At 42.4% G+C, this 122,175-nt stretch overlaps 1 protein-coding gene across 1 annotated transcript; it reads left to right on the top strand.

Annotated features, from left to right (window-relative positions):
- The first annotated feature begins 44,431 nt into the window (after positions 1 to 44,431).
- LOC148019781 (wings apart-like protein 2) lies at positions 44,432 to 106,982 on the top strand. Its single transcript, XM_087699944.1, has 14 exons — positions 44,432 to 45,646; positions 54,579 to 54,678; positions 63,310 to 63,664; positions 64,013 to 64,125; positions 71,956 to 72,093; positions 89,898 to 89,991; positions 90,947 to 91,021; positions 91,142 to 91,198; positions 91,357 to 91,709; positions 91,947 to 92,209; positions 92,288 to 92,432; positions 93,131 to 93,231; positions 93,563 to 93,644; positions 106,395 to 106,982. Exons 1-14 carry the CDS (start codon positions 44,835 to 44,837, stop codon positions 106,479 to 106,481), a joined length of 2,775 nt encoding a protein of 924 aa, XP_087556070.1. The 5' UTR covers positions 44,432 to 44,834; the 3' UTR covers positions 106,482 to 106,982.
- Positions 106,983 to 122,175: the final 15,193 nt, after the last annotated feature.

Below are 122,175 nucleotides of genomic sequence, written 5' to 3'. Positions count from 1 at the left end.
GACACAGCCTATGCCTACCCTAGGGATGACCAAATTTCTAACACACCCTCTCAGATATCCTAGACATGGCATAAGACTTGGGGATTGGGAATGCTAAGAAAGGACGGCCTAAGGAAGTGCTTTGGTAAACAAATGTGCCATATCATCCTTTGCCTTACAATCCTTTACATCTATGGTCCCGTCTAAGAGCTTCTCACGAATGTAGTGTCATTACATCTCTATGCGCTTTCTCCTAGCATGAAAAATGGGATTCCATACTGAAGCCATGCAACTCTCATTGTCGCACAAAAGTGTAGTAGCTCTTAGTTATAAACAACCAAGCTCATCCAACAATCACCGAAGTTAAACAATTTCACAAGTGGTAGTACAAGCCACTTGATACTCAGCCTCTGTAGATTCACTCATAAATCCTGCAAGCAAACCAACTAGGGTCGTTTGTAGCAGGAAGCATTCGCCAATAGTGAACTCTCCGTGGGTTGTAGCCTTCCAATTTAGATCCATGGGAGTAGAAATGGTCCGACACTCTTGCATCTCAAAAATGGTCAAGAGCTCTTGCACATACCACTGCTAGGAGAGAAAGATTCCCCTCTTAGTTTGCCATATCTCATGACCTAGAAAGAAGTCAAGAAGCCCCAAATTTGTCATCTCAAACTTCTCACGGAGGAGTGTTTTCTTAATTTTATTGACCATCTAGGCATAGTCACCTATCAAGTTGAGATTGTCCACATAAAGCACGAACACTAGGTGCCCTCTGGTTGATGTGTGGACATACAAATTTGGATCTGATACAAATCTCTGATACCCTAACCTCTTTTGAAGGAATGAGTCTATCTTCTCATTCCAAGCATGAGGAGCTTATTTAAGGCCATAAAGGGAATTCTTTAACATGTATATCTTATAAGATGAGGAAAAAAAGACAAGGGGTTACTCTACATAGATCTCCTCCTTTAAGTTGCTGTTCAAGTCCACAAACTTGATATCCAACTAATAAACAAGTCATCTCCTATGGCTGATAAGAGCTAAAATTGTCAGAATGGTGGCCATACGAGTGTATCACAGAAGTCAACAATTGGCCGCAATGCAAATGTATCACAGAATTCAACAATTGACCGAAATGCAAAGCCTTTGGCAACCAATTGTGCCTTGTGCTTGTCATGTGTGCCATCACTAAGATTCTTGGTCTTAAAGACCCACTTGTCTACAATCACCTTGCAATGAAAAGGCCAAGTCACAAGATACCAAGTGCCATTCCATTTAGTGGACTCCAACTCTCACTCCATGGCCTTACGCCAATGATCAAATTGCCATGCTTCCTTTACAAATCTCGGCTCCCTATCCTACATGGCAGGAGTCATCAAATGATAGTTAGTACAAACAAGCTTGGTGGAATGTTCCTGGTCCCTTCGAGATTGTCGCATGCCATCTCATGGGCTATCACTCCTTGGGGAAGTCCCTTAATCCTTGCATCACAATGTATCACAAGCTCAAGTGCCCAATTATCACTTGGATCTCCAAGAATAGGCCGATCCTCACCCCCCTTGGAAGTTGGAAACTCCACAAACACTCCCCATGGCTTACCTAAAAGGATTACTAGTGATTGAGATTCCTTGTTTACTTCTTAATTATGAAAGAGATTATTTGAGGCCATTGAAACACAATTGTATTTCAATATAACTAATCGCTCACAAATTGATGGTCTAATAGAAAGAATTAACCATGTGATAGAAGACATCTTATGAGCCTATTGTAGTGGAGAACCTAAGAGATGGATCCAATGTCTCATACCAGCAATGCATTACGATGACTCCATCTCAAACTTTGTATGGGCAAGACCATCTACCTCCACTCATCTTCTCATATCCAATCCTAAAGGTGTCAAACGGACGGTTCTTTTTGGCTCTAGTGATAATGCATGCCCTCACATGGCTCGTAGGCAAAAGGGGCAAGTGTGAGGGTGGAGAGAGGGCATGTTGATGTTCTTTCATTATTAGTGGATTTGGTGTGTACCATCAAGTTCACATCTTTTGGTGATCTAAGCCTTAGACCAATGTGTTTAGCACCAATGCTGGGATGTGTGATATGATGTATTCATATATTCTCACATGAGGGGACCTAGGGCATGCATATGCTTTAGTGGAGGAGTCTTAGTGTCATGGCGAGCTATCCATGGAGCTTGTGTGGCTACAGAAGGTGCAAGGTGGCTAGCTTGACTCCTTTGCTTTCAAAGAGGAATTATGGCATTTTGACTTCTTCATTAGGGTGCTTTCTTTACCTAGGCTCATCCAATGGAGTGTATGCTGATGTATTTATGATACATCTTGGATCTTCTTGTTCTTTGCTTATTCAACATTTATGCTCTAAGAAAGGGTGTTAGAAGTAGTCATATCACTGTATGTTTATAGGCTCCCATGGTCTAATTTATGGGTGCCCTCTTTAATCTTTATTTGGTAATTGGCCAATCTATTTTGTGGTAGCCCTTTATTTTTTTCTATAAAAGGAGGAAGTGTGGCCACATTCCATTACCCATTCATGTACTTAAATATTCTTGGAGTGGAGAGAGGGATCTTATGGAGTATGTGAGATGGTGCTCAATTATCGTACTCTTGTCATACTAGACTCCTATTCTCGATTACATCTTGTGCATTGTCTCGTTCATGGATCTTGTGTCTTTCATTATACCACTATGTGTTTTACTCTTCTATTTTTGCTCGTATAGACATCCCATGAGAAGGGATTATATATCTTATTCCCCGACAAGACTGGGAGCTATAGCCAACAAATATGTGCCTCTTGGAAGCTGACTCAAACTTATCCATCTGTTTCTTTGAAATGCGAACATAGGCATCACATCCGAACACCCTAAAATAAGAAACATCTAGCTTTAGCCCAAAATGTGCCTCAAAATGAGTCATGTAAATAGCGACATATGTAGGTGACCAATTTAGAATACGAACTATGGTGGCCACTACTTTAGTCAAAAGGCAGTGGTGTGCCAACTAGAACGTATCCCTTTGTTTCTTTGGAATGTGAACATACGCATCACATCTAAACACCTTGAAATAGGGAACATCTACCTTTAGCTCAAAATATGTCTCAAAAGGAGTCATACTTGTAGCAATAGATGTAGGTGATTGATTTAGAATATGAATTGCAATGGCCACTAATTTGGCCTAAAGATACTTAGTTCGAGCTACCATCTCAATCCTTTTCTTTTGCTCCAAAGCACCATTGTGTTAGCATACTCTTGATGAATCCCTCGATTTGCACAAAATCAAGAAAATTCATTGGAGGCAAATTCTCCACCTTTGTGGGATCTCACTATCTTAAGCTTCCTACCTGAATGGTTTTCATCTTTGAAGATGAGGCAATCCATAAACTATGAGAAAGCTTTAGATTTTAGTGCCCAAAAATGTGCCCATGTTATTCTATTGTAATCATCCACAATCAACATAAAGTAAAGACCCCCGTTGAGTGATTGTATCCTCATTGGTCCACATAAATCTCCAAGGGCTCCTTTGCCTTCTCGAAGACATGTTGAGAATCTCATCTCTATGTTGTTTACTAGGATGCAAGAGACACATGACCAACTATTCACCCCATCAACATCTGGAAATCCACGCACAAGCTTACCATAAGCTACATTCTGTATAGAAATCGAAGAACTATCACCAATCAAAATATGCACACACATCGAACGCATATGGGCAAGAAGGGCCATTGTCCACAATCCACTCATGAGACTATTGGGCCATCAATGCTACATCAAAGGGATGATGTGAAGAAGGTTCGATAACCTCCAAATGTATAAATCCTACTAATGAAGGAGTAGCCATTGCTCCCAAGTCATTTGTAGTCATTTTCCTCCTCCTTGGTGTCCTTAACCTATCAACGCAATCTTTCTACCAATGACTTGTCTTCCTATAAATATGGCAAGTAGACTCCTTATCTTTCTTGTGCTTGTCTTTCTTTTTCAGCTTTTGTTTCCCTTTTTTTGGGAAGCCTAACCTATAAGAGCTTCATATTTTTGTGAATTCACACCCTTCAATTGTTCCTCTTGGTCCAAGACCATAGGAACCAACTCCTCCCTTGTGCTTGTCTTTCTTCTTTGGCTTTTGGTTTTGCTTGTTTTGGGAAGCATGACTTGTAAGAGCCTCATATTTCTATGAATTTGTACAGTTCCATTGTTCCTTCTGGTCCAAGGCCATAGTAACCAACTCCTCCCATTTAAGGCTCTACATCATGTTTGGAGCAATTAGCATGCAGTAATGGCCATATCCTCATAAGAGGTTCGCTTGCCAACATTACAAACTTGCATCTGTTATTGAGGAAGCTTATTCACATGCCTTCATGTGGAAGTAGACTTTCTTGGATTCAAAGTCTACATTTGCACCTCCAAAGAAGAGACCCTCTTCATGACAATCATCCTCCTATAGAGCTAATCTAGTTTAAGTTGTACCTCTTGAGAATTGGTGAGATGCTCAAGTTGGGCTATTATGGCCAGAGTACATGAAAAAAATAAGAAAGAATGGAACCATGAAAGGTCGACCATATCCTTGGCTATGCCAGAGATTTCTTAACTTAAAAAATAAAAAAAGGCAAGTTGGCCTTACATGGAGTTTTTCAACTTAATGTGGAAATATTTTTGTCAAACATTCAACTTGTCCTATTGTGCTTGTACCTTTGAAAACTCCACTTTCTCTAAAGAAGAACTTTTGGAAAGATCCTAGGCTGATGAACTGTCAATAGCCTCCGCTCACGAGCTACGCCAAATCATAAGACTCCAAGATGGCAAGCATCATCACCCACCAAATGCACTAGTTTTTCCATCTAGCTTTTGATCCTATGGTAGTTTTTCCATCTAGCTTTTGATCCTATGGTAGTTTTTCCATCTAGCTTTTGATCACTTGGAATCCACATTGATTTGAGATGGCATTGCTCCTGAATGACTTGCACAAAACAAGGGTAGTCCCCCTTTGACTTTGAAAGGTAGATTGCTAGGCTTCCTCTACTCCTTTGCATGCATTAACTCTCAAAGGTGACTAAAAAACAAAACCTACTATTAAAGGCTGAAAAGGCAAACTTTTATCCTTCTTTGACAACAAAACCTTTTTTTTTAAAAGCCAACTTCCTTCATTTCCTACATGTCTTTGCTAGCTTTCACCTTGTGTGGATGTGTAGCCCTTCTACATCACCCTCTCGAATGCTGAAAATGCAGCAAAAAATCTCCTCTTTAGGTCTGTAATAAGCCATTTAGCATTGCTCCGATACCATGCCAGAGTGCAACGAATATGAAAGCATATAACCAAACTGAAAGAAAATATGTAAACGCGAAGAGAGGAGAGAGAGAGAGAGAGAATAGAACCTCGAGGGGGGTCGCTCACATATATGTAAGCATATCACATGGGTCTAAAAGAAGGGATTTTTAAAATACCGCTTTTACACATCTTTTACATACAAAAAGGTATCAAATTACAAATTGAATAGGAATAGGGTGTGTTTTATTTTGAAACAATTCACAGATAAGGGTATTTTTAAATAGCCCTTGAATGCATGTGATATAGAGGGTTTACATATAGTACCCCCTCTCCCCAAGAGGAGAATGATAATTGTAGAGTATAAATACTGAAGACTGAAGAAGAATCTATACAATGGGCTGTCAAAGTATCATTAGGAGTTGAAGCTCTCTTAGTCACCTTCAAAAGGCTGAAAATTGAATGTGTGAGTCTCGGTGAAGAGATTGGCTATAAATAGCCTTAAATCATTAAATAAAATATATCAAGTTGACTAAGCTTAAAATTCATTGATTGTAGCAAAGTGATGAAGAAATAGTAAAACAATCAAGAAATGTGATCCCTATTTGGCTACCACATGGCACATGTCCACCTACCCCAGGTTGTTTGCCCAAACTACTACAATGAATACTAGAGATTGCATACAAATTGTCTAACCCGGTCCAAACTAGGAAAATCTACCCTAAACTATCTTGACACAACCTATGCCCATCGTGGGGATGAGCAAATCTCTAACAAGTTAATTCAGATATTTCTTCCGATACATCTTAATGTTATGGAAACATATTAGTTTAATCTTGAACCCTCGCACTATTGGGGGAGGTGATGAGGGTGATCATAAACCAATTAGCCTGTACCATTTGAAAATAAAAATATGTGGCAAGGGGAGATATAGTATAAATGAAAAAAGAGGGGGGAACTTAAGCCTAGGAACACAAAATGCAAGACTTTGAGAGCTCCAAATGATAGAAGCTGTGATGGCTATAAGAGTTGTCATAACAAGTCAAAAGAGTTGAGTCTTGAAACACATGTTGTGACAAAAAGAGATGAGAGTTGTTGTCCCAAATTGTACACTATGGAGAAAACAAATATCAATTAACTTAGTTATGCTATTGGATGCTAATTGGTTGCAATTGATGAGAGAGAGAGAGAGAGAGAGAGAGAGAGAGAGAGAGAGAGAGAGAGAGAGAGAGAGAGAGAGAGAGAGAGAGAGAGAGAGAGAGAGAGAGTGTGTGTGTGTGTGTGTGTGTGTGTGTGTGTGTGTGTGTGTGTGTGTGTTTGTTGTATTAATGTCCTTTTAGATACCTCAAAGACATGTATAGGGCAAAGAGACACACATCATGAACCAAAAGCCACTTAGTGCTTAGGCTATATAGAATACTTTATAATGACCACCACCTCAATAAATTGCACATTTGACATTCTTTTTAGTTACCTTCATCTTTTTTATTTCATTGGTCATGTGCTTTGGGCTATCTTGGTTCCCTTGAAACATTTCCATATGGCATAGTGAGCATGTGTATTGCGTTATTGATATTCTTGTAGACCATATCCTCATATATTTATCCTTATTTGACCATATCTTCCTATTTCAATGCTTATTTGGTGAGAAGAGGTGTGAGAGCATGCCTCAGACCATGTGGTGCCAATGTATCTTAGACACGTGATGAAGCCATCCTTTGTTGCACTTGTAGAAAGCCATCTTTATCGTGTAGAGAAGGTAATGAAGCCATTCTTTGTAGTGTAGAGAAGGTGATCCTTAATAAAGCCATTCTTTGTAGCATAAAGAAGGTGGCCTTAATGAACCTATTCTTTATGGAGTTGAGAAGTTTGTCCTTGTCAAAATCCATCCTATGTCGATTTGAACCATGTCCTCTAACATTTAATTTGGTCAAGTCCAACCTAGTGATGATTCTTAGGTCTCCATGACCTAGTCTCAAAGGGGGAGCACCTAGAGAGTATTGTGAGGCCATAAAGAAACCATGGAACTTGCATCTTGACATGATCCATCATAGTGTGTGTTTTTAGTGAGCTTGACTAGGTGAGCTTTTGAGTCATGAAATAAAAAAGGCAAGCTATTATATCCATTGTGGGCATTTATACTTTTATGCATATGTGACAGTACAAGATTCTCTTTACATGATGGGGGATCTTGTGAGGCACTACACGATACTACTAATTATTACTCTTATGATGGAACCTAAGATAATCTATTGTTTTGTCATGCTATTGTAATGCTCATTTTCTATATTTCTAGGTATGTTACCTCTAAGGAAATCAATCCCATGTCACTTCAAGATGCACAAGTCATGGTGACTGAGTTGTCTTGTTTGGTGGAGGAAACTTTCTTATGAACCATTCCCACAAGCCAAGTACATCTCATAGTCCATTTGGTGGATGAAATGGCTATATTTGATAGTGTATGGTACATTATGTCTTCTTAGGATCATCAATGTGCTACATATTGCTATTGGGAGCATGAGGGAGGATGCCTTATTGCCAATAGCTTTGTGATCCAATGATACATCACATTGTTTTTGTGTTCATGAAAAGAGAAAGGATTGTACATTCATCATCACCATTGTTTGGATGAAGCATGCTTATGCACTCTTTCATTCACTATGTGCATATATTAGGCATTTATAGGTGGCATAATGAGGCATAGCACTTGTTTTCCACCCACCATTGGCCAAGTGGGTTAGGATGTCCCGACTACTAGTTCAATATTGTTGGATTGTAATTGGGTTCTAAGGTGAGGACGAGTGGAGCATATGTTTGTGATGTTCTATGTCCAAAGACATAGCTAATGGGACCAAACCCTAACCATAGAGGATGCATGTTTCAGAGGTCGTGGCATTCAACCAAGGAGGGGAGCCTTCCATGTGTGTGATGGAGTGACATAGTCAATGATATGTATGGGTGATCCACCATGGGTTTTGGGTTAGAGTATTCACTTGTAGCACCATAAAATGTAGTGTCATCATAGGATTAGAGACAAAGGATATGTAAATGTGAGTTTGAGGTTACTTCTTTATCATATTCAATGTGTATAAATTTTAGGATTGCTATGGATCTCCATAAATGCATGCTGCCAAAGAAGACCACAGCCCCTCCGCAAGATCATGAGTTGTGATCCAAGACTGTCAAATGCTCGATGAGTGAGGATGCTACTTCCAAAACATTGGGGGATCTAATTCCCACTGAGTCTTGCTTATTATTAGAGGATCTTGTTGTGCATGAAAGCCTATTGCACAATAGCAGTCATGTTTTCTACTAGTGTGAGTAGTGTTGATATGAATGCTTGCCAACAAGCTGCACACCCATCACATGTAGACGATACAAAGGTTGTAACCCAAGCAAATGGTTGTGAGGTTGATATAAGTAACATCATTTCTGACGTACAATGTCATGATAGACTATTTGGCAAAGAGTTGGATATTGATATTTTACAAGATGTAATTGATACCTTCATCAATAATAAGAGGGGGTCAGAGTGTCCATTGGTACCTTCAAATACATTAGAGTCCCCATTAAGGTCATAAGGACCGTGGACACACAAGTTGAGAAGTTCAAAGATGTCTTTGATAGACATAGTCCTACTCCTTTTTGTGTGTCTATCATGCGGCCCAATTTTGGCACAGTCATGGAGGTGACAAACCTTGACCTACATGAGTGGGGGCCACTTTGGACAACCCAGAATGAGGATTTTGAATATGAGATTTTGGCACTAATGGGAGGATCTCAAAAACAAGAAATTCATTGTCTAGGATGGAAACAACCGATTTAAGGCATGGTACAATTGCATTCGTGAACATGTGTTTCTTACACTAGGATTTTCTAACATTCATAGTCACACAATGTGCGCCATGACCAATGCCTTGTTTTTCTCATAGCATGGTCCCATATGACAATCCATCATGTTGAGAGTGTGGTGTCATTTCTTGGATGTTACAAAGGAGAGAGATGGTGAGCTATTATTGGCACTATAGGCCCAAAATGAGTAATTCTGAATCCACCCTTTTAGAGTACTCTCCTTCACATGGTTTTATATTTTCTTCATTTATCTCTTGTGGGGTCATTTGTTCATAGTTTAGTCAATTGTTATAGTATAGCATGAACCAATGTTACCTTGAACACTCTCATAAGAGATATTCTATTTTCAAAAGTTTGGGCTAGCGAACATTATTTCAGTTATAAGAAACTTGGGCAATGATGTGTTTAAATGGGTAGAATATGATATGGCTATAAAAAGGTGAATATGTGCTCCATGGTACAATGCCCCAACCACGCTATTGGGACAACTTGCATGGAAGGTGCCTCATTCTTTCTTGTTGATCTTTTGAAGATAGAAAATAGTTACTCAAAAGCACTTGGAACCCTTGTGTTTACTATATCAACATGTCTTGAAATTGTGGTTGATTTGCACATGTTGTGCAGACAACAATTGCAGATGTGGATAGGGCACAGCTTAGATGCAGAGTATCACATCAAATATGATCATTTAAAACATAGAGTTGCAGTTCAGAGACAGAGTGTACAAGATGCTCACTATTGCAAACTTAGCAAATGGAAGGGTTTTTCCAATTATTATTCTCACACAATGGATGAAGAAGAAGGTGGTATTGATTACTAAGGAAAAACTTTATATTCTTGCAATATCCAAGCTCAATCTTGGAAGGTACACTATTTGGTCATGCATGATTAAAATTTCCATGGCAATGTCCTTGGGAATAGGTCTAACTCTCTAATGGATGTAGGAAAAAAGATATTATGTGCATGCTAGTTAGTAGCAAAACTCAAGATACTACAGCTCAAGCTAAGTTTGGTGACAATTGGAGGATGCTTGTGTTCATGAGGAATTGTATTGGAAGTATCTATTGTAGATATGTGAGGGTCTTATTGAGGAGTTGTAGGTTTCTATTGCCATTTTACATTCGGATTTTTACAAAGTACTAGAGGGATGCTCATAGTAGACATGTCGATGAAGCATTCCATAGCTGTGGAAAGATGTGTGCATAAGCAAGGAAGCAAAGAAACAACCACAACTAGAAGAATCCTCAAGAAGATTGGTGTATAGTTAAACTAGAAGAGTCCTCAAGAAGATTGGTGTATAGGTTAAAATAATAATATACACAAAAATGATAATATGATTACCTACATGGTGCAGGTGGGTGAGGAGCTTAAAGAGGGAGGAAGGTTTGGATATGCTAAAGCCCGTGCTGGTTTGGGCAAACATAGGGGTGCGAGAGGGCATGTACCCAAAACTCATGGAAGGAATGAGAAATTAATGATTGAGAGTACTAGTGTCCATGGTGGTTGGACTATCTGCATGGACACATCAATCCCTTGAAGCAAGCCCTTTGAGAAGGTAAACGATGAAAATGGGTATCCAATTATAAGCTATTAAATCATTTTTCCTCTACAAATAACATCATATGTTAATGTGTGGAGTGGATTTTCAAGTAGCTCAACACAAGGGGGGAGGGGAATGAGGATAATGAAGATGATGAAGAAGAGGGAGAGGGTGACATCAGCTCATACAAATGGACACTGATTTGGGTTCCACTAGTAGTAAGAGGAGGGGGGGCTACCTTGTATACCTCACGATGAGAGTCTTTCACAAAGAGACGCTCGTATGAGAGAGAAAACAACCAAGAACAAAGAAGAAAGGAGTTTGATACTTTGGCGAAGGTCCTTGTAGAGGGGTCCTTGTAGAGGGTATAGCAACCATTGTGGAGTGGCCTACCTTGCAATATTTTGAAATTGTTTTGATACTTTTATAATTTTTTTCTATTTCTACTATTGACATCTTCATGTGGGCTACATTATGTAGAGTGGATGGCTTTTTGGAGAATATTGAAAGTGCATTGAGCCATGGGGGGGAGCCACATATGACTATGGCCAAGTTGTTGTGGCCTGACTTTCTAGTCTTGTTATGGAGATGATGGAGTTTGTAGACTAACTACCATGGAAATTTTTCTTTGCTTCTCTCCTGGCCAGCTATCACAACATTTGGCAATTTATATATTGCAAATGAGGGATGATTTGTGATATGTAAATCATCACAGACCATTTGCCTATTATTGCTAGTGGTGTTGATATATGTAGGAGAATGAGAATGAGGTTTGTATCATATCCTTTTATAGAGTGCTTCTATATTGAGTTTCACATGTATTGTGTAAAGTGATATGCCCATAATAATTAAAACTATTTTTTATTGTTAAGATGAGCACTCTCATGGTCACAATTTTCTCAAGGAAGGAACATCCTTGGCCAATTATGAGGCAAAATAGAGGTGAGAAAGTTTTATGAGGCCTCTTCAATGCAATGAGGAACATGTTAGGGGAGCAAAGCAAGAGCTTTCCATATGAGCGCACCAAAGTAGGTGATCAATATCTATGAGGAGGGTCAAAGCAGTCATCACACTTTTATAGGTGATGTTTATATTCAAATGTGTAAATAATAAATGTCTCTAATGATTATGAAGGACATTTCATGATAACTAATGGGATACTTTGTGCAGGTGGCTACTATCTACCTTTATCGAGGAGAGAGATATAGTAATTGATGTATTTGTTGGATATGGGGAGCTTGGTCAACAATGCAAAAAGCTTGATCAACATTACTTGGGCATAGAGAATGATGAGCATGTTGCTTTTCATGCTTTATAGGATATTTAGAATGATGTAGTTTTGTAAACTTTATTCATGGCAAGTATTGAATATGACTCATTACCCTTGTATGTAATTGACTTTACCACATCTTATATTATGTGATGTTATGGTGTCTCTATCATTTAATAATTGAAATTTAAGTATAAAAGGAAAATGATTGTAGGGAGCTCTCTCACTCAACCCCCAAGACCTATGGACCGCTTATTATTTCAAGCATTTCAAGCCAAGCACTAATGGCTACCTCTCACATAGCCGATGCACTATCTATCTCTACAGGTGTAGTGAGCTTACCTCCATGCTTGATCGAGTTGCCTACTCTCTCGAGCACTCCAATAGCTCCATGCTCCAAGCTCCATTGCCGCAAGCAAGACAAGACAAGAGAAGAGAAGAGAAGAAGAAAGAATAAGATGGAGAGCTTCTCCACCACGGTTCCTCACCCTCACACACTCACTCCCTCACACTCTCACACTCCCTCTTTCAATCACAAGCTCAAGCAAGCAAGCAAGCAAGAAGAAGAAGAAGAAGAAGAAGAAGAAGAGAGCTACTTTTTACCTCACACAAGAATGAGCTTCTCATTCACTTTTCAACTTTATATACAAAACCCTAAATCCCTTTTGGCGGTCATCCTCTTATCCCCTTTTTTACATGGCCCTAGCCCTTTTTCCCATTGTCCTCCTATCTTTCTAGCTTCCTTCCTACCGCCCATCTACCTTTACAATTTGCACTGAGTGAGAGCCAGACGCTCTTAAATAAATCACGGTGCGCATTGCGCTCTTTTACAAAAGTATTGACTTGCGCTTTTTCTTGTGTGCCTTTCTCCTTGATTTTTTTACACTTCTTGTGTTTTCATATTTTTCTTGGTGCGCCTTGGTCTTCTGTTCCACTTTTGCCTTGGTCTTGTCTTCCGCTTTAGATTTTCTAGATTTTCCACTTTATTCATCTGATAGTTAACATTACCCCCCTCCTAGACAAGTGCCAGTCCCATGGCACTCTTTGTCATAGGTAGCAGGCTTTGGCATGCACCGAAGATGTGGGTGGAACGAACTGTTGTGGTTTGCCGTGGAGGAGTTTTGTTAGTACTGGTGAAGGTCGTTGGAGGCACTTTGTTGGACTAATTGGTTGGTGATAGGGTTGTTCTTTGTTGGGAATTGCACTCATGGCTGGCACAGGTGTTGGCGTTCTAAGGATTTTGCGTGCGACAATTCTTTGGTGGGCTTGCACGATGATAAAGGATAAGAATTCAGAGTTAAGTATTCATGAAGAGCTGACGATACTTTCATTGGAGTCTTCAATACGTGCAATTGAAAAACTCTCATATGTGGTCTCTCCTTGGGGGGTAGTGCTAGTCTTCTTATCGTGCACAAGACATAGTTTGATTAGTTTGGGAGACAAGTCAAACTCTAAGCAAGCTGAGAGTATTGTCCTGCACTTGAGGACCCAAACTATGTGTAGATTGTGGTGCAATTATTATGTGAGTACACGTGCATACATAGATAGTACGTAGTTACAAGGCTGTTGGTTAGGTTCCTCGTAGCAGTGTGTGGACGAAGCAAGGGTGTAATGGGGCGAAAAATTTATCGATGTTGAGGAGAAGTACACTTAAAGGATTCTTGAGACATCATTTGTGATTTTGACAACATGATGGAGCATACTTGATCTCATTGATGCCTTAGCTTTTTGTAGCTGGTGGCTACTTGTAGTGGTTGAAGAGTACAATGTACTTTCCATGGTCTTCCATGCCTTTCTTACCACTGTTGATTGCAATGGCACTAAGATGGAGTGCAAAAAAGAATTGTGCAAATGGTTCAAGGTGACAGGTCTAATCGAGACGAGCTCCCTAGGTATGTCCTGCCATTGATGTGCCCTGAACAATTGTGGGGGATGTGTAAAGGGGGCTAGGGGACTAGGGACGAAGCTAGCCGACCAAGGTCACTGGAATCCTCCAGATTTTCATGTTTCTCTTGAGGCTTTGTTGCTATTGTGCCATGGTTTTCCTCAGATATGACTAGTATAGTTTTGTCAACTTGTTGTGACAGTGTTGTATCCATGGTCAACGTAAATTCTTTTGTTAGTGGATTGAGTGTCACAAGAAACCGTTGATGGTAATGGTTGCTTTGATTTTTCAGAACACACAAATGTGTCTTAGGTTTCACAGTCGTTAGGAGAGATGGAAATGGGTTCATTGGTGGATGGACTCAATGCTTTATTCCTCAACTCTTCAGTGCTCTTGGTCTCAATCTTCTTGGTGTCTACAACCACATGCAACTCAGGTTGCTTTCTCCTCTTTTTCTTGGGAAATTGAGGCGTGTCCTTTAAAGATTCAAGACCCTGAACTAGGTCAACCATTGATATGCTTGGTTGGGCCTCAGCATTCTCTTTCTCTAATGTGTCCTCATGACACATAACTGTGGTTTGCTGCTAAACAGCCTCGCTAGGTTGTGAGGGAGCAATTGCCTCTCTTTGTGGAGAGTCTAGCTCTTTAGCCAATTCTCTTTCATTTAGTTCCTCATCTGATTGCACTGGTAGTTGCTCTTGGTTGGATGTTTGCTCTAAACTCTTGTCCTTACCCATTGGAACATGCCTCCATTGCTTCTTATTAGAGCAGGTGTTGTGTTTCGGGTGACTTTAGTGTAGAACTAAGAGACGGTTTAGGGTTCCTGTCATGTGGGCTTAGACGAAACCAGTTGAAGAAGTCAGGGTTGTATTGATGGGAAGCATAGAGATCTAGGATTGCAAGTTCTTGAGTGAGGCAAAAGACATATGCACTAACATCAAGTATCATGCTCCTTATTCCTAGCCTACTAGCCACGTGTAGATCTTCATCTAGAAGTAGTTTATCGTACAAGGGATGTTTTTGGATAGTGGTAGAAAGCTCGACCTTGTGTGTCATTGCCAACACTCTTAATGAGGTTGAGCAACATACATGGGATTATGTATTGATGTCCAAAGGGCTTTCCTTTGCTCAACGAGTATCATTAGTTTGTGGCCAATTTTGGCTGCCAAACTCACGTTGGAGTACCATTTCTACACAAACTTGCCTTTTCCTTTTCCTTTTCGTTTGATTGCTTCGAGCTTTTCCTTGTTTGTCTCACATTGAGCAATATAGAGTGAGGGTATCAAGCACAATTCTCTAGTTGTGGCCTTTGGGATATCCTTTATGACTTCCTCAGGAACAGCTACATAGCGAGAGCAAATATGTAGTGGGAACTCATGCTCAACCGCCAAGGCCCACGAACTGCTTAATGCTTCAAGCGTTTCAAGCGAGCTCTAATGGTATCTCTCACCTAGTCGACGCGTCGTCGATCCTATGAGTGTAGTGAGCTTACCTTGATGCCGATACGAGTTGCCTCCTCTCTCGTACACCCTGATAGCTCCATGATCCTAGATGCGAGCTCAAGCATCCTCAAGCCCCCTCCATCTCCAAGCTCCATCCTCCATAGCCGCGCACGTGAGAAAAGACAAGAGAAGAGAAGAAGAGAAGAGGAGATGGTGAAGAGCTTCACCCTCTTGATCCCTCACTCTCACACACTTACTCCCTCACACTCTCACACTCCCTCTCTCAAGAGCACACACAAGCAAGAAGATGAGGAGAAGAGAAGAAGAAGAGAGCTCTTATTATCCACACACCAAAGAATGAGCTTCCATTCATTTTTTGAACTTTATATATAAGCCCTAAAATCCCATGGGCACCCATCCCTTTTTTACATGATCAGCCATTGTGGCAAAGTCCTTTTTCCATTTCCCTCTTCTAGCCTTATGCCTCTAGCCTACACCCATCTAATATTTTACAATTGGCACAGGAGGGAGCCTGGCGCTCTTTTACAAGAGTTTTCTAAGTTTTTTGAGGCGCCTTTCATTTAAAATTGTGCTTTTTGCTCCGGCTTAGCTTTGGAGGTCGCCTGTGTGTCTTTGCTCTTTTTCCATGTTTTTTTCTACTTTTTCCTTCCTTTTTCCACCATCTCGACTTGGGGTTAACATTATCCCCCTCCTAGACGGGTGCCAATCCCATGGCACTTCTGTGTTGTTGTAGGTTGGCAGGCAATTGGCCAAGTGGTGTAAAGGTGAGGGCCACTTGGAGACTCAGGTGCTTATGGAAGCTGTGAAATGATTTTTGTCGGAGAAGCCAAATGGATATTGCGTGATTGACGGGGACCTCCGAAGTTGGTGGTTTGTTGCTTTTTGTAATGCCTGAAAGGAGAAGGTGCAGTGATGTTCCTAAGGGGAGTGCCTACATCATTGTGTTAGTGCATTGTGCTCATGCTAGTGGAATGGGGAGGTGGGTTTAACCACAGGCAACCCTGGGTGATGTCCCACACTTAAGGACCCCATTTGTGCCAAGGGAGGTGCGATGCAAGTGGCTTAGGGTGACAAGTCTAACCATAGGAGAGTGTTACCTCCCTAGGTATGTCCTGCCCTTGATGTGCCCTAAGCATGAAGTGGGGGAGCAAAAGGGCTAGGGGATTAGGAGTGGAGTCAGCCGACCGAAGCCACCGGGCACGCCTAACTTGAGAACCCCTAGGTGCAGTGATCGTGCTTTATGTGGTGGTAAGTACTTCTGCAAGTGGGCTATGTTATCCAGTCGTGGAGAGTGCTTTTCGTGCTTTTCCTTTCATGATGTTCTTTTCTTCGCTTTTACTTTTCTTTTCTTTTCTTTTCTTTTTTAAAGTTACAATAGTGGAATGACAGCCATGACCTAATTCTCTTCATCTGAATTAGGAGGGGAAGGGGGTCGGATGGATTTGCTCAAAAATTGGTAGCTTTGCATGTATCCTTTCAGATTCATGCAAACGTGGAGAGAGGTGGTGGAAAGGAAAGGGTGATTGCATCTAGTAAATTGGCTGTCATTCATGTCTTCTAGGAGGGCTAGGCAAAAAGAGGGGAGAAGACTAGCCCTCATCATCAGACGAGCCATGGCACAGCTGTCAATGGCATTAGGGTCGAAGAAGAGGGGAGGCAGGTCGCGCTCTTGTGGAGTCGAGTCCTGCTTAAGTAATAGCTTAAATAGTCTAAGGTAGTTACATGTAGTTACAAAAGTTGGATCGGGGCATGAAGAGAAATCTGTGAGAAAGCGCGTCATAGAGTCATCTAGGCTTTCTGAGTTAAAGAGAAGGGCATGTTCGAAGGATACTACATTGGAGTTATAGATAATGGGAAAGCCGTAATGCCCGTGGAGGGTGGCATCAAAATCCACACCTACCCTTTGAGGGTATGCCATGTATGTGGGGTTGTTTCTCTCAAAGGGTAGCGTGTTACAAAACGCCATCCAGGCCAGCATACTAATGTCGCATTCTCGCCTCCTCCACAGGGGTTGGCTTTTATAGCCCTGTACTGTATGTGGAACTTCAAAAACTTTGTTTTGCCAGTAGTCGGCCTCTTCAGTTCCCCAAGAGGTGGGGGTCTTCTCTCTCTCTTCTAGCCACTTTTGCCCTAGTCAGCCACCAATCGCGATCACCTCCTCCATCACCTTAAGCAGCAAGACCCTCCGTAGGCTATTGGGCAGGAGAAAGCTAAAGGTGAACGGATCCTTTCTTTTTCTTGCCTCTCCTAAAGCACTAGCTCTGCATGGAATCCAATTGGGATGTCATCAAGGCAAGGTGGGAGGGGTGCAGACAGCTACACGGCTGGCTTGGCCCTTAACTGCTTCCTGGCTTCTTCGACTAACTTCCTGCGTCTCTCTTTAAGTACGGCTTATCTCTCCATAGATGGGTCCTCCTGTTGTTGCTCTTGAGACTGCGGCGAGGGGGGTTGTGGGATCACATCCTCTCTGAATCTGCCCATGTCGAATTTGAGTTTTGTATCCTCCCCCTGCCGGTCTCCTTGTTGTGTTCCCTCTTCAAATCCTATGGCATCTATTTCCTAGGGGGTTAGGCCGGCCAGCAGTAGGTATTTCCTTTGCTCTTCCAGGCTTAGTCTAACCTCGTAGGTTGGGGTGGCATCTGCAATCCTGCATGCAGGGCTCTACGTGCAATGTTAAGCTTCTTTTGTGCTACCTCCAACGATTCTCCCTTCTCTGGGTGGGTGGTGTCCATGTTTGTGTTGAGGAAGGCCTTTTATTGGGCACCGTGCGATGATCTTCTCTTTTTCCACCAGAGCAAGGTGCCGTGCCAGTGTCTTCACCCTTCTTTCATTCTACGTGGCCCACTCCTTTGCTCTCTTGTTCATCTCTTCTAGGCTCTCTCCTTGCCTTAGACCCAGTGTCGTGAGCCTTTGTTCTTGGTCTTCCCATTCTCTAACCAGTTTCTCATGTTCTTCTTTTTTGGAGTTCAGTTGATCGATCAGGGACTCGATCTCGTTCTACTGCTGCTCCATGTTCTATTTTCTTTCCTCATCCCTTGCATTGAGCTTAGCCATAAGCGCTTCGACTTTGGCGGTTTTTGCAATGAGCTCCTCATACTGCATGATCAGGAGCTTGTGTTCTCTCTGCATTTTCACAAGTTCCTATGTTTCATTGTCTAATAGCTACCTCCAGTGCTCTTCCCTATCGTCCTTAGCCTTCACTTCTTACTTGAGATCCGAGATCTCCCTTTGCTGCATGGCTATCATTCTAGTTTTGTCGAGTTGGAAGGCAGACTGACTCCTTTTCAGTTGCCAACTCAACCACAGCTATCTTTCATTCCTCCTTAGCTTTCTCCAATTGGGAGAGTAGCTTGGCGACGTACTTGTCGTAGTTAGCTGATGGCATCATCGTTGTGTGGTTTGGTAATGTCAAGGCTTCCACCTTCTGTCATTTAGTGTCTTGCCTTGATTCTGCATCAGTGGCTGGCCTCTTTTTCCCTGTGGCCGTAGTTTCGGTGCTTTGTCCCTGGGCCATTTCTTTGTTGATGAAGTATTGCATCCATGCCACGAAATTCGAAACATCGGCACTGGTCGGGATGCTAGGGGTGATGATGATTGGTTCGGTGGGAGGCACCATGAGAAGAGGAATCGGGTGAATTGGGGCTTTGCCCTTGCCCTCAATGACAGCGGGCGGCATGATTTCCGGCGCCTGCGTGCTAGAACTAGGCCCTTCTTCTCTTTGCGGGCTCAGATTCCCCAATTCATCTGCCCTACTTTGTTGTTCGATAGACCGGCGTGTAGTCTCAGCCAAGTCTTCTTCCTCCTTTCTTCTTAGTTCCTCTTCTTCCTTAGCGGCTTTTCTTTGTCTTTCCGCTTCTGTTTTTCGGCGTTCTTCCTCCTTTTTGTCTTTTTCTTCCTTTTCCTTCTTTTTTCTCTCCTCAACCTCCTGTTTTGACGCCTTCTTTGCCTTTTGTACTTCCTCCTTTTCCTTTTCTTCTTCCTGTTTCTTCTTCTTCTCCCTCTCCTTGGCCTCCTTAAGGGATTCTTTTTTGGCCCTTTCCAAGTCCTCTTTCTCCTTCTTGCCTTTGTCATCCTTTTTCTTTCTTTGGGCTGTTTTCTTCTTAGGTTTCTTGGTCGTCTTCTTGCTTTTTTGTTATTCCCCTTCTTCCTCGGTCTCAATTCTGTCGATGGACCCTTCTTTGTCCTGGTGAGGGGGCGACCTATCTAGCGTTTCTCCTTCTCCTTCTTCTGCATTCTGTGTCTCCTTTACTGCCTCCTGGATGAGCACAGTCAAAATGTTTCCGTAGCCAATAAATGAGGCCTTGGACGAGGCCTTCTTCCTTTCTGTGGCCTTGGAAGCTGGAGACTCTCCACCTGCTGGCGTACTTCCCAAAGCCAGTGCTTTAGCCGCCTAGTCGATGGTTTTGCGGACATACCCATTCCAGTCGACTTCATCCAAGGTGTGGGCTGCTATATTCTCCAGCACAGGCACGCTGATTCGATGCATTAAGGTGTCGTGGCGTTGGCTGGAGAAGAGCGCGTGCACTAGCTTTGCCTGTAGCCTGGCTTTATCATCAGGGACATCGTGGATGCTGATACCATCATTGGTTAACACCTCCTTTCTTTTCATTTTTAGCATTGTGTAGACATCCCTTTTCTGTTTTTTCTCTATCTTCGGTTCCAATCCCAATGCCTTCTCCACCAAGGCTAGGTTCAAGTGCACCTGTACCTGTTTAGCATTTTCTCCCCTTCCCACCGTCATGGGGCCGCACTCTTGGTCAGGGTCGTATGTCCTGAGAAACTCCACACACTTCGTGTGGTCAGGCTCTTGCGCAAATTTCTCCAGATACTTGGTGAGGTTGCACTGCTCGACAACTCTCTTGGTTGCTTCCTCCTTCGACACTACTTCTTCGATGTTCCGGATGGTCCGAAACTTCAGTTGATTGTAGGCGTGGTTTTCTAGGGATATGCCATACTGCGCTCTTTCCTCCTTCGTGAACGGGAGTCGATGGGCACGGTCTTGTTGCAACATTTTATGTTCCTGTCATAAACCGTAATTTTCATTAGTGCTTTCCACATAGTAATTTGCTGATCGCTGAAAAAGAAAAACTCTATGCTTTTTGAATGAATTCATTAAGAACCAATGTAGATTTCCCTTTTCAGACTTTGACTTTTTGCCCTTTACTTCAAAGTTTCCATGCCCTTTTTCCTACCCCTTCCGTTTTTCATAATACATGTTTACGTATTTCACTAATTTTGATTTGATTGGCCTGATTTGATTCACCTTACCCCCTCCCCTTCCAGCTTGAGAAGAATCCTTCCTAGGATTTAGGGTCAGAAGGGCAAGGGCGTTCGGCATGGTGGTGTAGGAGTTACTTGTAAAGGAGCCAATCATAGAACTGGGGGTTGTATTCTAAGTGAGCTTCGTGGTCCAGATCAAAGGGTCGAATCCCCACTTGCGTGATGTATGTGAGAACATCTATTAGGAAGTCACTAGAGTTGACACGGCTAGCAATGTGTAACTCTTCCTCAGTCAACAAGCAATCGAGGTAGGGGTATCCTTTGATGTGTTCTTCCATGGGTCGGCCCCGAAGAGTGGTTAACACTCTATACGAGGTTGGCGTGACATATGTGGGGTCATATTCTGCCGTTTTGATAGCGCGGCGCTGCTCAGTGTTGGTCATTATGCGGCACCCTTCAACTTCCCATTGCAGCCTAAGAGTGTACCAATGCCTCAAGAACGGGGAGTCAGTATCAGCAAGCTTTGATAACGCTGTGATTTCTTGATCAATGATAGCAGAAGTGGTTCGCTGATCGTATGACATGATGAGGCGTTGTTTGATGGCTTGCTTCTTGGAGATCTCGCTGTTGAGCAATTCAACAGCGGAGCGAGAAGCTTTTGCGAATGCGAATTCAAAGGTCTCCCAGGAGCATGGCATCATTTTAACTTTAGTTGCAAAGGGTTCCTCCAATAGTCCTAAGTCCAAGAGGTCGTAGCTTAGTACTAGCGACATGAAGGTGGTGTCTAGTCGTTTAATGCATTTCACCACGTCATCCTCGGTGTCCTCAGTGAGGTCGGTGGGGCCAGCGCTAAAAAGGATTTGCATTCATAGGAGGACGTAAGGCCGACGAGGGTGGTCGAGGTTTGCTAGAACTAGAGCCTATGACAACAAAGAGTTGTGGTTGGGAGTGTTCTTAAGTCTGCGATTGGGCTGCTTGGATTATGGGTGGATTAGGAGCAGCCACGACGGACGAACTGCTGCATTCAGGTTGGATTTGGGGAGTCGAATTAACTTGGTTGGGTGATGAATCTTGTGACGGAGTCTGTTGTTTGGGTCAATAGGCTTGTGTGACTCTCTTGGGTTTAGGCGTAGATGAGTCAGATGGTTGTGGTTTTGGAGAGCACTGCGGCTTATGGTTTGGAGGGTTTATGGGACTTGGGTTGATCAAGCTTAAGGGCGGAGTATGAGTAGTGCCTTTGGCCATGTAGGCCTTAGGGATCCACAGCCAGGTGTTGCCCACGTAGTAGTCTTGCGCATGCAAGAGGGCTTTAGGGGCCCATCTTTGCTTGATCATGCGGCGCTTTCTGTGACTGTGTCTTGGCCTCCTAGGTTTAGAGTTTTTGGTTTTATGAGGATAGGAGTGTCGACTCCTAGGCAGCGGGCTGCGGCTGCTTAGGCTGCCATTGAAATCTAGGCTGTTGGGCCTTAGGTTTTGCTATTGTGGGCTGTGATTCATAAAATCTAGGAGGTAGCGGCCACACACTACCCCCCTCCTTGGACTTGGTTACGAATATTTCTATCGGTGGCATTGCAGACAGTGATGAGGTTGCACAGCCCTTGCTGAAAGCTATGACAATGCGAATGTTGCCTATTGTGAGGTGGATGTGCTGCGACTCATAATCAACATTGCAATGAGTCTGCTTTTTGAAAGTTCGCCCCAGCAGTGACTCCGTGCCTACATTTTTAGCATTTGGCAACACGTAAAGAATCATTGGGACAGTCTCAGACTCGATAGACATGCCGGCTATGCACTTGCCGAGAAGTGCGTAGGAATGGGCCCCATATGGGCTTAATTTCGCATTAGTGGGTTGAAGTGGTGGTCTATCAAGTTGAGTCCAATGATCGTGAGTTAAGACATTGAAGTCTGCTCCCTCGTCGATCAAAGCGTTGAAAGTGCATGTTTATTTTGTAGTGATCGTGATATGGAGGTATGCGGGCTCTACGGCTTCCTCATCCTCATCATCAATCTCAGTGATTGTGGCCACTCGTATCTTGATAGGCAGTTCTAACATCGGGGACTCATGCAAAGGATGGGTGGGAGGGTAGTACTTCTTAACACGACTGCCATTGAAGAAGCCTATGCCCTCACTGTCTACGGTCTCGAGCTCGACATTGCCTGTGCGGCTGATCGCACGAACTTTGAAAGGTCCAAGACCTCTAAATTTCATTTTCTGCTTATACCCCTTAACTGAGTAGAGGAGCACTAAGTCACCCTGTTCAAAGTCGCACTGCTTGACATGCTTGTCAAACCAACTCTTGCGTCGGGCCTTCTCACATATAAGTGCATGGGTGGCTAGAAGGCGAGTCTCTGAGAGGCATTCGAGTTCGACCAAGTGTTGCGCCCATGCCTCCTTCCCTTCCCATCATTCTTGAAGTGCTATTCTTAGGCTAGGAACAAAGAATTCTAGTGGTAGAACCACTTCAGTTCCATAGGTCAGCCTGAAGGGGGTTTGACCGACAACCGTTTTATAAGCTGTGCGGTAAGCCCACAAAGCTGCCAATTAGCTTGTTGTCCCAGTCGCTGCATGAGGTTGAGACCACCTTGGTCATGACATTGATAAGAATCTTATTCGTGGATTTTGCCTGACCATTTGCCTGAGGGTAGTATGGCGAGGATTTGCAATGGATGATGAGAAAGGTGGACAGGAGATGCGCTATCACTTCATTGATGAAGTGCATGCCTTGGTCACTAACCAGTTCGATGGGGCAGCCGAATCGCAAGATTACTTGCTCCCATAAAAACTTGGCAATCATCCTAGCATCATTGTTTCGTGTCGCTCTTGCCTCTGCCCATTTCGTGAGGTAGTCCGTGGTGGCCACAATGATGTACTTGGCCTGTGAATACTGTGCCGCAGGATTGATGGGTCCTATGAAGTCAATTTTCCATTTTTCGAAGGGTTGTCGTGTAATAACTAGGGTCAACTCCATCTAATCCTTGCGAATTGGGACTTTTGTCCGTAGGCACTCGTCACAACGCGATGAATCGCACTGCATCGCGAAAAAGCGTAGGTCACCACAGTTGAGATTGCAACACCTTTCGTGCTATCGTATCTCTGCTAAAGTGCCCTCCAGCAATGCTGGTATGTGCCTCTGAGAGCACATCCTGCATCTCATGTTCGCATACGCATCTGCGCAGCAATCCGTCTTGCCCCAGCCTATAGAGTTGGCCTGCGATCAGCTAATAGGGCTGGATCTTAAGGATTAATCACCTAAGTCGGGCTTTTTCTATCGATCGATCAGGTAGTCTGTGTTCAAGCACTTGGACTATGTCATCCGCCCAATATGGCGTTAGATCAACCTTGAATAAATCTCTCGCTGGACAGGTTAAATAGATGGGTGTCGGGTAATTCGTCAACAATGCCTTGTCCAGCGGCTTCACCCATGGGAATGCGTGACATATGGTCAGCCATGTAGTGCTATTTTCATTTTCATACAACCACGGAGAAGTCGAATTCCAAGAGCAGAAGGAGCTACCGAGCTATGTGTCCTGTAGCGCAAGGTTTGTTTACTAGATAGAGCAAGGCTTGATGGTCCACAAAAAAGGTAAAAGGTGTGGCCAATAGATAGTGCCAGAATTTCTTCACAGCGAACACCATGGCTAATCCTTCTCTTTCTGTCATCGAGTAGTTTATTTCTGTCTCAGTGAGTTATCTGCTAGCAAAGCTCACTGGATAGTCTAAGTTGTATTCGCCAGGTTGGCACAACACTGCCCCCACGGCAAACTTAGAAGCATCGATATGCACGTGGAAAGTAATGGTCCAATCTTGGGCTCGTAGAATTGGTGCTATGGTTAGAGCCTTTTTCAACTCTTCATATGCTCGTTGGCATGCCTCGATCCATTCGAAGACGATCAGCAGCTTGTATAAAGGTCTGGCGATCAATGCATAGTTCAGTACAAACCGCCGATAGTACCCCATATGGCCTAGGAAGCATTGAACTCCCTTGTAAATGATTGGGGGTGGAAGGTCAACAATAACCCTGACTTTCGAGAAGTCAGTGGCAATGCCATTCTTCGACATCACGTGCCCTACGATGCATCCATGCTTTACCCAAAACTGGCACTTTAAGGGGTTCAAGGAGAGACGATATAAGCGACACTACTCAAAGACTGCCCAGAGTTTGTCTAAGTGTTTGATCCAGGTCGAGTGGACATAGAGGTCGACAAAGACTTCCAACTCCTTGCGAAGCATGTCCCTTAAAGATGATGCACATGAGGCGTTGGAAGGTGGCAGGGGCATTAGTCAACCCGAAGGGCATGACTATGTAAGCAAAGATGCCCCACTCAGTGGCGAAGGCAGTCTTGTGCCTGTCCGCAAGATGCACTTGCACCTGGTTGTACCCTAAGAAGCCGTCCAGAAAACTATAGGCTTCCTTGCCTGCCACTCTCTCAAGCATGTGCTCGGTGTATAGCAATGGATAGTTGTCCCTCTTAGTAGCAGCATTCACCTTCTTGTAATTGACGCACACTCGGAATTTTCCATTCTTCTTCATCACGATGACTATGGGCGATACCCAGTCTGTGTGTTCAATTTCGTAAATGAATCCCGCTCTCATCAGCTTATCAATCTCCTCTTTGACAGCATGAGCGTGTTTTGGATTCATAGGGTATGATCGCTGCTTGATGAGCGTTGCGTCTGGCGTCATGGGTATGTTGTAAGTCACGACACTCGGATCTACCCCCTTAAGCTCTTCTAAGGACCAGGCGAGCATGTCTATGTACTCTCACAAGAGAGCGACAAGACTCGTTTCTTCTTCCTCAGTCAAGTCATCGCCAATGAAGACTAGTTGGGGTGTTTCCCCTTCTTGGGCTAGATTCACCTCCTTGACCTTGGTTGGTCCCTCGATCGGTTCTGCCCTTGACGCTTGGCACCTCATAGAACTACTACCCTATCCCCTTTTTTGAATTTCGTAAATCATTTAGGGAGGTCATGTGGTTTTCATTGTTCTTCCGTTCGTGTATCCCTGGGTTGTTTTGCCTTTTTCTGCCTTAATCGTCTGCGTCTCAAGTGGACGGGTAGGTCCCCCTTGGTACGTCTGGTCGTGGGGGCGGCCTAGGGATTTATGGATCACTATCCAAACTAACCTCCGACTCAGAGTCAAACTCCCCGTCCTCGCTAGAAGAGGTGGTCTCCCCTAGTGGGTGCAAAGTTCGGACGGCGACTCTGTCCTAAGCACTGATATCATTCCTAGCTGGGCTAGGTCTGCTTGCTCAATGTCTATGGCTCCTACGTGTTCCAACCAGGCACGATCACATTCCATGCACATGACTCCTCGCTCTATCCTGAAGATACTCTTTTTCTGCGGCTTGGAGTCTGCTCGTATTTGCTCTATTTCTTGTCCTTCAGTGTCGTATTCCACGGTATCTACCTCACCCTCACTTTCGTCACTTTCGTCACTGAAGGATTGGCAGTCTTCGTATTCGTCGTTAGAATCCTCTTCGTCAGACTGATCATCGTCTCCTAGGGCTTGGTATATCTCTTTTCATTGGTTAGGAACTAGGGCCCAGTTATACATGAGGTTTAAGTCATGCACTCTGGTCCATTGCCACTTGGATTCATCTAAGAGATCTTAGAGTGGTTTGAAGTTTGCAGCTGGATTGCCAGCTAGCTTGTCCGTTAAGTATTCCAGTATCTCCTAGAGTTCCCTTTTGTTAGTTGGGACTTGGAAGTTGACAGGCTTAGGTTTCCCACGAAGGGTTCCTGCCATCATGCAGACTGGTATGGAGGGTGTGTCGTTAGACTTGCCGATTGTTTTGATGGCTTGCTCATACACCTCATGATCTGAGAACGGCAAGTCGATTGTAGCAAGGACGTGCATCCAATCCCACTCGTCCTCTAGGCATGGGATATACTTGGTCAAGGGTCCATAGGACTTCTTGACCTGGGTGTTACCCTTGAGTATAACAGAGATGGCATCTAAGTCGACTGGTGAGGTCTTCCAAGTGTCCATCTCTATTCTCACGGCATCCGTTCTATAGCCAAGGAAGATCAAGCCGTTACCCCAATCTTCGATGACTCTAGCATTGCACATCCAGGGTCGGCCTAATAGGATATCGTAGTCCACTCCCTTCATGACTATAAAGTCCACAGATAATTGGACACCTGTGATCTTCATTGGCCAATTCTTAAGCACCCCGAATGGCTTGTTGACTCTCATACCATTTGCTAATGTGATATTAAACCTAGCAGTTTCGACAGGCGGGTTTCCCCAAGTCTGAAGCACCACGTGGCTAAGCAGACTAACCCCAGCTCCCGTGTCCACGATTCCCTTTCTCGTTGTATTGCCTAGGGCTAGAACCGGTAAGACCGCATGCATCTCAGAACCTTCCCAGAAGACATTGACGTGTAAGGATTTAGGCATAGAGTGCAGTGTCAAACTCGATATTTGCGTCTCTTCATCACGGTCATGAGGGTCTGCTATGACCTGCTCTCATGACCCTTCAACCCACTGCTTAAGATCTTGCCATAGGGTGGGATGCTGCCTAAGCAGATCTCCCAGGCTAAGTGTTACAGGGGTAGTCACCAACGTGGTCAGGAGATCGTTGGGTACTCATCTTTCTCCTAACCTGGATTGTCCTGGCCAATGGCCGTGACTGATCTGCGGCCCTATAGCATCAAGGCTTGGCCTTAGCGGCACCGCTTGTGGTGCAATTGCTTCTCCTGACCTTGGTTGAGGAGGTGAGATTGGCGTGCTTATGCTGGAGAGATCATCGATCTCGTCCTCTATGATGGGCTCAGCGTCTTTTAGATGCTCTTGAGCCTCCTTCACCCATTCCTTCACTTTTTCTATGGCCTCTAACTGTCGCTTCGGATGCGAGTATTCCTCTACCTTAGCACTTCCCTTTTCGGCCATCTTAGGGGCTAAAGTCTCTGCCTCTGCATCAGAGACCTTCTTTCCAATAGGCAGAGCTGTAGCACTCTCCATTTTTAGTGCGATTTTAGCTTTCGACCTCTTCTTCTTCCGCCTGTGAATTTTCTTCCCTATCGCACCTGCTTGGTCCTACTTCGCGCGTTGATGGTTTGTCTACGTCTTTGGTCCTCTCCTACTGGTGGGTTCCTTGAGTAGTTTATCTGAGTGAGTTCCTTCAGTTATTGAATACAATCCTCAATTTATGGTCACTAAGTGTGCATGTTGCTTCTCGTGCACTTGTGCTCAATCAGGCTTTCAATTTCCTTAAGTGCATTCAAGTGCGGAAATTCAAGGTGAGTGCAGCAAACAATCTCGAAGCATCTTACGCACTCTCGCTTTGTTTCGGGCCTGATAAGCTTGTTGGCCAATTTTCTGGCCTGATAGGCTTGTTGGCCAATTTTCTAATATGTTGCCTCGTTTGTTTTTTGCCAATCAGGTTTTAACTGCTCAGTGCTTTGCATCTAGGTCTCTGGGTCTCGTTGCTGCCTACTTCAATCTACTAAGTGGCTGCTCCCTACGATTTTGTATATTTCATGTGCCATAATCAAGTTCTGAGCGTCAAAAGGACTTTCGACAGTTTGCGTTGCTGAGCTCTAGCCGGGTCAGGTCAAATTTCTGAGAATTTGATAAAAATTTACACTCGGCTCAGCTGGTCCGAATTGCAGGGTCCGAGTGGGTCACTCGGATGGGCCGAGGGCCGAATTCGTGACTCGAACAGGGTAGACTCAGATGGGCCGAATGGTCAATTCGAACGAGGTCGCTTGGACGGGCCGAGGGCCGAATATGACACGTGGCCGAGGGCCAAATCCTGTGGCTCGAACGGTTTGGCTCGGACGGCCAAGAGCTGAATTAGTCGATGGTCCGAATGGTCGACTCGGACGGGCCGAGTAAGTCTGGGCCGAGGGCTGATTAGGGTTTCGGGTCGAGTGGGCCAAATGAAAGAGGGCCGAGGCCCGATTCTGGGACTCGGCCCAGAAGTGACCGCTCGGACGGGGGCCGAACACGGCACGACGACGACAATGAGAGGTTGATCTTGCTCAATTCTTGCAATTTAATCAATCATAGCAAGCATAATCCTCCAGATCCTATCTAGGGGGATAGGGGAAGGGATTCATATACCTGAATAGAGCGGTAGGCTCGTCGATGATGTGATCGGATCGAATCATGCGATGGCTCTCTCTCTCTCTCTCTCTCTCTCTCTCTCTCTCTCTCTCTCTCTCTCTCTCTCTCTCTCTCTCTCTCTCTCTCTTTGTGAAATGGTCACAAATGAGCTCTCCCTTGGCCTCTTGGCTCTTATACCCACCCCCAATCACTCACTTGCCGATCTTAGGCATCTCAAGCGAGCTTTTTACCATTTTTTGCACGATTTTTGCCCTATTTTGCAACAGTAAACCCTACCCTTCTCCGGTGCGATTTCCTAATCCTAACCTACGTTAAATGCAACAATAATCAAAAGTAAAAAACTGAAATAATTTCTCCATGTTTCCCAATCATCAAACAAACAAAATATCCCAAAATACTTACTTGTTTTGAAGATCAAAAACACCCAAACTTCCTACCTATCTCAAGCTCCGTTTCGGGGATGAATCCCTTACTTCGATGCTCGACATGAGGCGTGCAAGTGCTCAAGCTTGAATCCGTTGGTCCCGACAACAGAAGCAAAATGTAGTGGGAGCTTACGCTCAACCGCCAAGACCCACGAACCACTTATTACTTCAAGCATTTCAAGCGAGCTTTAATGGCTACCTCTCACCTAGCCGATGCTTCGTCGATCTTATGAGTGTAATGGGCTTACCTTGATGCCGATGCGAGTTGCCTCCTCTCTCGCACACCCCGGTAGCTCCACGATCCTAGATGCGAGCTCAAGCATTCTCAAGCCCCCTCCATCTCCAAGATCCATCCTCCATAGCCACGTGTGCGAGAAAAGAGAAGAGAAGAGAAGAAGAGAAGAGGAGACGGTGAAGAGCTTCACCCTCTTGATCGCTCACTCTCACACACTCACTCCCTCACACTTTTACACTCCCTCTCTCAAGAGCACACACAAGCAAGAAGATGAGGAGAAGAGAAGAAGAAGAGAGCTCTTGTTAGCCACACACCAAAGAATGAGCTTCCATTCATTTTTTGAACTTTATATACAAGCCCTAAAATCCCATGGGCACCCATCCCTTTTTTACATGACCGGCCATTGTGGCAAGGTTCTTTTTCCATTTCCCTCTTCTAGGCTTATGCCTCTAGCCTACACCCGTCTAATATTTTACAATTGGCACAGGAGGGAGCCTGGCGCTCTTTTACAAGAGTTTTCCAAGTTTTTTGAGGCGCCTTTCATTTAAAATTGCGCTTTTTACCCCGGCTTAGCTTTGGAGGTCGCCTGCGTGTCTTTGCTCTTTTTTCATGTTTTTTTCTGCTTTTTCCTTCTTTTTTCCGCCATCTCGACTTGGGGTTAACAAAACATGTTGTTGCTCATCCCAAGTCAGGGGTTCGACTATGAGCTTTGTGTGCTTTGGTGTTGTCCTTCCAATGTCCACATGGGTATATGCACGTGTGATGGTTGTCAGCTTGTGATCAAGCTTCATCATGCACTTCATCTCTGGTTCATTGGTCAGATGCGCCATCTCCTTGGCCAAATCTGCGAGAGATTTCTCCTCAAGCCTAGGCTTTAGGTGCTTCAGAAGTACTGGAGGTGTCAAGGATATTGATTTGTGATACCTCTTCCATAGGTGAATTGCTAAGGACACGTTCCGCAAGGGGCATCATCATAGCCAAAGGCTGTGACTGCTGTGATTCCTGATTGGAAGTAGTAGCAGCTAGTCTAGTGAAATGGCTACTGTTGGAAGACTATGGTGTCATGTCCTTAAGCAAATTGGAAGTGGTCATATCTCTTGTTGCCCTTTGTGCATTCACTTGTGCAAATCAAGCATCAGTTGTGCTAGTCAAGGTGGATTGCACATGTATATCCTTAGGTTGAGAGCTAAGGGTGGTGTCATGTCCCGCATCTTGGGCATTTGGAAGCTCAGATGGAGATAGAGATTGGGATTGAGCAACTACACTTGACGGCTATTGTTGTGCTTCTTGTGTCTGTTTAGGAAAAAAGGGTGTAGGAGATTTAGGACTCCTAGGTGGACTTGGCACTGGCTGGAAGATTTGCTCGTGGCTACTAGACGATTTTGCCATTTGCTTTGTTGAGCAATTAGCCTTACCATGAGCAGCGTTGTGCCTGTGGTGCTCATTATCCTCTTGGAAAGTCAAAGGCTCCTTGGGCACTAGTGGTTTTTGTGCACACTCGATGGTTACATCTGATATCTACTTGTTAAGCACACTAGGCTGAGGATCTACCTTTCGAATGGTCATGTATGGTTTCTTGATTTCAATCGTGAGGGGCTTAGTCACTCCAATGTTGTTGACTCGAGACTTGGATTTTCATTTAGATTTTCTCTTGTGCTTTTTTTCTTTTGATACGATCTGGCCTTCAGCTAACAGAGGTCGTTTAGTAAGGGGTTTTGGTACCCAAATCCATCAGTTATTTGTGTAATACCCTTAAGCACATAGCAACACTTTGGATATCCATCGTGGCATTGTGTTGGCTCTCCATTGATACCTTCATCTATAAGGCTTGGGCTTCTTTTGTGGTCTTCTATGATATTTGTAAGTCCAAGACTATCATTGGCATTGTCTCATGACCTTCTTGTTTCAAGCATGGCCTCACTCACTGGTTCTCTCCACTCAACATGCACTTGTATCAACTCTTTCAACAAGTCCTTGCTCTCGTTACTAGGCTTGCCTTGTATGTCAAAATGTTCATTGTCTTTCCATCGAGATTCGATGAGGTCACCCTTGTTAAAGGTTGTGATTATCCTCACACTCGGTAGTGTCAAGTGTATCCTTAGTGCTACATAATTGGCCTCACACTTTGTCGCCCTTTTGAAGGGTCATCTTAGGAGGGTTTCCTTTCCACAATTAGCACTATTTGGAGAAACATGGAAAGGATAGCTTTTAGTCTCAACACTTACAAGGATTTTGCACTTCCCTATAAGTGCTTATGGGTGTCCCCCATAAGGATTAAGAGTTGCATCAGTTGGTGTAAGCTCTAGTTGGCCTAGTAGGGTCTATGCTTCATAGGTCAAGATATTAAAATAAGCTCCTTCATCAATGAGAGCATTGACACATTGCTGTCTTTTTGCAGTGAGTTTGATCCTAAGATAAGGAGGTGGTACTATGTCTTCATCTTTTGGGTCTTGGCTTATAAATTCAAGCCTTCTAATACATGCCTTTGAGTCCCCAACTGCACAGTTAGATTGGGATTCTCTACTGATGTCTTGGGTCATCTGTGCAGTGCCAGTCAAGGTGCATCTATCATCAATACTATCATGTCTAGTTATCCTTGCAATTGTAGCTTGATGTTGTTGCATTGCACTTTGACTAGATGTAGCTCGATTGCAACATATACATATTTTTGTGGTGTGGCCTTTTTGCCCTTGTTGGCTAGATTGGCCCATTGAGGTTCTAGGGTCTTTGTTTGTCTTTGTTCGGGTATGGGCTTTTGGTTGTTGTTTTGCAAGTGAGAATTTATACTTGTGCAGAGCCATTACTACACTAGGATCTAATTTGAAGGACTTGTCATGATGCGCGTTTTCTCTCCAGCCTACTTGGGGGAGGGGCAGAGGGGCAGAGCCCCCTCTATGGGGATCCGGGGGAGAAGTTTTCCCCAGCCTGTAGGGTCATTACACTAAATACCATGCGGGATTTGAAGGACCATTCATATCCAAATTTTGAACTACTTGCTCTAGATTTCAACTCAGTGATAGATCTATGATGTGCTTTCAGCTCTATATAGTCTCTAGGTCTGTCAAATCTGTATTCTATTCACCTATCCAATTTTGACATTTTTCCATCCGATTCTCAAATATCCAATTCTCAGGAGTCCGATTATCAGAATCGGACATCCGATTCTGGGTTGGTCCGATCAGTCGATCAAACGGTCCGAGTCCGAAGTCCGAATCCGAGTCCGAGTGGTCCGATTTTCATGCGTCAGATTCTGGGAGTCGGATGTTGGATTTGAAGTGTCCGATTCTCGGAGTCGGACATTGGATTTGAAGTGTCCGATTCTGGATGGTCCAATTTTTGTGTCCGATTATGGGATGTCCGATTTTCAAAATCGGACAGGATGGGTTGGTTCGAGTTTGAAAATCGGACCCATTCGATTCTGGGAATTTAACCAATTCTAGGAATCTTGCAGATGAGTTTCTGATTCTAGGAATCTTGCGGACGAGTTTCTAGGGATGACAAAAATCAACTCGATTCTAATGATTTTGGTTATGAGGGGTTACACAAACTTAATACTCATATGTATGTAAATATAAATGAAGCTGAAACCACTATCTACTACAACTAAGTAGTGAGCTAATTCAATATGACTAGACATTGTAGCTCAAACACACTAATGAGCTAAATATCTATTACAAAGCTCTCACTACTCTCAATGAGCTCTCCTCCAAACTCTGTATCTTTTCTTTAGTATATTAGCTATATATAGATCTTATGTAGTTGTGAGAAGAGAGATGTCAAGTTACTCCTAACTTTCATCTACATAATAGCCATGCAACTAGACAATTTGGACACCTTGATTTGCAAGAGCCATAACTTTTGGCAAAAAACTCCAATTTGGGTGTGATCAAGTAGTCTACATTTATCTACAAAAGGTAAAATTTTTGATAAATAATTGCATTAAAGGTAAAATTGAATTATTTATTACAACATTTTAAGACTAGTTCACATGATAGTTGAAGTTGACTTTTGATACTTCAACATTCCAAAGAGCCTCATTGAAGATCTAACTACAATAGTCATTCCAAAACAAGACTTGAATGACCTCTAGCTTGAATCTATTGAAATAAACATCAAATCCCAAGCCATCCTAAAATAGCCATTAAGGAAACAACCTAGCACAAATAACAAAGTTGGAACCATAGTGTACAATTATGTCATCACTAAGTTGATCCTGACTACTCTTGAGGCCCTGATGAGTGCTATTATCAATCCCACTAGAACAAAATGGTTGAATCTCAATCAAAAAATCGTGATAGCATGCAAGATCAAACATACAAATGAGACCAAGAGGAAGATTGGGAAATTTTGGATGAGGCTACCTCGGACGAAGGTGATGAATAGGGAGACAAGAGGAAGAGGGATGAGGAAGGAGATAAAAACCCTAAGAATACTAATGAGAAGGAAAGATGATATAAGAAGAATACATCTCAAATGATCTTTTGAATGCCCACTTGTTTCCAATTGATAGGAGATTGAAACATTTAAAGCTAATCTCTATCTACATTGGGACAATGATATAGTACAAACTTTGGAGCATGGATAGCCCATTGGTTAATAGAGAAGATAAACTTGCACATCATCTAATTGAGACTAAGAGTACCCAAGTCAAGGTATGCTACTTTTAAGGATGGCTCAAGCAAAAAACTTGCATATCGATACTATGGGCCACATAAGATCATCAAGCGTGTTGATTGGTGTATAGATCGGAACTTCCTTCTTCTACCAAGATTCACAATGTTTTTCATGTGAGTTATCTCAAACCTTTCATTAGGTAACAAGTGGATTATTTAGAAGAGCTATCACCTATGGATGAAAAGGGTATCATTCAATATATTCCTAAGGACTTTTGGGGGTAAAGGCACCTCTGCCTAGTTGCTCGTGTATTACTACACTGACAATACCCGCGCATGCACACTACAGGCAGTGAGCTCCCATCACTGTCACTTCATTCTTTATTCTTTGAGTGACATTTGAATAAAGGGAAGGCCGGTCACACATTGTGATTGTTGGAGTTTCCACATTTGGAGTCTCTCTCTCTCTCTCTTGCTCCTACTCCTTCTACCATAGCTCTTACTTCTGTTCATGCTTCCACTTCAGGGCTCACCTCCCTTCAATTGGTATCAAAGCCTTCTTCTTCGTGAGCTCGAGCTTGGTTTGATATACTCTTAGCTTCCATTCAAATACCTACATCAGACATCTCTTTGTTGGCAGCCATAGCCACTCCATTCGAGCTTCCTGTCGGTTGCATTCTTCTTGGGTACTCTTTGAGCCTTCTCGAGCAAGTTGGAGTAACCCTCCATAGTCCTCATCCTATTGGTGCAGCATCACATTGCATGGAACAACCCTTTTTTTTAGTAGTAGCTCATGTTTTTCATCTCCTACAACATATCTTCTTCATTGGGCAGCTATACAAGCACTTATACACTTGGATTTGATGCTTCACACATTGATCCTTCCACTCTTGGCATTCAATTTGAGCATTAAGCTTCAGTTTTGGACTATTATAACAGTCCAAAAAATGTCATAAAATAGGGCAACACCCGGTTTGATGCTTCTATGGTCAACTTTGTGTTGGGGGTAAAGGCACCTCCGCCTAGCCACCCGTGTGTTACTACACTGATAGTACCCGCACCTACACACTGCAGGCGGCGGGCACCCATCACTATCACTTCATTCTTTATTCTTTCAGTGACATTTGAATAAAGGGAAGGTCGATCACACATTGTGGTAGTTGGAGCTCTCACATTTGGAGTCTCTCTCTTTCTTGCACTTGCTCCATCCGCCATAGCTCTCACCTCCATGCTCTCTTGCTCGATCCTTCTCACCTTTCAATTGGTATTAGAGCTTGGCTCTTCGAGGTCTTGAAGGTGGTCGAGCACTCCTTTAGCATACATTCGAATACCTACACTCTTGTCTTCACTCTTGGCAGCCATAGCCACACCTTTCAAGCTTCCAATCAGTCTTATCCTTCTCGGGCAAGCATTTGGCCTTCTTGGGCAACCTCAGGGCATTCATCTACAGGTATTGGAGCTCTCATTCCACTCTTTATTTCAATCCACAGGGTTTGAAGAATAGGGAAGCCATGGCTCACCCCATGAAGGTTTGGAACTGAGCTCTCTCTCTTCTATGCCTATTGAGACCTCTTAGGAAGCTTCTTTGGGAGTCATAGAAGATCCCTAACCATCAACTAGTGCCCAGCTCCCTTAGCAACATCAAAAATGTGATTTCAGCAAGTTGCCCCATTTTCTCAGTCTATCAAAAACATGGTCTTCATCTCCAACACCTCTTCAAGCCATTGGTACTACATAAAGGTCTCATTTGAGTCATAGGAGCATGCTTCAACCATGGCATTGAAGGCTTGAGCTTGTCATTGACATTTGGGTCTGATATACTTTAGTCTAGGACTGTCATAATAGTCCACATGCAGCCCCAAATAGTGCTACATTAGCATTTGATGTTTATGCTTGCTTGGTACTAGATATTGATGCCATTTGGTATCTGAATCATGCTCAGATTATGGGAAGCTATGTATATGATATGCCATTGATTTGGTGCTGATTTTGGCCCTATTCATGCTCAATTTGATAGTGAATTTACTATTGTAATAGAGCAAGGTTGAAGCTATTTAACTCGGGTTATGTTATGTCTATTGGTCTCAGGTGCTTCCTAGATGCTTGTTATGACTATTTGGATCCAAATGGAGGTTGGCAAATGTATTGGATGGTTTCAAAATGTATTTTGAGCCTCGTTTGAGCTCCGTATTGGTTGGCACTTACTTGACATTGGTCTACACTGGCATGCTTTGTGATAGAGGTTTTACCTATGGTTTATGCATGACCCATTGGTACATGCTTTGAAGCATATGTCAGTGATGCATGCTACCTACATTGTTTGAGCTTCTTTGCCACTTGGAGCTTCAGTTGTTGGATACTTCGAAACCTCTTTTGGATGTTTCTTGGCTTGTCAAATTGGCTTGGGTTCATACATGATGTACTTGGATGCTATCAGATGCTTGACTGCTTGCATGCTCTTGGTGCTCTCATGATGTATGGTCTTGGATATGAGATGTCTTATGCATTTACATGCTATCTCTGAGCTTCGTTGCTCATTTGCCAATTGAATTTTGTGCTAGTGGGAGCTTTATGCTTATATTCTTGGATTCACCCAGAGCTTGTGGGTTATGCATTTGAGCTATTACTTGAGATTTGAGATTGGGATCTCTTACACGTCCTTGACTATGATATTTTCTTGGTAGATGCTTCCATGTCTACTCTTGGATGCTTATGTGATGATTTGATCCGTCTTCATTGAGCATACACCGACCTTTATTAGGTCTTGCCAGTGGTGTGTACATCTTGATTATTACTCAGGGGGGATGTATGGGTTGTACTAAATGGACTCTCTTGACACATTTGGGTGTTTAGCTCATGTTCATTGGCTATCATAGTGCCTCTGTTATGCCGGCTTGATGTAAGATTGGACTTGGCAGTCACTGTTGTCATTGGATCTCTATTAGCTCACTGCTTGCTCTCATTTACTCACTGCTTTCATTTATTACAACAAGCAGTTTTATGCGAACTGTGATGTATTTATTGAGCTTAATCATGTCATTTTGATGTACTTTTGGTAATATTTGGTGGATAGCTGGTCATTCTAGTAGTTTTTTTTAAATTTTCAACTTGTTTTGGTAGTGGTTTTGGCCTATTTACTGCTAATTACAACATGCTATTTTTTGCATAGTCTGCATATGTTTAACTCATTATGGCTGGTCATCTCAAAGATACGGCTTTGGTTAACATTACCAAGTTGGATGGCACCAACTATGGCTACTGGAAGTCTCAAACATGACAATTTTTGGCACAGAAATTGTAGATTAACCCGCTAAGAAACAAGGTTATTAAATCCGAGAACATGGATGATGGTGACTGGGTTGATTTTGATGCACTATGCAAGTCCACTATCATTTTATCACTCTTTGAAGAGGTCTGCAATAATGTTGTTGAAGATGAAGATCCGAGTGCATGGAATTAATGGGAAAATATTCAAGAACTTTATGCAAAGTAGAACCCTGCTTCACATATGTATTGGCTTAAATAGTTGATGGATCTCTGCATGAAGGAGGGGACTCCATTGTCTGCTCACTTTAGCCAGTTTCATTCTATCATGAAGAATCTACTTCAATAGGGTATTGAGTTTCAGGATAATCTGCATCCTTTGTTTTTGCTTGGCACTTTACCTGTCTTGGGATGTATTTCGCATTGTGATGTGTACCAACAAACTTGATGGGTTGAAATTGAAAGATGTAGAGAGTGCTCTTTTGATTGAAGAAATTAACATGAAAAACAACGATGCTTCCTGTAATTCACATGCTTTATCCACCATTAGAGGTGGCAAAAGTGGCAAGAAAGATAATGATCGTCATAGGAAGGACTCTCAAAAGTCTCAATCTAAGTCACGTGGATGCAGCAACTCCCCTGGGTGGTGAATGTAAGTCTGATCTTACATGCCATTATTGTGGGAAAGTAGGACACATACAGATGTAGTGCCATAAGATGCACAATGACAAGCACAAAGAAAAGGGAAAAGAGAAAGTGTAGGAAAAATCCAATGATTGCAGTGTTATACTTGCAATGTCTAGCATAAAGATTGTGAGATAAATGTCATGCAACCTAAGGAGCACGATGGTGACTACATATTAGCAACCTCTTCATGTGATGCCTCTTAGCTGACCGAGGCTCAGTCTATGAATGCACACTGTTGGCTCTTGGATTCGGTGCATCTTTTCATGTGACCCCCTACCGTGAGTGGTTTCATATCTATCACAATGTATCCGGTTCTATGCGCTTAGATGATGATGGGTCTTTTGCTATTGTTGGCATTGGTGATGTCACTCTATAGTTTCCCTCTGGTAACACTTTTGTCATGCATAATGTATGTCATGTACCTGCACTAACTAAAAGCCTTATGTCTGTTGGGAAACTTGATGATGTAGGTTATCATATATGCTTTGGTGATTCTACATGGAAGATAACTCGTATGGTAGGCTTGTTCTTGCAAAATGTGCCAAGTCTGGTAGCCTCTACCCTTGGGTTGTATCTAGTACTATTGACCATATTTTTTTAGTGGGTTCTATCCCACATGTATCTCTCTGGCATACTCGTCTTGGGCATATGTTGCTTAAGGGAATGAAAATGCTTAGTGTTTTGCAGTATCTTCAGCCTTTTGACTACTGGTATTTTGAGTTATGTGATCATTGTTTATATGGCAGGTAGACTGGGAATTCACATAAAAAGTCTGGTATTCCACACATGGGTGAGCCTTTGACTCTTGTGCATTCACATGTATGTGGATCCATGCCTTGTCAGTCATTAGGGGTGCAAAGTATTTTATCACATTTATTGATGACCGTTCATGTAAGGTTTAGGCTTATTCCATAAAGTAGAAATCGAATGTCTTGGCCGTCTTTCAATGTTGGCTTGCTCTCACAGAGAATCAATTTGGGCTCGGGCTAAAATGCCTAAGGATAGATAATGGGGGTGGTTACATCTCATGTGCTTTTGAGCAGTTTTGTGACGAGCAGGGTATTAAGTGTTAGCTGACTGCCCCTTACAACCCTCCCTAGAATGGTATGGCTAAGCATATGAATAGGACTAATCCAGGAGAGAGTCCATAGTATGCTTAGCCAAGCAGGCTTACCACAACATTTTTGGGCTAAGGCAGTCTCTACTACCATGATTCTCGTTAACAGGTCACCTTGCAGTGGTATTAACTTCCAGGTTGTAGAGGAGGTATGGACAAGAAAGCCTCCCTCATCTGCTCAGTTTGTGTGTCTTTGGATGTAAGGCCTTTTGCCATGTGCCCAAGGACCAACACAATAAGCTAGATCTAAAAAGTATGAAATGTATTTTCCTTGGCTATGGAGATGCAAGTGAGATGGGTTACCATCTTCAGGATCTGCGGGCACGGAAAGTCATCCACATCCATGATGTAGTCTTCCATGAAGACAAGATGGATAGCCAACCTGAGAAAGTGGTTGAGATATGTAGGTTTATCTTTCAGGAGGAGCCCCCTGCTCCCACACGCCAGCTAGATAGCTTGCATACACCAGCAAGCCGATGCTCATGTCCAGGATGTTAGACAAGATGTTGGACATGCAACATAGCGTGCCTCGAGGCATTCTACTAGAGATAGATGACCTCTTGACCATTATACGCCCTCCATGGATTATATCTCGGTTACAGATACAGGAGAGCCTCTCACCTATGATGAGGTTTATTCGCAAGGGTGACTATCACTCCTAGGAGAGGGCTATGTAGTCTGAGATTGACTCATTGCATAAGAATCATACTATGTGGGACCCGATTTCCTTGCCTAGTGGGAATAAGGATTTGCTGCCTTGCATGTGGGTGTACAAGTTGAAAAGTACCCCTAGCCACGCCAAGCCAGCATACAAGGCCAAATTGGTTACTAAGGGTTTTAAGGAGGGACATGGTGTTGAATTTGATGAAGTCTTTTCTCCTGGATCAAGATGACTACCATATGATTAGTCTTGGCTTTGGTTTTCCAGCTTGACTTGGATCTTTATCAATTGGATGTCAAGACAACTGTCTTACATGGGGACTTGCATGATGAGATATACATGAAGTAGCCTAAGGGTTTTACAGAGTCTCGTGAGGAACACCTAGTGTGTAGACTGAGGAAGAGTCTTTATGGTCTAAAGCAGGCACTTGGGGAATGGTACCATAAGTTCGATGCTTTTATGCAATCACAAGGCTGCAGTCATAGTGCTATGGATCCGTGCTTGTACATGAAGAAAGCCCGTGATGGTTCATTATTGATTTTGGTACTCTATGTGGATGACATGCTTTTGGAAGGGAAAGCTCATATGAGCTAGATGCTCTTAAGGCTCAGCTCAAGAAGAGCTTTCAGATGAAAGATCTGGGACATGCCCCTCATATTCTTGGTATGCTCTTTACACATGATAGGCATCAAGGACTACTCTATTTATCACAGAGAGAGTACGTTCATAAAGTTCTTGAGGACTTCTGTATGTAGGATGTAAAGCCTATTGGCTATCCATTGCCTTCTTATGTGAAGGTATCACAGGCCAATTGTCCACAGATAGATGAGTAGAGGGTCGAGATGGCCAAGATTCCCTATGCATCCGCAGTGTGGACAGTCTTATGTATGCCATGATAGCCACCCGTCCAGATATTGTTTTTGCAATTGGTGTTGTGACACGTTATATGGCTACACCTGGCAAGAGGCATTGGGATGCCGTGAAAGGTATTATGAGGTACCTAAAGGGCACTGTTGATATGTGCATTTGTTATGGAATCAAGGATATAGGAGTCATGGGGTACATTGACTCTGACTATGCAGGATATGCGAAAAGTAGGAAGTCCACTTTTGGCTATGTGTTCACTTTTATTGGAGGTGTTATTTCATGGATGTCTAGGGTGCAAAAATGCACGGACCTCTCCACTACAAAGGCCGAGTATGTTGTAGCCATTGAGGCTTGCAAGGAGGCTGTTTGGTTGTTGGCCTTGGTATGCCATAGATGTTATCCCCACACTGCATTCTGATTCTCTGAGTACTATCCAATTAGCCAAGAATCTGGTCTTTCATGAGAAGACAAAACACAGGTGAGGTATCACTTCATTCATGAGATCGTTTAGGACACGATTGCTGATCTTGTCAAGATCTCAACCAACCAGAATCTTGCAGACTTGCTCACAAAAAGTCTCTTAGTGGAGTGTTTTGCCTTCCTTAGGAAGATGATGGGTGTAGGATGAGATGACGTCTTTCCTCATCCTATTGTACCTATGTACACTTGTACCTTTTTCTTATTTTTTCCTCCTCCTCCTCCTCGCTGAGGTAGATTCACCTTTAAGTGGGAGGTTGTTGGGGGTAAAGGCGCCTCTGCCTAGCCGCCCGTGTATTACTACACTGACAATATCTATAGCTGCACACTGTAGGCCGGTGGGCACCCATCACTGTCACTTCATTCTTTTTTCTTTCAATGATATTTGAATAAAGGGAATGTGGGTCACACATTGTGATTGTTGGAGTTCCCACATTTGGACTCTCTCTCTCTCTCTCTCTCTCTCTCTCTCTCGCTCTTGCTCCTTCCACCATAGCTCTTGCTTCCGCTCATGCTTCTACTTCAGGGCTCACCTCTCTTCAAGGACATCATAGGCCAATGAGAGAAGCTTCAAATATTGGAATATTTGGTCAAATGAAGGGTTCTACATTTGGAAAAAGCTTCACAGAGGTTAGTACCTATTTTTGAGAAATTCCCATACTTTAGAAATGCTCTTTTGGTGGCTAAAGACTACTTAAATTTAGCCTTGTTTCACTGCAAACAACTTGCAAATAGCTCATTGTTTTAGAATAGTTTTTTTTTAAATTTGTTGATAGAGAAGTATAACTTATATGGGCTAAAAGTACATGAAACAAACTTTCTTTTGACATGTGGCATGCTTGATTTGGATTGGCCCATAAAAAGCTATATTTGCTTTAGTACAATAGGGTCTATAGTAGACAAAATAATGTCTACTATTTACAAGATCATGAAGACTTTGTGGCCAAGTTTTGTGCTTTATGTTTTACAATGGATGTACATATAATATACTTGGCCCTCCACTTTGTGCGTATGTGCCCTTTCCCTATCAAATGGTAAAGGAAGATACAAGGCAAAGCCCAAGCTAAGCTAAACCAATTAAGCAACAAGAAAAGCTAAGATTCCTCCAAAATACATCAAACCTCACTCCAATCCATTTCATGAATATTTTTCAAGACACATTCTTTTAATGTTGTAATAGACTAGTACTATGCCATCTCCACTATTGAAGCCATTTATGATAATCCCCTTTCTTTTGTTTTTGAGGGAAAGAACCTTCGAATGGGGATGGATTGCAAAGAAGCGGCAAAGATACTATTATTTAGATAAATAGGTGAAAACTACTCTAGCCACACTAGCATGAGTATATAAATAAGTGACAACTACTCTAGCCACACTAGCATGAGTATATAAGATGCAAGAGGCTTTTTTTTTTGCCATTGAGTAATAAACACTCCTCTTTCATCTTCAACCTTTTTCTCCACAACTCTAATGGCTTTCACCTTTGTCTCTTCCTTCTTTGTCTCTTTCTCTCTCCTATTAATCTCTGATTTCTATAGCTCAAATCAGAAAGAAAGTTTAACTAGATGCTTTATAGTGGGATGGATTGGAGGTCAATCTAGTAAAACTTAGCGTGAAACATTCAAAAAATGCCAATATAATTGTTGATACTTGGTTAGTTTATTTCAAACAAGTTAAATGGAGGGGTTCTCCCATTAAAGGAAATCAATCTCTTTCTTTATCTATATGGCTCAATGTTGTAGCTTATAGTGATAATTGTTGAATGGTTGTGCTAAGTCTAGGAAAAGCTTTGAGATTCAACCATAAGAGAATAATGGTTTGGGTTGACCTTTGAGACAAAGAAGCTTAAGATTGGACTCCCTTGGAAAGATACGGAGGATTGTAATGTTAATAAGGAGGGATGATTGGCCACCACCGCCACTTCTTATTATGCATAAGTTATCCTATCATGTCTCAATGAAGTGCCTTTGCCCAAGTCGAAGCCAAAGCAATCAAGTTATTCTTTTGCTTGGATAGTCAAAGGTAAGGACTATTGGTAAATATATGACATGTATCCAAGGGCATGCAAAAATGGGTCCAAAAGGTATGGATAGTAACTCCATTGCCAAAGGTGAAATTTCTATGACAAAGTACATGCACGAACAAGTTGCTAATTAGAGAGTGAGATTGTCAAAATGGGCTCTTGTACCTAGAATATCTCATTTTTGCCATGTTGAGGTAGAGTCAATTCATGATTTTTCTTTTGGGCATGTAGATTAATCACCTATCTTTGGAAAAATGTGTAAGGTTGGTTTCATAAAGCTCAACTACACATTTGCTATTAGTTGGAGGTAGGCTCTTTGTGGAGCTAAAGGCAATATAAAAATCATTTTACTATAGGCTTAGTGTATAGTAAGAGGACTTCTGTTTATGTGGGAAGCCAAAAATTAGAGCAACACCTAAGGTCATGGTTAACCTTGGTCTAGAATTTAGAAGGATAATTGAATGAGATTTTAAAGTGTGAGCCAAATTTCTTATTAAGGGTAGTAGTAAGGTTGTGTTTTTGAAGTTTAAGACCTTTATGTCATGTTGTTCACACGATTTCTAGGAATGCAACTATTATTTTATGTAATGTATATATTTCACATAAAGCAAAAGAATTAAAGACTTTTTAGTGCAAACATGCTCGAGCCATCGTAAAAATAGCACATTGAGCTTGACTTTGATGTTCTCCATGAGATTTAATCGCTGCAAGTGGAAACTAGGTGGACATTCTTGCTAATAGGTTCCAAAGACCTTCGAGAATAAATATGCTTAGCCATTGCAAAAATAGTTTCCAAAGAACCTTTGAGTGTAAACATGCTTGAGTCATTGCAAAAATAACACGTCAAGCTAGACTTTGATGTTCTCCATGAGATTTGACTATGGTAAGTGGAAACTAGGTGGACATTCTTGTAGAAATATTAGTCCCTTTGTGGGAATGCATTGCCCAATAATTGAATTTAAACACAAGAAATTTCCAACCATACACCATGGACATGTTGGCTTGCAATCAAGTAATGACACGCACACGCACGTGCACGCGTGCGCGTGCACACACACACACACACACACACACACACACACACACACACACACACACACACACACACAATGCATGCGCTCACTCACTTACCCTATTTGAAATACCATTTTCCCCCTAGTGACTTGAGTCCAAGTGGCCACAACTTGACCATCCATCATAAGCAAGATACGAGCAATGAAGATCTTACAAGAAGTTATGATAAACGGTAGAAAGATGAGGCCGACTTTGCAAAGTTAGGAGCCATAACATTCACGGACCTCCCCAAATAAATCTCAAAACAACACAACTCAGTAAAGTTTTCTCCCATGTGATCAAAATGGGCTCCATCTCTTAAGACAAGACTGGTAGAGAGCATTAACATTTTTGCCCCTTGAGAGACTTTCAGTGCACTTTCTTGGATGACCTTCCTCTCTCTCTCTCTCTCTCTCTCTCTCTCTCTCTCTCTCTCTCTCTCTCTCTCTCTCGGGGAGGCCAATGTGACTTCATGAATCATCACCTCGTTTCTTTTTATATGCAGTCTGGCTCAAATGTCCACAACCCATATATATACCTAGATTGGTGCTGACACCGTGCTTGTACAAGACTGATGAGGCCAAATTGTCATGTCAATTTTGATGTATTGCTCAAATTTCTACAACCAATATATACACATACATTGGCGCTGGCAATGCCCGCGTACATAAACCTGAGAGGCACTTATCAAGGCTCTCCACGCACATTTGAAAATTTCGAGCTGCTCGTCTTTCTCTGCAAACGAGAATTTGCACAGAAGCAAAAACTGCAACACATCCTTCCCTCCCTTGCCCTTCTTCCTCTTCCTGTCCTTCTCCTTCTTTTCTCTCAGAGGGTATTTGCTTTGTGATTCCAAGCATGCTCGTGAGGACCTACAAGAGGCGTAACAGAGTAGGAGGAGCGGGCAGCGGGAGCAGCTATGGCGACGACGAATTGGGCGGTACGTCTTCTTCATTGCGGGGGAAATTCTCGCAGGAGGACGAGGAGGACGATGATGCAGGGCCTTCGTCTTCTTCGTCCTTCTGGAATTCGTCCCAGCCGGACAGCAATCCCTTCTTGTCCTCCCAGGGCTCATCGGGCCTCATAGACGACATCGATTTTGGCCTCCACCCCCCCTCACTCTCCCCGATCCAGCCCCCTCTCTCTGGGTGCCTCCCGCAGCAGCAGACGGCTTCAGCTCTGGCCCCACCACCGCAGCGCGATGGCAACCCTCCGTCCCTCAGGCCCAAGCGTGACAAGCAGCTGTCCGCCGGTGACAACAACGGTGACCCTCTGCCCTCCAGACCCATGCGCGAGAAGCCGCTGTCTGCTGGCGAGAAATTGAGACGCATAGGGTCCTCCCTCGCTCTAAAAAAGGCTGGCTCTCAGGAAATCCCACAGAGGATCCAAAGCACTAGCATCACAGTTGTGAACAGGACCGTTGATGCTATGACGTGTGATACGGGAGAGGCCACGGCCTCTATGAGTGTCTGGGGACCCTCTGCCCCCCCTACCTCCACTCTCATGGAGGCACAAGAGTCTGGTGAGATGATGGAGCATGTAGACGAGGCCAATTTTGCTTTGGATGGCCTGCGGCCTGGCCAGCCCCTACGCACCCGACGAGCAAGCCTTGTATCCCTCCTGTCCATTTGTGGAACAACACAACGTCGGAGACTTTTACGCACTCATGGGTACACTGGTTCTCTCTCTCTCTCTCTCTCTCTCTCTCTCTCTCCCCATATTAGGGTTAATGAATCATTGCTACAAAATTCTGAAAGAAAACACAAAACATCTCTCTTATTCTCACCTCAATAACAGAATGAATAAACAAATGGACGATCTTTAAGAGACACAAGGATACAATGAGTCTACAATGATGCCCTATAAATAGACCAAACACGGGATTACATAAAATGGGTCTCTAATGAAGTTCTATAAACGGACCTGTTACGGGGTGCCACTTGAGGTGCAACGTTTGCCAAGCTTCCCCAAAATTGAGTTGAACACAATATCTCAATAACTCTCTTATGCAATGAAATTATGGAAACCTCCTGACTGGGTACTATGTACACTCACTTTCAGTTGTGCCTGGATGTACATTTCTCCTGGCCACTCTACTGCATTCTGATAGAGGTGTAGATAGTACTGAGACTTGAACCATCATAATATATGCATGTCAGCCTTGATCCATCTCCTTTTTGCAGTGCCATTTAGATGCAGGAGCAGTGATGTAGCCTGCTGGCGATGTCATTGCCTGCTGGATTGGTTGTATCTGCATTGGAGTAATGATGTGTGCCTATGTTCATCTTATAAGTGTTTTACAGCTCAACCATGATGTTTTAAGATCATGGTCAAGCTGATTGACAGTTGCCATTGCTTGTGTTTCACTTGCCTATGACCACATAGCTACAGAATCTTATTCCCAGAGATGCTTGATCATGCCTGCAAAAAATGTGTACCACCATAGTGCATGCAACAATGACAAATAGAGCACCATGGATACCTAAGGAGTGGGTGCAACCCACCACCAAGGTGCCTTTGAAAAACACTTATGTTGATATCGATTGTACCAAACTGTGAAAATAGAGTATGCTTGAAATCAGCCTTCCTCCTTGGCAATGGTGGTAGATGACCTGATTTATCACAAATTACAGCAAGCAATAAAATACATAATACTGAAAATACACTCTACTACACTAATCTCGGAGAGTGGACACCCGATTGGCCCCAATTGTTGGAGCCCCTTGTGGTATTTCTTTATCTTGTATTGGTTTAGGTTGAAGTATATGAAGATATGGACTGATCTCCTTCAATCTCCAATGCAAATGGCCGTCATAAATGTCTGGCAGCACTAAGAATCAAATTGCCTCATGATTAGATTACAATTTGGGCATAAATTGGTCTTCAAGCTCTTACATGTGGGCTAAGTCAAATGGGATTGGGTTCATTCCTTAGATTAACTTAAAACTCTCAATTTATAGCTGCCATTTTGAGTATGGGGTTTTCAATTAATGGGTACGGATTCCAAGATGGCTAAGAAACCCTAACGACTGCTGTAAATTAGGGTTTCGATACCAATTTCTTCAATTGCTCTTTTCCAATGGTTGGAATACATCGAGAATCATTGAGGGCATTTTAGAGAATGCTGAGAAAATCAATTAAAATGAGTATCTTTTGAATGTTAGCTCTGATGCCAATTTTGATGGTGCCAATAGCTTTGAAAGAAAGGGGTCTTGCTAATCACATTGGGGGGAAACACCCCAGTGTGATTGGCAAGCCCTCCTCTTCTATCACTACCTCTCACTAAGGCAAAGAGGGAAACCTATTGTCCTTGTCTTGTGACATTGTGTGATTAGTTATTGCTTGTCTCAGGGCTAATCTTGTGGCTCCTTTTTCCTCCCTTAGCCTCTAAATAGTTGTCACCACACTCGCCTAGCCCCAAATAGTCTTCTCTCAGCTTGCATGGGTAAGTTGGTCAAGTGGCAACCTTCCAAAAGCAAAATTTCAGCATTAATTTATGAATTTTCAAAATTGAAATTTTAAAAATCAATTAATTATCCATTTGACCTTGCACAAGAATTGACTATTGTCCAATCTCATTTAATGCACCAATCCCCATGGAACATTTAATTGTTTCAATATTGCTCAATTAATGCCTATTCTCAATGTCACCACTTGACATTTTAATGGCCTAGACCCAAACTGACAACATGTACTAGTAAGTACTTGTCCAACATAACCTTACACAACTTTCGTCAATGTCACCCACCATTGCTTGCTTGGGTTACTTAGGTCGTCACTGTGACTTAATTGACTTGCACTTCACATGCACACCTCACATGCATACGACTTAATAAGGCCAAAGTTAAGCATTAAAAATACACGTCCTCGTGACCGAGCTCCGTCTTAAAATCTTTGCAATTGTCCTTGATTGCATTGTAATGAGTCATAAGCAAAAGTTTTGATTTGGAAAAAGCATATGTATCATAAACAAAGAACATTGTTTGTTGTTATTCAACTTTTCTATTACTAAATACATTCTGAAATTTCCAGCCAACATAACTGAGTCATAACTAACAAAAAATGAATCATAACTATATTATCAAAACCACATGGGACGCATCTGTTAACTCTAAACCAAAAGTGTTCTAACCAAGCAACCATTTTAAAGCATAAATTGAGCATAAACCATTGTAGAACATCTAGTGATATTGGGTAACACTATTGTTCAAACCATTGTGGAATGGGTAGTGGCATTATATGACATTGTTGTCCAATTAAACTCAGCTGAAACCAATTGATAATTGATGCATATGTATAGTCTCAAAGTTGCAATGAAAACCATATCCATCTACATATAAACTATAGTGACTAGTACATTGAATAGTGACCTCATGGCAAACATATTGTGAGTAAACAATACCTTGGATAACGTTTGGGATCCACTATATACATGAGCTATCCATCACTAGAGGAGTGGAAGCGCTACCTCCTCCTTGAGTAGTAGGTAGTACTTTAGATCTCTTGCTTTGTTTAGCCTAAAAAAGTGTGTTCTAAAGTTGGCTCTAGCTGAAATGTCACTAGATAAAGTTGCAAAAACTAAAAGTGGTCTACTAAGTCACCCTCTTTCATCCATTTGGCATTTGAAACTAGTCTTGCTCCTTAGAAAGGCTGGTAAATGGCTTGATTATATACTAATTATAGTAAGCAATAATTTTACATAAACTAAAATACAAATGTTGTTGATTAATCTTGGATTGTAGACTTGGGATTGGCCCCAAAACTAATGTCCCTTGCGATATTTCTTTAACTTTATTGTTATTGGAAAAAGTACAGTGAGATCACTCTAATCTTTTTCGAAATCCAATGCTTCTTGATGTCGTAAATGACTAGCAAGTCTTCAAATCAATTTGCCTCTTGATTTGATAGGGGATTGCTCTTCAATTGACCCTTGGCATGTCAAATCTAACCCCAAATTCAATTGTGATAGGTTGACCTTTTGAAATTTTAGAAAATGCCCAACTTTTAGTAGACGATTTCAAGTGCTATGCCTTTAATTCTTTGAGATGGGACTTGAGGTGGCCATTAAAGCATAAATTTTATTGTTAATTAGGGTTTACAGCAGCAAATTCCATTGTTGTCCATGTTCAATGGTTGAGAATGGCAAGAAATTTGTTGAAGGATGGTAGAAAATGCTTAGGATAGAGAAAATTCAGAATTTTGTTTTGAAAATTTGCCCCAAATAAGAGTCACTTGCTATCTTTGAGAATGTTGGTGCTTGTTTTTTCTAGCCCTAGAGTTGGTCATTTGCTGTCTCGAGGTTTGTTGTAGCTGTCGCTTGAACTTTTGGGCTGTGCTGAGGCTCTCACTTGGTATTGACAGCCTCCTTGATGGTTGCATATCACTCCAATTGAAACTAACATTTCTTCTCATTAAGGGTGGTAAATATCCTAATTAAGCTCTAATTATAGCAAGGATAACATTCACATAAATTGAAATACAAATACACCATTGAATGTCATTGTACACCCAATTGGCCCCAAAACTAGTGTCCCTTGTAGTATTACTTTAGGTTGTATTACCAAAGGTTGAAGTATACTAAAGAGATCTAAACTTCAAAGTTTGATCACCAAAATTAGTTGATATTTAATGTTTTCAGCAACCACATTGTGAATGGCTGATTGATTGCCACAAAAATCCACATCTGCCTGGCATCGTGTTGCTACTTGTTGCCTTCTCTGATTCTATTCCTTCAAATTCTTTTAGGGCTTTTAGTCCTTGATTGACAAAGATGGCACCCCCTTGTGCAGGTGCCTGTCCTACCCTCTCTACTCGCATCCAAGAAGATGGATGGGATGAGCTACCCTCTATTGTCATGTAGAGTCAAGTGCATCCTTGACACCGATGACCTTTGGGATTTTGTTGCAGTCTCTGTATCGTGACCTATTGTGGATCCATGTGATGGTGTGACCTCGGACTCGGTAGCTTAATGGGATCAGTTGAATGCTAGAGCCCACTCTTTTCTTTTTGAGCTATTTAGATTCTATGCTCATGCATGTAAGACATATTTGCATTGCTGCAGAGGTTTGGAGGAGATTGGCGACTCTCTATTTGATCCAAAAGTTTGGTCATCGTCTATCTCTTGTGGATGCAAGCTCATCTAGAATCTTCTCCATTCGGTGGATGTGATCCCTCATCATAGGGAATCTACGACAGAGTTGTCATTAGGACTTTTTTGTGCCACTTCTCTCATATCTTTTGTCATCAACATATTATGTGTTCTACATCGGTTTTCTTACCTCTTGTATATAGGAGAGTCTCACTTGGGAGGAGCTAGTCCCATGCTTGAGCAAGATGTGCATCATAGGGAGATAGATTCTGGTGGAGCTTGTTCACATAGTTGTGCTGTTGCGGCTTTATCTACAGGTACATGCCAAGCCAAGCAAAAGAAAGGAAAGAGGAATAAGTCGAAGTCATCTTTAAACTTTGATATAGATTTTGTAGAGAAGTGCAAAGAATGTTCCATGTGTCCTCATTGTGGCAAGAACTTGCACCTCAAGAAAAGAGATACTCTCATTTTTGTCCCAGAGCGAAGTTTGGATCTATATTGGAGCCTTTATCCACCTCTACTTTGTCATTAGCTATTCCGACTAAGTTAGTGTTTCTTCACATTCCTTAGGTGGAGGAGATTTCTTCGGTTGTCTTATCATTTGAGCAACCTTGGCTCATTGACGACAGTGCATTGAGTCATATGAATCCTCAAGGAGATTTGTTGCAGGACCTTCGTTCATTAGAGGGTATAGTCACTGTTAGTGACATTTATGATTCGTTCAATGTCTTTTCATGGTGGTGGCACTTTGCCATTATTGCTTGACTGCCCATCGACCTCCATTTAAGAAGTCCTACATGTTCTGGACTTGGGCTTTCCACTCCTCTCTACTTATGGCCTTGCTAGTCTTGGGATCTTAGTTGTCTTCATCTAGCAAGCCGTCTTTGTTGAGGATTCTTCTCTAGGAGCCACTCTTGTGACATGTTGGTAGGGGAGGGGGCTATTATTATACATGCTCCATTCCCCTTCCATTGTACATTGCCCTCCAACGTAGATTTTCATTGTTGTACCCTTCTTGATTGTGCACCATCTCTCCCATAGGTTCCATCCCATCCCTTGGGCCCTACCATCTCCTTTGGTGGTTCCCTCGTACCTCTCGTTTCTTTCAGAGGGGGATGATATCGGTGATATGGTTGTGGATTTCTTGGTCCTTTGTGTTTCAAAGGGGGATTTCCAAGATCGTATGGAGCTTCTTCAAGGATTACAATCTATTTTGGGGCTTTCCTTTATGTGGCGATATCTTTCCTTCGTCATTGAGCCAACATCCTCTATTGCTTGGCCCTTGGAATGTGTTGTTTCTATGTAGGTTATGGCATTTTTGATAGCTGATCTGTTCAAGGACTCTCCGTTTACCTTGGTTTGTGTTGGCCTTTCATTGGATTAGAATTTTGTTTGGAGATGGGGTCTTGCTCCTTCATTGGCATTCTTCATTGATGGACTTCATTGACATTGGCACTCTTCATGCCACCCTTGGATTTGCATCTTCTTTGGCCTTCCCATATCCAAGATTTGAGAGGGGGTTTTAGCAGACGTGTCTTGTACAGTCATCTCCTACCTATGAGTCTCGGTTTGAGTTGAGCGAGGACATTAGGAGCTCTAACATTGTCTTTGTCTTTCATTTTGTGTGCTTCAGGCACTTTCTATGGAAGGCACATTAGTGCATTTCTTTTTGAGCACTGTAGGTTGTTTTGGGCACCTACATTATGGGCATGGCCACTTTATTACAAGTTGTGGCCCCAATTTGCCTATTTATAGGCGGTTTGCCCTCTCTCTATCTCTCTCTCTCTCTCATTATCCATCATTGATCGTTCGTGATAAGCCAACCCTAGGTTACAGGTAGTTAGGTATGATGCATTTGATCCATTTGGATCGTGGACTTACTATGGTACTGAATATACACAAAATAATGTTGGATAAAATGTGGTGTTTTATATTGTCATTAAAAAATGCATAGTAAATTAAGGGTTAGGCTAGTAAATATTACTTGTTTTGATATGAGAGTGGCTACCCATGAAATAGAGTATAATAAGCCACTATCCTTTTAACACTATTATAGTTTACAAACCACAAATGTCTTTACTTCAATTTTCAACAAGGTGTCGTGAACATGACGAGAGGTTGAGACAAAATGTGAATCCAAGACTTTAGTCACAAGGAATTTCTAAGATCGAATTTTCTTTTTAAGATTGAAGACATGTACAATGTATCGAAAAAAGGAGCTAGCTGCAATGATGGATCATGGTGTCGCAAGTCACAAGTGCCAAGTGCCAAGTACAAAAGTAGTAGACACAAAAAGAACTTGAAGGCTAAGACTCAGGTGCGCCGTGTGTAATAGTTTATTGTGGACATGTTCAATTGTTGAAATAGGTTTGGGAGCATATCCATTTAGCACAACAACAACAACAACAAAAGGAGGTTGATAAGCATGTGTGAATTGATATTTTGTGAGGGTTAGTGGTGCTTTCACAAGCTTCAAAAGTACTGATTGAAGCAACTTGTGGAGTTTTCACTAAAGTTAGCTCCAAGAAATAAGGGGCCTTTCCACATCAATTTGAAGCTGAGCTACGTGACTTCTTGGTTGGAGTTACCCTCTAGTAAAATATGCATCATGTGTATATGTTAGCAATTGTGGATACCATGGTCCAATTCCCTTGGCAACCATGGACTAGGAGGAGCTAGTGTCACTAGATCTAATGGGCTTTTCGAGGAGTTGGTGCAGAGGTGTTACTTCATGGGTACAAGGGGTACACAATGGAAGGAACTCAAGTATTTGCTCAAGTTTTCGGGTCACCCATATGCACGAGTTGGATGAGTCCCAATTTGGTGATGAATCTTTGCCATTGCGTCAGGTTTACTAGGAGGCTGTGTGCCTACAGAAGGCTGCAGTGTTAAGTGGGGAGAATGTAATGCACTTGGGCAATCCCAGGTTCAAGTGGGCATTCGCCCAATCGGTGATGTGGTGACGGGGGCTGCATTGATGATGTGGGGGCTGCATGAAAGGAGAGTCAGGCAGGTACTGTGCCACATGGCAATCAGACCATTGATGTTTGGGCAGGGACAAAGATGGCTGCGGGCTGGGAAAGTAATCAGACATGCGTGATGATGTGGGGACCAATGGTGTAGGACCCAAGTCAATTGACAGGTTGTGGACTATATTTTCCATATGGCCTACTAAAGGTGGATGACCTTTGGTTTCACATCATTGTGGTTGTTAACCAATCGTGGACAATCATTATTCCACGATCATCAAGAGAATTGGCCTTTGTGGACAGCAGAGATTGTGATTAAGGACTGATCATGGTCTTCTCCAGTTGAGCACACAGCAGGATTGCTAGCACTGGATGATGGCTTTGTGAGTGCATGGTTTAAGGGATGCCAGCAGGAGTGTGTTGCAGGAGATTCTTTGGACTGCTCACTGTTTGATTGTCTACCTGGATTGGACAGCATTGAGTAACGTGTTCTTCGATGATTTGCAGCACATGAATGTGGAGGATTGCACATGGGCTGGAACAGAGGGTGGATTTGCTGTCAACAGCCTTTACTCTTCTAAACATCCGTATTACTGCTGTAACATGTTGATTTGATGATCATTTCCACTTTTGGCTTCTATTATTGTCTGAGTCATGCATTTATGATATGAGTATGGTCTTTCTCATATTTCATCCTTCTCCATTCTTTTGCCCATCTGAAAGAAAAAAATCCAAATAAGATTCAAACTACTATGTCCCAACCAAAACAAAAAATTTCAATATTAAACAAGCTGACCTTTCTACCACCAATACAAAAGTTGAAGCTCTTCATATGAACGCTTCCCATCAAGACTAGATGCTCCCGCTGCAGATTTAGGAGAATCCAACAATCACTCATTGTGATTGACTAGATCATTTCACCTAGCATACTTGGCCATTACAGTGCTGTGTTTAGATTGTCAAATTTTAATCTGCTGTAATGGTTTTTAGACATGTAATTTGTCATCCCTCCCCGAGAGCTGTCATAAGCTTTTCAACTGTTGTCAGTGTGCTGTCAAAATTGTTGTTTTCAGATGATAGATCACCATTGAAACCTACCTTTCATTGTTCTTGAAACTGGGTGCTAGCTCGAGTGATTTGTGTGATATAGCCTTATTTAATGTCCATCTTCTGTCTGTTGCAGTTTTCTATCAGAACAAATGATTTTTCTTGTTCAAAATTTCTAGGGTTTTGTTGGCTAACCAAGGAAATCCAATACATCATGACCTTTTTCTCTTAGAAAGTTTATTCGATAGAGGAGAAGAACTTCCCTTGGAAAACCTGGTGTGTGAACTCTTATTTTAATGATGTTGTTTATTGATGTTAAAACACGCCTTTGCTTGTGAGGCTTATTAAATATTACTTTCAGAAAGTACCAAGTGATATCAAAGATTTAATCACAACTCTTATTTACTGGATGCTGCATATTGGGGCTTCTCTATGTTAGCCTCGACTCCCATTTTCTAGTTGCAGGCTTATAAGAAAACATTCTGTGATATTTGACAGGATGGTGAAACCTGTGCTTGATGCTGTCTTAACAGTTCCAACCGATGATCCTCCTACAGCACTTGCTGCTGCAACATTGCTATACTTGATGGCTTATGATGTAAGTGTCAATGTCCCTCCCATGTTCTAGTCCTTAAGTGTGCATTTGGGCTCAGAACAGCAATTTTGGTTTGTGGACTTGTAAATAATGCTGTCTGAATATTAATTCATTCTGCAACTTGGATTGAGTGGTCACACATCCACATGGATATTTCTATCAGTATTTATAACCCTTATCAAGATCCATATGTATGTAGCTTGTTTGCATTATGGCTGATTTATGATGTAGAGTGGGTCTCTCCCTCTCCTCTTAAAGAACTATGTATCATTATAAGTGGTCAGAACAAACCGTTGTATCTGCGAACATGAAAGACTGGGTTCCTTGCAATGACAAGAGCACTCTGGTTGTGCATTGAAGAAGAGTAGGTCCATGTTAAGGAAACCTAATGGTTGCTAATATCCCCAAAGCCAATTGCCTCCTGAGCAGAAGAGTACGCTGCATGATATTGTGCCTTGGTTGAAGAAAGGGCAATGGAAGGCTTCTAGTCGGTGCTCCACGAGGTCGCACAGCGTGCTTTGGATCCAAGGGAAAATGCATAGTGTACAGTAGATCTGTGGATGTGTGTTGTGTGTCCTTGAAATGGCTGAATGAGTGTGTAGGCACACCAAGCAGAGGATGGGTGTCCTTGTGTTTGAGTGGCCATAGGTAGATGTCCAAAGGGGCATGAGGAGGATACCCAACACACTAGGATAAGCAAACCCGAGGGTGGATCAGTTGTTTGTGCCAACAATGCATTGTATGCTTTTAAAGGCATTGGGGAGGTTCCCATATTTGTAGTTATGTATGTATAGTTATGTTAAAAGATGTCTTGTATATGCCAAATTTGACAAAAATCTCTTATTAGTCTCAACAGTTGCATGTGCTGGTCTCTTGGTCCATCTTCACATGATGTGCATGATTGCAGTGATGATGAGGTAATTGTCATCATTGGCACATTGTAAATTGGGATGTATATGCTGGATGCTTATGAGAGGAGAGCATTTAAGGATGTTTTCGCAATTGATACTTGAGTCAGTGATGACATGAGTTGTGGTATGCTTAGTGTAGTCATTTGAAATATGGGAGGTTGCTCACTTGCATGCAGACGGAAGGTGTGAAGGAAATTGCTAGGGTTTGCATTGAGGACACACAGAGTGTATGACCATGACAGAAACACAAAGAGAGACACACAGACACAGAGGGCAAAACTCAAACGCTAAACGCAAAACTCAAAAACTCAAACCCTAAACACAAAACTCAAAACTCAAACACAAAAACTCAAACACAAACAGAAGAAGGGAGAAAGAGAAGACAACTCTAAAGTGAATGAATGCTGTAAATGAATGTAAGAGTGTACAGTGTGCTCAAGGGCAGAGCAATGTCGGAGTGTGACGTTCACCGAAGATGGATCCCAAGTCTGTGATCACTAGTCGGAGTGTAGGAGTGCTGAATAGTGAATGGCAATAGGTTGGTCACCAAAACGCAGCAGTCTGGAGGCTGAAAATTGGTAAATGCAATAGTGCATCACCGATCAGAGGCTGAAAACTGTGCACAATTTGCTGTAAACAGCAAGCTGAAACAATGTCTGAGAGTGTCAGGGCGTGCAATGCTGAAAACGCAGGCTGGCTGACCTTGGAGATGATGGATAGCAAGCTGAATAGCAGTCTAGGAGAGTTTGGAGCAGCTGCCAGCAACTGAGAGCTATCGCCTACTACAACAATAGACAGGCTGAAGATAATGTGGCTGCAGTCGATGATGGCTGGACAGCAGATGGAGGTAGGCTGTAGGGTGGAAACTGGGCGCCAACAGCAGCAGAGGGTGTGTGGGTTGGTGTAACCTGCAAACAAGGATAATGGTTGAATAGGGGCAGCCTGTCTATTTATAGATGTGGAAGGGTGCTCCAAAAGTTAGGGTTTCCACTAAACTCGCTTGAATTGCTTCCCGTTTTAGGGTTTTCACTAAACTCTCTCAAACCGCTTCTCGTTTTAGGGTTTTGCTCTAAAAGAGTGTTTTTTGTGTGTTTTGGGGATGTTTAAGAGGCTAATCAACAAGTAATGCATATTTTAGCTCAATACCCCCTCTCAGGCCTAAAATTGAGCTAAAAGGTTAGGCCAGCCATTGTGATGTTTATGTATCCCAAGGCGTTCCATCCCAAAGGAACCAAGGCATCGGACAAAGGGTGCACATCGGTTGCCCAGTGGCCTACCAAGACTACATAGGCGATGGTTATCTTACCAAGGAAATCCAAGTAGTCATCCCAGAGAGGACAGGGCATCAGACAAAGGATGCACGTCGGCTACCGAGTGGCCTACCAAGCCCTACAAAGGCGGATGGAACTACATGGATTTTTTTTTTTGTTTTTGAATAAGTGAAGTAAATTTGATGGGATGTTTCTGATTGAGTAAAAGTGACCCAGAAGACGAGAGTGGGGAGGGTACATCCAACACATTACAAAACAGTACAAGCTAACCTATCCACTCAGGGTGTCAATGACGAGGAAAAATAGGTGATGAGGTATCCATGTGATGAAGAAGGATGGCGGTGTGGTAACAACAGTTGTCAGTGGAAACAACTTAGGATCCGTGCAAGTGGTGCTCTGCACAATGAGATGCAAAGTATACTACATGTAGCAGGTGCCACTTGGACAATGTTCTTCGCGGGGAAATTGTTCACTTGCTCAAGCGCCCTAGTATAAGGATGATGTAATCATGCAATGCAAAGGGTAAGGTACAACAGGGGAAAGAAGCCGATGTTGAAGACAAAGTGTTGAAGCTTGTAAAATACCAAGAAGGGTAGGAACGTCCTCTCAACTTGGATGTAGATGCCAAAGAAGGAAGAGGAGCCTGATGTCGGTCTTCATATGGTGCCGAGAACCATAAGGAATGAAAGAAGATGAAGTGGATGAAGTACCCCGCTAGAAGAGCAAGGCAGAAGTCATCGCCATGATAGCATCGAGAGAGATGCTGTACGATCCATCTTGGGAGGGGAAATCGCCATGCTGGATGAAGAGCAAGCACTCCTAGGATGATGAAACCATGAAAGGAACAGTGCGCATCCCCATGTCTCTAGCCCAAGGAGGACCAAAGCAATCTGCAAGTTAGCCCTATACTGAAAGACAAAACCCTGCAAAAGGGATGTGAATTTGCAAACACAGAGGTCAGTGGTGAGATGCTCCAAAGCAAAACAGAACAGAAAGAAAATCTAACTCAAAATGAATGCAATGAATGTGTATGTGTGTGAGGAAATGCAGTGGAAGACAAAAAAATAGAAAAACTAAGGATAATGAATCCTATGGGTCCGACTCTAAGAGTGCGAAAAATGAATGCTAGATTGACCTAGGGTATTCGAAAAGACCGAGAGCCATGCAAGTCGAAGAAGGTGGCTACCATCGCGTATGTTCAGTAGCAAGGCTCTGCCAAGGGAACGCTTGACGAGATAGAGAGGAAGGTGAGATGGAGGCATGAAGTGCAACGGGATCGGAACTTGCAGGCCAATCAGCCAATCCCTTAGGGGTAGTGAAAGAGATGGGCCGTTGAGGCTGTACTCGAGCCACATGTCAACAACAGCAACAATGGGTGTTGAAGGAGCAGATTAAGTAGGAGCGGAGGGCATAGCTCCACTGGACTGTGCAGTCGCAATGGTCTGCTGAGGCTTTTTAGGTGGAAAACCTTGGGCCTTGGAGCGACACTCCTCGTCCACATGGCATGCTCTCTGGCAATGTGTGCAAAACTGGTTTTTCTTAGGGAGTTGTTGCCAGATAGGTCTAGATTCTTTGGTTCCATCTGAGAAAGAGGAGTCACCCTTTGATTGGCTTGCCTTCGCATTTAGCGAGTTCTTGCCACTAGTGGTTGTCCCTCCCGAAGAAGAGGCAACCAATCCCCTTTGATCTGAATAAGGTTGTGATGATGATTTTTTGTGGACTTGATCATACAGCCTCGCGTAACACAAGAACTGACACTTAAACTTGTAGAAGGTTGGCAATCTAGATTGGAAGATGATGTGTTGAATGAAATTGAAGTACTTGTCGGGTAACTTATTCAAGAAGAATGTAACCTGATCGTCATCCGACTTTGGAGAGCCAGTAGTGGTGAACTCGGCAAGTAACCGTCTATATTCAACCAGCTTGACCTTTAGATTATCCCCTTGCTTAATAGAGAACTCTTGAAGCTCAAAGTCGAGATTGATGTGCCGAGTACGATCACGAGCTGCATAGCGGTCGAGAAGGTGACTCCAACGCTCTGATGCGAGTGGGAAGTGTTGCAACTGAGAGTGAAACTTAGGAAGCAATCCCTGCATCAGCTCAACATTGGCTGTGGCATTGCGAGCTCTCCATTGACGGATGTAATTAGGGTGAGCTAGTTGAGGGTCCGGCATAGGCTCTAGATCAATGACGAGGTCCCAAAGACGCTGAGTCTCAAGCACTTGTTGCATGAAATTAGACCAAGTGGTGAAATTTGACTCGTTAAAACGTGCCTTATCCGTGAAGGCATTCTTGGCCGTTGCAATAGGAGTGGTAGTGCTCGGAGATGGATAGTGTGAAAAAGTGTAGTGTGGATAGGATGGGGGAGTGTACACTTGGGAATGGGCCCGAGAGTGCCCACCAAGCATGCGTGTAGTGTGCAAGGTGGATCCATAGGTAGGAATGGGTTGACTAGGCATGGGCATGGTAGCCAAGATGTGAAGTTGGGGATAGTGAGGGGGATGCCCATCACAATCATCCCAGGAGTTATGGGTGTGCTCATGTGCTAAAAGGTGAGAGACACTGTGTTAAAGGGTGGCATTCCCCCTAACGAAGTACCATGGTGCAAAGAGGTAGAGAATGGGGTAGAGAAGAAAAAGGTGCTAGGAGCGGAGATGGAAGATCCAATCCCTAGGGTGTGTGATGCAGATGTGGAGTGTAATTCAAGGTTTTGGAAAGATGATGAGAGGTGTGATATAGAAGAGGGTGGGATGGAAGGGAAGTGGGAAGTGCGTGTGATATGCTCAAATGAAACAGAAGCTGTAGATGCACCTGAATTTCGTTTGCTTCGTGAGCCCTCTCTATTGAAGTTCACATACGCAAAGCCATCCGGATCGTGTATCTCAAAAGAAGAAACAAGCGAGGGTTTTGATTCATGCAACACAAAAGAATTGTACAAACCTGACATTGGACTTGGCTGAGATGATGAAGATGGATCGCCAGACGTTTCGAATGCCATATATCCTCCATGATCGGAGAGGTGGCCAGCCTCACCAACCGGTTCGGATGTGGTAGCAAAACTGGTAGGGGTGTAAACATCACCATACTTGTTGCGATAGTACTCCTCAAAGTCCTCCTCTATTATGTTAGTGAAATCTGGTAAAGGTGTAGTGTTGTCCTCCTCACCGAGTCCATAATGCCGTCTCAGGGCCTCCAATGATGGAGAAGCTTGGTAAGACATCATAGGAACTGGAGAAGAAGGTGTTTGGGACATTGTGATTTGGTTATGAGTCGTAGTGTGTGCCTCGCATAAAGACTAGCTCTTCACAATATCTGCGCTCTTTACAAGAGCATCGGCTCTTTGATACCATGTGAAGGAAACTGCTAGGGTTGGCATTGAGGACACACAGAGTGTACGACCGCGACAGAAACACAAAGAGACAAACATAGACACAGAGGGCAAAGCTCAAACCCTAAACGCAAAAACTCAAAACTCAAACACAAATTGAAGAAGGGAGAGAAAGAACACAACTCTGAAGTGAATGAATGCTGTAAATGAATGTAAGAGTGTACAATGTACTCAAGGGCAGAGCAATGTCGGAGTGTGACGTCCATGGAAGACGGATCCCAAGTTAGTGACCACCAGTCGGAGTGTAGGAGTGCTGAATAGTGAAGGCAGTAGGCTGGTCACAAAACGCAGCAGTTTGGAGGTTGGAAATTGGTAAATGCAGCAGTGTACCATCGATCGGAGGCTGGAAACTGTGCACAGTTTGCTGTAAACAGTAGGCTGAAACAGTGTTTGAGAGTGTCAGAGCCTGCAATGCTGAAAACGCAGGCTGAATAGCAGTCTGGGACAGTCTGGAGCAATCGTCAGCAGCTGACAGCTGTCGCCTACAACAATGGACAGGCTGAAGATAATGTGGTTGCCGTTGATGATGGCTGGACAGCAAATGGAGGCAGGCTATAGGCTGAAAACTGGGCGCCAACAGCAGCAGAGGGTGTGTGGGCTGGTGTAACCTGCAAACAAGGATAATGGCTGAATGGGGGCAGCCTGTCTATTTATAGATGTGGAAGGGTGCCCCAAAAATTAGGGTTTTCACTAAACTCTTGAATCGCTGCTTTTTTTAGGGTTTCCATTGAACTCTCTCGAACCGCTCCCCGTTTTAGGGTTTTACTCTAAAAGAGTGTTTTTAGTGTGTTTTGGGGCTGTTTAAGAGGCTAATCAGCAAGTAATGCATATTTTAGCTCAATAGAAGGTGCCATGTGCATGGATGGCATGCCAGGCAACAGAGCACTAGGTGCAAAGTGGCATGCACTTGTGGGTAAGAATGAAATCCTTGTGAAGATCTAATACCTAGAGGTCAATGATTTAAGCTAACGTGTGGAAATGAAAGTGAATTGTGAGAAGATACAAAAAGGTCCTAAGCCTAATGCACTAGACATTGGAGGAATAAGGTAGATGATGCAAGCGTGGAGTCTAATCCTACGGTATTGAACATAAGGAAGAGAACCTAATTGATCGTCTGGAGAGGGAGGGACAGGAGGGAATTGAGAATGATTGGCACCATTAACATACTCATATGAAATAAAAGATAATGTAATAGAAATACCTAAAGTCATGTTTTGCCTCTAGAGCCTCCTCTATGAACACTAACGTATTGATACCGGTCTAGGTCTCCATGGTTACAATATGAGAGATGGGAGGGAATTGAGAATGATTAACACGCTCATATGAAACAAAGTAATGTAATAGGAATAGTTGAAGACATGCTTGTGCCTCTAGAGCCTCTTCTATCAACATTAAGGTATTGATACTGGTTTGGGTCTCTATAGTGACTTACAGATGGGTTTCGGCTTATACAAATCAAGTGGATTATAGCTGACATGGAGATGAGGGGTGGCCAATCATCTGAAAGGGATATATCCTCCATCAGTGGAGAGGTGGTGTCAAGTGACCCGTACCAATTGAATGCTTTGACTAATACACAACTTCTGTTGGAGTGTAGAGGGAAGATTGGTGACTATAGTTAGGCCATCTTGTATGGAAATATTCCTTGAACTCTTTGCTTGGCATCCACTCAACATTTGGTAGACTAAAGCAAGATGAGGGGGAGGATGCATTGTCCTCATTGAGACCATAATGTCGCCTCAAGGCCTTCAATGAAGGAAAGGCGTGAGAGGACACCTTAGGCTCCCAAGAAAAAGGTGTTTGAGGCATGGTGAATCGGTTATGTGTTGCTTGTGTAACTTGTACAAGCCAAGATTTTCATGATATCCATGTAGGATACTCTTTAGAAGAGCATGCTCTGATACCGTGGGAATATGAACACGACTAAAGCACAATGAGATCAAACAAGAGTATGAAAATCAAAAAGGGGATTTGATGAATGTTCAATGAATCACTCCTGAATTGAAATGAATGAAGGAGATGCTATAGATTAGTGGGTGCTTGAGGTGTGGATATGTCCAACAATCATTGACTCTTGTGGGGCAGGCTGAGGGAGAGTGCAGTGTGCAGTCCTCCATGTATGGATCCTGAGAACAAAAATGCAATCCTCTGCATGACATGGAGCAGCTGGTGACAGCAGGGGAATCCACCAGGCAGGCCAATGGCAGCGGTCAGGTAAAGGTGACAGACTGGCACCTTCAGAATGTGGGCTGCAGCACCACAGAGCAGGGTGGCAGCTTGTGTTGGTGGAGGAGGAGCCTGTTGATAAAGATAATGATGACTGAGGTGATGGTACTGAATGCGAGGATAAAGGGACGAAGACGTGTGTGCACATTGAGACCTTTTATAGAATGTGCTGGAGCCATCAAAAAAGAAACAATGCCTTTTTGGGGCTATTTAATGAGCTAGAAAATGCTAGAAAATATGATAATTTAGGAAGCATATTTTGGTAGTGCAACAGGTGAATCGACTTTCATGGTGAAGCTTTACAATTTCATGATATCGTTGAGTGTGTGTGAAGTGCAAATGATATTAACTTGTTATAAAGTGGTCGTAGAGGCCTTTAAAGGGTGTGTAATAACTCTTAATTGATATACAAACATTGGGTAAATGTCTTTAGTTTTCCACGAGTCAAAAGTGTCATCATCACATGGTCATAAGACACTGGCCTTTTTCTGTTATGCAATCTCCATGTTAATGAAAAGCTGAACTTCTCTTCATCTTTTCAAACTTCATGTTCTCTAATGCAAGTTGGTGGTCCAAGGGCATGTATAAGCTGGCCTCTTTTCGCAAATGTATATCGACCTTGCACCGGTTTGCCAAGATCTTGCTTGTATTCTTGATTTTGTCTATGCATACACTAAGTTGACTTCTGTGTCAAAGCTCTAGCTTGTTGGGTTACTTTTGTTGAAGAGTATATTGGGTTAGCTTGTGTTTCAAAGTTCTCTGCTGCTATTAACATGTATGTCGTCATGGCACTAGACTGGTATGAACAAGCATTTTTCGTTCTCATATTTGTGTGCAGGGACAAGATGAGACCCTTTTGGACTCTCCAGATTGCATTCAGTTCCTTATGAAGCTGTTGGGCCCAACTTGCCCTGCAGCCCCTGAGAAACGGATGTCTTCCATTGGAAGCAGGCTGCTTGCATTGGGTTCAAAGCCCAGGGCACAGAAAGTGGAGTGTTCAACAACTTCTTGTGACCAAGGAGGAGCCAGTGTTGTGGACAAGGTCAATCATCTTTTGTCTAGTATGAAAGGTTGGGGTGAAGGTGTTCTGAAACTTGATGATCAGAATGGTGTGCTTCCTGAAACATCGAGCTCTGAGTGGGTGGCCTTACTCACCCTGGAAAAGGCATGCCTGTCTACTGTAGTTCTTGAAGGTCTGGCATTCTTGAAGGGATTGGTCCTATTTTCCTTGTGTCTTTACTTAGTGATTTAGGCCACGTATTAAAGCCCAGGTCACTTCCATTGTGACCTGGGCAATGTGTTTGAACATGATTGTAATGTCTGGGAGCATGGTGAATATTGAATTAATTTTTAGTGAAGATATAATCAGGATAAGTTATATTTCTCATGTGTTAGCCAGAGTCATTTATATTATGATGGCCATTTATGTTTCTGAAGTTCTGGTTTCGGTTTCCTTCTCTTCCTCCTCACTTTTGTCCTTGTAGGTATGTATTCAAGCTTGTGAATGTAGGCTTTCAACCGATTGAATTTTGTTACAACAGACAATGCAGGGACAGTCAGGCGGATTGGTGGACAGTTTAAAGAAAGGTTGCGAGAACTGGGTGGTTTGGATACGCTATCTGAATTGGTTGCAAGTTGCTTTCTCACCCTAAAGGTAGTGCCATTACTCTTGATTGGGCATAACTTTTAAGAATTTATTGTAGCAGCATTTCCTTTGTGGCAACCTTATGTGAAGGAACGTATGATGGGCAGAAGCAAAATTTTCTAATCTGTGAATGCTTTTGTTGTCTGGAAGTCAGTGTTTATCTGTACAATTAATTTGATAAATTAATCGACCATTCTAGCTGGAGTGTTTTTCTCCATTAGACTTCTCGTTAGGCATATATCCATAGTTTTGAACTGTAAGGGCTATGCTTATGCTTAATAAGTCTTCATTTGGTTTTTGATCGCATCATTTGACCATAGGAGGGTGATAATTGTATCAGCTACTGTTTGCTTATTTATTGTCATTCCTTTATATAAAGGACCCACCATGTTTGGTAGAACTTTGTTATTGACAGCGCCTCAAGACTAAAGCAGAGACTGAGTTTGGTGGGTTTTCCAGGACCTGACCTGTGTTTGTTTTTCCTCCTTTGGCAGAAAAAAAGTGTGGTTTATTATCCAAAGTTAAACACGACAACATGGGATAAACAGCTGAGCTGGAATGGAAAACGGAAAGAATTCTAAGCATAGTGGAAGCTTCAAATATATACAAAGCCTCTCAGGGTGCTCCGAGGGGAATGTGGAAGAGAAGCCAATGTGGAGGGTACAACTACAATGGGGGAGTGCCATTCTACAGTTTGAAGAACAGGCTAGGGTACCCCTAGCTATGATGGAAAGTATGTTTTAGCCCCTAGCAATGGCGTGAGTCACCCTGAAGCTACTCTCAATGCACTTTGATTGTATGGATGATGGATAGTCCAAAGCTTTGCCAAATTCACACCAAAGCTTGTGGCAAAGAATCTTGCAAAGTCCTCTCCAAATCAGCTGAGCCTTCTTATATGCCAGAAGACATTTGGTGTCTCCAAGCATTATTGCCTTGGGCATCTCTGTCTAATCATGTCTTGCTGCACTTGTGCAAACAACTGCCAACAGCCAGACTGCCATGGATAACCAGCCAAAGGAGGGACACTGCACACTTTTTGTCCACAGTTGTCCTAGAGGTTCCTTCCAAAAAGCGTGTTTAGTAATGCTATGCTCTTGTCAATGTTTGCTTGTGCCTGTGTAAGAGGAAAAACTTGCTGAGACCTCTGAGACTAATGAATTGGCCAATGCCATATCCCTTGGGTGTTAATGTAACTTATCAAAGGCTTTCCCCAGTTGTGAAGTTTCTACTGACCAATAGAGAGTTTAGCAGCGATGTTCCCTCTTAGGCCTCTTACCTTGATTCTTCTCCGCAATAGGTTTGGGAAGGCCGACCCTTGCTAATCTATCTTGGATATGGAGAAGATGTTTGGGTTGATTGTAGAGTAGACCAGTCACTTGCTTCGGCCTTCCAAGATGGGAGAACTGGGCTGCCTACCTACTATGTACATTGTAACCTCATGGGGATTCAGTGAGGTGACATTGGCTACTTGTAACTCAACGAGGATAGTGACATCCCTCTCTTTGAACCACCGAGCTGATCATAACAGTTGTCACTTGAAACAAGATGACATCATTTTGAAGCCATAGTTGTACATCCACACCTTGATGGAGCTATGAGGCCAACCTCTCAAGCTGCAGCCTATCGGTAATATAAATTTTGTGTGCTGTATGTGCGTACCCACCTAGGAGTAAGGATGCCAATAAATGGTAGGGTTTGTGGGGAGAAACATAAAAGTGTACAACAAACAGTGCGACAAAGAAAACTTAAAACACAAAAGAAGAATGAAGAATGATGAACATTGCATCATGTTGAATGGATCATGCTGATACAATGGAGTGGAGCTCAGAGATGATTGCACTGTCTTGGCTGATCAAGTGGCAGCACTGGGAAGGGATTTGCACCATGAAGAGAGTGAAATGTAGTCCTTTGGGCAAAGCTCTCAATGATAAGGAAAAGAGCTGCTCTATGGAGGTAGTGAAACACAGTCCTCCAGGCATTGGAATGTTGGAGTAGCCACTGGAAGATGGACAGAAATAGAGGGAGTGAAACACAATGCTCAGAAGCTGTTGGAGAGGAAGAAGATGATACCCAACAATTGAAGTGTGTTCTGAAAGCTCAAATTCGATAGGGTGGCCTGTTAAATGCCAAAACACAGCAGTGGTTGGTGGGAACAGGGCCGAAATCAGCAAATGCAAGGGCTGGTGATGTGGTCTAGTGCTGGAGGAGTCTCTAATGAAGCTGTATGGCTACTATACCTGCAAAATGCAGGGCTGAACAGCATGGGAACATGTCACTTGATGAAGAAGATGGCGGCGATGATGATGGGCAGTAGGGGACAGCCGTGGCTGCACAATATGTAGGGTAGCAGGCTGAGATCAGGTGGCTCCAGGCCTGAAAACATAGGTTGGGCAGCACCTTTCAGAGGGCGGCAGCTAGCTGAGACAAGGTGGCATGAGATCAGCTTGAGAAGCCAGCACAAGAGAGCCATTCCTGTGAGAAGCATCCACCAAGCATTGCAGAGGTGAAGGTGATCTGCAGTTGGTGTAAAGGGAGATCGACTGAAGGGTGAATCATGGATGCGTGAGATGTGTGTGGATGAATACCTATGTTCATGTTGTAGTTTGTGTCTATGAGAAACTGTCCTAGTTCTTTTTTGCATAAGTATTTATACAAAGCACCTCAAGAAGCAAGCCAAGCCCTTCAAGCATGACAATTTCATCTTTCACATCCATATAGTGCCAAGTGTATAGAAGCTTAACTTGGCCTCTCACTTGGGAGTCTCAGGCTTGGCAAGCATGTGAGACTTGTGTGCAAAGAGAAGCATTACCTTGGCAAAAAAGCAAGACTTAGATCAAGTATGGGGTGAGTGGATAACCAAATTTGACTATCCTCTGCAATTGAAACTCTTCCCTTGTCTTCTTGTTAATGATTGACTGGGTTGTAGATAACCGATAGAGAATTGACACCTTAGTGTTCATTGTTGTCATAGTTGCACGAAATGCCATTTCTTGACCTAGGAAATGATATTCCATTTCTTGCCATTCCTAGAAACACGAAACACATTTTTACTTCCTCAAGATTTAAAACCTCCCACCTTGAAAAAATTGCAGTTATGGTAAATTAGTTCAATTTTATCAATTAGCACCAAGTATTGTGAATTGTTTTTGAAGCAACCGTTTGAACTTGAAACTTTCAAGCATGACTCATAGATCACTACATGAATGATAAATGATCAAGTTTTGATTGTGGTTATTGGACTATGATATCTTTCAATACACGTAAATTTGTTAAGTTTCAATGTTGATTCACACATTTATATGTATGTACGCACACACACACACACACACACACACACACACACACACACACACACACACACACACACACACATGCAGTTTCACATATTGCCTTTTGTTTTTGGGGCAAAAACTGCGTTTTGATTGTTGCCTAGCTGTTTCGAGTCTTTCATTAGAAACTCCAAGCAACTAAGGCTACTAAGAACGAACCTCACTCACATCTTTCAGTGTCGGCTCTCCTTCATCACTTTATTGCATTGTTTGATCATCATCACTGGCATTCTCTCCCCTCACACATCATCATCATGATCATCCTTATCTCTTGTCGCTGAATAGATTGTTGCTAGATAGCCAGGTGCTTTTAGCTTCATCTCTAGTTGTCATGAGGATGTGAATTTTCAACTTAATGCTCTTTGGACACTTAAGTTTGTGCATACGTTTGGTGTAAATGTGAGATTTAGTTGAATGTATCACGGTGACAGATAGTCCTAGCTTGGGCAGTGGGGGACATCGGCATGAGTTGTGGTGGATAGGTGGTAGTGGGGTACCTAGGTTGGATCTTGGTTAGAGACATTGAATATCCCTTGAAAATGACTTTTGGTGTAATGGGGGTTAGAGATTTAGATGATTTAATAACCTAGACTAAGATTTGGGGAAAGTTTCAACACTTTTAGGTAAGTTTAGATATTCATAGTTATTTTAAATGAAGATAGGGCCAAAGGGCTATTTCAGCTTGAATTTGTATGTGGAGACCCAGGTGAAAATAGAAAATTGCTAAATGTCAAATTTGGGTCAGTTTGGGGCTGCATGCAAGTGTATTTTCCATGTTAGGTTCTTTCTTTCCCGTTCTAGTATGGTTTCTAGGTCATGCAAGGTTGGAGAAGGTTGTGGAGACTAGTTTTGGGGCAATACACAGCAAATGATCCCATTTTGGAGCAATTGGCAGCTGTTGAACTTGATTTTGGAGGATTAGACAGTAGAAAAACCCATGCACGAAGGATTATCACTGCAAATCTGAACAATAGTAGTAGCTTTGAAGAGATTTGGTCATCTATAACAAGGATAATTTGTATAGACTGTTGAAGACTCAATTTTTCTCCCGGAGCATTCAAAAACAAGGGGCAAATTGAGGATTGATGATGCTAGTTACTATTATAGGCTGGAAATTGATGTTGATCACTGTTTTAGGACTGAAAATCAAATATTTTTCTCTCATGCTTCTCTCTCATCTTGATCAAATGCATGCATAATGTGGTAGTGGAAATTGGAGACTAGAGCCTCGGATTTGAACCTAATGTGTTACTGATTAGGGATTTGCTGATCTTAGTTTGAAGCCATTACAAGAGGCCTGATTTACATACGACTGAAGAGGATTCAATTTGAGCTTCTTGGATTGTGGAATCAAGGGGCAAATTGGATTTTGTGATCGTTGGTTATAGAAATCAAGAATATAATCTAAATGTTGTAAGAGAATTAGCTTGATCAATAGAGGAAGTTAGGAACTCAAGGGTGTACCTCCTTAGTTTGAGGCAAGGCTTTGACATCTTCTTGGGGATTGAAGTCAAATCTCAGTTGTACATCAGGATTTTGGAATCAATGTGAAGAGAATTACTGCAAGGGGTGTCACCATTTTGAGGCCAATCAGGTGTCGACTCATCTCGATTTTTTGAGGGCATTCTTAACCCAAAGTGGTAAATTGTTGGATTTTGAAGTTATCACAGTGGCTGCATTTTCTTTTCTAGCGCTTTCCACTGCTGCGTTTTGATTAGCAATTGCCTTTCACATCTAGAGATGCCATGCTGCATATTCCTGTCTTTTGCCATTCCAGCCATTTGCTTGCTGCATTTAATACTCCAGCCTGCTGCCCTACTGTTGTTAGTCCTCTCAATCATCTTTATTCTCCTCCTCTCTAGACTTGTGTGGGACAATCCTCTTTGTCTATGCTGCCAGAGTTGTCTACATCAAATTTCTACATCGATTTTGTTGGTTTGTCACACTCCTGATCCATTCATAGAAAATGACTCTCTTTGACACTCTCCCTCAGCCCACTTTCACAAGAGATAGTGGTGGTTGGATGACCTCTACTTCCTCAAAGAAATATCCAATCTTGAAAAGGCTTGCCACTATGTATATCTAGAAAGCAGTCCTTGCTTGAATCCTTGATGGGTGCTTAGATGTCAAGGATCACAATGATAGGAACTGCACACGTCTCATGTGGCCCACATTCCTTGCTTTGGTGGACATGTATCTTGATCTTTGACACAAGAAAGAATGACTTAGACCATGGGTGTTGGTAGAGTACTCCCAGTTGTTAGAAGGACCTCTTAGAGGCTAGGAGTGTCTTTTTGACTCTCTTGGGTTGCGCTCTTGCAAAAGAATAATACCAAATCTGCCCAACCAGTAATGGGTGCCAATCCTGTCAAACAAACAGCTTCTTGGGACCTCATGCTCCACTAAGTGGAGTCTATTGACATTCCACGATGCCAAATGTATGCTTGTGAGGGTGCTTATTTGTTTGCCTAATAGATATTCGTTTGCTGTAGTTGAAGATGAATTGTGGGTTGTGGAGATATGCTAGGATTTGCAAAGAAGACAGTGTGCGTATGAGCATGACTGGAACATTGTGAACAAAGATGCTAACACAACGAACAAAACTGAAGAATGAAGATGAAAGTGAATGAATGATAAACACTGAATGATGAATGGAGGAGTGAATGTATGTACACAATGCTTAAAGGCTTCAGTCCAACAGCTGATGGTCCTTGTGGGAGTGGACTAAGGGAGAGTGTTGTCCTCTGGTGATGAATCCCAAGTGCATCAACCATTGTGTTGAAGCAAAAGATGATGAGGATGCAGTAGATTGGAGTGGAAGGTGATGAAATGCAGCAGTCATGGGCGAGTCGACGTAGTAGACTGATGTAGAAGGCTGTGAACAACATGATAGCATGCGGGAAACAAAAACGCAGCAGCTCATTGACGCCGGAGATAATGAACAATGATGTTGGAGATGAAATGCAGTGTTAAGATGAACCCCAAAGTGCTGGACAGCAGCAGGGGTGCCTGCAAGAACAAAACACAGCTGTGTAGAGGACCTTCAGACTATTAATAACAGTAGGGCGGCCTGATCAGCTGAAAATCCAGTAGTCCTCTAGGGTGTGTTGGTCAGGATGGCAACTGGAATCAGTCAGATTGGGGCTGGAGTAGTCACAAAATAGGGCTGGTGTGACGGCGACAACAGCCGGAACCAAACATAGGTGTGGGCAGCTCTCAGATGGTCACAACAGCAGTTGTAGATGATGGGCAGACTGGAGAGATCAGAATACAAATGCACAGTTATGCATTTGAGTTTTGGGGCTGTTCAATGCACATTTTTTAGCTCAAAGTGTGTCCGATAATGGCACTTGGCTCTAGGTTTGGGGGGTGACATCTGCTCCCCCTTATTGGCTGAAGTGCATGAGGGGTGTGATATTCACCTCCTGAACTATAGAATGGGCAAGAGCCAAGTGGCCAATATTAGCAATGTAGAATTGAGCTGCCTCAGACCCCTTTACTACTTTAGACATATCCATGGGAGGCACCATTGTTGTGTAGTGCAGAGGATAATGCTTGGGTTGGTTGAAACTTGAGCTTCAACTGCTTGTTCCAATGGACGTGCATTGTACACACAGGCCACTGCTCACTGAGCAGCTCTAGTTCCTATGTCCCTGGCCAGTGGGAGGTGGCGTTCAGCCACAGGAAATACTGGCAGCCAGGGCAGCTTCAGGGATCTGCTGCACCATCCAAGAGGGAAGGGAGGGCAACTTCAAAGGAGGGGGTGGGAGTGCAAGGGAGGGGGTGGGAAGGCAGCCTGTGTAATATGGGCCCAAAGGTAGGAGCTTATGTCCTTGGGTCCTGAGAGGAGTGATTGACCTTGCAGCTTTTCAGTGTGAGTAACTTATTTGAGGAAAATGACTGATACTTCTGATTGGACATTTCATATGAGGATGCAAGTGGTCCAAATCTGAATATTCAGGCTAGTGTCCATCAAAATTTCAAACAGTTAAACCTAAAATATTCAGCTTCTATTGAAGGGACCTCTGAGTATATTGCAGAAGTGTTCATGATGTGTTCATGGTTAACAAGACTGATGAGATGGCATTGCTAGCTGCTTTCATTTGAAGAGATCTGGCTTGTATTCATCCATCTCTGTATGCTACATGATGTTAATACTCTATTGTTTAGCTTCTTGTAAATACTTGTCTATTTCTTGTCTGATCAGGTTTTATTTCACACACACTGCTGAGGCATCATTCAGAAGTTAAAGAAAGTTTAAGCTGGCACATGATCTGGTTTACACAAATCACCCTGCTGTTGTATTGCCATGGTTGTCTTTAAAGAGCACATATTCTGATACTTGCGTTTACACCTCATGGGAAATACTCAAGAGTGCACTCATGAATACTATCAGTACAATGATACTCGAGCACATATTCTGATACTTACATTTACACCTTGTGGGAAATACTCAAGAGTGCGCTCATGAATACTATCAGTACAATGATTTGAATACATGCATTTTCAGGAAATGCCAAAAACTACTCTGAAGATGAGAAGTAATTCCCAGAAATATAGCTACAAGCAATGGACTGAAGGAGTGGGCATGCTTCTAAGGTGCTTCAAGGTCATGGAGAATGTTACATTTCTCAGTGAAAACAATCAGGTATCTCCAGTAAATAGTACATTTTACACGAGTACTTTCTCATATCTATTACACTTTGAAACTTAGCTGTGGTTGTTTGTTTTTTGACTAAATAATCTCCCATCAATGCTAGTTGAGGCTTCTCTACTTTAATATGTAGATGAGTGTGCATTATGTTGCACAATTTACAGAAGTAGTCAATGCTCCAGGTTTGTCTTCAATTAAGGTACATGAGAAGAAGAAGAGTTTGAAGTGAAGGTCAAGTTATTACTGTTAGGGACATGACAAGGACTACTTATCAACAGGAAAACTTACTTATATAACTAGTGCTTGTAATAGAGAACCTTCATGGGAAGCAGTGGCTCTGTTGAAAGTTAGCCATTGTGACAGTCCATGAAACATTTATCTGGAATAGCTGGTCAGGTACAAGCTCTTCCATTTTATGAAGGCAAGGTCTTCATAACCCTTGCATTCTCTCAGTTCCCATTTCACATTGTCCGGGCCTGCTAGTCATAGAGGTTTGAGTGCAGCATGCGTATGCATATGTGGACCCAACCCCAATGCCTGGGACCACAAGATGTGTGAGAAGGACAAGAGGTTGAAGCACACATTGGTATATTACTGCCATCCACATTGCAAGGTCGTAACTAGACTATGTCTAGTATGTGTCTGTGGGTGCGTTTCTCTTTTTTTTTGTTGGGGGGGGGTGTGTGTGTTATAGACGCTTCTTATATGGATTTATGTACTACAATTTATGATTTTCCTTTAACTGGACCTTGTCATGAAGTACTAATGGACTACTCAACAATGGGTTCTCAAAAAACAAAACAAAAGAATGTGTGGATTTATGCATTGCATTGCACACATGCTTGGAGATAAAAAAAAGGAGAAATGGAGGGGGGCTTATAGAAAGGGCAAAGGCAAAGGTTGGGTGAGATTCACATGGTTCTGCTCTTCAACCTGTTGTAGGCTTATTGTTGCAAGGCAACCACCACAAATGATACAGCATTCTGCTGGTCATTAGGAGGTAAATGGATAGCAGCAGCAAGACATTGTGTAAGGAAATGCTAGAGCCAACCAATAGAATGTTAGCAAATTAGTCAGCTCAGGTGTGAGTCTGTGTTGCAGAGACTACATCATTTTATGTAGTATTTTTAGTGGATTTTTTGGTGTCCTTTTTAGGGCTAGGGAGCATTTAATGCTGGCCGACTGCATTTATTGCTCCCCCCATTTTATGCCTATATATTACTAGGGCTCCTCCTCCTCTTGTGTACTTCAGCCATCATTTGTGGATTCTTCTAAGGAGAGAGGAGCCGGTGCCAGGGTGCCCACACAGCCAGTGACTCATTGTTGTATGCTGCTGTCTCATGTTTGATATGGGTTCCGTTTCCCGAGCATACATCTGAGTTCTCATCTGTATTTGTGTTTATTCATTCATTCTCTTGTGTTTCAGCAGTTTATTTCAGCATGTTGTTTATGCTTCCATTGTTGCACCACTTCTAACATAGAATGCAAAATGTACAACACATGGTAAGTACAATTTGATGAATGGTTAATGAAGATGAAGGTGTATCGAAGTGATGAATGATACAAAGGGGCATTGAACCTCCATGTCTTAAGGATTGGGGCAAAATTGAACCAAGTGGTGTAGGATATTCTGAGAACAGCTCTGAGAGTGAGTCGAACTTGAGCTAGATCCCAAAATGCAGCAGCAGCTGTCCACCATGAATGATGATGATGTAGGCAGCAGCAGAGGGAGTGAAACACAACCTTCCAGGCAGCAGGATGTCAATGTAGACTCTAGGCATTGAAAGTGCAGGTATCAGATTGACAATGTAGCCCAATTAGTTGGAAGGATGATGCAGCTGCTAGGAGGATGATGCAGCTGATGGTGATAGTCCTCCAAGTGAGGCAGCAGCAAAATGAAGCTGTCCAGCAGGAGATGATGATGTGGATGATGGCTACAACTAATTAGGCCTGGAGATGGCACTCAAAAACAGGGTGGCCTTCTGATAGTAGGTGGCAGCACTTGGGATAGGGTGGCAGCTCCTTGATGCAGGCGGCAGCCTTGGGTGCAGGTGTGACAGTGAGTTAGAGTGTTGGTAGCTGATCACAAAGGGCTGAAGTCAATAATGATGAGGGATGAACGAGGATGCCCACAATATGTCCTTTCCTAGGAGATTTTGGGGCATTTGTCATGTTGTCAAAAACAAACTATTTTGTATACAAGCAATTATTTTTTGACTGTTTTTGTGGAGTGAAAATAGGCCAAACGGCATGGTAATTTTCCATGAATTAAGGCCTTTCATTTTACTTGCAGGAGACTATTGGGAATAAAGAGCCACCATTCCTTTTATACATGCTTGGGTGTGAACACACCCTTAGTACTTATACTTTAGTACTTTACATATAACTATCACTAAAACCTAAGAGAGATACATATGGAAAACCAGAGTTGCAGCAAGAAAAGTGTGCACAAGAGGGAGATAGGAACTCAAAGTACAAGAACAAAATCTTGCTTACTAAGTTGCTCAAGGTATAACTTGGATACACTCTATCTCACACTTGATAGTGACCCATAGGTTGTTTATATAGCCTCTGCTTGGCTAGGGTTAGGGTTTCCCCTATCCTTCAGGCTATTCTAAGGAGACAATGTGAGCCTTTGCGGACCAGTCAAACAAACCCTTTGGAGTTGAGTAGTTTGCCAATTGTAATGGCTGACCGGTGGCAATGTACTTTTGGCCTTGCCATTGCCCATGTTGAGGGTTACCACCACCCTGGTTGATAGGGGTCACCCAATTGGGGTGCGGGAGTCTGATTCTTGGATTTTGGGTGTGTGCCTCTTGCCTTAGATCAATACTCGTCGTCATAATGGTCAGCTTTTTGACAATGTTGACAATACATAGTCTTCTTAGGTATATTAAGTTTGATAATAGCGGAGACAATAATGAGCCTTTCATGAGCGGACGACCTCACATGGAGCAAGTGCGGGATTACATTGGGGTTTGAACCCCTGTATTAAATCCCATAGGTTGTGAGAGTCTCAGACATGCCTCATCAAACTAGGCCAAGTGGTGTAGTTGAACCTGTTGAAATGTGTCTTGTTATTAAAAGCAAGCTTGGTGGATGAGGAGGTAGAACCATGAGGTGCTTGTGAAGGTGGATAGATGGGGTAGTGTGGAGTATAAGGTAGTGGTGGTGGCGGTGGATAAGGAGGGGGTAATGGCGGATAGGTAGAAAATTGAAATAGGCAGCTGATGTCTAATGAGTGCCAATTGATATGGAGGTACTGGAACTACCATAGGTCTATATGTTACAGTAGGGGGAGGTGGAGGCATTGGGACACGATAGCCCTGTTTAAATGTTGCTTCAGGCACAACATAATGATTGGATGATCCACTAGGTAATGCCATGGAGGCAAATTGCGATACCAAACAATCCATACTCGAGTAGCTAGGATGCACTCCCAGAGGGATAATTCGAAAGAGTGTGTGTGGGAGGTCGATGTCAAAAGATAACGTACCAGCGAGACAATAGGGTTTGCGGGGAGGAACACAGAGTGAACTCGGCAAACATGGAGAAGAGAAGAGAAGAAAAAATAAACTCTGATGAATGGAAGGATGAAGTTTTGAATCATGGAGTGAATGTGATACAAGGAAACAAGGGTGCCATAGCACAAGGAAGATGATGAAGCCAGCTACGAACCACGAATCGCAACGTCCTCCTGAAGGGATGTGAGGGTAGTGGAGAGACTGGAGAGAAGAGGTGATGGACTGAATGAATTAGCTGTAAGGAATGAATGAGAGAGTGGCCTATAAATAAGCACAGTCAGTCTAGGATGGCGCTCCTTTTTGGAGCTGCAAATCCTAAACACAAAACGCAGAAATGCAAAAACGCAAACTGTGGGGGTGAAGGGTTTCTCAACACCCCCTCTTAGGCCCAAAAAGGGGAACAAGAGAAGAGTGAGGTAGAGATGCAATGCTACATGCTAAAGAATGCTCATGTAGCAGGTGCCACTTGGACAGTGTTCCTCGTGGGGAAATTGTTCACTTGCCCAAGCACCCTAGTACAAAGATGATGAAAACATGCAATGCATAGGAGGAATGTCGGACTTTGTGTGGTGCAGAGAACCATAAGGATATGCCCGTACTCGATCTGGGAAGGTGGCTCCATGCTAACCAAGTGACGAAGAAGATCCACCCTGTAATCTGAGAATACCACCTGAAAGGAGACCTTTGAAGATAGTCAGGAGACTGGATGAGTTGTAGAACCCAAAACTCAACCTCGGGAGAGAAGCCACTAGCTCCGTGACTCCATGTCGGAAGGAATACGAAGGCCTAGCCACCAAGTCATTGCTGAAGACCCAAGGGCCCCGATCTAGATAGACCCTCTAGATCTTGGGTATCAGTAGAAGAGATGACTGGTCGAAGACAGCCACCCCAAGAAAGTAGAGGATGGGTGAAGAACTTCATGTGGAGTAGGTTCCCCCTCTAAGGTGGGAGGTGGAGGGCCCCCCGCTAAAGTCGAAGAAGAAGTAGATGCCCCCTCTGAGTGCAAAGAAATAACATTCCTCTCTGAATTTCCCTTTGAAGTAGATAGGGAATCCAAAAACTCATGGATCACGGACTCCAAAATGTTTGATGACGAAGGAAGTGCCACTAGTCGTATTGAAGAAGGTATCCGGGGTGTTAAAGAGCTCCCAGATGTAGCCTCTCGAACCTGAGGAGTCGAGGGTGGGGAAGGATGGGGCTCAGAATGAGCAAGAGGTGGGCAACAGTCGCTGTCTCTTAGTGGAGCAGACTGGGTAGCCGAAGAAGAGGAAGGAATCAAGTAGCCACTTTCTCTCGAAGGAGCGGACTGACGAGGAGATGGTATCAAATAATCACCGTCTCTCGATGGAGTGGACTGCAGAACCGCGGGCCGTGGTAGCCACTGTATCTCAAAATAGGTGGGAGAAGACCGTCGTTGACGTTGCGACGATCTCTAGGAGGTCATAGTGCCAATCGATCCTCCATGTGCTCGAAAGGACTTAGTGCGTATCGGATGTATCTTATTGTCTTGAGCATAGTACTTTGATAGCCGATGCAGAATGTTCTCTGTGGCCTAGAAAGGAGAGGTGGCACAAGGAGTGCCTGGTGGAAGACACATACACTCTGGGGGATGGGGAGCAAAGGTCGAAGTCGGCAAGCATCAGTGGTGTGCCTGGTGACACCACAGTAGGAGCACCCAGTAGTCAGGTCATCTGTTGGTAAAGAAGCCATGGGTACCAGTGTGCCTTGCTGAAGAAGGAAGAGGTCAGTCACCATGAACCATGAACTGCAATGTCCGCCTCAAGGGATGTGGGGGCAGTGTGAAGCACGAACCGCAATGTCCACCTCAAAGGGTGGGAGGGCAGTGGAAGGGCTGAAAGTGAGCTGCTGGTGGGAGGAGGATGCGACCAGCAGTAAGAGGTTGCAACCAGTAGAAAAACGCAGGTGAGGAGAGAGAAAGACTAAAAACGCAGGCAAGACAGCCTGCAGGAGATAGAAAGACTAAAAACGCAGGCATTAGGACTGTGATGATGTGGCAGACTGCTGTACAACAGCAGGTCTGCACAGGAACAACAGTTGCCTAGCTGGAATCAACTCCAAATTGCGTGAAGAGGGCTGGAAATCAAGTGCCAACTGATGGAGACAGCAATGGATAGCTTCAGCTGAGATGTTCTCCGCGAACGAGGTGTGGGTAGCAATGTGAAACACTTGAAATCTACAAAAACGAGATGTTGATGCAGCGGAAGAAGAAGAGAAGTGGATGCCGAACCTGCCACCGATATTTGTCTTTACTGGAATGGAGGATCTTCATTGCTAGGTGAGCAGATCCAACTCTGATACCATGTCAAAAGATGACGTAGCAGCGAGACAGTAGGGTTTGCGGGGAGGAACACAGAGTGAACTCGGCAAACATGGAGAAGAGAAGAGAAGAGAGAAGAAACTCTGATGAATGGAAGGATGAAGTTCTGAATCATGGAGTGCAGCGGAAGAAGAAGAGAAGTGGATGCCGAACCTGCCACTGATCTTTGTCTTTACTGGAATGGAGGATCTTCATTGCTAGGTGAGCAGATCCAGCTCTGATACCATGTCAAAGGTTGACGTACCAGCGAGACAGTAGGGTTTGCAGGGAGGAACACAGAGTGAACTCGGCAAACATGGAGAAGAGAAGAGAAGAGAGAAGAAACTCTGATGAATGGAATGATGAAGTTCTGAATCATGGAGTGAATGTGATATAAGGGAACAAGGGTGCCGTAGCACAAGGAAGATGATGAAGACAACCACGAACCACGAACCGCAATGTCCTCTTGAAGGTGTGTGAGGATAGTGGAGAGGTTGGAGAGAAGGGGTGACGGACTGAATGAATCAGCCGTAAGGAACGAATGAGAGAGTGGCCTATAAATAGGCATAGTCAGTCTAAGATGGCGCCTCTTTTTGGGGCTGCAAACCCTAAACGCAAAACACAGAAACACAAAAACGCAAACTGCAGGTGAAGGGTTTCTCAACGGTCGAGCCTTTATCACTGGTACGCTACTCGGAAATGAGTATGTAGAGGTCTTAACGGTTATACCTAAATGTGCAGAATCCCCTGGTGTGGTGTGCGGTGGTAAAGATGGTACACTTAATGAAAGTGGAAAGAAAGGTGTTGTGAAAGATGAGGGAGGGATGGGTGGGAGCCGAAATGGATTAGTGATAGATGTTGTTGTGGGGAACATGATTCTTTCCTTTTGTCCTTTAAATGCATTTGAAGAAGATGCATCCACTCCAAATTGACTATGAGAAACAAAATCATTTGAAGGAAAAGGAAGGGAAGGAATACTTACAAGTTTTCTTTTAACCTCTTATCTAGTTTTGAGTTCATAAAGAAAAACACGTCTTCCTCATTACTTAGAAACCAAAGGTTATTTTAAAGAGTCCCTTCTTAATGAGAGTATCCCTTGATTCAACAAAAAATATAGAATCAGTTAGCATAGAATTTGATATAAGGGGGTTTATACTTGGCATTGAAGAAAAGAGGTATTGTGGAAGTGGTGTGTAATTTGAGCTAGGTTCCACTTGTGGATGGTGAGTCCGTAGTGGATATTACGAAAGTCGTATGAGATCATTAGTTTTGTGCATCGAATCTAAAAAAGATAACTCAAGTTTACCTTCGACCTCCTATTGAGCCCATCATGCATGTAGAAGATCTTAAGAGCAACTCCAAAAATTGGCCAAACGACTAATTGAGAAAAGAGCAATGATGCTCAATACATGACCAATATGCATGTATACATCAAGTACAAAATGCTAATAGAGGAAAGTATTGATGTCCAAAGCATATGAAATCAAGTTTGCCCACAAGCGGAGGCAATTGCATCTAGTAGTATACAAGAGAGCATGTACATGAACCAAGAGTCCTACTTTTTGAAGGATCCAAGCTTTGCGACGTAAGTACAAGTGTCTCCTATTGGAGGCAAATGTAGAATGCAAAGTGAGCAAACAAAGCGCAAGACATATACATCAAAGTACCTAGGAAGCCCAACCACATAACAAATACATCCAAGAGCATAAGTGTCCAATGAAGCTTCAATACCTGTAAGTTAATAAGTACGAAAGCCCAAAGCAACTGACCAAAGCCCAAGTAAATGAAACATAGCTCAATCCAAGTGCCACATCATGACATAACCATATCCACTCATCCTTCAAAAGGTGCCACTCAAGGATAGGGGCTAACTCCCCGAACTTTGAGAATCAAGCCTTAGGTTCAAAAAAATCTACTATTGATGGTTCTCCACCCATGTTAGATTGGGCAGTAGCAAGTTGGGAGGCCCACTCTTGATAATTTTTGTTCATGTTTTGCCATGGAGATTGGAGCAGTGATGTAAATGTGTTCGAAGTTATCTGACCCTTCTGTTGTTTCATCAAATAATGATCTTTGCATTGCAAGAAGGGTTGCAGTTAGCTTGCCAAGGTCTTTAGGCTTGGTCTACCTTGTTACATATATATGAGGTGGCTTTGTTTCATTGAGAGTGCGGGAGACATTGCGACTTTTGATGCTTAAGTAGTTGTTTGGAGGATTGTATCTACATCTACGTGGAGGAATCTCAATCATCTAACTGTGTGATTAGAGGTTGAGAGAGGGGATTTGTTACTCATATTGAAGCTTGATCTGGTTGATTGCGGATGAGTTTTCCGATCAAAGGCCAAGGTTTCTCAGAGAGTACCTAACTTTGATACCATGTGAAAAAATGCTCTAAACGTAGAAAAAACAAAACCAATCATACGACAAAGCACAAATTGATAAAAATAGAACACAATTAGGGTTAGGGCAACTCAGAGACAGTGAATACAAGGAATAATAAAGTGAATGACTATTAAATATACAATGCTCATGCAGCAAACACACTGTGTAATGAATATTGAACCTTGAATTTTTGTATCTTTGGGATCAAGGTAGAGACTATGAGTTGGAGAGTGTGTCAAACTCCAAACGGATCTTGAAACGTAGCAAGGTAGCTTTCGTGTATAGAACAACAGCAAACGCAGCCAAAACAGTTGGATTTGATGTAAATAGGTAGTGAGGAGAGAGAAAGACCAGAAGTGTAGGTACTTGAGGAGAGAGAAAATTCGGGCGACAGTTGAAAGCAGTAGATGATCGTGCAAGAAGTGTAGGTGACAATTGGAGGAGAGAGATACTTAGGAGATGTAAATTCTGGATGATAGCGACAATGTCTGACAAATGGCGATAAGTCCAATTGATGATGTTAGGAACAAATGCAAGGTTTTGATAGGAGGTGACAACTCCAAGATACCAGGTGATAGCTCTAGGATGCATGCAATAGCTCACAGATGGAAACAAAGGTTGGAATTAGGCGCTAGATGGTAGGAGACAGCAATTGGAAGCTGTGACCACGATGTTCTCCGTGAATGGGGTGTGGTTGCAGCAGAGATATAACTCTTGGAACTTGCAAAAATGAGATTGAGGGAGAGTGGTGGGCTGCATGCCTACTTATAGAAAGTTTGGGGCACCCAAATAAGTGTTTTGCATGTGGGACATAGTAACTCTATGATCTTGTTCCTTTTTGAAATAATAAGATTTCCTTATTAATTAAGCGTGTTTTGGGGATGTTTAAGTCATGCTAATGGGATTTTAGCTCAACATTTGCATCCTTGATGCAATCATCTAGAGGGTAAGCTAATACCAAGGGGGTGTATTAGGATCTATGGTGTTAGAAGGTGCTAAAGACACATGCAACGTATTGTATCCCATAAGCAAAGAAAGGAGAGTGTGTCTTAGCTCAAAAAGCTGTAGTGAATGTACTTAAAACCATCAAATCAATCAAGTTTCTTCATGGCATCATGATTCTTGAGACTTGGTTAGCTTTGCCTAGGGTAGTATTAGTGTTGCCTAGCTTTGGAATTTCATTAACAATAGTAGAGCACTTGTGTGAGCTTCTTTACATGATGATTTACTTTTGCTGGCGATGAATCTTCTCAGACAGCCGTCTTTATTATGTAACTTTGTAGGAGAAAAACTACGTTTTGGTTTTTCTTTTTTGTTTGCCAGCTTTTCTCTACTTTTTAATTTAATTATTCAGTCTTTGACACTAGTTTGGTTTTAGGACATTGTAATATTGTTTAGACATATTTGCATCCTAAAACTTAATGAGTTATTGCCTGATTAGTTTTTATCACCCTATCCAAAGAGGAAGGCTGGTTCTAAGAGCCTTGTCCAAGATTAGTCAATGCATTTCCCCTTTCATTTGTGAATTTTCAGAATGAGAGACATCATCACTACTCGATCCCTTCTCACTATATGAAGATATTTCTTATCGTAATGCTTAGCTGAAAACAATTTCAGCACTTAAGCAACGCCTTTGACTTCCAATCAGGTGCCATGGGCCCACCAATCCAAGCGAGTTGATAGTATCTTGTTAATGGAACATGAAATCAAACCTTCCTCAAGGGAAAGGGTGGTAACAGCCCAATTAAAGACTAATTACAACATGTACTAAATTCACATAAACTAAAATTGAAATGGTAATGATCAATTCTTGGACATTGAATATCCTATCGGCCTCAAAATTGGTGCTCTTTTGCTGCGTTTGTTTAGCATATATTACAATTTGTTGGAGTACATTGAGATTCCTTCAATCTCCTCCACTAATCCAAATGCCTCTCATTGCTATATGTTACGAGAATATAAATTTTAATTGCTTTGCTTAGCATTTGATTAAAAATTAATCAACAGAGATTGCAGCCATACCTCCCAATAACAATGGATAGCCAAACGATAATCATCACGTTAGATATAATAGTTAAATGATATTTTTAAATCTTTAGAAAAAATTTCAGAATTTTTGGAATTTTCTTAATTGATTTTACAAAAATTTCACATGAATTTTATGATAATTAGAAGTATAAACTTGGGATGGTAGGAAAATGACGTAGAAGGAGTCTTATACTTCTTAGAATTGAATGTGTCTATAAATTACTTGAAAATAGAGTTGGAAAATTTTAAAAAACCCTATAATCTTTTGTTTTCATAGCAGCTAAGAAACGCGTTTCTATGAATTTGAAACTTACGAAACGCTTCTGAGAGTAAAAAATGTGGGCGTTTTTTTCTTTTTTGGGTGAGTTGGAACCCAAAACATGGTTTTTTTGACAAAAACTATTGAGCAATGCTAAACATGATGACGATGATGTGTAATGACTTGTGAGGGCTCAAGATTTTGGACGAGATTGATTTTTTTGTGATTTTGTTTAGTTATTGGACTTTGTCAATCTAGTATCTATTCTTGTCTTGAGAGTTGAATATTATATGACTTTAGTCTCATTTATGAGTTATTTATGATATATTATGATTTATTCTCGATTTGTTTGGAAATGAGAATCATGATGTTGCAACTTGACTCGGTCCATATTGTAGATAGGCTATTTACATGTTATTTTCAATTTTCTTTGTATGATATGTATGAATCATAATGTTTGAGTTTTAAATCATAGGATAGCTTGTCCAAAGACTAACTTTGACATAAGTGACAAGTCAATAATGGATCATGAATATGTAATGTATTATTCTCAATTGACTCTATTATCACTTAAGCTCAATTGGCCATTCTTTGTTTAAGAGAGAGTTCCATAGAGATTTAGAACCTCTTTCCCTAGTCAAAACTATTAAAAATCCCTATGTAAAAAAACTCGCGTTTCTTATTTTACCCCCTCTTGAAAGAAACTTACGAAACACGTTTTTGACGTTTCATTTCTAAACATTTGTGGTGTTTTTGGTTGCTATACATTTATTGTATCTTGGATTTTAGAATACCCCTATTGAGGCTACTCTTTACATTCAACATCAAGGATTTGATTTCATTATTCTTCTACTTTATGTTGATGACATGCTTGTCACTGGGACCAATGTTGGTAAAATTCTAGCATTTAAGGTTGATTCACAACAAACGTTTGCCATGACAAATCTTAGTCTACATCACTATTATTTGGGCATTCAATTTGCTATCATTGAGGGGGGTATCATTATGAGTTCATAGCAACTGCGAAATGCGTCTCGTTGGCACTGAAACGGGAAACACTTGAAACGTTTCAGTGAAATGCGAAAAACCCTGAGTGAAACGACTGACTGAAACCACATTTTTAAATTGGAAAAAAGTTCTTTTTTTCTTGCTCTTTTTAGAGTTTTAGACACTCTGCATATAGGATATGCATCATTTGTCGACAGGAAAGTATTTGCCTCGTATAAATATGTAAGTTGCAATTGATTATTTATAAAGAAAACTATCTCATATATAATATTCAACCATTTCACTTCGCGTTTCACTTGGGACTTGTCCAAAGGTAAAACGTTTCAAGGGTGAAACGTTTTGGGGGTGAAGCGTTTCACGGTCATCTTGATTATGACAAAATCTGAGTATATTGGATATCTTTTTTAGTGCTTTTAGTTTGAGGATTGCACGCCCGTGTCTAGTCCCTTGGAGCCTGGTTTGAGAATCACTTCTGATGATGGTAGCAAATCCTTTGATGCTACTTTATATCAACAGGTTGTTGGATGCTTGATTTATCTATATTACACGAGGCTTAATCTTCAGTTTGCTGTCTCCTAGTTGAGCAAATTTATGCACAACCCTTCAATACTTCATTGACAGGTAGTGAAGTAAGTCTTTTAGAATCTCAAAGGCACCCATGATCTTGGTCTTTCTACAAGGTTGATTCTTCACTCTCTTTGGATGGATATTCTAACAGTGATTAGGCTGGATATTTGGATTCTTGTCTCTCTTATAGTGGCAATTGCTTTTTCTCGGGTATATCTCTTGTTTCTTGGTTCAACAAGAAATAATCTACAGTTGCTACTTCGAGTTGTGAAGCTAAGTATAGAGCAGCATTCCAGCCACAATAGGTGTGTTTGGCTTTGCAAGTTACTTGTAGATAGTGATAGCTAGAGTGCTTTGACCATTGCGTAGGACCCAATATTTCATATGTTCGCACACAACATAGAGAAGTTCATTACCATTATGTTCGTGAGCGGATGTTAGTCGGAGAAATAGAGCTGTCTTACGCACCCGTTGAAGACAACTTAGCAAATCTTTTCATTAAGGTTGTTTCTTGACCAAAGTTAGAGGCTTTTCAACAAGCCTTGGACTTGATTCCATTTGTTCCACGATCTGTCATACTTTTTACTCTTATAGTTTGCTATATCCACTTGGATGAACTTTTGTAACTATGACCTTCTATTTCTTTTTATTTTCTAGGACTTTTTCATTTTTCCTAGATGGGTTTGCCCATTTCATGGAGGGGAGTTTGTAGACCATCCCATGGGTTGCGTGATGATGCCCTTTGATCCATGATTTGGGCTTTCTAGGTCTTTAAACTTTCATTAAATTTAACTGTTGCCCTTAGTGTCCTAGGCACTAAGTGACACTAGAGTTAGGGTTTATTTTAGGTTTTTCTATAGTTAAGCCGTTAGGGTTTCATTTTTATTTATAAAAAGACACTTTGCGCCTCATTAGCACGTTAAGTGTGGCATTATTCAAAATGATCACCTTGAGCGCTGTACTCTCTCACACTTATTAATACACCGCTTCTCATTCTTGATCGAGTATCATTGTGCATTAATTAATTCTTTCATTCTCATTCATTTTCCATTAAATTAATCACACAATTGCTCTACGTCTAGGCCAACACCTTTCTTAGCACTCGACTTGGATTGCCCTTGTCAAGATTGGGATCTTGGTAGTTGTCTTTGTCTTCAAAGGGCTTTAACTAACTAGATGTATTATCTCTTGATTAAGGACAAGCATTGGCTAGTTACTAAAGCCAATGCAATTTGTGGCATGCAAAAATCCAAGGGTTGGTGGAAAATGAGAGTGATGGAAGGATGGTTGGACAAGGCCCTATTCAAATGCAAGGTCTTTCTTTGGAGAGTGATTATTCGTGGGCTTCCCCTTGCTTCGGCCCTTTTTAAGCGGCAAATTTCAAATGGCAATGACCTTTTTTGTACAACCAGTGTGGAATCTTTGCATCATAGATTTATATCCTATCCTTTTGCTAGCAAAATTTGGGCTCTTCTGATAAATATTTGGCAAGTGCTCGTTGGTCTATTGTTGTGTCCTTTTGATTGGGTTTTTTCCAAGGCCAATTATCCCAGCCCGGTGTAGCCACACATGAAGGTCTTGTTCCATTTTTTCAGATTTTGGGCTGTTGGCATAATTGGACCACCCGGAATGCTTTTGTCTTTGAGTTTGTCGTGGGTGTCTGGGGACACATAGTCAAACTCAAGGGTCCTCTACACTGGCAATTAGATCTTGTGCAGCATGTTGATCTTCTCCCTAGGAAAGATTTAACTCCTTGCTGTATGCAATATCTTTTGCTTCTTTGTTGTGACTTTTTGTATCTTTCATGTTGTTTGACTTTTGTACACCTTCTATGATTTGATATAATATAAATTACCCATTACGAAACAAAGAGAGAGAGAGAGAGAGGGTCATTCTAGCCTTGTGCAAGATGAGAGAGCCGGGGTGCTAGATTTCGGGCCAACAAGCTGTCTATTATCTAAGATTAAGTGGTAACATTTGCATTTTTGGCTTATGCGAATTTTATGCTTGCTGTAATTATCAATTAATCAGGTCATTACCACCCTTTGTGAGAAGGAAGGCTGGTTACAACCACAATGAATAATACCATACTTACATGCTAAAGCCTAGGGATGCATTAAGTGTCTTTTTATAGTAAAATCTAATCCTAAAACGGCTTATCTATCATTTGCAACCATACCCCTATTGTTACCTAGGGTCCTAGCATAGTAGGGGCCACAATTGTTTTAACAATAGCTTAAAAGCTTAAGAAGCCCAAAACATCGATGAAGGGGCATCAATGCGAAGCCCATGAGATGGCTTACATTTGTGCTATTCAGCTTTATTAAGCCAATGTTGCAGACACTTACGCACATAATACACAACCAAACTCTTTATGTGCGGCCAATAATCGGCTAACCAAGACCTAAGTCCGAGGTATACCATGGTGTCCCACCCTTGGTGCATCATGACACTCAAAACTTCCTTGCGTATGTTCTTATCATGATCGGGGGCACACACACTTTGTAGTGTTTAAAAAGTATTCAACTTTTAATTGGAATACATTTCTACCATCTTTATATTACTAGCAAGTTTCGGGTGTTCAAACCACCAAATCTTCTTGGCTACTAGGATCTATCTTGGACTAATTGCTAGATCCTACCAAAGAGAGGATCAATTTAGCAACACCCCTTCAAATAAAGATAGAAATCAAGTGGGATTTTAGAAAAATGACAAAGCATTGACTTTCAAGATTCAACTAGTCATATCGGCAATCTTATTGGTTGCACCCTTACTGTGTAAGATTCTCAAAGTCAAATTCATGTATAAGCATAAGGCCATGTAGACTGGGTTGAGTACAAAGGAGTTTTAGCGAATGGTGGTTGGTCCAAATAGTGAATTGAGCGTTGTACAAATAATGATGCCAATATTTAAGTGCATGGATGATTGCACAAAATCTCTCTCGAGTGGTGTGATCTGTTTGGGCATTGGTGAGCTTATGGCTTTCAAATGCAATACATAGGTCATCTTGATATATGGCAGCAATTGTAGCATTATCCCTAGCATCTGTATGATCCTTATAAGGTTTATTTTGGACCTATGATTTGCAACCTTCGTGTAGTGATAACCAACTATGTTGATTTTTGGAAACATTTATTGAGCTTACTAATCCAAACAACAGACGGACTGATGTGCTTTTTCTTGCTTTAGATTGCATCCCAAGAGCTCATGTCCCGTACCACCAACTCACAACGTCCTGGTGTATGGATGTATAGGCTATCGGTCATAAAGTCCAAGGGTGGTGATCACACAATGAGTGCCTAAATGGACCTTGAGTCCTTTAAATAGGACTTGGCTGCCCTAACCTAAAGTGTCCCTAGTGGGTCGGTCACATTTTGACCCAAGGCTCTGACCGATGTTGCTGGTGCTCATCTAGATGTCCAAGGATGTAAGACTTCTCATAGGCTTGGCTAGTGACACAATGCTAAACGCTTTGTAGAAGACTACAAAAGAACAATAAATCCTTCTCCCAAGTGCACGTCCTTCCTCTATGATAGCCTTAAGTGTGAGTATGTGATCCGATGCAATGTACCCTCCCTTGAAAACCAACTTGCAGTGTTGTTCTATGTTGCTATCTTTGTTCAATTTCTTAGTATACATGATAGCTTTCCACTCTTGAAACTAAGCTTTTGCAAGGAAATGATGAACATCTTAGAGAGGCTAATTGATCCTCACCCTACATACATGTAGTATGTTTGGTAGTGAGGAGTTGATTGGAGGTGTTATGGCACACACTTTTACATTTATAAGATCCATACTACCAACCTCTCTGTTGAACTTATGCATCTTTGGTGGATCGAAGTATGAAGTTGGTTTGAAACTTTCTTTTTATGGAAGATCAATATACTACCATGGTCATTGTCAATGACAACCATAAATTTTGGCTAGACAATGGCCAATCATAATGGTCAAGTAATTATGAGAATCATGGGGTGGTGGCACAATAGAATGCTGTCTAATTTTCTGCAAGACCCTCACACAAGGCCTTGTGAAGCATGTGTACCAAGAGTGGCTAATCTATCACGGGCAAATTGCTCAGGTACTAGTCATCATGGTATTGTGTTCTTGTTTGCAGTCTATCAATGGCATCCATGACCATCCAAGTCTGAAACAGGAGCTATTTGCTGGCCTAAATGTCAATTTATGATACATATGTTTGTCTTGGTACATCGTGTAAGGTCCTAGCATAGTCTTGCCATGCCTCAGGTGTTGTGATTAGGGGTGGGCAGACCTCTCCCTTGAGACATCCTCCAAGCCTGATTGTTGTCTTGTTCAAAGAATAGTGGGTGAATCTTTGCCTCAGAAATCTCTTGTTGTAATTAAGCTGTTTTGAGGGATCATAGGCATGGAGGCATGCCTTGTGAAGCTTTGCTATGGGGGAAGCATATGCCAAAGAGGTATGCTGTGTATTTGCTAGGACTCTTGTGAATTCATCTAGGGAACTATGTGGGCCCATGTTCTATATTCTTTTGTAGACTACCCTGTGATAAGCACTAGCAGTGTCTCATATAAAATGGTATCTCAAATATGTAGGCGGCCAAGAGTGGGGTGGGGATGATACGACTCTTATTTGTCCACAACCCTCAAAGTTAATATTAAAATAATCCACTTTGCATTTAGGAACCTTTAACCCTGGCTAACTTTAAATGACAAGTCCATGAGTACTTCCCAAGGTAAGAAAATGTGTCCCATACTTCATCACTTATTCTTTATCCAAGGCTAATCTCTGCATTCCAATGTCCTCAACTGCAACCTCACAATAGATCGGCTTTCAGGTGTTGTAGAAAGCTGTCTGTCTTCCCTATGAATGCATTAAAGTCTCTGAACAAGAGTATGTTACCCACACTGGCAAACCTCTTAATGTCCCCAGATAGTAGCATATAGGGCTATGCATCTTGTTGGGCATAAATTGAGTGCGGTGGTTGAAGACAACATACTGCAATATATGTATATCTCTTGGTCTATTTGTGCTAACTTTGATCCACATGTATTGGGCCTGTACATCCATCTCTAAGGTGATAAATTGACTCCTATCTGACTGTGGACCTGTAGTAGTTGGTTCCTGTCTTGATTTATATTGCAATCTCTCTACTTCTAAATGTGTCCTCAAATTGCCCTGCATCTAATCAAAGAGATTCATTGCAATTCCATATTGTCATTTCAAGGTCCTCATAGGCTGTGCATCGTCATGCAGATTGGTGCTTTATGATGATCACTTTCTCATCCCTATACATGGCCCATTTTGCCTCTTTCTGTGCCTCAAGTACTTGTGGCATGTCCTCTTTTCAATGTGCCATTTGTGTGGGTCTCAAGTCTTCGTCCAGGTAAAATTCTCCTCCCTTTAGGGGTCGTTCACTCGGATAGAAAAGCCCTTTTCTTTTTCACGTCTGAGAATTTCAGAATTAGAGCCAAGCTATTCCATCCTCCTTGCCTACTGTCCAAGCAAGTACAATGGGAACAAAAGTGCACCCATTTTCATTCCAAGTGACTTGGTATCTCCCTGAGGGTGTGTAGATCTCAACCGAGAGTATGATTTTCCTTGTAAAAGATCTTTCTTATTTTGCATGCTATGTTGCTTTCATCAGGTAGTCAGATACACTTGCTGACCATTTCCATTTAATTGTCAGTGGTTACCTGTTTAGTGAGGATTCACTTTTCCTGTTTATTCTTGCAGAAGCATCTACTGGACGTGATCTTGTTGAAAGATCAGCTGTGCTCACCACATACATTTATTGGAGTTGTCATTGGTGCCATTGCGTTATTATCTGGTTAGTGAAGCTTCTAGTCCTAATTCCTTTTTTCTGGATCCTCTGCAGATGTAGGATTTAGACAAGGGATTTGCTAGTTTGTTATTTTCTTTCATATTGTACTCACAATCTATCTAATGATGAGCCAGTTCTTGAAACTAGTTTTGCTACACCATAGGTACATTAGCTTCTATCTGCATATTGATACATCGTAGGTACATGATAGTTCTAACTTGGCTACTGATAGAGAGACTTGAGTCCAGATTTCTTTCACTGCTCAGCCTCCAATAAGACCGTGTCTACTCACTGCACATTTATTGAAGTTGTTATTGGTGCTGTTATCTGGTTAGTGAGGCCTCTAGTCATGATTCCTTTTTCTAGATGCTAGCAGATGTAGGATTCAGTTAAGGGATTTGCTACTTGCTATCCTCTTTCACATTGTGCTCACAATCTATTTTAAGATGAGCCAATTCTTGAAACTAATTTTCTACACTGTAGGTGCATCTGTTTCTACCCTGTATGTGAAGCCACCAGTTATGGAAAACATTCTTTTAGATCTAGGACATGACAAGAAGCTCTGGATGGCATTTCTGCGATTAACTAATGTTTTGTCTTTGGTTAACTGACTTTGCTATGACATACATGCATGAGTCCCTAAATCTGCTAGGTTCTTGACATGTTTCTGTTATTATAATGTTCTAACTTGACTATGGAATTGAAACTTGAGGGTTGGGTTTTCTTTCACTACTTAGCCTCCCACAGAATGCAAAAACTGGATGGCGGTTTTCTTGCAGTGCTTCCTTTTCCCTTTCTTTTATCCTTTCCTCTTCTCTTCACTGCTCTTTTTTGGCAGCACAAATTCTCTTTCAATGTGTTCTGGTGTGTGTGAGTATGTCTTGTTTTAATGGTTGGGTGGCTGTTCCAAATAACAGCATCATGAGTTCAGACATCAATCCATTATTGTCAAACCTTCCAGACTTTCTCGTGGCGTTGAAACAACAGAATCATGATCTGGATGGAGAAGCTCAGAATATCTCGTTGAATGATACCAGTAAGATTTTCATTGCATATTGGTGGAACAGACTACGTGCCTTCAATTTTCAATATTTTGATGTATTGCTTGGCTTGTTTAAGTTTTTGTATGTTACAAATTTATGGCGTGGTGTTACAGGGAGTAAGGATGCTCTTACCAATGAAAAAACAAGAAAGGCCTCTCTGAGCTTGAAAGGTAATTGGATGTGAAAACATTTTTTACATGAAGTTGATCTTTGCAAGCTTTCCAAGGTGCTTAATGTTGTGAAAAGACATCACAAAAGGTGTTAACATGTCACTTGCAGCGTTAGATATGTTTATTGCAGTCTTACTGTAAACAAATTGCTTTTACAGGCAGACATGTTGAAAGGTTGCAGACAACATACACAAGTAGTTTGGATTCTGAAGTAGTTAATGAACGGAAAAGGAAGGTTACAACATCAGGGCATGTGTTAAACTCAGATAAATGGAACACTTTTGACTTTGAAGAGTCAGATTGTTGTGATGAAAATAGGAGCATGATACTGGATGTTTCCAAGAAGCAAAAGGGGCAGTTAATTCTGAAGAGAGACTGCAAACAAATCCTTCCAGAGCTTAATGATTGTCGGAATGAGGTCCTTGAGATTGGCGATAGAGAATGCTCGGTTGGATCAGTGAATACTGATGAGAAGACCTTATTGGAGGATTGCCTTTTGTCAGCTGTAAAAGTGAGTGCACGTGAGTTGATAGATACATGAAGAGTGTGTGGGGATTTAACTTGTTGCAGTGTGTTCTTCTTCTCATCATATACACAAATAAACACAAAAACAATAACATCAAATGACACAATTGAACTAAATGCAGGGAAAGTGGTGAATTATTTTTTGCTATGGTCATTAAATGCTTCCTTACTAGGTCTTGATAGGTGCAGCTTTGACTGTATTTCTTATCTGAGCTATATGCAGGTGCTCATGAATCTCACAAATGACAATGACATTGGTTGTTGTCAAGTGGCTGCTTGTGGTGGCCTGGATGTAATGGCATCACTAATAACAAAACACTATTCTTCATATTTATCTGCTCATTTGCAACAAAGAATCAGCTCTAAGAAAGCTAAAGAAAGGCCTAAAGATGAGATCTTGACAGATCCCCTTGAACCTGATTTGGATCTTCTTGTGATAGTTCTTGGTGTATTAGTGAACCTTGTCGAAAAAGACACGAGAAACAGGTTAGTTGACTTGAAGTGAAAGTATTTTGCTTGTTAGATGTTCTTCTATTGCTTATGGTGTAAAACATGTTTGTGCAGGAGGCGGCTTGCAGTTTTGAACCTTGAGAGCCCTTCAGACCCTATCAGTGGAGAGACCAGCTACAGCATGATAAGGCTTTTATGCTTCATTTTTCTCAGCAAACAGGGTGCTGGAGAATGTGTTGAGTCAGCAGGTGTTTTTGAGGTGCATCTTTTAACCTATTCTCTGTGATTGTTGTAAATGGAGTTAATGGATGCACTGCTGTTATATGTAATAGGTGGTGCAGTGTTCTACATGTTTTTTGGTGACTGGTTGTCTGTCCAAGAAATTAAAGAAGTGGCCTTCCCATATGAACTTCTGATCCTTATATTTGCATTAAGGCTCAGAATCTTACTCCACGTTTGCGAAGAGACATCTCTATTCAGCAGGATTTGTTAGGAGAAAGTGTAGGAAACATCTTGATAGTGAGGGGAAACTTATGTCTCATCAAGAGCTCGTAGTTTAAATGTCCATACAGGAACTGATACATTGGATGTTGCAGTGGGTATAAAGTGCACATCTATTCTCCTTTCTACTTGTTTTCTTGTTATCAATAACTGGGAATATGGAAGAGAGATTGTAGTCGTGAACAATTATTTGACAGGCTATGCTTTTCTTGGCTTCAAGAATGATTCAAAGAGATTTAGCGGTACCTGTATGTGTGCTTATATCATTTAGATACAACTACAAGATCATTTAGACCTATGATTTTCTGCTCTTCAGATGATCAATAAAAGATTCATTGTAATATTGTAGTCATGAATGATTATTTACAGACTTTGATTTTCTGCTCTTCAAATAATCATTCAAAATTTTTAGTGTTACTTGCCATCTTGGGTGACATTTCACTTGTATTCCTTCAGATTGATGATGAGACCAGCTACAAGCAAGGGCAACAGGAAGCTGAGGACATGATTTTGGAAGCTTACTCGGCTTTGCTACTCGCATTCCTAGCAAAAGAGGGGTAACTGCTTGTCCACAATGTTAAGGATGGCTCTGTCTGAACAATTGCATAGAGAAATATTGTTCAACGTGTAATTGTCAAGTTTCTTTTTTCTTTTTATGGAATGCATCCATTCTGATGGATGATTGAAGCATTCATCCATCTGGTCATTAATTCTTCCCAGTTTTTCTTTCCTTTCTTTTTTTCTTTCATGTGCACATATGCTTCTTTTGCCAACATTGTCCTTTGACTTACAACTCCTCTTTCTATTTTCCTTTTTAAAAAATGTTCTTTTTTCTTTTCTTTTCTTTTTTGCCGGGGGGCGGGTGTGGGTGGGTGGGTATATATGCAGCTTGGATGTGCGTCGTGCAATCTGTCAGCAGCTTCCTAACGGAAATCTGAGCACTCTTGTTCCTGTACTCGAGCGCTTTCTGGTAATGTTCACTTTGGCATGGTTCCAAACAGATTTATGCTTACGCTGTGCTCTTCTTTTTCTCTCAGCATTATAGAGTTGTTCTGCCCTCTAGTTTGATTCTATCCATCAGTGCATTTTTAAGAAAGAGGGAGTGAGAGTTTGCCATTTTTCAGTTTTTATTGTGGTATCAGACCAAAAGCTCCACTTCACCCTCATGTCACACATCTGAAGAAGGCTGGTGCTAGTTGTGGAGGCATTGCAATCTGGACCTACATTACTTTGTGGAAAAATACATTTCGTGCTGTTTGTTGAGATTGCGCGGTGATGATCTATGTGATGGTGCCACCTTAGCAGCAGAAGGCCATGTTTTCTCAATACAAGGCAGTAGGAGCTGCATCATTAGGTCATATACAGCAAGCACAGCATTCCAGCAACATTAACAGCAGGAGGCTTTTCTGAACAGCAAGCTTCATTTCTCCAGCTCAGTAGCAGTAGGGTAATCCACCCCAAGTGAAGCAACAAGATGCTGTCCTAGAGCAACAGATGCTGTGTTTTTTGGCAGACACTGGGAACATAGGCTGTGCTGTCCCATCTTGACTTAAGGCTGCAGAGAACTGTCTAGAGTAGCAGGTGGCTTTGTTTTTCTAGAACTTGCAGCAGCAAAAGGTGCGTTTTTTCCTAGGTGAATCTGTTGGAGTTCATGTTTTACGACACAAAAGTTCACACTGAAGTTGAGGGAGCACATAAGTGTATTTTCCCCATGATCACTGTTTTGGAGGTGGAGCAGTAGCAGACAGCTGCATTTGGGCAATCAAGGCTGTGCTTTGATTTTAGGAAATCTGAGGCTCAGGATGTATGTGAAGATTAACCTTGAGAAGCTAATGCCAAGATGTTGAACTCAGTTTCTGGTTCTTGAAGTAGATCTTCTTCGGAGTATAGTGAAGTAACAATCCTGAACCTCAAGATGGTTATTCTAGGAACAAATGGGATCTGAGAAATCAAGCTACACTGGCCATGTAACTGCTTGTGCTATCTCTTGCCATTGACGTATGTTTGCTCTTCAGTTAGAAACCAAGTTCTAGAATCTACGAATTGACAATCCTTCTCTTGTCGTCTGAGTCTGGCAGTTTTCGTACCTTTTTTGACAAACTGAAAGATTCAGGGAAGGTTGTTGCGGATTGTGATTAGCTTATGTACCTGCCCTTGGATCTTCTGCATACCTGTCAGACTTTAGTTGGATATGAATGCCAATTGTGACTTCCCTTTATCAAGATGGCTTGTCATGGCAATTGTGACTACCCTTTATCAGACCTCAGTTGGATATGCATTATGAGTGCCGAGTGACTACCTGTTATTGAGATGGCTTGTCATGGCAAGCTTATTGTGGAGCCCTTCATATCAATTGGGTGGTGGGGAGAATGATACTAAGCATATACGGGAGTGCTATCAGTGGTTTTACCAATTTACCATTCCATGGTAAGGTCATGTGCGCAGATAATTAGCATATTGATTTGCTAGGTGGGGGATGATACCTGGTTGTTTGTTACCATTCTAGGACACATTTAGGGTGTGTTTTGTACCAAAATTTGCAAAGAATTTTTTGTTGGGTCATCAACTTGCACAGTCAGGCAAGGCATATTAGGTTGACAAGCATATTATTGAAATTGTTGATATGACTGAGGAAATATCAAAGCTAGAGGTGGTAAGGGGGTTGGTTAGGTACACTCTCTTTTCGGTTTCACTGTTGTGTTTTTCTCCGAAGATGGAGAAACTAGTCACTAAGGTTGTCAATTAAGTAAAATATCGTGTGGACCACATGATCTCTGAGAGATGTGACTTGTGAAGATGACGGCTTTTACTCCAAAACAGGGTATTGGAGATTTTTGGGTTCTCATTTGGTGTGAAGAGCTCTAGTCCTCACAATGTAGAGTGACAACAAGTATTTGATGCACTATATGCAGTTTTCAACAAAATTGCAGGTACTGTCACAACTACAGAACAGAATGGGAAAGATAAAGGTGAAGGGCTGACAGAGCATGAGCACTTCCTCAACAGTAAAGGGTATACCAGCAAATTCAAACATCCAGTAGTTTTGAGACTATTTGAAAGCTATAAAGAGATTCAACAGGACATAAGCAAAAGGAAGACATTTAATAACACTAGCGATCGTAATCTACTCCCTAAATTCTACTCAAGTGATTTTTTGAGGTGTGTCTCCTGCATTCTTGGCCTCAATGCCCAGTAACCCTATCTTATAAGCAATGCAAAAGGAGATTCCCTTGATGTGGAGCATCTAGAACTAGCAGGAATAGTTTAGGGTGGTGGTGGGAGTACACCAAGGAAAAAGCCGAAAATCAAGGACTATCACCTTGAGGTTAATTATCTGTGCATTAGGGAGCTGGAAATAGAAGATAAAGATCATGTGGGAAGCCTATAATTTCCCTGTTGATGGGTGTGTATTGTGTGCAGAGGCCCTAAATGCTTTAAGAAAAAGCTATATTTGGCCAAGACGGAAGGTAAATGTTCTTCACTATCAGGGTGGTTTTGTACATTTAGTACGATACGTATGATACGAATCGTGTGTGAACTAGTGCGGTACAGAATATACACAAAAACTTAAAAAATAAAATATGTTATTTCGCACATTCATTAAAAAATACTTGTAAATTATATATATGTATATATAAAAATACATATAAAATGTGCAACCTAAAGATAGATCAATCATCACAAAGTTGTCATCAATAACAACATTCCTATCATTGTCAAGCCCATATACATCGGAAGGTGGAGAGTTGCCCTCACTACAAGAGGCCTCAGACACCTCAGCAAGGTCCCCATCACTAATGATGTTCTTGCCATCATCATACTCAGGCTCTCTAACTAGAGCATCCTCTATAGACTGCAACAACTGCATGTGTAGGAGAGGAACTCCTTGAGTCTCGCCTCACGTAGATCCTGATGGGTGGTATAGTGGTGGTCATGGTGCTCACAACTCAAGCAACAGCTCGATGCCCCTGATGGGTGTGTGTCTCAATGATCAATCTCCTTGAGCTCCATGTAGAGATCCTTGAAGATAGGGATAGGAGAAACTTGGAAGAGGTGAGGGAAAGGGAGAGGGAGAGGGAGAGAGGGAGTGGGGTGCTTGAAGAAGATGATGAAGCTGCAAACTAATTTGTGTGGTGAGATAGGGGAGATAGGGCTGCTCTTTTATAAGGGCTGAGCCTTGAGTGAGGGAGAAGAGGAGAGGAAGTATGATTCATGAAGGAGGGAGGAGTGTGAAAGAAAAAGTGAAGTTCAAACTTCAAACTCTAAACAGTCCCCAAAAATGGACAAAAGCGGCACCAACGGTTGAATTCTGCATGTAGGCAACGGTCACCTTTTTGGAACAGTTCGAACACATGGATCCTGTACGGAACCATATGGTACGACTGTACGGAACGTGCGTATGGAATGCAACCTAGTTCACTATCGACACAAATCTTAGACCTAGTTATACAAACGTTTTTAAAAGTATGCAGGGCCATAAAGGCAATATCCAGAAGAGAGGGATCATGCTGATTGATTGCATGTGCCCTTTCACAGTTTGAGTCATACATAGATAATAGGAGTACTTTAGTTTATTGTAGATGATTGCGCAATTACAGTAATATGTGGTGAGCCTTAGTGTCTACTCATGTGGTATATGCTTCATATTCAATTATTATGACCTGCTCAAAAAGTAGGATTGGGGCTTAGCACTAGTTAAGCTTGGTTGATATGAGAGCATCTGTAAAACTGTTGGAGTTGGAACATGGTATGAGGTGCATGCCTAGCTTATATATAGGCGAATCTTTGGCAAGTGTGACCTACAAGATGTATGTACCTCCATTATGTGGTTTCTCGAAAACAGTTTTTTTTTTTGGTTGGGCAGATAAAATGTGGCTGATTATATTACTAAAAAAAACTGATTACAACGGAGTGCTCATGCTCAACAGACTAGTTGGAGCTGATGCAAAGTCACAAATACATCATGGATACAAGCCTCTCAAGGCGGTCTGGGGGGGATGGGGGCAAGAAGCCATGTAGGGGGGGTGTATCGCCATCTGGGGTTGCCTGCCTGCATCACAAAAAACAGGTCCTGGCCACCCCAGGTATGCATGAAATGACTAGGGAGTTCTTGACGAGCCCTGCGCCTGATCCCAACAACTGCGGAGGGAGTGGATGATGGAGGTTCAGAGCTCTGCTAAGGTCGCTTGTGCTGAAAGTCTCTTTGCCAAAAGTCTCCTGACACCGCGCCTCCCAGATATACCATCCAGTAAGACTCCCTATGATCTCTCATACCTCGGAGCGGTCTGCTGTGGGCTCCAGTACTTGACGGATAGGTAATGCCTCCAAGCCGACCACTACGCAAGGCCATGCCTTGATGATGAATATCGTGTCTTGAATCCCGGCCTCATAGAGAAGGTGCCGGCCCTGGTTGACTACCTGCCAATAGAAAGATTCCCATGAGATATATCCAAGGCTGGGTGCTATACGACGAAGGATGTGGCATGCTCCTCTCCATACGAGCTGCGCCTCCTCACATGACCAAAGGCAGTGCTTGGGGGTTTCTAGAGGTTGTTGTGTGCAGTGCTTACAACCTCCCTCCTTCTGCATCTGGGCAAGCCAACTTCTCACCGCCAGGCCTCCATGTGTCACTAGCCATAAGAAGTACGATACCCTCCTCGGCCTCCAGCTATCCCATAGGTGGTGCCAAAAGGTCCATCGAAATGGTTCCGTGATGCTGTGCTCCACCTAGTGCCTGCTACGTGACGGCACCCAATCCATGTCCTCCCGCATCAGTACGTGTTTGCCAATCCTGGCAGTGTATTCCAGGAACCTCGGTGGCTTCTTGGCGACTACCTTGGCTGGCCATAGCCACTCTCCTGGATCCTACTCCAGCTCATCAAGTGGTCTGCTCTCCCAGATCCAAAGGTGCCACTTCTTGAGCCCCTTTCAGAAAACATAAGGGTCCAGTCGCCATGTCTTCCCCTGAAGGCCCACCACCCGAATCCTCCTCCACGAAAGGGCAACTAATCCCTCATCTTGCTGCCCTCTGTTAAGGGCCAGACGCCCCCTCTCTTGAATAGTGAAGAAAGTCCCTTGCGGGGCGCCGCCCACTCTACCTGCCACCTGTAGGGGGATGCCTGCTGGTGAGAACCTAGTTGCCCATACCTCCACGGGCTCTATCAGCACTCGTCTTGGGGGAGCAAGCCACTCTAGAGGTATTGCTGCGTCTATCTCCCTTCGCCTCAATCCACTCCTCTCTGGCAGCCTGATACTCGCTGCAGCACCTCCTCGTCCGCCATCCTGTACACCTCCCGCCATGTCCTGATGGTACGAGTTGGAGGCCGGCCTCCCAACCAGCCCATTGGATGTGGGGGGGCTCGCCAATCTATGCCCCTTCCCGATCTTTGACCTGGGAGTTTTAGATCACCGGTTGATGGTCTATCTCCTCCTGGCAACCTGGGGGGCTCTGGATTAGGGCCTTACAAAGGCCCATGCCACACGTGGAGTAAGCTCCGTAGGAAAGGTGACCTGGGGGGGGGGGGGGGGTGATTTGGGTTGACGTGAAGATCCATCTCAGGGACGGCCTCCACTCACCACCAAGCCTCGGTCTACAATCTTGAAGACCCTCCTACAGTAGGATCTTCCAAGTCTGCCCTCCCGGTGTGAGGTTGCGTACAACTAGCTTGCCCAAGAGGGCCATACTCTGAAACTTTGGGTCTATGATCACGAGCCCTCCTTCTGACCGATGCCGTATGATGGTCGCCCACGCCACCTTGGCCTGGGAATCCCTGGAGCCGTCGAACTCGGACCAAAGGAAGTTTTGCACAAGGTGGCAAAGCTGCACTACGCAAGACGAGGAGAAACATCAACACGAGGCGATGTACCAGGCCGTCACTAGGAGGACCTTTTTAACCACTAGGGCTTAGCCGGCTAGTGAGAGACGAGCCGTGCTCGAGAAGGTCAGCTTCCTCCGAATAGAATCGAGGACTAGAAGAAATTGCTGGGCAGGAGTGATGTTGAGTTCCACCTCGAATCCTAGGTACCAGACGGTCTGTCCTCTGCTCACCCATCTAAATCCAAGGTGGACGCCCTACTTTGTGTTAGAGTCCGGGTTTGTGAGAAAACCAATCGACTTTCGCTAGTTGATTTTTGCTCTCGTTGCTAAACAGAACACCTCAAGGGCCAGCCTTACTCTCCAACATCAACTCATCGTCCTCTATGTAGAGCATTGTATCATCTGCATACTCCGAGTCTAGCAATTCCGTCTCCTCTCTCATTGGAAGTCGGAGCCGCGTAAACCGCTCACACGGGACCTGAGGAAGTGAGACATCGCCTCTGCAAAGAGTAGGAACAGGTACGGGGCTAGGGGGTAGCCCTGTCGGATCGATCTCTCCAGCTGAAACTCCTCCCCACCCCTACCACCTATGAGAACCCTGCTGATGGCCGATCTATAAAGTGCAGAGACCCTGTGAATCCAAGCCTGTGGGAAACCCAACCTCGCCATGGTGCCCCCTAGGAAATCCCAGTCTACCCTATCATAAGCTTTCTCGAAATCCAAGAGAAGTACGGCTAGTCTCTGCCCACTGTGCTGAGCCCACTTTGTCACCTAAAAGAATGTAAATACATTGTCCAGGATGCTTCTATCCTGGACAAAGCTTGTCTGTGTGTCATGGATGATGTTTGGTAGTACGGGGCGTAGTACCAATCATCTGTGCCAATGCCTTATAGACCACTGACAATAAGGTGATCGGTCTCCACTGGGAAAGCTCCAATCAATCTCCCCCTTTGGGGAGAAGACTAATGAGGCTTGTCGAAAGGCTCCCTAGCATCTGTCCTGAAGTGAAAATCTCTTGGAAGGCCATTAGGAGAGGGTCCTTTACCACTTCCCAGTAGGTAGTAAAGAAGGCCTTGGAGAGGCCATCCTCTCCGGGCATTTTTGCTCGTCCTGTTTATGGAAAGCCTCTTCTAGTTCCTTCTCTGTGAAGGGGTCTAGGAGGGAGCGTCCCATCTCCTCTGTGATGAGGGACGAGATGTGATCCCAGACGTGTTGCCTACATCGCTGTCCTCTAGCTGAGGCTCTCTCCTGTTGGAAAAGGTGACCGTAGTAGTCAGTGGTAATCTCCATCACCTCGTCTGAGCTAGAGTGAGTCCTCCTATACTGATCTTGGAGGCTGCGTATCCGCTCTCTTGAGGTGCGAGGCTGGTGCACTTGGAAGAACTCCTTGCACATCGTATCCCCCTTCCCGCCCAGAAAGCTGCTGAGGTGTGGAAGAACTCTGAGCGCTTGTCCTCTAGGCCCGCAATGGCTGCTTGCGCTCGCACCTCCTATGCGTGGAGGGTGGGATCCCGGGTGCCTCCTGTAGTAATCTCTGCGTGGTTGCAAGGTCCCGCTGGAGTGCTCTCTCCTCTTGCTGCCTGGCTTGTATGGTTGCCTCTTGGCAGATTCTGCTCAATTCAACTAGGACCTCTGCAACCTCCTCTGCAATCCGATCCCTCTTGCCCCATTCCCTAGTCCAAAGCTGTCTATATGTCTCGTCACCTCCTCCCTCCTATAGATCGAGTCAGGGATTCGATAGGATCGTGTGTCTAGGGCAGATGCTGGGAGTTCTAGTGTCAGGAGAACCGGGCTGTGATCGGACAACGTGGTGCCCGTCAACTACCCTATCTGCCCTCCATGAGAGCCTCCCCATTCTCCCACATAAAATCTGTCCAACCGCTCCAGCAAGACTCCACCTAGCCGCCTGTATCCCCAGGAGAACTCTAGCGATCTCTCCCTCCTGTGGAAGGCAAGGTCTCTCCAGGCATCTCATGCACCTACTGCGAGTAGAAATACCTCCCATGCCTCCTACTTCTCCCCGGCCATGCCTTGGTAGTTTCTGTCTCTGCCCTATTGGTTTTCCAACGCCTCTAGGTTGTTGAAGTCTCCAACAATCCAGGAGTCCACCTTTGGGAGTCCCTCCGCGATCTCCACCCAGAACCTGTTGCATGCCCTAACCTTCGTAGGGGCATAGACATTGAGGACTCCCAAGCACGAGCCCCCAATGTCCAGTCTGATCCATAAAACCCTCCCTGCCACTATCGTCCCGTGGTCTTGTACACAGGTAGTGAGACTTGGGCCGATAGAGATGCATATGCCTTCACTCCTGCCGTGGGTACCTATGGCGTGTTTCCAGTAAGTGTGGGAGTTGCCCGGGAGTACCTTTCCTTCCCGCTGGGCCTAGGTGGGCGTGAGCTTGTGCTCCTGTAGAAGTAGGATGTCGATTCGTCCGGCAAGGGCAGGCTGCAGCTCCTCCCGAACAATCAACTTTCTAGAACCACGTGTCCCACTATAGTGGAGATTGTTTGCATTCCATGATGCAAGGTGTAAGCTCATGGGGAAACTAGTGATTGACCGAATAGGCATCTATTCGGTGTTGAAGCTGCTGATGAGGAGGAGAAACTATGATGCATGCAAGTGCGCTTTGCCGCACGTTTGGATGGAGAACTCCAATCCCCCATGGTGGCCCTCGGCGGACCATAGGGGTGATAGATGCTCCAGGTGGTACTATCAATGCGTCAATCAGCCATGCTGAGAGTCGTGACTCTATGCACTAGTAAAAACAGGCCGCTTGTGCCAGGGGCCACTCGATCACATCCTGCGGAGGTTTCCACTGTGGAGGGGCTCGAAAAATGATTCTTTAAGTGCGGGACCTCAGCACCAGCCCACCAGTTAATGTTCATCATGCAGCCAAGCCATTGCTACGCGAATAGTGCTAGTCCTTCATCTCCCATCCATTGGGAGATGTGGTCCTCCACCTGACTCTTTAACTCCTCTATTTGTGTCGTCGTCCAAACCCCTGAGCGGGAGGACTAAAAGACGAAGGCGTAGTTTGGTCCATCTGGCGGTGCTAGTAGATGGACCTTGCCCCTCCTTGACTTGTGAACCACGAAGATCCCCACCTTTAGAGGTAGTGGGAACTCTCCGCACTCCGCAACTCTTAGGTAGGACCATGGGCCACTGCGGAAGAACTTCTGTGGCAACAGTTGTGATTGTCTCGGGAAAGTGTAATGCGCGGCAGGGGCAGATGAGCTGGTGGCTATATGGGAGGGGGAGAACTGTTGGTGTAAGGAGGATGTAGGCGTGTGGGGCTCATCACCTCCTGTGGGAGGAGGGGGGTGGTTTTGGGGGGGGATCATCAGAACCGGGGGCAGATCCGGGGGGGAGGGGAAAGGGGGGGTTTCTCGACAGGGGAGGTGGTGGGGGGGAAGAAGATCGAGGGATGATGGGATGGTCGGAGGTGCATGGCAGGTGGGGGAGGGGGGGGAGATTGGTGGCCTTGGAAGGGGAGGGGGGAGCGTGGGCTCGGGTAAGTGGGGTGGGCATGGAAGGTGGGGGAGGTGTGGGCTCTTCGGTGCGGTAGTCTATGGCGTGGGTGGTGGACGTGGGGGGTTGTGGACCTGCCGAGTGGGGCGGGCTGTAGAGTGCTCTGCCGAGGGGTTGTTGCTCGCCCTCCTGCTTTTTGCTGACGAGGCTGTGTCTGCGGAGTTGGCTGTGGCCCCCTGCGGTCTTCCTCTTTGTCATCTTTGGACCCGCGTGAAGCCGTCAGCATCCACCGGTGGGCCTATTGACGGAGCCGCTTTGGCTTCGAAGCACGTACAGTCAACTGCATGATGTCCAAAGTCGTGGCAGTGCAAGCATTGCCCTGGTTGCCCGGTCACAATGACTTGCTGCCTAAAAGAGTGACCTCCAGCCTCTGTCACAGCATCCGCGAAGGAGGCAAGGAGAACTGTGTCGAAGAGCCGACCAAAGTCCTTCACTACTGGCAGTACTCTACCGCGAGTCTGGGAAAAAGTAAAGTGACTTGATGTCGGAGAAAACTGTTGTGGAGCTCAAATGACTCCATTGTGAAGCTGCTGTACCAGGGGACTATGTAAATGATCCCCTTCGTGGAGGCATAGGGCGAGCTCTCCACTAACTCCAGAGTTACATTCGTGGAGGTGAGGCGAACCATGAAGATCCCACAGCCCATGAGGACAGCCTTCACGATCTGCGCTGTGCCAATGCATAGAGTGGAGTGGAGCTTGTCCCGAAGCTGGGCCCTGGCTGGAGAGTGTTCTACTACCTGGCCGAAAATCGCTGTTTCTTTAAGCTCCAGCTCAGTGGCACGGACAACCAAGAGCTGTTTCTTAGAGAGGACAACGTGCAAGGTGTTTGACTAGGGGGCACTCGCTGAATGCACCGGCGTCTGACCAGAGGTTTCCATTGCGCTTCCATACTGAGAACCTACCAAACACACTGTAATACTGCTGGAGGAGGGGGGAGTTGCTGCAAATGGAGGGAGCAACCAAGGGGAGGGGGTGATGGCCGGGGGGGAGGGTGGGTTGGATTCTGTTTTTTTAAAAAAATGCCGGTAGAGGCATCGGGCGCCATAGATGACGGCGTGGGAGGCGTGTAGGCAGGTGGCCGCAGGGTGGAAGAGACGGGAGAGAACGCGGGAGAGGTCAAAGGTATATAAGGCCCTCGGGGGGGGGGGGGGGAGCGCAAGGCGGGCGGGGGATCCACAAGGCAGGGGGGATCCAAAGGATGGGGGGACACAGGCATAGCATGGTGGCAGGGGCGCAGGGCCGGGGGGGGGGGGGGGGGGTTTGCAAGTACAACGTGATGGCGGGGGTCACCGGGCAGCGTGATGCGATGGCGAGGTGGAGGCGTGATGTGGTGGCGTAGCGTTGACGACGAGCAAGGGGAGGGGGCAGCGCGATAGTGAGGAGGCGGCACAGTTCACGGGGAACGGAAGCGAGGGCAACAACACGTTGGTTGGGAGCTTTGCGGTCGTAGTTCACTATTGTAAGAGAACCATTTGGGCACATTGGATAGCTACTCGAAAACAGAGATAGATCATGGCTTGTTGAGATAGTGTGATCCCTGTTGTAAGGGGGTGGGGGGAGAGGGCTTTATGGTTGTGCATGATAGGCTGTGTCATGAGGACATGTATTTTTGAAATCTCACTTAACATGTGGATTAATTTTTAATCACATGGTTAAGTAAGTGTTGCTCATGTGAGGTGTAATTGGGGTTAGAGTAAATTTACAAGCTCGAGACTTGAGGAAATCATGGGATGCCAAAGGAAAAAGTTGCTATAAGTTATATCCCATAGGTACTTGGTGGTATTTGGTACCAGTTGTTGGCCTAGATCATTCATTTGGCTATAACTGTCAGTTGGTGACACTAGGGAGGTGGTGTTTAATGGTACCTAACGTCAATTTGATGGTCAAAGATGGTGCAGAGACACTTGGGAATGGTAGTTGCCTAGCGAATTCAATTATTGGTCAGTCAGATTATTTTTTAGGGCATCGAAATAATTATCAGTATTTAAAGATTGAAAATTAATATTTAATTATAAAAAATGCTGGAAAAACCATTTGGGAAGGTTGCCACTCGTCAAAAATGCCCATGCAAGACTGAAAAACGTCTTTAGAGAATGGAGAGAGGCATTTTTAGTGTATTCATCTTACAAGAGAGAGGGAGGAGATGCTCTTGGTTTGATTTGTAGCCGTTGGAGGACCTTTTGAGGCAGCCAGGGGTAGGAGAAGACCAGTCAACAGCATGTGATAGCATCTACAGGCTGTGGAGACAAGGCAACAGTAGTAAATGACTGATTTTCTTCAGTTCTTTGCATCTACAAGCTGTTGAGACAAGGCAGCAGCAGTAAATGATTGATTTTCTTTAATTCTTTGCGAAGAAAGTCTGCATTTTCTCTCTCCTCAGCATTCTCTCATCTCCCAGCCTTTCTACAGCCTTGCTCAGAAGATTACAGCATTGAGATCACCAGAGACTGAGAAATTTCAGATCTCTACTGTAAACCCTAATCTGCAGTAGAAATTAGGGATTTGCAGCAGTCTTGAGAAGCGTGCTAGAAATTGAAAGCTCCAAGACTTGGATTTAACAGGGCTGAAGCTATTTTTAGCCTATTCAAGGGGAGGGACCAACAAATCATTGAATTTGGGGCATTTTTCATATCCATCAAAGTGAGTGAAGGCCAATTGATTGCCGGAATTAAGGGTAAATCAGATTGAAGACTTGCTGGTCATTTTGGACAGCAAGGGGAGTTGGAATACCGAAAGGGATTGGGGAATCCCATTGTACATCAACTTCTTCTTCAATTAAGTTAAATAAATACAGAAAGGGGCGCCAGTTTTGGGGCCAACAGGGTGTCCAATGTCCAAGATTACATGGTAAAGTGTGCATTTTAGTTTTGTGAATTTGTTTTTTATTGCTATAAATAGTGTTTAATCAGGTTATTTACCACCCTATCTGAGGAGGAAGGCTGGTTACAGGCTATATCTATGAAACATAATGTGATGGTTCTCTTGCAGGTATTATTTACTATATTTGTCTTGTCTTTTGAGGATGCTTAATGTTAATGTTTGCAGAAAGGATGGAAGTTTTAATCAATTCATTAGGTGATAAAAGCAATTGAGGCTTAGAATAATGCCACTTGAAGACTACCAACTTGGGAATGGATGAATGTTTTGTCATAAGGAGTAAGTGACAGAGAATGAGGTATAGAGTATCATCTGCTCTAATAGGATATTGACCAGCTAAAAACAAGCCATGCAGATTGCCCTAGGATTGTGGAGAAGTGTGTGTTTTGGCAGAGAGGCCATAAGGTGTTCTTTTAATGGAACAAAATTACTGTGTTTTTAAATTGCTTACAAAGTGTTCTTTTCAACGGTCTAACAAAAAGTTTTCATGTTGTAGGCCTTCCATGTCTCTCTAAACATGCTGTCAGAGGAAACACATGCTTCAGTTTTAGATGTGATAAATTCTTGTAGAAGTACCTTGTAGATCGATGTCAGAACACATATTCAAGAGTGCTCCCAGTGATATGATCACCATACAGAAATATTCCCAGTGACATGATCACCAAGCTCTGAGTGTGAGACAGCAAATCAGAAGCTTTTTGATTTGTTGCTTGAAGAGTTTTCAGGACATGAGTGCATTTGTTTCTTGGAGATTTTTCAGGACATGAGTGCTTACTCAGTCACTTTACACTCGTTCTTATTATTCCAACTGTCTGGAATTACAGATATCACAGGTTCTTGTTGCTATGTGAAAATTCTTTCACAGTCATAAACCTGGTTCATGTATCATCGATGACTCAAAGACTGCTTGATGATCACGTGCCATTCACAAGTTGGTACAGCTGTACTATATCTTGTATACAAAAAGCAAAGCATCCTCATAATTCACTCATATACTGAGTTGTAACATGTTCGATTCATTAAGAGAAAATTTCATGTTTATTTTAACGATTAACTTTGACAACTTTTTTTTCCAGAAACATTTCTTAGCAGCATACTTATTATTGGATTCTTTGCGTAGTGGACATGGGAGTCTTTCCTTATAAACTATATCACTGAGTTTGTGGGGCCAGCATAATACAGGCCACAGGCTTCTGAAGGATGAGTTACTGTAGGTCCTATCTGTGATGTACTGAAAGAACAAGAGAGAGGCAAATTCTTGTTAGACCGAACCTCCCTTCAAAAAAGCAGTTTCTGTGCATCAGTTTAAACCTTTTGGCCCCATCTAGGTGATTCTTACCTGACTGAGGGGAAAAACAAAAAGAAAAGCTTCTTTTCTTGTTTTTTAGACACAAGTCAAAAAAAGAGTATCAGTTGCTTACAGCATCTAGAAGGTAAATTTATTTTCCTGAACTAAGTGCATTTTCCTTTTCCCTCCTGTTTACTTTTCCTGATTTGTACATTAATTCAAAAAACCATCTGAGTTTAGACACTATTTCCTCCCGCTTGACAGAAATCCTTTCCTCTTCAAAGACCAACTTGCACCTGGCTTCACAAATTGCTTGCAGGGCAAGGAGTCTAATAATCTGAAAACCAAGGCTACTTGTTTTCCTCGTTTCTTCACTTCTGCCAAAGGTACAAGCTTCTATTGCTTGCTCATTCCCTTGAATTGCCAGCTTGCCAGTTCCTATTGACCATACATTTGAAGCCCAAAACCATTCCAAAATAGGTGCTGTATTGCCTCCATTTCCCCAGTCTACAAGAGGTGTTGGTTGCACACCTCTTGCCCAATTTTGCCCATACACAATGGCCAACAATGACACCATAAGAACAATCTATGCTTCATCTATTTGGAGCCCCTGATTCTTATGCACCCTTTCCATCTCCATTTTACCAGCGGGCTTCAAAAGTCTAAATGACTTAGTGTTTAAGATGGCAGCCATGCCATTCCCTCTCCAGGCTAAAAAGGAAAAATTTCGTGCCTTCATGTCTGATCAGTAGCCAATTGAAATCTTTTTAGCTTATGAGCCACCACTTCCCATCCAAGCTTCCTTGCCTTAAAGATTCTCCAGCAGCTCCTTGCCTCTTCAAAAGTGTATGGAACATTAGAAGACTTGATCATTGATCCACTTGATGGAGTCCATCTTTACCAATAATATTCATTTGTTTCCCAACATTGGTGCCAGATGTGGATTGTTGACCCACATCCAGAACACATTGTCACCTCGAAGCCAAAAGGCTCGCAATTAGTCCTTCAGCTTTGAGGTGTTGCATTGCTTGAGCACTCACTAACTTCGAGCCATTTAGTCCCGGGTTTGTGCAGAATTTCTCATCGCCAGCCTGTAGTGTTTTGATGTGTAATACAGACTAGCACACTTTCTGTTGCCAGCAACTACTGACGAGTAGCTTGGCTCTTTGAATCGTTTCTTCTTCTATAATGTCAAGGAGCTGTAGATCTCCCTCTGTTTTGCTTTTTTAAAGAACCTCTGTGGAGATAGGTGCTAGGTACCTATTCTTTGCTCCTTTGCCACATAGGAATATGCCAACAGCTGGGTCTCACTCCTTTTGGGAACTCTTATTTCATGCAATCAATGGTGGGTAAAAAAGCCAGAGTAGGATAGATTAAAAACTTAAGTATTTTGATTTTTTCATGAAGTGGCCATGCAGTTGACCTCCAACTGGAAATCTTTCTTTTGATATTATCAAGAACCCAACTAGATCTTTGCACTTCACTCACATCCACTCCCACTTGGAATCCAAGGCGGTGGAATTTTTCCCCCTTTTCCTCCCAGCTAAGCAAGGTTGTCCTCAGTTACACTTATCAGCATCGACTTTTGAAAGTTTATGCTAAATCACACTGCCTTCCCATAGTCTTCTAAAACGTTCTTGCCTTGCCAACATTTTCTTTGATCACTGCCAACATCATGAGAAAATCGTCAGCAAAACCTTGTCCTAACAACTGCTTACTCTTAAATTTAATTCCTTTTTTGGGGGGGGGGGGGGGGGGGGGGCGCAGTTGCATCTAATAGGGTGAAAAGAGGATGGGTGGCAATTACAAAAAGTAAGGGGCTTAAAGGGCAGCCCTATCATACTCCTCTCTACACCCTCAAAAGGGTTAGGCAACCTTCCATATATAGAGATTTGAGCAATTGCTCCTTTTGTCAGTAAGTATGGCAAGCTGACAATTTTATCATCAAATCCCATCCTTAGCATCACCTGCCTTACATATTTCCATTTGACTTTGTCAAATGCTCTTCTATGTCCAACTCCACAATATTCAAATTTCGTTTTGATGCTTTAGGCCAATTTATTGTCACAATTGCATTTAATACATTATCTACTAATGACCTGTCCTTAATGAAGCCATATTGGTGCTCATTAAATGTTTTTTGGCAGGATGGGAAACATATTTGTAAACACCTTTCTAAATATCCTGTATATGGTCCGATTAAGGAAATCACTCTCCAGTGAAGGAGTCTTATTTGCAAGAGCTTTCTGAATATGTGTCTTTTTAAGGGCATCAGTCTACAATGATTGGGTCTTGAACACTGCTTCTGTTAAGGAATGAGACCGATGATACTCCTCTTCCATGAGTTGGGAAGATGTCCAATATGCCAATAGTTGTTAATAAACTTAGTTACAGACTGGCCCAAAAGTGTAACATGCATTCAGTGGTGACCCTATCATATCTTGGGGACTTTCTTTTGCCCAAACTCTTCAATGCTTCAGTAAGCTCATTTTGAGAAAAGGCAGAAATAAGAAAGCTGTCGTCCTTCTCTGTGCTCATCTTAATAAGTGCAGCCAAAACTCTGTCCAGGGTCTGCATATTTGCATTGCCCCAATCCTCATATAAGCTGCAGAAATAACTTTGACATTGTTGTGCTACCCCAGCATGAACTGTGACCCAAGAAACTTGTCCTGTTGCAAATCAACAAGGTTTTCTGTGAGTGGCTTTACTCTGATGCTTTTAATGAATCCAAGGGATATGCAGTACATGCCAATTATCAGCCGCCTGTTGAAGATCATACCAGTCTTTTCGAGCTCCTTGATAAGAGCTGTCTTCCTTATTTTTTGGGCATGCCCTAGCAGTATCTTTTCCTCCTTTCCTACTTCCTTTTCACTGGCTCTTCTTGCTTGTTCTTCCATTGGCTCTTCTGCCCATCTCAATTCCTCACTATCCATCATGTACCATACACCCTGCAATGTGATGCAATATTGTATTGTATGTACAAAATGTCCCCAAGGATCATCTACATCCTGATCTATCTCATCCTCCATTTTTCTCATGGCCCCCTTGACCATATAATTAAAGGCAATCTGCTTCAGGTGACATGAATTAGCAACCAGCATTTCTGTAGACCACTAGCCCTTTCTGGTGCCACTGATTTAAATTCTAGAATACTAGCATACGGCCAGATAACACACAGTCAAAATTAACTGTCAATTTGACAATAGCAGGGAGCCAGTACCATTGTCCATTCGTGCACAGTATGTAGGGCAGTTGCGAGAGTTGACTGGTAGCTTTCTACCTCCAGGTACTCCTTCACATCAATACTTTCATAGGCTTCACATGCTTAACCCCAAGCTTCTTGTTCTGCGCCTTGCAAAAGCAAAGTCTCAAAGCTTTTTCTAGTTGCAACCTTCTTAACACTTACCATAATTCTTCTCTACCTACAGTTTTTATATCCATATACATTGGTGGTGTCAATTGCTTCATCCTCCCAGGCAATTGAGGCTACCAGAATCCTACCCGTGTTGTTGTTGAATTTTCAGGTTGGTCTCTTGCTTGTTTTGACAACAGTGAGGTAGCCTGATTGCCCTTTCTTGCCTCCTACAATGCACATTCATTCCCCCTGTTGTATCTTCATACCACTCCATTCATGTAAGTTAACCAATGCAACATTAAAGTCCCATTTAACTATCTACCTCCATACAAGACTTCTTTTCACTCCATTAAGCCCTTTTGCATTTAGTGTTGCAAGCTTAAGTTGATCCTTCATCGTTTCCTCCTGCACTTGGATCTTGTGACCTTATAAATCTAGCTTCCAATGCACCCTGCTCCTTGAACCAAATATTTTCTTGCATCTTTTTGAAGCTTGTGATCCTTTTGGCATAAACTTGAGCAGCGAACCACCTTTGATTTGAAGCTCCATGCAGTTCTGGTTGGGATGACCCTGAACTGACTTGGATCTTGGCATCAATCCTGGGTACTCCATGTCAAGATGCTCAGTGTTTGCTCTGCCCCTACTGTACTTGGGTGTTGAGCTTTGTACCAGTTCTTAGCCTGAGGTGGATTAGTCTATGTGCTGCTCTCAGGTATTTCCATATTTTGCTTGATTGGAATGCTTTTCCCTTTCTGATTTCAAATTCCTTGCGGACTGTCATTCTTATCAACACTTTCTTTTCCTATCTCACTATTGCTTGCTGCTTCTTGTTCGTTCCTTTTCTCCCTTTCGGTTTTTCAGCTTTCTCCTCATATGTTGCCTTCGGGCACTCCTTGTAATAGTGCCTTGTAGCTATGGCATGTTCTGGAAAACTTACTGTATGACAACTTGAATCGAACTGGCCGACATATAATATGTCCACATCTTGGAACTTTGGTTGGCTTTCATCTATGTTCCAAAGTAAACAAACCCGATTCCTAAATGGGCTTGCCAAGGGTGTGATATATAGGGGCTTTCCCAACCCTTTCTTCTATGTTCCAAAGTAAGCAGACTCGATTCCTAAATGGGCTTGTCTAGGGTGGAATACATGGAGGCTTTCCCAACCCTTTTGCCATGTTAGATAACATATTGCATAAATAAGTTAGTGATCTCAACCCATACTAGACATTCTCTTGTAAGGGTATTTGTGCCAATCTCCATTGGTTGCTAGGGAAAAATGTACACCAAATTCACCCCCAAAAGTTGATGCCTTTGTCTAATGCAACAACTTTTTTAAAAATCTAGGACCATTGTGGGAAAACCCTTAGCTCCATAATATATTTGGTCAATGGATCCCTTGCGCTTGAGAATGGTGTTGAACCATGCAGTTTTGTTTGTAGCTCTTGGAGGCCTCCTAGCGGAGAGAAATAGCATTGCCTTTGAGTTGAACGTGAGAACATCAAACTTTGTGAGCATCCAACATTGCCTTGTGGGTAGTTCTGTTGTTCTTGCATTCCATATTTTGCTTGATGGCTTGCGTCACGATGTTTGATACAAATTGGAGATTGGCTTCAAATAAAAGCCTATTATATTCATTAGTGTTGACTGAGGAATCCTTATGTCACATATTCCTCTTGGTGACATAGTATCATCATTAGATACATTCACATTAGCATCTTCCCTCTTCCTCGTGTGAGATTGTAGCTATATTGTTGGTCTCACAATCCTTGTGCCCATTGATGTTCTCTACTTCCATATCTGCTTCATTTCACTTTGCCTTGTGGATTGCTTGGATGAAGCTTTGTATAGAGGAGTGCATGTAGGAGGCCTGCCAATGCGTATCCATATGGACACATTTAATTTTATTAATTCATTTTAAGGACCTCAATTGATCATTATTACTTCAGTATTCGTTCACTTCTCTCTATAATTTGTTTTTGTTCGTGTTTTTTTTTTTCTGGGGGTTATTTAGAACCAATGGTTGCGCACATTTGGAGTCTAATGCATATATGAGGCTTGTGGATTTGTTGTGTGAGGATATGGATTGTAAAGAAGCATGTGGACATTGAGGTGTAGAGGACATCTAGTATCAGGGGTTGCTAAGATGGTCAAGGAGCTTGTTGCTAGAGCCGAATGCATTGAAGGGGAGGTCCAACTAGCATATGGGTGGGTAAACTCCCTATGCCATTATAAGTTTGGGCAACATTTTTCCTCAACGCACAAATGAGAGAAAATAGGAGAAGATTTGGTATATTATTAAACTATGCTTTCACAGTTCCTTGTTTTCATTGTTCCAATTGTTGACTTTTTCATGGGCGTCGTCTTCATCCTCATTGCATCCATGCCATCCTCCATGTTTATAGTGTTTTCTAAGAGCCATAATCTCTAAAATTACAAATGGATGCCTACAAATGCATCAATGGATTTGAATCCATCATACTACTCTTGTTAAATATCCTTGAAGTTTCTCTTGCTCTAGTCTTAAATATTCTCATCTACATTCACAATATAGATCTTTTCATTTAAGTGTAGCATAGAATGCTAACTACAAATCAATGGTGGCTAAGTCACTTGTGTGTACATACACATATGCATGCATGTTGTTTGTTTGTTTGTGTGTGTTTGGGGGGGGGGGTGAGGAGTTTGAAAAAGTTTGAGAGGAGGGTGGAGCAATCTCTCTCTCTCTCTCTCTCTCTCTCTCTCTCTCTCTACGTTGGTCTTAGCACCACACATGCCAATCATTGGAGAGGTGGTGTCATAACATGTGGGCATTGGCACTACGTTTGGTGGATAGGACTCTGAGTGAGCATCACTCTTTTATTTGTGCACTTGTCCTCAAATTAGCTGTAGGCAATCGTGTGACCTAATTGCGTTCCCCACATTTATGTGCTTTTAAATTTATAACAATCATTGATGCAACAAGTAACCTTGCTTGATTGATGTAAATGTATTTTTTGCCATATCTTTTCTCATCAATTGTTGACTTGTGAATAGCCAAGTAGTGCTTTTAATCTCCTTGGCTTAGAACTTTGTTTTGGGTGCTATTATAAGGAGTAGAACTAATGACGAGAGAACATAAGAGAGTGAAGAGGAGAGAATAGAAGAAGAGAAGTAGATCGGGAAGTTATGAAAGCTGGAAACAATGTAATACTTTTCAATGTAATCATGTGGTATGGTGAAAAATATGTTCCTCACACTATTTTATACTTGGGCCATTGCACCACCAAAGTATTTATTGGATATATGCTAAAATGTCTAACTACTTAACCTTCATTACAATCTATTTGCACCTCAATGTTTTTGCCTTGAGAAACAAAAAGAGAACATGGTACAAAGTAACTCCAACTAGTGAAGATGAGATCAAATGTACTCTAAGTAAGTATGCCAAAAGTGATATAGTCTTTCAAAGTCTTCAAGGAGAAAGATGGATTTGGAGTTGAAGATGAAATATCATACATAATCTTCAATTAGTAAGCATAGAGGTGGTATCTTGATGAATTTTTCTTGGAGTATTGTATATCATATTGCACAAAAACTATTGTAACTCTCAGTTGATTGAGTTAAATAAGGAGATTGATAGCTCAAAATAAAGCTCTTTTCATGTCGTTTTAGCCATGTAAGTTTTGCAACTCAAATTTAGAGTTCTCAACCACCTAAAATTGAGAATTGATAGAGAGTACACTATAGTAAAACAAAGTCTCAGCTTGAATGTTCTTCAATAAAAACATCACATTGAAGCACATAACTTCTTCAATAAAAAGATCAGATTGAAGGCATGGAAATTCTTCAATGATGGTTTTTGGTCTCCTTGAAGCTTCTTCCAAAGGCAATCTTTTTCGTTTGATCAAGTACCCTATGATGGAACGAGATCTAAGCTTTCTTTTCCATTGACTAGTGATGCTCTTTGTTATGTATTGAATTGGCCCTTTTTATCTATAGATGGAAGCTCTTCCAAATACTCAACATGGGAGCTAGGAATGGGCTTTAAATAATTCATATGGAAGGCATTGTGAATCTTTATTTAGGAGGGAAGCCCAAAACAATATGCCAATTTATCTCCACTTTAGTATTATATATGGATCATAGTAATGATGTGGACTTGTTATTTGAGTGAGTCATCCTTAAGAGATGCATATCTAGATTTTGGTACTTTGAGAAGTAATAGTTTTGCTACCTTGAATTCCAAAAGGTGCTCTTTTCATATGCATATATCTTCATTGATCTTGAGCTTTCTTGAGAGTGATCTTACATTGATGAAGGACTTTCAATCTTTTCAATTCTTCATTTTCACTAAGGGCTAATCTTGTCATGTAGCATGATAGTTGAAAGGGAACCTTATAACCATACATTGTCTTAAAAAGGGGAGTCTCCAATACTACCATGAGTTCTTATTGTATGTAAACTTAGCCAAGTGAAGCCATAAATCTTGTGAATGCAAAACTTCATGACAATAGTGCCTCAAGTATGTTTCCAATCATTTGTTAATCTTGTTTGATTGACTATTGATTTGAGGATGATAGGCTATTCAAACAATAAGCTTGGTATTCATAGAGTTGAAAACTCCTTGCCAAAAGTTGTTGGTAAGGTTAGGATTTCTATCTCGAACATTGACTTGATGCAAGCCATGCAACTTGAAAAAATGGTCCATAAATTGGATTTCAACTTGAGAGGGCATGCATTGAGTTTTTGTTGGGATGAAGATTTGTTTCTTTTGTCTCTCCGCCCACTACATAATGTTGTTACCTAAGCTTCCTTTTCACTTGATCAATGGTACCCTCTAATATGATGGAATTAGGTCTTCTTTATTTATAGGTGGAAGCTCTCCCAAATACTTAACATGTGAGCCAACAATGGACTTACTAGAATCACATTTAAAAAGTTATGGATCCTTATTGAGGAGGGAAGCTCCAAACAATATGCAAATTCACCAATCCGCTTGAGTTCTTTATATGGACCATAATAACAATGGGAAAGCTTGTTACTTGAACCATTGTTATGGGATGTTTACTTCAAGTTTGATACTAATAAAAGTGCTAAATATCCCTCAAATTTCAAATGTCTTAAGAGCTCTTATCATTCATATGTCCTAATTTGAGCTTGAGCTTTCTTGAGGTGATCTTACATTGATAAAGGGCATGCATTCTTTTTGCTTCCTCTTTTCCATGGGAGTTGATCTTCTCATGAAAGACGATAGTTGGAAGGAGAATCTTATAGCTATACATTATCTCAACACTAGCATGAGTAGTATAATTGCATGCAAGCTCACCCAATTGAAATAATAAATCCAATGAATGCTGAACATAATAACAATAGTGTGTCAAGTATATCTCCAGTACTCTCCAATCACTTGTTAATCCTCTTCAATTGACTATTGGTTTGAGGAAGATAAATGGTTGAAGGGGAAAGCTTGGTATCCATATAGCTAAATGCTTGCTACAAAAAATTGCCCATAAACTTGGAATTTCTATCATGAACAATTACTTAAGTTATATAACTTGAAGACATGATCCATAAATTGACATACAACTTGGGAGGTCATGCATTGTGGCTTTGTTGGACAGAAGTGCCCTACTTTTGTAAGTCTTTTCACACTATAAATGATGTTCTTAGGAGACATTTGAGAAAAAGTCCTTCACATCCCTCCATAATCCCTTCCAACAAAAAACTTTAGATATTGCGTTATAGTTTTTGAAAACACCTATATGACTAGCAAAGAGTGAAAAATATACTTCTTAGATCTAGAGTATAATTACCTAGGAGATGGGAGCATCACTTCTAGGCACCAACACTACTACTTCTAAGGGTAAGAAGGCCAAAGAGCCTCTAGGTGAAAAGTATAGGAAGAGTAAACAAGGGCTCCTCGCTCCATGAAATGGTAGAATTCAAAAGTCCCAAGGTGACTCATTCTAGTAATGCATATTTGAAGGCTCAAAAGTTTCTTAGGAGGAGCATAGAATAAACACTTAAATGCCCTAGGAAAAATCAGAATGCACAAAACACCATTGGTAAAATGATACCCAAAGCTCCCTTTTTGAGGCTTGTCAAGTAGTATTACTTTAAGAACCTATTATAGATTTATGTGATAGGATATGTGAGAAAGGTTCTAGTTTAGACCTTAGAAAGAGAGGTGTTGGCAAAATGGTATGCACAATTCCCTTTTTGAGGCTTGTCAAGTAGAAATATTTTAAGAATCTATATGTTTTATGTGATAGGATATGCAAAAAAGTTAGATTAGATTAGAAAGTGATGAAAATTATTTTCTAAACTTAAAAAGTCTTATAATTGGTTTGGTGATTATTTTTATGCAAACATAAAGACACAAAGCCTTAATTTTTTGAATTCCTAAACTTAACAATTATTTGATAATAAAGTAGAAAAAAGCATACAATGAAAGCTAGTTCAACCATGTTAATGAAAAGAAAATATTATGATTGAAGTAAGCAAACCATGAAGTACATAGTCATCAAAGTTGAAATTTTGTATAGGGAGAAATCCATGAATAATGTTTTATCAACTAGAGTGCAATGTTGGCTTACATTGCATATATAAATCTCAAGTATATACCTTTTTCTTATTTTGAATTCTTACTTTGAAAGGTACAAGAATACTAAACCATCCCCTACCTTTTTATCAATGGAGCTGCATTTATGGAAGCATTTTATGTGATTTTCTCTTGAAGTGTAAGAATTTTTCTACTCACACATAAGTAACTAATCATAATTTCCAAAAGGAGACAAAAAGGTTGGTAAATGAAAGGCTAAGGGGTGAGGAAGAAATGTTCAACTAGCTAGTGGACCTCGAGAAGAAAAATAGCAAGAGTCTTAATGAGATTCTAAATTAGATGATAGTTGATGTTGGGGTTGAGGGGGGCCATAGTACTTGAGCATATCTCTAGAGAACATGATGTTTCTCCATAGAAAGGACAGGGAGATCAATGATACAATAATTTTAATCCTCCTAAGGTATGTCATTATTATACTTTATTTAGTCTTCCTCACATAAAGAAATTGATCCATTGGATTTCCTCCTAGTGCATATTAGGATCTAAACTCAAAATGCCTTCTTTGGTGCATATTTTCCATTTTTTATATGTTCTCACAAGTGCCAAGCCCTCTTTGAGTGCATATGATACATTTGAATGATTTATTACAAGTATTGGGTCTCATTTGGTTTACTCTTGAAATATGTTTTTGAGTGGTATTTGCTACTCATACTACCACTTGATAAATAAATAGAAGTCTTTGTAATGGATCTTCTCATCTTTGAAAATGACAATGCAAATATGTTGGATTTCTTCTTGTAGGAGGTAAATGTTGGGGAAGTCCATAATTTTGCCATTTCTTAAGGAGTGGTAAGTTAAATATTTTAATTGTTTCATGCCAAGAGTTGATAACTATAGGATGATTAGAATTCTTATAATTTTCTACTATAAGTTTTTATTTTGTTCAATTCAAATTGGTGAAGTGCTACCATCTTGGATCTTAGATTCTAAAAGATTTCTCTCATCAACGATTTCCATGGAAACATTAAGTTGTAAGTGAAAATATTCTTTGCTACTAAAAGTTTTTTACAATATTCTAAAACTAGAATCCTAATAAATATCCAAAAGGTTTTATAAACATGGCATATGCTACATTGGAGGAGAAGCATCCCCCACTTAAAAAAGGATAAAGAGATATTCCTTTATAGCCAAGTCCTCACTAGCCATATAGCTCCACTTATGGATGGAGAATCATTGCAAATTCTTGGAAGTTTTTGCGGGTAGAATACATGCTTACAAATAAGAGAATGACAATAAGTGATCCACCTTCTTACTTTCACATAATGAAGTATTTACATAATTTTTAGAAATGTGCATGCTCATTTTTGCAGTTCACTGCAAATAGCTACAATGATAAGTATATTTGGCTTGTAAGGGACAAGGTAATTAACGCTCTTCTTGACAAGCATGTAGTCCCACATCCAAACCTAAATTCTCTAGCACTTATTCTTGAGAAGGAGAAGACAACTACCAAGATAGGGATGGCCCTCGAGGATGGTAAGGGCAAGAGTACAAAGAAAAGGTGGGTGCAACAATTAAAAAAGAAAACAAAAGGCAATAGAAAAACAAAGAAAATAAGTCTAAGGATATTGAACAAAAGGGTTAGGAGGACAAATCAAAAGGCCAAAAAATTTCAAAGAGGTAGGCCTAAAAAAGAGTCCAAGGAAGTATTCAAGGATGTTTAATATCCTACATGTACAAGCCTTGATAATAAACACTACTTTCCAAAACCTTATCCATCCACCTCTCTTTTCCACCTTCCACTTTAAGGATCCCCTCATCCACTTTATGGATCCACCTTTACTTCACCTATCGCATTGACCTCTTTACTATGCTCTTGTGTGTATAAAGAAATCTACTTCAACATAATCACACTTCCACTTTCACTCTTGCAATTTAGCATTCTCATTCTTGTCAACATCCTACACTAGGTCATATGCTTCTCTCCTTTTTTTTCGAGACAAACTAATAATGATTTGGACATTAACTACTGTTCTATCTACACTTGGCAAGCTCAAGTGTATCCAATGTGCTAAGTAGTCTACTTTGCATTAGGTTGTTGCACACTTGAAAGGTCTTCCAAACAAGACTTCCTTCCCTATATCCTCTCAATTTCGAAGCACATTAAAAATGATGGGTATGCTTTCAATCTTTGCAACCAAGTGAATTTTGCATTTTCCTAGGAGGAGAGAAGATGGTGATTTTCCACTTGGTTTGATGACTACATTTGAGATGAGTATACATTGTCCAATCTCAATCCATACTTGATAAGGCATAATGTTATAATCCGATCCTTCATCAATGAGAGCATCAATGATGACCTCTCGCTGACAATTACTTTAACCCTAAGATATGTTGGGGAGATTATCTTTTCATCATCCAGGTCAGTGCTTGTGACCTTGAACTATCGGATATGTTAGGATGAATAGATCAGATTAGGGTGCTATTAGATGCCTTGCGTGTAGAAAAATCATGATACATGTGAGTGGTGCCACTAGTGGTGGTTGTGGCTCTTGTGTTGCTAGCTTTGGCATCTTGCGAACATATAGTTGGATGTAAACATTCTCTCTTTATTGTTGAATCATCAAGTTCTAGGACTTATAGACTTTTCAATCTAGCCCATGATTATGTGCATCAATAGAGTATCATACTCTCAATAGCTAGATGAAAACTCTTTGAATATTCTTGCTGAGTCAAGTTTTGGACGTGTGTGTGTGCTCCTTCTCTTTGAATCTCAAGGCTTATCAATTGCTATTAGGTCTCTCAATCTCATCTCTTTCTATTCTTGTTGCTTAGATTTATCTCCTCAAATTCTCGACTTAATGTTTTCTCTTTGCTATTTCATTAGGTGCAATTGTCCTTGGGTTTCCATTGATATGTCTCTATGCTTGGATTGGGTGGTGATGTTTCTAGATTAACTAAGTCAATCACTCGATTAAACAGTGAACTCCTTGAGAGGCGTGTTGAGAATGGGCCCATGATTATAGTGGATTCTAGTGTTGATGTTTTAGCAATTGGTTTGTTGCTAGGGCTCCATTCCTTGGAAAGAGTGGGAATCATCTTCCCGTTTTGCAAAAGTATACAACAAGATCAGACTTGAGGTTTAGCTTAGGCCTTGGGATTCTATGTTTTTAGTCATTGTGATGTGATAGACTACTTCTGGGGTTACTCAACCTTGATTTTTGCAAGCTTCTTGCCGACTTCTCAAAATATTATAGTGTTTCTTCCAATACTTAATTTCAAAACATACAAGCTCTCAAGATACTTCAAGGCACTTTGATTCCAAAAAATACAAGAGTGAGTTGTGCAAAATTAGGCTTTCTTTCTTTCCAAAATTAAGGTGTGGTGCACTTGTGCAAGCAATGCCACATGGATCACAGTCATCAAGATGTCAATGTCTTAAGAATAGCCTTATACAATGGAAGGACTAGCCTCGTAGATGCAATTAATGTTGTGTAAGGGGACATAGATGTGTGTATGGAATTGAGTGTGTGTGGGAGTGTGATATGTGGAGGTAGAGTAGTGGGAGTCGGTCCTAGTGTGGGAGTGCTCATAATGTGGGAGTGCTAGGGTTCTAGTGTGGGAGTGGTTCCCATGTGGGAGTGCTAAACTAGTGTGGGAGCACTATGGGATTCATCCTAGTGTGGAAGTCCTTGTGTGGGAATCCTAAGGTTCTAGTTGGGAGTGCTAGTTTGAGAGTGGTTTTAGTATGGGAGTTCGAGTGCGGGAGTACTAGAGCTAGTGCCCTCCAAGTGTGGGAGTGTTTCTAGTGTGGAAGTGTTTCTAACGTGAGAGTCCTAGTGTGGGAGTGGTTGTAGCGTGGGAGTGCTAGGGCTGATGTGAGAGTCCTCCCAAGAGTGGAAGTCCTAGTGTGAGAGTCCTAAGGTTCTAGTAGCGTAGAGGTGGTGTGGAAGTAGTGTTGGAGTGAGATGGTGTGGGAGTCCTAGTATGGGAGTGCAAGGGTAGTATGGGAATGCTATTGTGGGAGTGGGATAGTGTAGGAGTGACACAATATGGAGGTGCTAGTGTGGAAGTGAGATAGTGTGGGAGTAAGGATATAATGTGCAACAAGAGGAGTCTCAATCGAGATGAAAGAAAAGAATAAGGGCTAAAAGCAATAACTAACTCAACATATGGCAACATGCAACAACCAACTGAAGAATGAAAACAATGGCCATGTGTTTAATTCTTGCATTGTGAGTTTTATGTTCTTTTGAGTTTTGATCATTCCCATCATTTAATGCACATACAAAAAAAAAAAGATAAGCATAATTTATTTTCAATCCATAACAATGCCACAAAAATTGTTCAAGTAAGATGAGCTCGAGATTTGAGTTTTGTGTTTTTGCATTCCGAGTTTGGCTTTTTGTGTTTTTTTTACTTTAACATATACACAATCAAACAAGCATGATAAGCATAATATATTTTTAACTAAAAATAATGTTACGTGGTTTGTTTAAGTAAGAAGAGTTTGAACTTTTCATTTTTTTCATTTTTTTCATTTTATTATGTTTTTGAGTTTGAGTTTTGTATTTTTTTCTACTCTAATAAATCTAGACTTTCTAATTTCAATCCAATGAATGAGTTTCTTTCAAATTTTCCTTCCTAAACTAGCCATATATATTTCAAAGTATGCAAGTTCTCAACGTGATGATCGATACCCCATCTATCCCATCCACACTCAAGAGGATAAGCTTCCTATTTTGTTGCATGGTAGGAGTGTGAAAACATCTTTGGTTGCACCATCCTTTGCCTTGGGAATGGGAACAAAATGTTAGGCTAAACTTACAATAGTTGGAACTTTGGATGGGGACTTCTCTTCTTTGAGAAGTTGCAACTCACTTCGATGACAATCTCTCACCTTGTCTTCTTGACACTCCACTCTAACTAACCATGCATCCTCCTCTTTAGCCCAAGAAATTAAGAACATAAGACTAGCTTTGAGATGCAGTGAGCTCTCCAACTTACCTTCCCTTGTTGTAGTTTGAAAGCTTGAAAACTAGAAAATGGTTCTACAATTTAAGTAACACAGTTCTATGTCATCGCTCAACACA

The sequence above is a fragment of the Lygodium microphyllum genome, chromosome 19 (assembly GCF_053477565.2).
Source record: "Lygodium microphyllum isolate KBCC chromosome 19, Lygodium_microphyllum_v1.1.10, whole genome shotgun sequence".
NCBI classification, from domain to species: Eukaryota; Viridiplantae; Streptophyta; class Polypodiopsida; order Schizaeales; family Lygodiaceae; genus Lygodium; species Lygodium microphyllum.
The sequence above is the reverse complement of the archived record's forward strand: the minus strand, read 5'-3'. Positions and strand labels throughout refer to the sequence as shown.

Excerpts from the sequence above, each read along its gene's own strand:
- LOC148019781 (XM_087699944.1), top strand. The coding sequence starts at position 44,835 with ATGCTCGTGAGGACCTACAAGAGGCGTAACAGAGTAGGAGGAGCGGGC. Across the intron at positions 72,094-89,897 it reads TTCTCAGTGAAAACAATCAG|AAGCATCTACTGGACGTGAT; the intron begins GTATCTCCAGTA and ends TTATTCTTGCAG. Across the intron at positions 92,210-92,287 it reads GAAAAAGACACGAGAAACAG|GAGGCGGCTTGCAGTTTTGA; the intron begins GTTAGTTGACTT and ends ATGTTTGTGCAG.